The sequence below is a fragment of the Oncorhynchus kisutch genome, linkage group LG6 (genome assembly GCF_002021735.2).
Source record: "Oncorhynchus kisutch isolate 150728-3 linkage group LG6, Okis_V2, whole genome shotgun sequence".
Classification (NCBI taxonomy): Eukaryota; Metazoa; Chordata; class Actinopteri; order Salmoniformes; family Salmonidae; genus Oncorhynchus; species Oncorhynchus kisutch.
In genome coordinates, this window is record NC_034179.2 from 19,719,935 (window position 1) to 19,864,113 (window position 144,179).

The 144,179-nt window shown below is 42.3% G+C and overlaps 2 protein-coding genes, 1 long non-coding RNA gene and 1 pseudogene across 4 annotated transcripts; 2 read left to right on the forward strand and 2 right to left on the reverse strand.

Moving 5' to 3' along the window:
- Positions 1-53,674: 53,674 nt before the first annotated feature.
- LOC109892470 (helicase POLQ-like) lies at positions 53,675-102,110 on the reverse strand (annotated as a pseudogene).
- A 168-nt stretch (positions 102,111-102,278) lies between these two features.
- Positions 102,279-105,357, forward strand: LOC116374358 (uncharacterized). Its single transcript, XR_004210213.1, has 3 exons — positions 102,279-103,659; positions 103,904-103,955; positions 104,211-105,357. It is a non-coding gene; the product is annotated as an uncharacterized LOC116374358 (long non-coding RNA).
- abraxas1 (abraxas 1, BRCA1 A complex subunit) lies at positions 103,957-108,287 on the reverse strand. Its single transcript, XM_020485034.2, has 9 exons — positions 107,876-108,287; positions 107,633-107,723; positions 107,513-107,549; positions 107,305-107,371; positions 106,927-107,123; positions 105,623-105,742; positions 105,431-105,515; positions 105,213-105,321; positions 103,957-105,127 (listed from the first exon to the last, which is right to left on the reverse strand). The coding sequence occupies exons 1-9, from the start codon at positions 107,960-107,962 to the stop codon at positions 104,706-104,708; spliced, it is 1,215 nt and encodes a 404-aa protein (XP_020340623.1). The 5' UTR covers positions 107,963-108,287; the 3' UTR covers positions 103,957-104,705.
- A 1,245-nt stretch (positions 108,288-109,532) lies between these two features.
- LOC109892472 (glycerol-3-phosphate acyltransferase 3) lies at positions 109,533-118,377 on the forward strand. Of its 2 annotated transcripts, none has more exons than XM_020485032.2 (13): positions 109,533-109,666; positions 109,977-110,173; positions 110,566-110,638; positions 112,382-112,676; positions 112,868-112,942; positions 113,131-113,220; positions 113,327-113,420; positions 113,539-113,654; positions 113,895-113,950; positions 114,243-114,328; positions 114,708-114,836; positions 115,024-115,103; positions 116,522-118,377. In XM_020485032.2, exons 2-13 carry the CDS (start codon positions 110,030-110,032, stop codon positions 116,652-116,654), a joined length of 1,371 nt encoding a protein of 456 aa, XP_020340621.1. In that variant the 5' UTR covers positions 109,533-109,666; positions 109,977-110,029; the 3' UTR covers positions 116,655-118,377. The 2 variants fall into 2 exon arrangements, with proteins under 2 accessions (XP_020340621.1, XP_020340622.1); XM_020485033.2 differs by having other exon boundaries at positions 109,544-109,743.
- The last annotated feature ends 25,802 nt before the right edge of the window (positions 118,378-144,179 follow it).

Below are 144,179 nucleotides of genomic sequence, written 5' to 3' on the forward strand. Positions count from 1 at the left end.
CTGCAAACCCTGGGAAAAATGCCACCAGCTAACTGGGAAAGTAACTACAGCTAACCAAGCAGTCTCCATATAAACCCTTTCTCAGACTCAAAACAACCAAGATGCAGAAAGCTTAGCCTTTTTTTATGCCAAAGGAGGAGAGAAACTTAATTATTTGGAACCCGGCACAGTAGTAGACCAGACGAGTGCAATTGATTTCACTCTGGGTTTAATTGCAGGGTTTGGTAATGGCCACTTTGACACAAATGATAGGGAAACTACATTCGTTATTGGACAAATATGATTCAGAAAAAAATGCAAAGGCTTTCTACACAAAAATAAAGAGCTAAGTTTGCTCACTTGATAAGCAGGGAGGACTCTGATTCCAAGGTCAAAAAAAGTAGATGGACGGTCACGTGATGTTACATCCCCTGAATCAGGAGTGAGTATTCAATCTATTGCTCTTCCTGATAGACTCTTTAGTACCCATCACTCTGGCTGACTGTCCCTCATGCCCTGTGTCTACAGCGTTAGTGGATTCCGGTGCTGCCGGTAACTTTATGGATTAGACCCTTGTCTCTGCTCTCAATATTACTACCTACCCGCTCTTCTCTCCTTTTCAGGTTCAAGGTTTCGACTGTCGGCCTCTAGGATCCGGAACCATCACACTCATCACCCAACCACTCACCCTCACCGTGGAGCCCAATCACCAGGAAAACATCCCCTTCATCACCAGCGCACCAGTTCACAAGATCATCCACAGCCTACCTTGACTTCTGCATCATAACCCTATTCACCCTACCCCATCTCATGGTCGAGGATGAGAATCAACAACTGGTCACCTGAATGCCCAGAAGATCTGCTTTCCTGTCCCCTGTGGTTCCACGTCGGTTGAGAGTCCTGTGGTTGCCCTCCAGCCCAACATCATGGAGGAATATCAGGATCTAAGGGAGGTATTCTCCAAGACCCGCGCTACCGGTTTCCCTACTCATCACCCCTGGGACTGTGCCATTGACCTGTTTTCCGGTGCTACACCTCTGCACAGACGCATCTACCCTCCACCCAGGCCATGGAAGGCTACATTCAACATTCAATAGGCGCTCCAACATGGTTTCATCCGTGGTCTCAATGACATCACCAAGAGTATCGGCCAATTTTGTCACAAAGACAGGGGGACCGACAAAAATTGTATTATTGTGCTTTCTTCTCCAAGAAACTGTCCCCCGCAGAGAGGAATTCACGACATCTGGAGCTCTTGGTGGTGAAGTATGCATTAGAAGAGTGGAGACACTGGCTCAAGGGTGCCAAGGAACCATTCGTCATCCTCACCGACCATCGGTTGACCCCCTTCCAGTGTGTGTTGGGTTTCTAGTCGGCCCTGGCCCCGTGGACCCTGGGCCAGACCACGGCTCCTGTGGTAGATGAGTGGTTCCGGCTTGCGGAGGAGGTGTGGAACAATGCGCACATGAGACTCCAGCGCGCCGTCCATCATCAGAAGAAGCAGGCAGACCGTCACCACAGAGAGACCCCTGTGTTCCATCCTGGGGATCGCATCTAGCTCTCAACCAGGAACCTCCCACTCCACCTGCCCTGCAAGAAACTGAGTCCTTGGTTTGTGGGGCTGTTCAAGGTTCTCCGGAGGGTCAATGAGGTGACATACAAGTTACAATTACCCAGTCACTACCATATCTCACCCTCTTTTCATATCTCCCTGTCCCCTAGCTGATGCTGTCCCCCACGACACACCTCCACCCCCCCTGGACATCGAGGGGAGCCCAGCGTATGCTGTCAGATCCCTGGATCCCAGTATCAGGTGGACTGGGAGGGGTATGGAGCGGGGTTAGGATCCGGTGGAGGACATTCTGGACCCCAACATCATCCGTGATTTCCACCTTCGCCGCCCGGAATGACCCACTCTTCGTCCCCGGGGTTGTGTCCCTGGTCTGTATCGTCCTGCTGGAGCTGCACGTCAGATGGGAGGTACTGTCACATCTGCTCCTGCTTCTCCCCTCTGGTGAACGGCGTCGCCAGAGTACTAACCACCGGTCCTGGGATTCATCATTACGCACACTGGCACTCATCATTAGGCACCCGACCTGGACTCCATTACCTTCATAATTTCCTCCCCTTTATACAGTGCCTTGCGAAAGTATTCGGCCCCCTTGAACTTTGCGACCTTTTGCCACATTTCAGGCTTCAAACATAAAGATATAAAACTTTATTTTTTTGTGAAGAATCAACAACAAGTGGGACACAATCATGAAGTGGAACGACATTTATTGGATATTTCAAACTTTTTTAACAAATCAAAAACTGAAAAATTGGGCGTGCAAAATTATTCAGCCCCTTTACTTTCAGTGCAGCAAACTCTCTCCAGAAGTTCAGTGAGGATCTCTGAATGATCCAATGTTGACCTAAATGACTAATGATGATAAATACAATCCACCTGTGTGTAATCAAGTCTCCGTATAAATGCACCTGCACTGTGATAGTCTCAGAGGTCCGTTAAAAGCGCAGAGAGCATCATGAAGAACAAGGAACACACCAGGCAGGTCCGAGATACTGTTGTGAAGAAGTTTAAAGCCAGATTTGGATACAAAAAGATTTCCCAAGCTTTAAACATCCCAAGGAGCACTGTGCAAGCGATAATATTGAAATGGAAGGAGTATCAGACCACTGCAAATCTACCAAGACCTGGCCGTCCCTCTAAACGTTCAGCTCATACAAGGAGAAGACTGATCAGAGATGCAGCCAAGAGGCCCATGATCACTCTGGATGAACTGCAGAGATCTACAGCTGAGGTGGGAGACTCTGTCCATAGGACAACAATCAGTCGTATATTGCACAAATCTGGCCTTTATGGAAGAGTGGCAAGAAAAAAGCAATTTCTTAAAGATATCCATAAAAAGTGTCGTTTAAAGTTTGCCACAAGCCACCTGGGAGACACACCAAACATGTGGAAGAAGGTGCTCTGGTCAGATGAACCCAAAATTGAACTTTTTGGCAACAATGCAAAACGTTATGTTTGGCGTAAAAGCAACACCGCTCATCACCCTGAACACACCATCCCCACTGTCAAACATGGTGGTGGCAGCATCATGGTTTGGGCCTGCTTTTCTTCAGCAGGGACAGGGAAGATGGTTAAAATTTATGGGAAGATGGATGGAGCCAAATACAGGACCATTCTGGAAGAAAACCTGATGGAGTCTGCAAAAGACCTGAGACTGGGACGGAGATTTGTCTTCCAACAAGACAATGATCCAAAACATAAAGCAAAATCTACAATGGAATGGTTCAAAAATAAACATATCCAGGTGTTAGAATGGCCAAGTCAAAGTCCAGACCTGAATCCAATCGAGAATCTGTGGAAAGAACTGAAAACTGCTGTTCACAAATGCTCTCCATCCAACCTCACTGAGCTCGAGCTGTTTTGCAAGGAGGAATGGGAAAAAATTGCAGTCTCTCGATGTGCAAAACTGATAGAGACATACCCCAAGCGACTTACAGCTGTAATCGCAGCAAAAGGTGGTGCTACAAAGTATTAACTTAATGGGGCTGAATAATTTTGCACGCCCAATTTTTCAGTTTTTGATTTGTTAAAAAAGTTTGAAATATCCAATAAATGTCGTTCCACTTCATGATTGTGTCCCACTTGTTGTTGATTCTTCACAAAAAAATACAGTTTTATATCTTTATGTTTGAAGCCTGAAATGTGGCAAAAGGTCGCAAAGTTCAAGGGGGCCGAATACTTTCGCAAGGCACTGTATGTCACCCTCCCAGGTTCACTCACCAGTTGGTATTGTTCTTGTTAGTGTCGATTTCCTGGTTTTGTTGTTTTATTAAAACGTTTCACCTGATTCCGACTCACTGCTCCATCATTACAATAAACAGCGCAGGGGGGTAGAATTTGATTAGCTGTTCAGCATTCTTAATGTATGGCTTGGGGTGTAGAAGCTGTTAAGGAGCCTATGGACCTAGACTTGGCGCTCCAGTACCACTTGCTGTGAGGTAGAAGAGAGAACAGTCTATGACTAGGGTGGCTGGAGTCTTTGACCATTTTTAGGGCCTTCCTCTGACACCGCCTGGTATAGAGGTGCTGGATGGCCTGAAGCTTGGCTCCAGTGATGTACTGGGCCTTACTCACTACCCTCTGTAGCGCTTTGCAGTCGGATGCAGAGCATTTGCCATACCCTGCATACCATGCTCTCGGTGGTGCAGCTTTAGAACTTTTTGAGGATCTGAGGACCAAATCTTTTCAGTCTCCTGGGGGGAATAGGCATTATCGTGCCCTCTTCACGACCGTCTTGGTGTGTTGGATCATGGTAGTTTGTTGGTGATGTGGACGCAAAAGAACTTGAAGCTCTCGACCTGCTTCACTACAGCCCCATCAATGAGAATGAGGTCATGCTCGGCATTCCTTTTCCTGTAGTCCATGATCATCTCTACACATTACTGGGAATGCAGATATGTATCTGTTGGTTACACGTGCCTTAAAAATAAGTAGGCTAGTGGATCAGATAACCAGTCTGTATCTGGTAGCCATCATTTGCCTCATGCAATGCAACACATCTCCTTCACATAGTTCACAGTTGATCAGGCTGTTGATTGTGGCCTGTGGAATGTTGTCCCACTCCTCTTCAATGGCTGCCCGAAGTTGTTGATATTGGCAGGAACTGGAACTCGCTGTCGTACACGTCGATCCAGGGCGTACCAAACATGCTTAATGGGTGAAATGTTTGAGTATGCAGGCCATGGAAAAACTGGGACATTTTCAGCTTCCAGGAATTGTGTACAGATCCTTGCAACATGGGGTCATGCATTATCATGCTGAAACATGAGGTGATGGTGGCGGATGAATGGCATATCAATGGGCCTCAGGATCTAGTCACGGTATCTCTTTGCATTCAATTGCCATCAATAAAATGCAATTGTGTTCATTGTCCGTAGCTTATGCTTGCCCATATCATAACCCAACCACCACTATGGGGCACTCTGTTCACAACACTGACATCAGCAAACTGCTCACCCACACTACGACATACACGTGGTCTGTGGTTGTGAGGCCGGTTGGACATACTGCCAAATTCTCTAAAACGAGAGAGGCAGAGAAATGAACATAACGTTTTCTGGCAACAGCTCTGGTGGAAATTCCTGCAGTCAGGAACTGAGACATCTGTGGCATTGTGCTGTGTGACAAAAAAATAATTGTGCAGTTATTGTCCCTAGCACAAGGTGTACCTGTGTAATGATCATACTGTTTAATCAGCGTATTGATATGCCACACCTGTCAGGTGGATGGATTGACTTGGTGAAGAGAAATGCTCACTAACAAGGATGTAAACCATTTTTGCACAAAATGAGAGAAATAAGCTTGGAAAATATCTCAGATATTATATTTTAGCTCATGAAACATGGGATCACCACTTTACATGTTGCATATATATTTTTGTTCAGTGTACAAATGCCTCATGAGCTTAGTTCAAATGTCATACCAATCAGAACCCAAAAGATACGCTTGTTGTACTCCAATGTTTGTAAACAAAGTAAATGTAAACATGGTTAAAACTATAATTTTGGTATCATGGATGGTCAGTCCTTCCATCCGGTGGCTCTGTCTATGAATTTGAGACAGGTAACATTTCTCCAGCCCTATCCCTTAGCTTTTTACTGAAACAAGGAGAGCGACACTTACTGCTGATTGCCGCTTTAAAGCAAATTTCCTGCAATTCTACACATTTTGCCATGGCTTATGTTATGTTCTTATGCTATGTTCTTGTGCTATCTGAGTGACTCAAACATAACAAAATAAAGGGTGGCCCATGCCACCATTTTTACTGCAACCGCCAACCATAGGGAGATTCAGGAGCCGGCTCTCAATGAGTGTAGACAGCCTGCCGCTGCCTGCTGATGCTCTGCTAATCATCAAATGGGGTGGGAAGGAGAGGAGGTAGGAGCACACATGGGTAACTGGGGGGCCTGCATTTACTGAATAAATGTGACTGGTCAATTGTGTCGGTGGCTGGCCCCAAGCCCATAGGGAGCCCTTTGAGGCAAAAATAAAAAAATATACAACCACAGGAACCCACTTTCAATGTTCAAAATATACCAGAGAGCATAATTTAGCCACAGAGGATCAATAGTTAAAACATTTAAATGGAACTGTGGTTTAAATATTATCTCAAGCATATAGAAAGGAAAAACTTGAGTAAATGATGGATACAAATGATGTTGTAGAATCTATGTCGAGGAGCATTAAAGCTGTTCTGACAGCTTGTGGTGGCCAAACACCCTTATAAGTCACTATGTTGGTGTTTCATTGTGCTTGAGATAATATTTAATAAATTAAACACCAACATAGTGACTTATAAGGGTGTTTGGCCACCACAAGCTGTCAGAACAGCTTCAATGCTCCTCGACATAGATTCTACACATGGACCTAAACAATGCCAGGAAAATACACCCCTCAACATCATTTGTATCCATCATTTACTCCAGTTTTTCCTTTATTTTGTCAGTTATTGGTATGCCTATAGTCGGGAAGGCCGCAGTTTGGGCAGCACGTGCACAAATATAGGGCACTGATGTTTGGCGATTTGGCCAGGTTCACAGTCGGGATTCCAATTCATCCCAAAGGTGTTCTATGGGGTTGAGGTCAGGGCTCTGTGCAGGCCAGTCAAGTTCTTCCACACCAATCTCAAAAAAACATTTCTGTATGGACCTCGCTTTGTGCATGGGGGCATTGTCATGCCGAAACAGGAAAGGGCCTTCCCTAAACTGTTGCCACAAAGTGGGAAGCACAAAATTGTCTAGAATGTCATTGTATACTGTAACATTATGATTCCCCTTCACTGGAACTAAGAGGTCTAGCCCAAACCATGAAAAACAGCCCCAGACCATTATTCCTCCTCCACCAAACTTTACAGTTGGCACTATGCAGTCGGGCAGGTAGCATAGGAGACACACTGAAGTTGATACAAGGTTTTCTAAAATCCAAACATAATCAATGACTGCTGCTTCGTAGGCTAAATGATCTTTTGGTATTCTATGTAGAGAAATAGCGATGTGCCAATGTCTAAAGTATTAAATTGTGTTCTCTTAACTCTATTTCATAGAAACACCTACCTATGCTAAACAACAACAAACCATGAACAAAATATTTCTGACAATGTTACTTCCTGATGACGTCCAACTCCTGATGGCGGTGCATGGGAATTGAAGTCTAAAGAATATTGGTCGTCACTAGTTACCACAACGTCAAACCCCGCCAATTTCCCGCCAATTTATCTTCTTAAATTCTGATTTTAAATCTAACCCTAAACCTAACCCCAACCTTAATCACACTGCAACTTTATGCCTAACACTAAAAACAAACATTTGCTTTTTGATCTTAATTTATGATTTTTTTACAACAGCCTATAGACTATTTTTACTTTGTGGCTGTGGTAATATAGGCTGTTGTAACTAGTGGAAACCGAGAATATCAGTGCCTTGGAACTGTTTGTGTTCAGGGGTACAACCTGAAAGATTTCCTGCTGTTCAATAATAATTTCAATTGCTCATTATAGGCTACATGTTAATTCTTGAAGAATATCTGATAAATGTTTAGTAAAAATGCCTTACCCTATCCCATACTAGACTGTATTTCCCCAGCTCCATCAATCAAGTTACCAAACAAAGTGGTAGTGTCAGAGGCTGAAATTACACATAGTGCCTTTAAGAATTTAGCCATATACAAATTGCCACCCATTTTAAAACAGTGAGTCACCATAAACAATGCTTCCCAGTAGATAGCGACAATGTTTCAGTCAACCACTTATGGCTTGGATCCTATTTAAGATGTCAAAGATGACATGCTAAATCATTTAACATCTCAAGCTTGACATTTCTTTGGCATTGCATTGATGTATACATTATACCATCATAATTTGTGAACGCAACATTTTCTGTCATCAAAAAATTGTCACCAAAATTTGGCTACAGCATTTGTATCACACACTCATAAATCAATCCCATTGGGCATACAACGTGATTTAGACGTCTTTTACGGGTTGAAATCTGGTCGGGACATCATATAACCAGATTAAGACGTCTTCTTTATGATATCTTTTTGAATAATAAAAAATACATCTTATGTTGGTTGATAACTGTTTTTTGGAGTAGTAACAATAGATGGAAATAGTGATTTTTTTCTGTAATAGGGGATTAATGATCAATGGGTCAGAGACATGGGAGCAATTTCAGTCCGGGACTCATAGCTACATGGCAAGTTCTCTTTGGTCCAAATTGTTTTTACATTGACCCTGAAATATTCTACTTGGTATTTGGCCATTGACCCAGTTTTATTGCAAGGAATTCTAATTGGTCAACCACAGGCTAGGGCTGGGTTATAAAGTACACCCTGTCCATTTGTTCTGTGGAGAGAATGACTGATGACAATGACTGAAGACAGGGGAGAATGAACATCTACCACTCTGCATAACATATTTGAAAAATATATATTTTCCTCCCCCTGATTTGCTTTGGGGTCTGTGTCATTGAAGAGTAACGTCAACTGCAAACACGTCAGTGACTGGATGCATGGCATCTACAGCAGTGTTTGACCACGCACTCAGTTACCAGTGACCTATTCTGGCACATCCCAGAGAAAGGAGAGATCAGAACCACCCCTCTTTAAATCCATATTAATTTACAGTAAGTTGTGTGCAAAAATGTTCAATACTTTGATCTTCAATGTGTATTGCTTCCTACTAACCAGCATTGTAAGAGCAAGGTTTGTACTTTATTTAACTATGCAAGTCAGTTAAGAACAAATTCTTATTTTTAATGAAAGCCTAGGAACAGCAGGTTAACTAACAGAATGCCAGATTTGTACCTTGTCAGCTTGGGGATTTGAACTTGCAACCTTCCGGTTACTAGTTCAACGCTCTAACCACTAGGCTACCCTACCACCCCAGGGTGGACCATAAATGGTCTCTGCATCAGGTCTCACTAAGACTGGATTCCCCAAGAGACATGCTATTCAGCTGCTCAAGATTCTGATCTTAAACTCTTAGAAAAAAAATGTGGTATCTATAACCTGAAAGGGTTCATTGGCTGTCCCAATAGGAGAACCCTTTGAAGAACCATTTTTGTTTCCAGGTAGAACCCTGTGTGGAAAGGGAATCTTTTTTTCTAAGAGTGTAGTGTAAGTAGTTCTAAATTAAAATAGCATCGCTTCTAATAATATATAATTGCAAAGCAAATCAAATCCAATCCTATCCTATCTCACCTTTTTTCCCAGGTGCAAAACTCATGTCCTGATTCTTCTCCAACATGGCTCATGGCATATTTGGGGACTTTTCAGAGGGCCCGCAACACTTCATGACACTTACTGTAAGCATAAAACATTTAAATTAACGATTGGCATAATGTGGGCATGCAGGATACGACATAACAGTAACGTGCAGTAAAATATAGTATTTAACAGTCAGAATCTACTAAAAGTGGTATCAAAGGCATGTTTTCTCCTCTGTCCCTTCATATTGAAGCGGGCCATTCATTAATTGGTAATCAATCTGAAACATTAAGAAAGTGGATTTAAAAATTTGACAGTTGGATAATGAAAATGTTTAACACCTCTCTAAATGGTAATGTTTTACTTAATAATAACACATGATGTAATATTCTAACAACTTTTTATAAACACATCACTCCATAATCCTGAGGACATTGTCCGGGACATAGGTTCTCCAATTGAAGACAGCTTGGCAGTCTTAAAAGAAGAACGTTATATACAAACATGTAAGTATATGTAAAGAGGCAAAGAAATATTATATTGTTCAAAAGTTGTCTGTCATATTATTCCTGCCACCAACAGTGTTAAAAATGGGTTTAATTCACAAATCTCTTCTTATTCTCTGCAACTGTGCGTGTGTGTGAGTTTTAGTGAATAACAGGGAGAATGAGCAAAAGAGAAATGGGAGAAACTTTACATGACTCAAATGAGGTGTCTGAATCAGGACAAGGGTTTTGCACCTTGAAAAAAATAGGATTTGATTTGCTTTACAAATCATTATGATCAAGTTGCTCTTTGTTGAAGACATCTCTATGCTATAACGATGAACAGAGCAAAGTACAGAGAAATCCTTGATGACAACCTGCTCCAGAGTACTCAGGTTCACCTTCCAACAGGTCAATGACCCTAAGAACATGGCCAAGACAACACAGGAGTGGGGTCGGGACAAGTCTCTGAATATCCTTGAGTGGCCCAGCCAGAGCCCGGACCTGAACACGATTGAACATCTCTGGAGAGATGAAAAAATCTGTGCATCAACACTCCCCATCCAACTTGACAGCGCATGAGAGAATCTGCAGAGAAGAATGGGAAAAACAGGTTTGCCAAGCTTGTAGCGTCATTCCAAGATGACCCACGGCTGTTACCGCTGCCAAAGGTGCTTCAACAAAGTACTGAGGAAAGGGTCTGAATACTTATGTAAATGTGATTTCAGTAATTTTTTTAATTTAGCAAACATTTCTAAAACCCTGTTTTTGCTTCATAATTATGGGGAATTGTGTGTAAATTAATGAGAAGAAAAAACAATTTAATACATTTTAGAATAAGGCTGTAACCTAACAATATGTGGAAAAAGTCAAGGGGTCTGAATACTTTCCGAAGGCACTGTAACTGCCACAAAATTCTTTAACCTCTCTTGGATTTGTGGGATGCTTGCGTCCCACCTCCACAACAGTCAGTGAAATTGCAGGGCGCCAAATTCAAACAACAGAAATCTCATAATAAAAATTATACACTATTTTAAAGATAAACTTCTTGTTAATCCAACCACAGTGTCCGATTTCAAAAAGGCTTTACGGCCAAAGCACACCATGCGATTATGTCAGGACAGCGCCTAGCCACAAAAACCATACAGACATTTTCCAGCCAAGGAGAAGGCTCACAAAAGTCAGAAATAGCGATTCAATTAATCACTAACCTTTGATGATCTTCATCTGGTGGCACTCCCAGGACTCCATGTTACACAATAAATGTTAGTTTTGTTCAATAAAGTCCATCTTTATGTTCAAAAACCTCAGTTTAAATTGGTGCGTTATGTTCAGTAATGCATTGTCTCAAATAACATCCGGTGAAATTGCAAAGAGCCAAATCAAATGACAGAAATACTCAAATACTCATCATAAACATTGATGAAAGTGTTATACATAGGTTTAAAGATAAACTTCTTGTTAATCCAGCCGCTGTGTCAGATTTCAAAAAGGCTTTACGGCGAAAGCAAACCATACTATTATCTGAGGATAGCACCCCATCAAACAAACACTGACAATCATATTTCATCCCGCCAGGCGTGATACAAAACTCAGATATAACGATATAATTCATGCCTTACCTTTGAAGATCCTCTTTTGTTGGCACTCCAATATGTCCCATAAACATCACAAATGGTCCTTTTGTTCGATTAATTCCGTCGTTATATCTCCAAAATGTCAATTTATTTGGCGCGTTTGATCCAGAAAAATACCGGTTCCAACTCGCGCAACATGACTACAAAATATCTAATAAGTTACCTGTAATCTTTGTCCAAACATTTCAAACAACTTTTCTAATACAACTTGAGGTATTTTTTAATGTAAATAATCGGTACAATTTAAGACGGGACAAACTGTGTTCAATACCGGAGGAAAAAAGTGGAGCGGGCTTTCAGGAGACGCGCCCCAACCACAACAATACACTTCACATGACCCTCGTTCTTCATTTCTAAAAGGAAAAACATCAACCAATTTCTAAAGACTGTTGACATCTAGTGGAAGCGATAGGAACTGCAAGCAACTGCCTTAGAATTCTAGATTCCCATTGAAAACCCATTGAAAAGAGAGTGACCTCAAAAAAAAAACAATCCTGGTTGGTTTCGCCTGTCAAATAAGTTCTGTTATACTCACAGACATCATTCAAACAGTTTTAGAAACTTCAGAGTGTTTTCTATCCAGATCTACTAATAATATGCATATCCTAGCTTCCGGGCCTCAGTATCAGGCAGGTTTACTTTGGGCACGCTTTTCATCCGGACATGAAAATACCACCTCCTAGCCTAGAGAGGTTTTAACTAGTACCATAGAAACACATTTACCCAGCTTATTCCAAAGTTTCTACAAGAATGTCCTTTTCAAGTTGATAAAATTGTAATGCGCTGATTCGCTTCACTCCAGATCTGACCCATCACATGACTCTTCAAGGGGGCCACTACGCTCCAGATCGCTTTCTGTGCTCAGAGGTCCTTGATGAGGATCTACCTCTCCACTATTATTAAATCAAATAAATCAATGGGCCTTTATGTACTCCCAGAATTTTTATGCATGTAATTTCTGTGGGTGAATTGTGAAACCATTACTGTATGCAGATGTAAGAAAAAAAGGCGATTTTTGCCATTGCTCGTAAATGTAAGAATATGTTGCAGATTAACTTTAATTGTTGACAATGGAAATAAATAGAAATGTAATTAACAATGTTTTCATAATCCAACGTTATCTTTTGCAATACTTTTTAAAGCACTCTTATGAAAAATAACCTAAAAGGGTTATTTGCTGTCCCCGTAGGAAAACCATTTGAAGAGCCCTGTTTGGTTCCAGGTAGAACCCTTTCCAGAGCTTAAAGGGTTCTTCTATTGGACAGCCGAAGAACACTTTTGGAACCATTTGTTCGAAGAGTAGGTCAGCCGCAAGAGTATTAGTGAGGTTGGGAACTGATGTTGGGCGATTAGGCCTGGCTTGCAGTCGGCGTTCCAATTTATCCCAAAGGTGTTCGATGGGGTTTAGGTCAGGGCTCTGTACAGGCCAGCCCTTCCACACCGATCTTGACAAACCATTTCTGTATTGACCTCGCTTTGTGCACGGGGGCATTGTTATGCAGAAACAGGAAAGCGCCATCCCCAAATTGTTGGCACAAAGTTGGAGGCACAGAATGGTCTAAAATGTCATTTGTATGCTGTAGTGTTAAAATCTCTTCACTGGAACTAAGGGGACTAGCCCGAACCATGAAAATCAGCCCCAGACCATTCAAATACAATCAAATGTATTTATAAAGCCCTTCTTACATCAGCTGATATCTCAAAGTGTTGTACAGAAACCCAGCCTGAAACCCCAAACATCAAGCAATACAGGTGTAGAAGCACGGTGACTAGGAAAAACTCCCTAGGAAGGCCAGAACCTAGGAAGAAACCTAGAGAGGAACCAAGCTATGAGGGATCGCCAGTCCTCTTCTGGCTGTGCCGGGTAGACCATTATTCCTCCTTGACCAAAATTTACAGTTGACACTAAGCAGTTGGGTAGGTAACATTCTTCTGGCATCTGCCAAACCCAGATTCTTCCGCCGGACTGACAGATGGGGAAGCGTGATTCATCACTCCAGAGAATACATTTCCACTGCTTCAGAGTCCAATGGCGGCGAGCTTTACATCACCCCAGCTCGTAATTGGCATTGCACATGGTGATCTTAGGCTTGTGAAGAGTGAAGAGGCGACTCAGGGAAGCTGGCCTTCTAGGTAGAGCTGCAAACAGAAAGCCATATCTCAGACTGGCCAATAACAAGAAAAGATTATGATGGGCAAAAAAACACAGACAGTGGACAGAGGAACTCTGCCTAGAAGGCCAGCATCCCGGAGTCGCCTTTTCACTGTTGACGTTGAGCTTCGTGTTTGCGGGTACTATTTAATGAAGCTGCCAGTTGAGGTCTTGGGAGACGTCGGTTTCTCAAACTAGACACTCTAATGTACTTGTCCTCTTGCTCAGTTGTGCACCGGGGCCTCCGACTCCTCTTTCTATTAGGGTTAGAGCCAGTTTGAGCTGTGAAGGGAGTAGTACACAGCGTTGAACGAGATCTTCAGTTTCTTGGCAATTTCATGCATGGAATAGCCTTCATTTCTCAGAATAGACTGACGAGTTTCAGAAGAAAGGTCTTGGTTTCTGGCCATTTTGAGCCTGTAATCGAATCCACAAATGCTGATGCTCCAGATTCTCAACTAGTCTAAAGAAGGCCAGCATTATTGCTTATTTAATCAAAACAACCATTTTCAGCTGTGCTAAAGTAATTGCAAAGGGTTTTCTAATGATCAATTAGCCTTTTAAAATTATAAACTTGAATTAGCTAACACAACGTGCCATTGGAACACATGAGTGATGGTTGCTGATAATGGGCCTCTGCACGCCTACGTAGATATTCCATAAAAATAGCAGTTTACCAGCTACAATAGTCATTTACAACATTGACCATTTCTACACTGTATTTATGATCAATTTGATGTTATTTTAATGGATATAAAGTGATTTCTTTCAAAAACAAGGGCATTTCTAAGTGACCCCGATCTTTTGAACGGTAGTGTACATTCTCCAAATTCGCTGTTGCCTTTGCATAAATCTACAACTGATGCAATGAAATTCAAAATCAAATTGGAGACATATTCCTTTCTGATATCTTGCTCTGATTTTTCTTTGTGTCATGTGGGATACTGACACTTTGTGAATCATCAAATGCATGCACAGATTACATAGCTGCATAGTTGTGTGGTATCAAGACAACCATCTCTTTGTAATCAATTTAGGTGGTTTACCATACAGATTGGATGTTTGTTTTCTGCCTTTCTTGTAGCATATCAGATATTTCAGACAATCCATGCTTTGTGTTTTCCTTCTACAATTCCATTGAAATGACAGGGGGGGGGACATTGATTCAACCAGTGTGTGCCCAGTGGGAAGATCCTATACTGCAGAATGTTGCACTCAATATTACTGTCACGCCCTGGTCTTAGTATTTTGTGTTTTATTTATTATTTTGGTCAGGCCAGGGTGTGACATGGGTTATTTATGTGGTGTGTTTTGTCTTGGTTTTTTTTGTAGGTTATGGGATTGTGGTATAGTATAGTAGTCTAGGAAAGTCTATGGTTGCCTGGAGTGGTTCTCAATCAGAGGCAGGTGTTTATCGTTGTCTCTGATTGGGAACCATATTTAGGCAGCCATATTCTTTGAGTGTTTCGTGGGTGATTGTTCCTGTCTCTGTGTTTGTTTGCACAAGATAGGTCTTTTTTGGGTTTTCACGGTACGTTTTTTTGTGTTGTTCGTTATTATCTTTATTAAAGATGTATCAAGATAACCATGCTGCATTTTGGTCCACCTCTCTTTCACCGGAAGAAAACCTTAACAATTACATAGTGTTATATTTTGTAAAATGGTCGGTTAATTTGTGTTTCTTATTAATTACTGACCCTGAAGGCCTAATCCCCCTGAGTCCAATTTTGTTGCAATCATTTTAATATACCCAGCTAACACAATGCTCTGGGAACCATATGTTTCTTAAAGCTTGGTGAGAGAATGGTTGTCCTTTGTTTTGTTTTTTTGCATGCTTAATTTTAAAAGAAAATTCTCATTGTTCAGAGAACATTTAAAAAATAAATGTTCTGCAGGAATATCTGAATTTCAGCATAACGTGCAGCGTTCCTCAGTTCTGTTTACAGTCATGTTCTCAGAACATTAAGGAAACTTTCAAACATTCTAGGAATGCTACACTGAATAAAAATATGAACTCAACATTAAACAATTTCAAAGATTTTACTGAGTTAGTTCAAAAGGTAATCAGTCAATGTAAACACATTATTTTGGCCCAATCTATGGATTTCGCATGACTGACTACAGATATGCATCTGTTGATCACAGATACCATAAAACATATTTTTTTAAAGGTAGGGGAGTGGATTAGAAAACCAGTCAGTATCTGGCTCATGCCGCACAACACATCTTCGCATAGAGTTGATCAGGCTGTTGACTGTGGCATGTTGTCCCACTCTTCAATGGCTGTGTGAAGTTGTTGGACATTGGTGGGAACTGGAACATGTTGTACACGTTGATCCAGAGCATCCCAAACAGGCTCAATGGGTGACATGTCTGGTGAGTATGCAGGCCATGGAAGAACTGGGAAATGTCCAGCTTCCAGGAATTGTGTACAGATTCTCGTGACATGGGGCTGTGCATTATCATACTGAAACGTGAGGTGATGGCAGTAGATGAATGGCACAATGGGCCTTAAGCTCTCGTGACAGTATCTGTACATTCAAAATGCGATCGAGAAAATACAATTGTATTTGTTGTCCGTAGCTCTTGCCTGTCCATACCATAACCCCAGCATGCGCACTTTGTTCACAACATTGACAGTCTGCCATCTGTCTGGTACACTTCAAACTGGGATTCATCCGTGAAGAGTAGACTTCTCCAGCATGCCAGTGGTCATCTAAAGTGAGCATTTGCCCACTCAGGTTAGTTACGACGCTGAACTGCAGTCAGGTCAAGACCCTGGTGAGGACGACAAGCACACAGATGAGCTTCCCTGACATGGTTTGACAGTTTGTGCAAAATTCTTCAGTTGTTCAAACCTACAGTTTCATCAGCTGTCAAGGTGGCTGGTCTAGTCGATTCCGCAAGTGAAGAAGCCTGATGTGGAGGTACCGGGCTGGCGTGGTTACACGTGATATGCAGTTGAGGCCGGTTGGACGCACTGCCAAAATCTCTAAAACGACGTTGGAGGCAGCTTATGGTAGACACATTCACATTAAATTCTCTGGCAACAGCTCTGGTGATATTCCTGCAATCAGCATGCTGATTGCATGTTCCCTCAAACTGGAGACATCTGTAGCATCGTGTTGCGTGAAAAAAATGGCATATTTTAGAATGGCCTTTTATTGTCTCCAGCACAAGGTGCACCTGTGTAATGATCATGCTGTATAATCAGCTTCTTGACATGCCACACTTGTCAGCTGGATAGATTATCTTGGCAAAGGATAAATGCTCACTAATAGGGATGCAAACATTTGTGCACAACATTTGAGAGAAATAAGCTTGTTGTGCATATGGAACATTTCTGGGATCTTATGTTTCAGCTCATGAAACATGGGAGCAACACTTTACATGTTGCGTTTATATTTATGTTCAGTATATTTAAAAACATACATTCCATTCTCAGCATCAACAAATCTCTCTATCCTTTATCGTGTTAAGTGTGTTCAGGTATGTTGGCCGCACCCACTAACTGACCTCATTTGATCTTAATGAGTGCTTGTTTCATTTGAAATATGGGTCCATTTGAGTAGACTAAAATAAACAGCTTTGTTTGAGTTTAAACCATCTTTGCTAGCTCCAACCTGGTGGCGCAGTGGACTAATTCCATGGATAGTGAGCAGAGCTCATACTGTAGATTCAAATCTGACTGAAGCCGTGCCACAAAAGAGGTGTTTTTAATGATTAATGCCTAAACAAATTCATTTCCATGTATCCTGTCTGTGGTTGGATTACAAAACAGTTAATTTAAGCTATCAGTGTTACTAAAAGTCTTACTGAAACATGTTCTCAGAACATTATTTAATTACCTTCAAATAACAATCATTTTGGTTCTCAGAACATTAATAATGCCTCCCAGGGAAACTTTCAGGGAACCATAGAAAAACATTCTCAGGACCTCCTGCAAACTAAAAATGTACATTTCCAGAACAGGTTAAATGTTCACTTCCATTTTAACTGCCAGGAAACATATGGCTTTGTTCACAGAACCAATGGTCAACCAAAACACACATTCCCAAAACTTCTAAGGAGTAAAATGTGCTAGCTGGGTATTCAAACTATTTAATTAAGCTACATCAGAATATATTTCAAGATTGACCCAGTGTTATAAAAATAGCAGACTTCAGTTTATTCCTATGTTGATGTTTTGTAGACTGCCATTCTTAATTGGGGTCAATGACTGAGGGATGCGTTTGAACAGATGAACAGAAACTCATGGAACCATCGCTAATTCACTTTTTGTCCTCCAACTCTCCCTTATGACAAACATATTCCCCACACAGGTGGCCGTTGGCACCTTAAGACTGGAATGGAATCAAATATGGTACATCAAACACATGGTTTCCAGGTGTTTGATGCCATTCTCTGTTTATCATATATGTACAGTCACTTTACCCATATGCACATACTACCTCAATCAGCCTCACTAACCGGTGTCTGTATGTAGCCTCGCTACTTTTATAGTCTCACTAGTGTATATAGCCTCACTACTGTTTTTCAGTGTCTTTTTACTGTTGTTTTTATTTGTTTACTTACCTATTGTTCACCTAATAACCTTTTTTGCACTGTTGGTTAGAGCCTGTAAGTAAGCATTTCACTGTAGGGTCAACACCTGTTGTATTCGGCGCACGTGACAAATAAACCTCGATTTGATTTGATTTCACTTGAGCCATTCCGGCCATTATTATGAGCCATTCTCCCCTCAGCAGCCTCCACTGATACCCATGTCACAAGGAGGAAACTGGTTCGCCATGACAACATATTATATGGCAATTTTAAATCTTGTTATTAAGCAGACAATTTAAGGAAACTTGTGTTTTAATGTAGACATAATCTCTCACTCGTGTTAAAACCTGAATTTAAAAACAAATTACATTTACATTTTGTGTTACCGGCCTAACCCCAATATCCCATAATAAGAAAGCGGCATTTTTACAAATGAATATAAAACTTAAATGTTTCAGGCAATCAGTATTAAACTCCTTTGTTATGGAAAGCCTAAATTAGATTAGGAGTAAAAGTGCTTAACAAGTGCATGGACTCACTCTGTGCAATAGTCTTTAACATGATTTTTGAATGCCTACTTCATCTCTGTACCCCATACAATTATCTGTAAGGTCCCTCAGTCGAACAGTGTATTTCAAACAAAGACCAGGGAGGCTTTCCAATGCCACGCAAAGGGTACCTACAGTGGCTTGCGAAAGTATTCACCCCCTTGGCATTTTTCCTATTTTGTTGTCTTACAACCTGGAGTTAAAATATATATTTTTTTTTGGGGGGGGGGGGGGGGTGTTGTATCATTTGATTTACACAACATGCCTACCACTTTGAAGATGCAAAAATATTTTATGGTGAAACAAAACAAAAAAAGAACTTCAGCATGCATAACTATTCATCCCCTCCCCCAAGTCAATACTTTGTAGAGCCACCGTTGTCAGCAATTACAGCTCTTGGGGGTATGTCTCTATAAGCTAGGCACATCTAGCCACTGGGATTTTTGCACATTCTTCAAGGCAAAACTGCTCCAGCTCCTTCAAGTTGGATGGGTTCTGCTGGTGTACAGCAATATTTACAGTGCCTTGCGAAAGTATTCGTCCACCTTGAACTTTGCTACCTTTTGCCACATTTCAGGCTTCAAACATAAAGATATAAAACTGTATTTTTTGTGAAGAATCAACAAGTGGGACACAATCATGAAGTGGAACGACATTTATTGGATATTTCAAACTTTTTTAACAAATCAAAAACTGAAAAATTGGGCGTGCAAAATTATTCAGCCCCTTTACTTTCAGTGCAGCAAACTCTCTCCAGAAGTTCAGTGAGGATCTCTGAATGATCCAATGTTGACCTAAATGACTAATGATGATAAATACAATCCACCTGTGTGTAATCAAGTCTCCGTATAAATGCACCTGCACTGTGATAGTCTCAGAGGTCCGTTAAAAGTGCAGAGAGCATCATGAAGAACAAGGAACACACCAGGCAGGTCCGAGATACTGTTGTGAAGAAGTTTAAAGCCGGATTTGGATACAAAAAGATTTCCCAAGCTTTAAACATCCCAAGGAGCACTGTGCATGCGATAATATTGAAATGGAAGGAGTATCAGACCACTGCAAATCTACCAAGACCTGGCCGTCCCTCTAAACTTTCAGCTCATACAAGGAGAAGACTGATCAGAGATGCAGCCAAGAGGCCCATGATCACTCTGGATGAACTGCAGAGATCTACAGCTGAGGTGGGAGACTCTGTCCATAGGACAACAATCAGTCGTATATTGCACAAATCTGGCCTTTATGGAAGAGTGGCAAGAAGAAAGCCATTTCTTAAAGATATCCATAAAAAGTGTCGTTTAAAGTTTGCCACAAGCCACCTGGGAGACACACCAAACATGTGGAAGAAGGTGCTCTGGTCAGATGAAACCAAAATTGAACTTTTTGGCAACAATGCAAAACGTTATGTTTGGCGTAAAAGCAACACAGCTCATCACCCTGAACACAACATCCCCACTGTCAAACATGGTGGTGGCAGCATCATGGTTTGGGCCTGCTTTTCTTCAGCAGGGACAGCGAAGATGGTTCAAATTGATGGGAAGATGGATGGAGCCAAATACAGGACTATTCTGGAAGAAAACCTGATGGAGTCTGCAAAAGACCTGAGACTGGGACGGAGATTTGTCTTCCAACAAGACAATGATCCAAAACATAAAGCAAAATCTACAATGGAATGGTTCAAAAATAAACATATCATATTAGAATGGCCAAGTCAAAGTCCAGACCTGAATCCAATCGAGAATCTGTGGAAAGAACTGAAAACTGCTGTTCACAAATGCTCTCCATCCAACCTCACTGAGCTCGAGCTGTTTTGCAAGGAGGAATGGGAAAAAATGTCAGTCTCTCGATGTGCAAAACTGATAGAGACATACCCCAAGCGACTTACAGCTGTAATCGCAGCAAAAGGTGGCGCTACAAAGTATTAACTTAAGGGGGCTGAATAATTTTGCACACCCAATTTTTCCGTTTTTGATTTGTTAAAAAGGTTTGAAATATCCAATAAATGTTGTTCCACTTCATGATTGTGTCCCACTTGTTGTTGATTCTTCACAAAAAAAAACAGTTTTATATCTTTATATTTGAAGCCTGAAATGTGGCAAAGTTCAAGGGGGCCGAATACTTTCGCAAGGCACTGTAAGTCATACCACAGATTCTCAATTGGATTGAGGTCTGGGCTCTGACTAGGCCATCCCAATACATTTAAATGTTTCCCCTTAAACCACTCGAGTGTTGCTTTAGCAGTATGCTTAGGGTTATTGTCCTGCTGGAAGGTGAGGCTCCATCCCAGTCTCAAATCTTTGGAAGACTGAAACAGGTTTACCTCAAGAATTTCCCTGTATTTAGCGCCATCATTCCTTCAATTCTGACCAGTTTCCTAGTCCATACCAATGAAAAACATCCCCACAGCATGATGCTGCCACCACCATGCTTCACTGTGGGGATGGTGTTCGAGGTGATGAGAGACGTTGGGTTTGCGCCATACATAGCGCTTTCCTTGATGGCAAGAAGCTCGATTTTATTCTCTTCTGACCAGAGTACCTTCTTCCATACGTTTGGGGGGACTCCCACATTCATTTTGGCAAACACCAAACGTGTTTGCTTTTTTCCCCCAACTTTAATAAGCAATGGCTTTTTTTCTGGACACTCTTCCATAAAGCCCAGCTCTGTGGAGTGTACAGTTAAAGTGGTCCTATGGACAGATACTCCAATCTCCACTGTGGAGCTTTGCAGCTCCTTCAGGGTTATCTTTGGTCTCTTTGTTGTCTCTGATTAATGCCCTCCTTGCCTGGTCCGTGAGTTTTGGTGGGTGGCCCTCTCTTCGCAGGTTTGTTGTGGTGCTATATTCTTACCATTTTTTAATAATGGATTTAATGGTGCTTTGTGGGATGTTCCAAGTTTCTGATATTTTTTTATAACCCAACCCTGATCTTAACTTCTCCTTAACTTTGTCCCTGACCTGTATGGAGAGCTCCTTGGTCTTCATGGTGCCGCTTGCTTAGTGGTGTTGCAGACTCTGGGGCCTTTCAGAACAGGTGTATATATAATGAGATCATGTGACAGATCATGTGACACTTAGATTGCACACAGGTGGACTTTATTTAACTAATTATGTGACTTCTGAAGTTAGTTGGTTGCACCAGATCTTATTTAGGGGCTTCAAAGCAAATGGGGTGAAAACATATAGACGCACCACTTTTCTGTTTTAAAAAAATTATATATATATATATACAATAAAATGTGCAATAAGTAAAGTAGAATGAATGCTTTCTGAAGGAACTGTATATTAAATGAAGTGCCCTTTAATATAGAACACAGGGAAAATTCAATAAATCAGATTTTAGCCCACTTAGCCCAAAAATGTAATTTCACCATCGTTGTAAAGACCTAGTTACTTTGTTGCTTTCACAGTTATTTCTGAAAATTGTTATTTATTTCACAGTGATTGAATAATTAAAGTGGTATGATTACTTTCTGAAGGCACTGTCAACAAACAGTTATTTATGTAATAAACTGCTTTTGTGCATGTGCCCTGTAGTTTAGATACTCTGTAATTGTGAAGTTAAGCAGCATCAAACCTATTATATTATGTTACATGTCAAGTGATTTGATGTTGTCCTCTGCGCTCTCACAGCAACAATGGGAAATCCAGTCAATCATTTAAAATAGTGTTCACCTCTGATCTCACTGTGCTTTACTGCCTGGATGAGATAAAATGCAATGAATAAACATGATGATGGATGTCATTTTGTTACTATTAGTGGTAATGAAGGGCTTTTAAAGCCTCGCAGAGGCCTGGGTGAAAGTAGATTTAATTTCAGCATTTTTTTATACTACAAAAATTACAGTGTAGACTACTCTGCTGACACTGACAAACAGATCAATAAAAACAATGTTGCCTGATCCATATAATCGGCCTACGAAAAGGGGCAACATAAATACAATATGACGCCAGTGGCGAATTCAGAATGTAAATCTTGGTGGGGCAAAAACAAAACAAGTGGGATGGATGCCAACTAAGCCACTACACAACACTAAACAATACATTATTTGCACTATAGCGGTGACAAACAATGCCCACCAACTGTTAGGGCCTACATAAAGCTGTCCCAAAATCTTACCACTGCTACACCTGGCTATCAGCTGAGCCTGGTCTGGCAGCGAAACAGTTCATTCAGCCTCATTTACTGCATTTAAAAAAAACATAGCTGATATGGCTGACTTGCTTAAACGAATGTGGTTTCTAAAGACAATTGAGGTGTACAAACTATGGCATAATGTAACGTGTACGTCCGGACCCAAGTACAGGGAGTGAATAATTTAATTAATAAATTAACACCAAAACAAGAAAAGCATACAGACATGAAACACGAACAAGGTCAATAACACCTGGGGAAAGAACCTAAGGGAGTGACAGATATAGAGAAGGTAATCAGTGATGGTAAGGTGATGGTGATGGAGTCCAGGTGAGTCTGATGAGGCGCTGGTAAGCGTAACGATGGTGACAGGTGTGCGTAGTAATCAGCAGACTGGCAACATCGAGTGCTGGAGAGGGAGTATACGTGACACATAAGGTGACGACAAGCGGATTAGAGTCAAACCGTAATTTCGATTAAGACATTAATAAGTGAGTTAGGACGGACATAGTCAATATAACTATTTGATTAGCACTTTTGAAATGTACAGTGACAGAATTCAGAACATGGGCCGTTCTTACAGTGTTCTCCTTGTACACAAAGTTAGAACCGTAGGATAATAAAGGGGGCATATAAGCAGACAATGAAAGCTCTTACAGTATTCAATGATTACAATTCTCTAAAGTCAGAACAGTAGGTGAAATAAAGAGGGGTAAATAGACCAAATTATTAGGGTGAGGCACATGGGCTACTAACATCTTACTACACAACATACACTTAGTATTACTTTCTTAAAAACAGTATATATATCTCCCTGGCATATTACATAATTTGTGCAGCAGCATACAATACATTTTTGGACTCACCTTGTTGTGCTGTGCTCACTTGAACAGGAAGATGGCGTCGGTCCTTCATGAGAAGTTTTTGTCAAAACAACTGAGAACTCAGAAAAAAACATGGTCGAAACATGATGACGTCATTGATCTTCAGGTCATAGCTCTAGAAAGAGGCCAGATTTACAATTCCGAGTTGGATGACCATTCAAAACATATTTTCCCATTTATTCCCGTCTTCCCAGGTGTTTTGAACTTACTGAAGTTACTTACTGGCACCACGGTCAACCAGGTATGCGCCCAGGTACGACGCCAGGTGCCGGGGGGGGGGGGGGGGGGGGGGGGGTACTGTCACACCCTGATCTGTTTCACCTCTTTGTGACCCCCCTCCAAGTGTCGCCCATCAACCCAATTATCCCCTGTGTATTTATACCTGTGTTCTATGTTTGTCTGTTGCCAGTTCATCTTGTTTGTCAAGCATTTTTTGTGTCAGCTCCTGCTTTTCCCCAGTCTGTTTCTCGTCCTCCTGGTTTTTGACCCTTGCCTGTCCTGACCCTGTACCCACCCGCCTGACCACTGTCTGCTCCTGACCTTGAGCCTGCCTGCCGTCCTGTACCTTTGCTCCACCTCTGGATACCCAACCTCTGCCTGACCTGACCCTGAGCCTGCCTGCCATACTGTTCCTATGCCCCTGTTTCTGTAATAAATATTGTTACTTCGATGCGGGCTGCATTTGGGTCTTACCTTGATTCCTGATAGGATCCGCGTAGGAGGGAGTGAAACGGAACCTCAAGGTTTCTAAAGACATGCACTACTGCAGGGATGTAACTTGATTCAAAGACCAACCCAGTGTCATAACTTGAGAGTGAAATGTATACATGCTGTGGATACACGTGACAGCTATCCAATTTGTTCCCATTTGTTATATATATTATGTGCTTGTGTGCATGTCTACATCAGTCATTTGTAACCAGTTTTCATCAAGAATCTCTCTGTACTTTGCTCCGTTCATCTTTCCCTCGATCCTGACTAGTCCTCCAGTCCCTCCGTTGAAAAACATCCCCACAGCATGATGCTACCACCACCATGCTTCACCGTAGGAATGGTGCCAGGTTTCCTCCAGACGTGACGCTTGGCATTGAAGCCAAAGAGTAAAATCTTGGCTTCATCAGACCAGAGCTTGGAGATTTTGGCAAACTCCAAGCAGGCTGTCGTGTGCCTTTTACTGAGGACTGGCTTCCGTCTGGCCACTACCATAAAGGCCTGCTTGGTGGAGTGCTGCAGAGATGGTTTCATTGAGTCCTCAGGTCCCCTAACCATTACCCAAAGTAACAAAATAAAGTGGCTTAAAACAACAGGTGAATAAATCGGACTTGTTGCTGATACTAGACCATAATATAAAATAATATAACTTGAATTCAATCAAAAGCAAGGTATTGGATTCAATCAAATGTGTGGAGCATGAAAAATCCTGATTGTTGGATTGATAAAGGCAAACCTTTCACTTGCATTTATAGAATCATACAGTGACAGTCATTGCAGAGATAGACCTGCTGTGACAGACCTGCTGTTATTCAATAAAACTTACACTGAGTATACAAAACATTATGAACACCTGCTCTTTCCATGACATTGACTGACCAGGTGAATCCACGTGAAAAGTTCAACATGAGACAGCATCCCTGTGGAAGAACTTTGAAACTTTGTAGAGTCCATGCCCTGACGAATTGAGGCTGTTCTGAGGGCAAAAGGGGGTGTAACTGAATACTAGGTAGGTATTCTTAATATTTTGTACACTCAATGTATATACAGTGCCTTGCAAAACTATTCACCCCCTTGGCGTTTTTCCTATTTTATTTGGATTTCATGTAATAGACATACACTAAACAGTCCAAATTGGTGAAGTGAAATGAAAAAAATTAGTTATTTAATAAAATAAATAAATAATAATAACAGAAAAGTGGTGCGTGCATATGTATTCACCCCATTTGTTATGAAGCCCCTAAAAAAGATCTGGTGCAACCAATTACTTTCAGACGTTACGATATGACTTTTTAAAAGTCCAATCTAAGTGTCACATGATCTGTCACATGATCTCCGTATATATATCCCTGTTCTGAAAGGCCCCAGAGTCTGCAACACCACTAAGCAAGGGGCACCACCAAGCATGCGGCACAATGAAAACCAAGGAGCTCTCCAAACAGGTCAGGGACAAAGTTGTGGAGAAGTACCAATCAGGGATGGGTTATAAAAAATGTCAGAAACCTTGAACATCCCACGGAGCTCCATTAAATCCATTATTAAAAAATGAAAAGAATATGGCACCACAACAAACCTGCCAAGAGAGGGCTGCCCACCAAATCTCATGGACCAGGCAAGGAGGGCATTAATCAGAGGCAAGAAAGAGACCAAAGATAACCCTGAAGGAGCTGCAAAGCTCCACAGCAGAGATTGAAGTATCTGTCCATAGGACCACTTTAAGCCGTACACTCCACAGAGCTGGGCTCGGAAGAGTGGCCCGAAAAAAGACATTGCTTAATTTCATTGGGATAGGGGGCAGCATTGGGAAGTTTGGATGAAAAGCGTGTCCAGAGTATACTGTCTGTTTCTCAGGCCCAGAAGCTAGAATATGCATATAATTAGTCGATTTGGATAGAAAACACTCTAAAGTTTCCAAAACTGTTAAAATAATGTCTGTGAGTATAACATAACTCATATGGCAGGCAAAAACCTGAGAAAAATCCAACCAGGAAGTGGGAAATCTGAGGTATGTAGTTTCTTTAAGCGATTGCCTATCCAATATCCTGTGTCTATGGGGTCAGATTGCACTTCCTAAGGCTTCCACTAGATGTCAACGGTATTTATAAAGTTGTTTCAGGCTTCTATTGTGAAAGGGGAGAGAATTAGACCACTCTAAGCAGGTGGCTCAGCTGAAAGCCTTTAGTTGTTTATCGTGTGCGGCCGTGAGCGCGAGCTACGATCCCTTTCCTTTCTAATGACAAGTTGTCCGGTTGGAATATTATTAAAGATTTATGATAAAACATCCTAAAGATTGATTATATACATCATTTGACATGTTGCTACTAACTGTAAAGGAACTTTATAAAACTTTTCATCTGGACTTTGCTTGCGCTTTGTGCATTTGGATTACTGGACTAAACGCGCAAACAAAAAGGAGGTATTTGGACATAAAGATGAACTTTATCGAACAAAACAAACATTTATTGTCTAACATGGAGACCTGGGAGTGCCATCAGATGAAGATCATCAAAGGTAAGTGATTCATTATAACGATATTTCTGACTTATGTGACACCTCTCCTTTTTTGGAAAATGTCTGTATGGTTTTCTGTGGCTATGTGCTGACCTAACATAATCGCATGGTATGCTTTCGCTGTAATGCCTTTTTGATATTGAACACTGTGGCTTGATTAACAGGAAGTTTATCTTTAAAATGGTGTATGATACTTGTATGTTTGAGGAATTTTAATTATGACATTTCTGTTGTTTGAATTTGGCGCCCTGCAATTTCACTGGCTGTTGGCCAGGTAGGGTGCTAGCGTCCCACTGTTCCCAGAGAAGTTAAAGAAGAAAATATGTAAACACGTTTGGAAGAGCGTACTCTGGAAGGTTGAGACTAAAATTGAGCTTTTTGGCCATCAAGGAAAACACTATGTCTGTCACAAACCCAACACCTCTCATCACCCTGAGAATACCATCCCCAATGTGAAGCATGGTGGTGGCAGCATCATGTTGTGGGGAGGTTTTTAATCTGCAGGGACTGGGAAACTGGTCAGAATTGAAAGAATGATGGATGGCGCTAAATACAGGGAATTCTTAAGGGAAACCTGTTTCAGTCTTCCAGAGATTTGAGACTGGGACGGAGGTTCACCTTCCGGTAGGACAATAACCCTAAGCATACTGCTAAAGCAACACTCGGGTGGTTTAAGGGGGAGCATTTAAATGTCTTGGAAGCCCAGACCTCAATCCAATTGAGAATCTGTGGTATGACTTAAAGATTGCTGTACATCAGCAGGAACCCATCCAACTTGAAGGAGCTGGAGCAGTTTTGCCTTGAAGAATGGGTAAAAATCCCAGTGGCTAGATGTGCCAAGCTTATGGAAACATATCCCAAGAGACTTGCAGCTGTAATTGCTGCAAGAGGTGTCTCTACAAAGTATTGACTTTGGGGAGGTGAATAGTTATGCACGCTCAAGTTCTGTTTTTTGTCTTATTTCTTGTTTGTTTCACAATAAAAAAATATATTGCGTCTTCAAAGTGGTAGGCATATTGTGTAAATCAAATGATTCAAACTGTCACGACTTCTACCGAAGGTGGCTCCTCTCCCTGTTAGTGTGGCACTCGGCGGTCGGTGTTGCCGGTCTACTAGCCATCACCGATCCCTTTTTCCTTTTCTGTTTCTTTTGTCTTTGGTTCTTTTTCACACCTGGTTTCATTTGCTACGACGATGGAGAGTCCAGACAAAGTCTCCACCATGCCCATTCCCTCAGAATATGCCGATTTGGCTATCGCCTTCTGTAAAAAGAGGGCGACCCAATTACCACCTCTTCGACGAGGGGATTGTGCGATAAATCTCCTGGTAGGCGCTGCACTTCCCAGGAGTCACGTGTATCCCCTGTCACATGAGTAGACGGTGGCTATGGAGACATACATATCTGAATCTCTGGGGCAGGTGTACATTCGCCCCTCCATATCACCTGCCTCCTTGAGTTTATTTTTTGTGAAAAAGAAGGAGGGAGGGCTGCGTCCGTGCATGGTCTAAATTCCATCATGGTGGGGTACCCGCTACCTCTCATTGCCACGGCGATTGAGTCATTTCACGGAGCACGCTTTTTCACAAAACTGGATCTCAGGAGTGCATATAACTTGGTGCGTATCTGGGAGGGAGATGAGTGGAAGACAGCGTTTATTACCACATCCGGCCATTATGAGTACCTCGTCATGCCGTGCGGGTTGAAGAATGCTCCAGCAGTCTTCCAATCTTTTGTAGACGAGATTCTTAGGGACCTGCACGGGCAGGGTGTGGTGGTTTATATCGATGATATTCTGGTCTATCCCGCTACACGCGCCGCGCATGTGTCTCTGGTGCGCAAGTTACTTGGGCGACTGTTGGAGGATGACCTGTACGTCAAGGCTGAGAAACGCTTGTTCTTCAAACAGGCCGTCTCCTTCCTTGGGTATTGCATTTCCACATCAGGGTTGGTGATGGAGTGTGACCGCATTGCAGCCGTGCGTAATTGGCCGACTCCAACCACGGTAAAGGAGGTGCAGTGTTTAGGGTTTGCCAATTACTACCGGAGGTTCATCCGGGGTTTTGGGCAGGTGGCTGCTCCCATTTACGTCACTGCTGAAGGGGGGGCCGGTGTGTCTGGGGTGGTCGGCTTAGGAGGACAGGGCTTTTGGTCGCCTGAAGGCTCTTTTCACCTCGGCTCCCGTGCTAGCGCATTCGAATCCCTCTTTGACATTCATGGTGGAGGTGGACGCGTTTGAGGCTGGGATTGGAGCTGGGATTGGAGCCGTGCTCTCACAGCACTCGGGTACCCCACCAAAGTTCCGCCCCTGTGCTTTCTTTTCGCAGAAGCTCAGCCCGGCGAAGCGAAACTATGACGTGGGGGATTGGGATTTGCTGGCTGTCGTCAGGGCCCTGAAGGTGTGGAGACATTGGCTTGACACCCTTTTCTCATCTGGACTGACCACAGTAATCTAGAGTACATTCGGGCAGCGAGGAGACTGAACCCTCGGTAGGCAAGGTGGGCCATGTTTTTCACCCGATTTAGGTTCACCATCTCCTATAGACAAGGCTCCCAGAACACTAAGGCAGACGCACTGTCCCGACGATGTTATACGGAGGAGCGGGCCATCGATCCTACTCCCATCCTCCCGGCCTCTTGTCTGGTGGTACTGGTGAGGTGGGAGGTGTATGCAGACATCGAGTGAGCATGTAGAGCCTACTCCACCACAGTGTCCAGCTGGACGGGTGTACGTTCTGCTGGAGGTTCGAGACAGGCTGATTTGGTGGGCTTACACGTCCCCCTCCTCTGGTCATCCGGGGATCGGTAGGACGGTGCGATGTCTTAGTGGGAAGTACTGGTGGTCCACTTTAGCCAAGGACGTGAGTGTTTATGTGTCCTCCTGCTCGGTGTGCACTCAGTGAAAGGCTCCTAGGCATCTGCCCAGAGGCAGGCACAACCCCTTCCCGTTCCACAGTGGCCTTGGTCACACCTGTCGGTTGACTTCCTGACCGATCTGCCTCCGTCACAGGGCAACACCACGATCCTGGTCGTTGTGGATCGTTTTTCTAAGTCCTGTCGTCTCCTCCCTTTGCCCGGTCTCCCTACGGCCCTACAGACTGCAGAGGCCCTGTTTACTCACGTCTTCTGGCACTACAGGGTGCCTGAGGACATTGTTTCTGATCGGGTTCCCCAGTTCACGTACAGGGTGTGGAAGGCGTTCATGGAACGTTTGGGGGTCTCGGTCAGAGTGTATTGGGCAGGTGGAGAGAGTGAACCAGGATGTGGGTAGGTTTCTGCAGTCGTATTGCCAGGACCGGCCAGGGGAGTGGGCGAAGTATATCCCCTGGGCAGAGATGGCCCAGAACTCACTCCGCCACTCCTCTACAAATTTATCGTCCTTCCAGTGCGTGTTGGGCTATCAGCCAGTTCTGGTACCATGGCATCAGAGCCAGAACGAGGCTCCTGTGGTGGAAGATTGGGTGAGGCGCTCAAGGATGACCTGGGAGGCCGCCCACGGGTACCTTAAACGGGGCCGAGGGGCGGCAGAAAGCAAGTGCTGACCGCCACCACAGCGAGGCCCCGGTGTTCGCACCGGAGGACCGGGTCTGGCTCTCGACCCGAAACCTGCCCCTCCGCCTGCCCTGCCGGAAGCTGGGTCCGCGGTTTGTGGGGGCGTTTAGAGTCCTGAGGAGAATAAACGAGGTGTGTTATAGGTTACATCTCCCCCTTATTCCCGTATTAACCCCTCGTTTCATGTGTCTCTCCTCAGGCCGGTGCTGGCTGGTCCGCTTCAGGAAGCTGAGGTGCGGGAGGTCCCTCCGCCCCCCCTGGACATCGAGGGGGCGCCGGCATATGCAGTTCGGTCCATACTGGACTCGAGGCGTCGGGTGGGGCCTTCAGTACCTCGTGGATTGGGAGGGGTACGGTCCGGTGGAGAGATGCTGGGTGCCGGTGGAGGACGTATTGGAACCACCTATGCTGAGGGAGTTTCACCGCCTCCATCAGGATCACCCTGTGCCTCGTCTTCCAGGTCGTCCTCGAGGCCCGGCGTCGGCGTGCTGCGGGAGCCGCGCGTCAGGGAGGGAGGGGGGGGTACTGTCACGACTTCTACCAAAGGTGGCTCCTCTCCCTGTTCGGGCGGCGCTCAGAGGTCGGCGTCGCCGGTCTACTAGCCATCACCGATCCCTTTTTCCTTTTCTGTTTGTTTTATCTTTGGTTCTTTTTCACACCTGGTTTCATTTGCGTTAATTTCTGTGTGTATAATTGTAACCTGTTGCCTGCCTAAGTTTGTGCGGGATTAGTTTTTTTATTGCGATGTGCTCGGTTGGATTTACCATTATCTGTTTTCACGGTTACGTAAAGTGTATGAGTGTCGGAACTTTGTTTGTTCCTCCGGGTTCTCTGTTAACGAGGGCGTTTTCCTTTTCGATTGTGCCATTCCTGTGTTGGTGGACTGTCTTATTAAAACACACTTCACAGACATCCCTGCTCTCCTTCACCTGACTCCTACACCTACCACCTAGACGCACCTTATCACACAAACTCCCCAATAAATGTTCTTAATTCCAGGTTGTAAGGCAACAAAATAGAAAAAATGCCAAGAGGGGTGAATACTTTCGCAAGCCACTGTATGTATTTTTTAGGGGTTCACGTTACCATTTAAATAGTTGGTCCAGTCAAAACAATGATTTTCATCATATCAGATAAAATGAGTTTCACCATGTCCAAAAAAAGTACAAACCGTTTTCCATATTTTTGTAACTAAAGGGATCTCTCCAGTCCCCATTCACAATATCACAATATTTAAATTGACCGTTTCCAGCCCAGGAGAGGATTCTTTACCCTGAAGTTCAAGGTTGTGTGTGGTGCTGCAGCTGGCTTATCTTTGCTGTAGAGGTCTTAGATAATGCTAAGCGACCACAAGGAGAGCGCAGGACTTTGAAGAAATCACATGCTACTGTATATCAGAAGGGTTTTTAGCACCCTCAACAACTCATTTCCCACAAAGAATTGGGCCTGAAATAGTGTGCAGTGATGCATTCTGATTATGGTAAGCTTTTCAGAGATTGCCATGGGCTGTCGAAAACGAGTGCTGATTTCGATTAATTTCTGTGGAAATCTGAGACATACGGATACATAAACAGCATCCATAATTTGATTTTGTTTTTTAGATGTACAGTGTAAACAAACTCCTCCAAAAAGCACTCAGCCCCATAGTGCAGGTTCTTCAATGTATGGAAAGGGGCATTACATGTGGGTGACATGAACAAAGAAAACCAACTATTTCTAAGCCATGGTCTGACGTACCTTTCTGTATTTTTGTATAATGGAGGTTGTTGACATTTTTTATATTTAATTTTGGTTAAAGGTGGTTGGATCCACTTGATGTTAATCCACAATACCAGGTCCTCTCCTTTCTGTGAAACCAAAGGTTTCTCCCTTGCTACACACACATCTTCCTATAAGCACGCAGGGCATTTCTATTGTTCAGTCAAATAAACCTGCAGAGGATTTGTATTAGAGCGGACTCCAGAGATTGCTTTCTTGTATCTTTGCAGACCAGCGATTATCAGTGAGAGTGGATATTTCCCCCCAGAAGTATGAAGATTGAATTGATAGCAGCCCATTTACATACCAACAGTGCATAGGAATACAGCATTACTAGATCTTTCTAACAAACTAACATGCATGGTACACAACATGTAGTATTGTTTACAGTATGTATGGCTATTCATCATGTCCAAACTATGAACAAAACGATGTTCTAGCAGATAGTACAGTCCTCAATCATCATCACGGCATCAATGACCTTTTCCTATCATATCTGCTCCCAAATAATCAGAAAGGGCTTAAAGGACGATACCATTTTCTTGTTAGAAGCTTATGAAAACAAACAACAACAAAACTTGGCAGAGGATCCAGGCACCAACCTAGGAGTGTAATCTACTGTGTGCTTTGAATACAGTACCTGACAAAATATGAAGGTTTCTCTATGCACCGTTCCACTTCTCAAACCCATGATTTACAGTAATTTGTTCAAAGCTTTCAATGCATAAAGCAGAAAAGACAGGTCATAGAAACAAAGAAACAAAGAAAGTTAGCAGACAAGGCGAGGCGACGCAGACAGTCCTGTACGTGACGGTTCAATAACACTGAGAATTGTGCCCACTGCAGGGATGTGTTCCTATCAATTAATTGAGGATCACTACTACTGTTCATTGTCCAGAACACTGCCCTACAAAGGCAAAACTAAGTAACTACATTTTGTTTTACAGCAAAATATGAAGTATTTTTCTGTCGAGACACAGCAATTTCCGATATTCCATGATATATTCTGTTTATTCTTGTGTCAGGAAACTTAATCAGCTTAATCAACTTTATCACATTAATCAGATAAAATACACTATATACACTATATATACAAAAGTAAGGGAACACCCCTTCAAATTAGTGGGTTTCAACTATGATGTTTTTTATATTTATTTTTTAAAATGTTACCCCTTTTTCCCCCCAATTTCATGGTATCCAATTGTTAGTAGCTACTATCTTGTCTCATCGCTACAACTCCAGGACCAACTCCTACACAACCCAACCAAGCCGCACTGCTTCTTAACACAGCACGCATCCAACCTGGAAGCCAGCCGCACCAATGTGTCAGAGAAACACCGTGCACCTGGCAACCTTGGTTAGCGCGCACTGTGCCCGGGCCGCCACAGGAGTCGCTAGTGCGCGATGAGACAAGGATATCCCTACCGGCCAAAGCCTCCCTAACCCAGACGACGCTAGGCCAATTGTGCGTCGCCCCACAGACCTCCCGGTCACGGCAGAGCCTGGGCACGAACCCAGAGTCTCTGGTGGCACAGCTGGCGCTGCAGTACAGCGCCCTTGACCACTGCGCCACCTGAAACTGGGTTTGACAATTTCAAACACACATGTTGCTGACAGGTGTATTAAAATTGAGCACACAGACATGAAATCCCCATACACAATCATTGGCAGTAGAATGGCCTTACTGAAGACCTCAGTGACTTTCAACGTGGCACCGTCATAGGATTCCACCTTTCCAACAAGTTATTTTGTACATTTTCTCTGCCCTGCTAGAGCTGCCCCGGTCAACCGTAAGTGCTGAAGTGGAAACTTCTAGGAGCAACAACGGCTCAGCCGTGAAGAGGTAGGCCACACAAGCTCACAAAATGGGACAGCCGAGTGCTGAAGCGTGTGGCACATAAAAATCTTCTGTCCTCAGCTGCAACACTCACTACCGAGTTCCAAACTGCTTCTGGAAGCTACGTCAGCACAATAACTGTTCGTGGGGAGCTTCATGAAATGTGTTTTCATGGCTGGAGTGGTGTAAAGTTTGCCTCGATTGGACTCTGGAGCAGTGGAAACGCGTTCTCTGGAGTGATGAATCACACTTTACCATCTGGCAGTCCGAAGGAAGAATCTGGGTTTGGCGGATGCCAGGAGAACGCTACCTGCCCCAAGGCATAGTGCCAACTGTCAAGTTTGGTGGAGGAGGAATATTGGTCTTGGGCTTTTTATCATGGTTCGAGCTAGGCCTCTTAGTTCCAGTGAAGGGAAATCTTAATGCTGTAGCATACAATTACATTTTAGACGACTCTGTGCTTCCCACTTCGTGGCAACAGTTTGGGAAAGGCCCTTTCCTGTTTCAGGATGACAATGCCGCTATGCACAAAGTGAGGTCGATAGAGATCAAGATCGGTGTGGAAGGACTGGCCTGTACAGGGCCCTGACCTCAAACCAATCGAACACCTCTGGGATAAATTGGAACGCCGACTGCAAGCCAGGCCTAATCACCCAACATCAGTGCTCAACCTCACTAATGCTCTTGTGGCTGAATGGAAGAAAGTCCCTGTAGCAATGTTCCAACATCTAGTGGAAAGCCTTCCCAGAAGAGTGGAGGCTGTTATAGCAGCAATGTTCCAACATCTAGTGGAAAGCCTTCCCAGAAGAATGGAGGCTGTTATAGCAGCAATGTTCCAACATCTAGTGGAAAGCCTTCCCAAAAGAATGGAGGCTGTTATAGCAGCAATGTTCCAACATCTAGTGGAAAGCCTTCCCAGAAGAATGGAGGCTGTTATAGCATCAAAGGGGGGACCAAAATACTTTGCAGCTCTAGGTAGAAAAGTTGACACAGGTTTACATGGAATCACATTCACCTCATGAAAGCCTGTTACATCATAGCGCTTGATGGTTTTTGTGCTGCTCAAAGTTCTTGAAATGTTCTGCATTGGATGACCTTCATGTCTTAAAGTAATGATATACTTTAATTTATTCTTGCTTATTTGAGCTGTTCTTGCCATAATATGTACTTGGTCTTTTACCAAATAGGTCTATCTTCTGTATACCACCCCTATCTTGTCACAACACAACTGGTTGGCTCAAATGCATTAAGAAGGAATGAAATTCCACAAATTCACTTTGAACAAGGCATACCTGTTAATTGAAATGCATTCCACCTCATGAAGCTGGTTGAGAGAATGCCAAGAGTGTGCAAAGCTGTCATCAAGACAAAGGGTGGCTAAAATATATTTTAATTTTGATTTGTTTAACACTTTTTTGGTTACTACTTGATTCCATATGTGTTATTTCATAGTTTTGATGTCTTCACTATTATTCTGCAATGTAGAAAATAGTAAAAATAAAGACAAATCCTTGAATGAGTAGGTGTCAACTTATGACTGGTACTGTATATAAATAAGGTATTTCAGTTTTTTTAAATATATTGGCAACATTTTGTAAAAACCTGTTTTCACTTAGTTATTATGGATTGTTGTGTGTATATTGATGAGGAAAAACATGATTTAATCCAGTCTAGAATAAGGCTGTAACATAACAAAATGTGAAAAAGTCAAGGGGTCTGGGATGGGATGGTGTTCTTCGGCTTGCAAGCCTACCCCTTTTTCCTCCAAACATAACGATGGTCATTATGGCCAAACAGTTCTATTTTTGTTTCATCAGACCAGAGGACATTTCTCCAAAAGGTACGATCTTTGTCTCCATGTGCAGTTGCAAACCGTTTTTTATGGTGTTTTTTTATGTGGTTTTGGAGCAGTGTCTACTTCCTTGCTTAGTGGCTTGTCAGGTTATATCGATATAGGACCCGTTTTACTGTGGATATTCTGCCCTTGAGTTGCGTTCCCATGCAAAACTAGACAGATAGCTAACAACTAAGTCTTCAATGAAACTCCCAAGGCGTGACTTTTCTTGAATGAATATATTGAAAACGTTTATGTTGTGAAACTGCAAAATACAGAAAAGAATATACTTTAGTATTCAATTCACACCGACATACTGTAGCTGTACATTAAACATTTGAAGTTGCATAAATACAAAGCACGCTAAGGTACCATGAATCTGGCATGATGCCAAACCATATAGCTAATTGTTAACCATATGGTAATTGGCTCCTTTCATTACTAATAATGTATAACCATCTATGTAGAATAACAAAGCATATTACACTAGAAACAGTAACAAAACTACAGTATTGTATATTTTACAATTCGTTTGCATGACGCATGAGCAAAGTAATACAGCTAACGACATACATGAAAGGCATTGCAATTTGTGCGTAAATGCAATCAACATTGATATGTAAGCAACTCTATCAATAACAAGATTATCATCATTAGCTAAATGCTTGAATCGAACTTACAAACAAATATTTTTCCAAGGCTGAAGCGTGACAAGAAATAACTACATTGAAAGACCTGCACCGTAGCGTTGTTTGTAGCTGCTTCTATGCGTGCAAAACAAATTCTGTACTTCCTCTTTGCGTCGTCTTTCTAAGTACCAGAAAGCGCCACTAGGGGGCAAATAACACCATTGAACACAATGAAAATCCAATTTAACCATTGTAATAAAATAATCTGTTACCTTCTAACAGGATGGCAGCACAGTGGATACAGATACTTTTGTACCTGTTTCCTCCAGCATCTTCACAAGTTCTTTTGCTGTTGTTCTGGGTTTGATTTGCACTTTTCGCACCAAAGTACGTTCATCTCTAGGAGACAGAACGCATCTCCTTCCAGAGCGGTATGACGGCTGCGTGGTCCCATGGTGTTTATACTTGCGTACTATTGTTTGTACAGATGAAAGAGGTACCTTCAGGCGTTAGATTTTCCCATGATGTCAAGCAGAGGCACTGAGTTTGAAGGTAGGCTTTGAAATAAATCCAAAGGTACACCTCCAATTGACTCAAATTATGTCAATTAGCCTATCTGAAGCTTCTAAAGCCAAATTTCCAAGCTGTTTAGTTAACTTTTTATGGCTGCAGGGGCAGTATTGAGTAGCTTGGATGAAAGGTGCCCATATCAAACGGCCTGCTCCTCAGTCATTGTTGCTAATATTTGCATATTATTAGTAGTATTGGATATAAAACACTCTGAAGTTAAGTTTCTAAAACTGTTTGAATGATGTCTGTGAGTATAACAGAACTCATATTGGTAGGCAAAATCCTGAGTTGAAATCAAAACAGGAAGTCAGATATCTGAGCTTGTATGTATTCACCAGAGTCCCCAATGAAATCCCCTTGAGATATGAATGATGTTGCACTGCCTAGGGGTTCCACTAGATGTCAACCATCAATAGACATTATAACGAGGCTTCTATGTTGTTGTGGGAGTGAATAAGAGCAGAATATATCAGGGGCCTGTTGCACAAAAGTAGAATTAAGACATCCGGGATAAATGACTCAGCTGAGCTCAATGAAGCCAAAACATGTGCGTCCAGGCTTAATTGGTTGCACAAAGACCAAGCCAGGATGAGCAGACACGGATTCATTAAGCCAGGTGAAACCAATCCTGGATAGGTGCGCGCTCACGGCTCACTCAAATAGACCCCGCCACAGATCACAGATTAACTGATTTACCATGGCAACTAGAGCCGCGTACTTTACCCCGTCGGAAGCACAAATCCTCATGGAGGCATACGAGGAGGTAAAATATATAATTAAGAAGAAAGGCAACACCGCCACAGTGATAAAGCAAAGAGAAAAAGCGTGGCAAAGTATTGCAGACCGCCTGAATGCGTAAGTAGTGCACAATTACACACTCACCGCTCCGCTGAAACATCACAATTCCAATATTTAATTCACATCTCCAAAAATGCAGTTGTACTGTAATTATGAAACGGTTAAATTTTTTATTGAAATGCACTGCAGATATGAGTGAAATTGTGTAAAGTAACTCCATCACACTGTATAAAGCTATGATAATTTATTTTTTATTTTTACTGAAAACAAGACAAAAATACCAAGTAATTTTTTGCAGTGTGACTCCATTAAATGTGTGTGTGTGTGTGTGTGTGTGTGTGTGTGTGTGTGTGTGTGTGTGTGTAGATTAAACATGAACGGGCCAAAACGGACATGGCAGCAGGTCAAAATCAAATACAAGAACATTCTGCAGAATGGTATGGTCCCTGACTAATATTTAACAAAGCACAAGCATATATTGTACCCAGAAGGTGCCTGCTCACACATTGTCTGTACTGTTTTAGCAGTGAAAAAGAATACCCACAGACAAGGCACGGGTGGTGGGTCACCAAAGGCTGACCTTACCCCAGCAGAGGACATGGCCTTGGAGCTAAATAAAGGCAGGCCCGTCTTAGAGGGGATCCCTGGGGGGAAAGAGACGAGCATAGGTTCCTCCCAAGATGCCACCCGCTTCATTCAAGGTATGTCCTTCCATCTCTACATGGGATACAACCACATTCATATTGAATCAATTTGGACTGTCTGACTTTGGTTTACCTATTGCCTTGCAGTGTCTGGCAGCACTGTGTTCCTGTTAGAGCCACCAGCACAAGCACCAGACGATGCTGATCCAGTGAGTACTCCATCAAAGGCATACTGTAGGCCTGGCATGTCTTGTCTACTAGCTTCAATATGAATCCGATTAAATGTGATAGGGTGAAGGCCCCAGTGCAGCAGCAACAGCACATGATGGAGACGATGATGAAGAGGAGACCATCTCTCTGGATTCCAGAAGGCATGAGGTATCATGTTAAGACTGTGAAAGTACTATTTACTCTACAATGGTGAGGAGTCCTCATCAAAATCAAAAAATCTAATTTCTTTTACAGGACCCAGATGCTATACAGTGGGAAAACCAGCCTGGCAACATAGTGCGTATTAATAAAAGGACACCACATCCTGCCAAATTCCAGCTGCGCTAATTGTATTGTGTTCACAGAGCTCACAAGCTATCAGAAAGTTGTATGGCAACCACCTCCGGCGCCAAATAGAACTGGCAGACATAGACATTCAGTACAAGAAGAAAAAGATGGAAAATCTTGCACTGGAGTTCGAAATAAAAAAGAGGACAATTAGGAAACTGGACCTTGAAATAAAAAAACTTGAGAGGGAGGTGAGATATGCCTTCAATGTACACTGTATGCTAACTGTAACACAAATGTATTAATCATTATTTTTCTTTCCTCCCCCAGCTCCAAGAAGATGACACAGCTCAAAATAAAAATTAGGTATATTCTCGTAAAGTCAAGTGAGCCATGACATATGAGCTCTTATTGTGAGCACACAGGACGGTGGCATCTTTCTAAGTTTTTTTTTTTTTTTTCCCAGCAATCAGTACAACCAAGTCATCGTTATAAGGCATCGCCCTCTTTTGCCCACCCCCCCAGCACCAGGTGTGGCCACTAGCCTATATGAAGGCCCAAAATTGTGTGTTCCTTTCTGCTCTGACAATGGCATGCCCATTCGTGCGAGATGTGGTGGATGAAGAAGCACTTGTGCTGAGGAGAGCCTTCAGGCGAGAAAGGGTCTTCAGGGACCGGTTGGACCCACTGGCCTTCCCTGATGACCATCTATATGAAAGATACAGGTTTTCTGCAGATGGCATCAGGTATCTATGCAGACTACTGGGTCCCAGGATTAAGCACCGCACTGCACGGAGCCATGCACTGAGTGTGGAGCAAATGGTTTGTGTGGCCTTGCGCTTTTTTGCTAGTGGAGCCTTCCTGTACTCAGTGGGTGATGCAGAACAGCTGAACAAGGCCACAATTTGCCGCACAATAAGGAGTGTGTGTCTGGCTATCAAAGCATTAGCAGATGTCTTCATCTCCTTCCCTGGCCACAGAAGACTCTGTGACATCAAAGAGGAGTTCTATAGGATTGCAGGTAAGAGGATCTACAAATTACAGGACAACTGTTAACACATAGTAGGATACTCATTACTTTGTGTGACAGGTTTCCCCAATGTCATTGGTGCAGTGGACTGCACACACATAAGGATAAAAGCCCCTCCGGTGCCCATGAGGCCGATTTTGTGAATAGGAAATCCTTTCACAGCATTAATGTTCAGGTGAACATAACTTTTTGATATTGTCCATTGACGAACACTCTGCATTGCCAGTGATGTGCATTGATTGGTGTAATATTCCTCATCTTATGATTTCAGATGGTCTGCAATGCTGATTGTGTGATCAGCAATGTTGTGGCAAAATGGCCTGGCTCAGTCCATGACTCCAGAATCTTTCGGGCCTCTGAAATCTATCAGTGCCTATCACAAGGTAAGCCACACAACCCCTATTTATAACCATCATGGCTGTGTCAAGAATATCACTGTGTTTATGAGGTAGTAATGATGAGATTTTGTGTTGACAGGTGAATTCTCTGGTGTGTTGCTGGGAGACAGGGGGTATGGCTGCCAGCCTTTTCTCCTGACACCTTTCACAGACCCCCAGGAAGCACAGCAGGCCTACAACCATGCCCATGCCAGGACCAGGGCCAGAGTTGAAATGACCTTTGGCCTCCTGATGGCACGCTTTCACTGCCTTCACAAATTAAGGGTCAGCCCTGTTAGGGCATGTGATATTACTGTGGCTTGTGCTGTCCTCCACAATGTGGCCTGCCTGAGGAAGGAGAGGGCCCCCAGAGTGCCACCAGCCATGGACTGGGACAATCCGGCAATCTTCCCTGATGACGACAGTGGTCGGCTGCTGAGGGACCAATATGTGTTGAATTATTTTAGTTAGTATGTGTGCTTTCAATTTTGGTTAAATATGTCCTGCGGTGGCAGAGGAATTTGGGTTTTTTGGGGTTCGTTTTTTGACGAATTTGGCCTCTTATGATGTTTGTGCGGTATACTGTGTGTAATACAAGGCTGCAGGGAGGCTACTGCATCCATTCATTTGTCTGTTCAGTTGATGTGTATGGATTTGTCCTGCATTTATTTTAGTGTGCAGACATGCAGGGTGTGTTATACAGACCTTTGAATGTGTATGTATCATTTTGTATAATATGCTTGGATTCTGTGCTTTCCATCTTGTAGAGTCACTGTGACTTCAGTTTCGAAAGGAGCTGATGGTTTACCTGCTTTGTTTTGTCCTTATTCAATAAAGGAACATAATGTTACACATTGTGTTTTTATATTCATATGGAATGTGTATTTGTTTATATGACAGAGTACTAGGGCCACACTGAAGAAAAAGGATAAAGTCATAAATTTATGAGGCTGGTTCTTTCTGCAGAAAAGCTACATATTGTTTTTACAGTTTTGATACTTATGACAATGTGATACTTAATATTCTGGCACATCAGCATGTCTTTGTTTATGAAACCATACTGAAGTACAATTTCACGAAATGCCCCACATCTGTCATTTTAACAACTGTCCTCCTTTAAAACAACTGGTTACAATATTATGACTTGTGTTTTTTTCCCCTCTGTGGCCCTAATATTTTATATATAGCCTTATAGTCTATGGGAAACTGTAAATTATCTAATGATAGCAACATCATCTAAAAATCATTTTTTATCCAAAATCATTGAAATTAATGATCACAAACGTTTAAATAATAACAGTGGGTCTAGTTATATGTGATAACAATGTATAGTGAGCAGTGAAATAACTATTGGTTTCCATTTGTGGTGACTGCTGACTGACATTAGGGATGAGATTAAATAGATCCTGGAATTTAGCCTGGTCTGGAGCAGGCTAGCTCCACAGAATAAATCTCCATGGTAATTTATACCATAACATATCCTCCTGCCCCCTATCCATCTTTAGTGCAACCGGATTACGGATCAATTGAGCCAGGATCACCAAGATATCCTGGCTTAATCCCTTATCCTAGTTTTGTGCAACAGGCCCCAGATGTCCGTCAAGCAGCCATTTTGTGATCGCGCTTTTTCCTCATGGTAGTCACTTGCGTTCCATTGCTCACGATGACAAGAAGGAATACTCCGGTTGGAACTTTATTGAAGCTATATGTTAAAAACATCCTAATGATTGATTCTGTACTTAGTTTGAAATGTTTCTTCGACCAGTAATATCACTTTTTGAAGTTTTTGTCCGATATAACGCTGACCAGAATTAGCGTTTGGATATGTATACCAAACGCGCTAACAAAAGAAGGTATTTGGACATAAATAACAGACATTTTTGAACAAAACAAACATTTATTGTGGACCTGGGATTCCTGGAGTGCTTTCTGATGTAGATCATCAAAGGTAAGGGAATATTTATCATGTAATTTCTTGTTTATGTTGACGCCATCTTTGCGGCTGTGGTGTTTTTACATTTGAGCGCCGATTATTGCATGCGTTTCTTTTTTCGTAAAGTTTTTTTGAAATCTGACAGCGGTTGGAGAGTTATATCTATAATTCCATGTGTATAACTTGTATTATCATCTACATTTATGATGAGTATTTATGTTGAATGATGTGGCTGTGCAAAATCCCTTGATGTTTTTGGAACTAGTGAATCTAACGCGCCATTGTAAACTGAGATTTTTTTAATATAAATATGAACTTTATCAAACAAAAAATGCATGTATTGTGTAACATGAAGTCCTATGAGTGTCACCAGATTAAGATAATTCAAGGTTAGTGATTCATTTTATCTTTATTTCTGGTTTTTGTGAATGCTATATTTTGGAAAATGGCTGTGCTTATTGTGGTTTGGTGGAGACCTAACATAATCGTTTGTAGTGTTTTGGCTGAAAAGCCTATTTGAAATCGGACACTTTGGTGTGATTAACAACGAGAATAGCTTTATATAAGACATGTGTTTTAGGAATTGTAATTATGAGATTTCTGTGGTTTGAATATGGCGCCCTCTATTTTCACTGGTAGTTGTCATATCGATCCCGGTATCGGGATTGCAGCCATAACAGGTTAAAGGCACAGTCAACTTAGTGTATGTGAACTTCTGACCCACTGGAATTGTGATACAGTGACTTATAAGTGAAATAATTTGTCTGTTAACAATTGTTGGAAAAATTACTTGTGTCATGCACAAAGTAGATGTCCTCACCGACTTGCCAAAACTATAGTTTGTAAGCAAGAAATGTGTGGAGTGGTTGAAAAACGAGTTTTAATGACTCCAACCTAAGTGTATGTAAACTTCCGACTTCAACTGTAGCTTTGTAAATGTTACAAAGTGAATATTGATGGGGTAACAAAAGATGGTATCTTATTGTATATATGTAACCACTTCCCAATGAGTTAGTGGTGTAACAGGCTTAAAAATAGATAATTAGGCCCTCCCAAGTGGCGCAGCGGTCTAAGGCACTGTAGTGTTTGAAGTGTCACCACAGACCCTGTAAAAATCATACAATGTGATTTTCTGGATTTAAAAAAAAGACTCTGTCTCTCACAGTTGACGTGTACCTATGATAAAAAATTACAAACCTCTACATGCTTTGTAAGTAGGAAAACCTGCAAAATCGGCAGTGTATCAAATACTTGTTCTCCCCACTGCATGTATAAGGGCACATGGCGAGACTCAAATGCAGACACAGGAGGCAGATGGTTGAGCTCCAATATTTATTATACCAAAAGGGCTAGGCAAAAGGCAGGTCAGGGACAGGCAAGAGTTCATAAACCAGGTCCGAGTCCAAACAGTATAAGGGGATAGGCAGGCTCGAGGTCAGAACAGGCAGAGTGGTCAGGCAGGCGGATACAGGGTCAGGATAGGCAAGGGTCAAAACCAGGAGGGCTAGGAAAAAACAGAGACGGGGAAAAATTGGAGCTAGGAAAAACACTGGTTGACTTGTCAAAACAAGACGAACTGGCACAGAGAAACAGAGAACACAGGGATAAATGCAACGGTACTATTAGTAACAGGCGACACCTGGAGGTGGTGGAGACAATTACAAAGACAGGTGAAACAGATCAGGGTGTGCTCCAATACCGTCATTATGTTTTCTGATGACACGACGGTTGTAGGTCTGATCACCAATGATGAGCCTCCTGTAGGGAGGAGGTCAGAGACCTGGCAGTGTGGTGCCAAGGCAACATCCTCTCCTTCAATGTCACCAAGACAAAGGAGTTGATCATGAACTACAGGAAACGGAGGGCCGAGCATACCCCCATTCACATTGATGGGGCTGTAGTCGAGCGAGTCAAGAGCTTCGATCTCCTCGGTGTCCACATCACTAAGGATCTATCATGGTCCCCACACACCAACACAATCATGAAGTGGGCATGACAATGCCTCTTCCCCCTCAAGAGGATGAAAAGATTTGGCATGGGCCCTCAGATACTCAAAACATTCCACAGCTGCACCTTGAGAGCATCTTGACTGGCTGCATCACCACGTGGTATGGCAACAGATTGGCATCTGACCGCAAGTGCTACAGAGGGCAGTGTCTATGCGCCCAGCACATCACTGAGGCCGGTGTCCTTACCATCCATACAAGGCGGTGTCAAAGAAAGGCCCTAAAAATTGTCAAAGACTCCAGCCACCCAAGTCATAGACTGTTCTCTCTGATACTGCAAGGCAACCAGTACTGATGCATCAAGTCTGTAACCAACAGGACCCTGAACAGTTTCTACCCCCAAGCTATAACTGCTAAATAGTTAGTTACCCCGACTATCTGCATTGACTCTTTTTGAACAAACTTTTTTTACTTATTACATTCGCTGCTGCTACTGTTTATTATCTTTCCTGATGCCTAGTCACTCTTCCCTACCTATATGTACATACAGTGCATTTGGAAAGCATTCAGACCCCTTGACTTTTTCCACATTTTGTTTCATTACAGCCTTATTCTAAAATGGATTTTAAAAAGTTTTTTTCTCATTGATCGATCTACACACAATACCCCATAATGACCAAGAAAAAATAAGTTTTTAGACATTTTTGCAAATGTATTAAAGAATTCTAACTGAACTATCACATTCACAAGTATTCAGACCCTTTACTCAGTACTTTGTTGAAACACCTTTGGCAGCGATTACAGCCTTGAGTCTTCTTGGGTATGACACTATAAGCTTGGCACACCTGTATTTGGGGAGTTTCTCCCATTCCTCTCCACAGATCCTATCAAGCAATGTCAGGTTGGATGGCGATGCCTTTTACTGAGGACTGGCTTCGGTCTGGCCACTAACATAAAGGCCTGATTGGTGGAGTGCTGCAGAGATGGTTGTCATTCTGGAAGGTTCTCCCATCTCCACAGAGGAACTCTGGACCTCTGTCAGAGTGACCATCGGGTTCTTGGTCACATCCCTGACCAAGTCCCTTCTCCCCTGATTGCTCAGTTTTGCCAGGCGGTGAGCTCTAGGAAGAGTCTTGGTAGTTCCAAACTTCCATTGAAGATAAATGGAGGCCACTGTGTTCTTGGGAACCTTCAATGCTGCAGATATTTGTTGGTACACCTTCCCTAGATCTGTGCCTCGACACAATCTTGTCTCGGAGCTCTATGGACAATTCCTTCGACCTCTTGTTGTGGTTTTTGCTCTGACATGCACTCAACTGTGGGACCTTACATAGACAAGTGTGTGCCTTTTCAAATCATGTCCAATCAATTGAATTTACCACAAGTGGACTCTAATCAAGTTGTAGAAACTTCTCAAGGATGATCAATGGAAACAGGATGCACTCGATTTCATTTTTGAGTCTCATCGCAGTGTCTGAATACTTATGTAAATACTTTTTTTATTTTTTTTATCTAAAAAAGTTTTCACTTTGTCATTTTGGGGTGTAGATTGATGAGGAAAAGGTTTTATTTGATCAATTTTAGAATAAGGCTTTAATGTAACAAAATGTGGAAAAAGTCAAGGGGTTTATTGTTGTATTATTTATTTCTCTGCATTGTTTGTAATGGCCCTTAAGTAAGCATTTCACTGTTAGTCCACACCTGTTTACGAAGCATGTGACAAATAAAATGTTATTTGATTTAATTAAAAAAATAAAATAAAATAAAAATCTCCCTCAGGGGGATCATGTCTCAAAAAATAGTTTATGACATTAGTCTGTGGTCACAATGGCTATACAGAGTAGATGGAAATATGTGGTTTTGTAGCTACCTGGCCACTAAACAAGATCAGTAAATGCAGCGCAAGCCCAACAAATATGGTGGATGATGTGTTATCAGTTATCAGTGAAGTTTCTTATCTACTTCTTCAACAGACACCCATCATTGCACAGAAAGTGTTCCACATTACGCAGCTGCATTTTCACAGAGCCCTTTGAACAATGCCGTAATTTTAGGAGATAAAGTTCATTATGGGTTCGTAACAACCAAACATTGGGAGAGGTGTTTTGTCCATTAAAGAAGAGTACTGTAGACCACTTAAGGATTTTACATTTAATCAAATCAAATCCAATTTTATTGGTCACATACATGTGCTTCTAGCTCTGACAGTGCAGTAATATCTAACAAAATACACAACATATACCCAATACACACAAATCTAGGTTGGAATGAATTAAGACTATACACATATGGATGAGTGATGTCAGAGCAGAACGGACTAAGATACAGTAGAATAGTATAGAATACAGTATATACATATGAGATGAGTAATGCAAGATAAGTAAACATTAAAGTGGCAGTGTTCCATTCCTTAAAATGGCCAAAGATTTCTAGTCTATGCCTATAGGCAGCAGCCTCTGTACTAGTGATGGCTGTTAAATAGTCTGATAGCCTTGAGATAGAAGCTGTTTTTCAGTCCCTCGGTTCCAGCTTTGATGCACCTGTACTTACCTCACCTTCTGGATGATAGTGGGTGGAACAGGCAGTGGCTCTGGTGGTTGATGTCCTTGATGATCTTTTTGGCCTTCCTGTGACAGGTGTTCTGGGGGGCGGATAGTTTGCCAGTGGTAATGCGTTGGGCAGACCGCACCACCCTCTGGAGAGCCTTGCAGTTGCGGACGGTGCAGTTGCCGTACCAGGCAGTGATACAGCCCGACAGGATGCTTTCAATTGTGCATCTGTAAAAAAGTTTGAGGGTTTTAGATGACAAGCCAAATTTCTTTAGCCTTCTGAGGTTGAAGAGGCTCTGTTCTTCACCACACTGTCTGTGTGGATTGTCCATTTCAGTTTGTCAGTGATATGTACGCCAAGGAACTTAAAGCTTTCCACCTTCTCCACTGCGGTCCCATCGATGTGGATAGGGGGGTGCACCCTCTGCTGTTTCCTGAAGTCCACGAGCATCTCCTTTGTTTTGTTGACATTGAGTGAGAGGTTGTTTTCCAGGCACCACACTCCGGGAGCACTCCCCTCCTCCCTGTTGGCTATCTCGTCATCGTTGGCAATCAAGCCTACTACTGTTGTTCCTTATGTAGTCTGTGATTGTCTGTAGTCCCTGCCACATACGTCTCGTGTCTGAGCCGTTGAATTGCGACTCCACTTAATCTCTTTACTGACGTTTGGCTTGTTTGATTGCCTTGCGGAGTGAATAACTACACTGTTTATATTCTGCCATATTCCCAGTCACCTTGCCATGGTTAAATGCTGTGGTTCGCACTTTCAGTTTTGTGCAAAACCATCTATCCACAGTTTCTGGTTAGGGTAGGTATTAATAGTCACAGGGGGTACTACATCTCTTATACACTTCCTTATAAACTCTGTCACCGTATGCATCTAGATTATTTTTGCAAGCGACCCGGAACATATCCCAGTCCACGTGATCAAAACAATCCTGCTGCGTGGATTCCGATTGGTCAGTTCAAAGTTGAATAGTTCTTAGCACGGGTACTTTCTGTTTGAGTTTCTGCCTATAGGAAGGTAGGAGCAAGATGGAGCCGTTGTCAGATTTGCTGAGAGGATGGGGGGGTCTTGTTAGCATTCCGAAAGTTTGAATTGCAATGGTTGAGAGTCTTAGCAGCGCGAGTAGTACAGTCGATATGTTGATAATACTTCGGCAGCCTAGTCCTCAAATTTGCTTAGTTAAAATCCCCAGCTACAATCAATGCAGCTTCAGGATATGTGGTTTCCAGTTTGCATAAAGTCCAGTGAAGTTCTTTCAGGGCCGTCGTGGTATTGGCTTGAGGGGGGATGTAAACAGCCGTGGCAATAACAGAGGAGAATTCTCTTGGAAGATAATATGGTCGGCATTTGATCGTGAGGTGTTCTAGGTCGGGTGAACAAAAGACTTGAGTTCCTGTGTGTTCCTAGAATTACACCATGAGTTGTTAATCATGAAACCCACCCCTCCGCCATTTTGCTTCACGTAGAGATATTTATTCCTGTCTGTGCGATGTACTGAGCATCCTGTTGGCTTCACCAACACCGACAGATTATCCTGAGAGAGCCATGTTTCCGTGAAACAAAGTATGTTGCAGGCCCCGATGTTTCGCTGGAAAGAAATCCTTGCCCTAAGCTTATCAACTTCGTTATCCAAAGACTGAACATTAGCGAGTAATATACTCGGAAGCGGTAGATGGTGTGCGCGCCTCCTAAGTCGAACCATCAGGTCACCTCGAATGACTCTCCTCCGCAGTTGATGTTTTGGGTCAGCCTCTGGAATAAGTTGCTCTGGGGAGAGTGAACAAAGGATCTGCTCCAGGGAAGTCACATTCCTGGTCATAATGCTGGTAGTTCTGGTGAGTTACCGCCGCTCTAATATCCAATAGTTCTTCCCGGCTGCATGTAATGACAAAACATTTCCTGAGAAAATTATGTAAAAAATAGTACATAAAAAAAACAAAATACTGCAAAGTTTCCTAAGAGCTAGTCACGATGCTGCCATCGCCATCGGCGCCATATTACATTATCCACCAGTCTGAGGCCAGAACACGGCTGGCAGCACTAGATCATAACTTCGTCAGGCAGAATGCAGATGGCACCAAGATGTAAATCCCCACTCTATTTGAAGTCCATATGTTAGAGAAGGACGTTTTGAACAATATAACTTCTCAAGTCTGCTCCACACACCTGTTCACACTCACACAAGGCCAGCATCCCAGAGTTGCCTCTTCACTGTTGACTTTGAGACTGGTGTTTTGCGGGTACAATTTAATGAAGCTGCCAGGTAAGGACTTGTGAGGCATCTGTTTCCCACTCCTCTTTCTCTTCTGGTTAGAGCTCTGTTCTGTAAGGGGAGTAGTACACAGCGTTGTACGAGATCTTCAGTTTCTTGGCAATTTCTCGCATGGAATAGCCTTCATTTCTCAGAACAAGAATAGACTGAGTTTCAGAAGAAAGGTCTTTGTTTCTGGCCATTTTGAGCCTGTAATCGAACCCAAAAATGCTGATGCTCCAGATACTCAACTAGTCTGAAGAAGGCCAGTTTTATTGCTTCTTTAATCAGAACAACCGTTTTCAGCTGTGCTAACGTAATTGCAAAAGGGTTTTCTAATGATCAATTAGCCTTTTAAAATGATAAACTTGGATTAGAATAACACAACATGCCATTGGAACACAGGAGTAATGGTTGCTGATAATAGCCCTCTGTATGCCTATGTAAATATTCCAGTAAAAATCAGCCGTTTCCAACTACAATAGTCATTTACAACATTAACAATGTCTAAAATGTATTTCTGATCAATTTGATGTTATTTTAATGGACCTTTTTCTTCTTCTTTTCTTTCAAAAACAAGGACATTTCAAAGTGACCCCAAACTTTTGAACAGTAGTGTAGGCAGGGGTAAAGTGAGTATACATAGTTAATAAACAGCGAGTAGCAGCAGAGTTTAAAATAAGGGGGGGGGGGGGGGGTCGGGGTCAGTGCATTTGATTAGCTGTTCAGCAGTTTTATGGCTCGGGGGTAGAAGCTGTTAAGAAGCCTTTTGGACCTAGACTTGGTGCTCCGGTACCGCTTGCCACAGTCTTTGACTTGGGTGACTGGAGTCTGACAATTTTTTGGGCCTTCCTCTGACACCGCCTGGTATAGAGCATTGGTGTGAAGTACTTAAGTAAAATTACTTTAAAGTACTACTTAAGTAGTTTTGGGGGTTTTACTTTATTTTAATATTTATATTTTTTAACAACTTTTACTTTTACTTCACTACATTACAAAGAAAATATTGTACCTTTTTACATTTTCCCTGACACTGAAAAGTACTTAGAATGCTTAGCAGCACAAGAAAATGGTCCAATTCACACACTTATCAACAGAATATGGTGTGTCATCCCTACTGCCTCTGATCTGGCGGACTCATTAAACACACATGCTTTGTTTGTAAATTATGTCTAAATGTTGGAGTTTGCCGTGGCTATCAGTAAACTTTAAAAAACAAGAAAATGGTGCCATCTGGTTTGCTTAATAAGGAATTTGAAATGATTTATACTTTTGCTTTTGATACTTAAGTACATTTTTGCGATTTACATTTATTTTTGATACTAAAGTATATTTAAAACCAAATACTTTTAGAATTTTACTCAAGTAGTATTTTACTGGGTGTCTTTCACTTTTACTTCAATAGAAAATGACTCAAGTATCTTTACTTTCGCTCAAGTATGATAATTGGGTACTTTTTCCACCGCTGGTTGTGATGCACAAAAGACGCTGCTGAATGTGGTAGCAAGGTGGCCTGGCGGAAAGCACGACTTGTTCATTCTGCAGAACAGAAATTTTGTCCTGTAAGCCTCCAGGCGGGAGCTGTTGAGGATGAATGACTTATTGGTGAGTGTTGCTTACTCATTTTAAGTATATTTGCCATTGCTAAAGGACAATTGACTGAGTGGTTCAAAATAGGGGAGGGTGGTGAAACTTTAAAAAAAATTGCTTTGGGGAGGGTTGTGTGGATTTTTGGGGGGCACAGGGGATGGTAGTGCATTTTCTCCCTTGTTTGCATTTGCTCTTCTGCTTGTATTTTCACTATAAACAATGGCTTACTTATGATCTTGATCAAGGCACAAGGCGAGACACAGATGCAGACACGAGGCAGATGGTTGGAGTCTTACTGTCACGACTTCCGCCAAATTTGGTCCCTCTCCTTGTTCGGGCGGCGTTCGGCGGTCGAAGTCGCCGACCTTCTTGTCACGTTCTGACCTTTATTTCCTTTGTTTTGTATTTATTTAGTATGGTCAGGGCGTGAGTTGGGTGGGCAGTCTATGTTTGTTTTTCTATAATTTGGGTATTTCTATGTTTTGGCCTAGTATGGTTCTCAATCAGAGGCAGGTGCCATTAGTTGTCTCTGATTGAGAATCATACTTAGGTAGCCTGGGTTTCACTGTGTGTTTGTGGGTGATTGTTCTTGTCTCTGTGTGTTGCACCAGATAGGGCTGTTTAGGGTTTCACATGTTTCTTGTTTTTTTGTAATCAGTTGTTCATGTTTACGTATTAAAAGAACCATGGACACTTACCACGCCGCATATTGGTCATCTGATCCTTTTCGCCTCTCCTCTTCGGAAGAAGAGGAGGAAATCCTTGACACTTCTAGCCATCGCTGATCCTCTTTTCATTTTCCTTTGGTTTTGTCTTGTCTTGTATTTCAATCGCATTCAGAACATGTTGTGTATTTAACCCTCTGTTCCCCCTCATTGTCCTTATCAGTGATTGTTTTGTTTGTAAGCATTGTGCAAGATATGTTCTGGTGTACGACGGGTTTTGTATCCACTTGTTTTATTTTGTATATTTTGGTTGTCAGAGTTTTTGAGCACTTATTAAACTGCTCCGTTTATACCAAGTTTGATCTCCTGCGCCTGAGTTCACACACCCTTACAGAATCACCGACCCAACAATGGAGTCAGCAGGAGCAGGTACCCCGGTAATAGGGGTGGAGGAGCGCATCCGGGAGCATGCAGCAATGCTTCACCATCTTGGCACCACCATGGACCACGTTGTCCGGACAATGGACCGCTGGGAGAGACCGGGAGTTCTTCCCGCTCAAAAAAGCCCCTGCTGTTATTCCAGAACCTAGTCAATTCATTATGGTCTATTTAGATGACATCCTGATTTTTTTTCCCCCAAAGACTCTTGAAAAGTCTTACCAGCAACATGTCTCACCAGCAACGTGTTCTTCAACGGCTGTTGGAGAATAAGGTTTTTGTTAAAGCTGAAAAATGTGAGTTCCATGCTGCCTCAATGTCTTTCCTGGGTTATGGTATTTCACAGGGACAGTTACGTATGGACCCCGCCAAGGTCATGACAGTCAGTGGCCTGAAGCAACTATAACGTTTCCTGGGGCTTGCACATTTTTACAGACGTTTCATCCGCAACTACAGCCATCTGGCTGCACCTCTCACCACCGCCTCCACTCTGTTCCACTGGATTCCTAAGGCAGAGGCAGCATTCCTGGAACTCAAGCGTCGCTTCACCTCCGCTCCGGTCCTTACTCAGCCCGACCCAGGACTCCAGTTCATCGTGGAGGTGGACACCTCTGACACCGGGGTAGATGCTGTTCTGTCTCAACGTTTTCCCCATCTGATCAGAAAGTCCACCCGTGTGCATTCTTTTCCCGTCAGCTCTCACTTGCAGAGGAATTTTGACATCGGAAACCGGGAACTCCTGGCAGTTAAGCTGGATCTTGAGGAATGGCGTCACTGGCTGGAGGGCTTTGTCCCCCCTTCATCGTGTGGACTGATCATAAAAACCTGTCCTACATCCAGATCGCCAAACTTCTGAACTCCCAGCAAGCCAGGTGGTCCTTGTTCTTTGGTAGATTCAAGTTCACACTCCCTTATCGCTCCACTAAACCAACTTCCGGGCTGCTGCTCCCTATTCACATATCCAGTTGCCCCTGGTCACACATAGCTCTGGACTTCGTCACTGGCCTTCCCCTATCTAACGGTAATGCAGTCATCCTCACCGTTATTGACAGGTTTTCCAAAGTGGCTCACTTCATTCCCCTCTCCAAGCTCCCATCCTCCAGGGAGACTGCAGACCTGCTCGGATCCCATGTGTTTCGTCTGCATGGCATTCCCACTGACATCGTTTCCGACAGGTGGCCCCAGTTTACCTCCCAGGTATGGAGATCCTTCTGTTCAGCTCTTGGTATCAATGTCAGTCTTCAGGATATAACCAGACTAATGGCCAGACTGAACGGGCCAACCAAGAGATGGAGACTTCCCTACGCTGTGTAACTTATGTTAACCCTTCCTCTCGGAGTGCTCAGCTACCTTGGGTTGAATATGCCCACAAAATCCTCACCCTCAGGTATGTCACCTTTCAAGGTTGCTCTGGGTTACTGCACTCCATCTTCCCCCTGTTTCAATAAATACATTGGGTTCTTCATCCCAGTCTCTTCTTCGTCTGCTCTTGGGTTTCCCTGTTCCACTCCGCGTAACAGCCACAACTTTGGTTGTACTCAATCTCTGAATTCAGTCTTGGAAAACAATTTTTTGTTGGGTTGCACTGTTGTATATCATTACTGCGTTGTATATTCCCCACAGGTTTTAAAGAGCTGATTTTGACCATATATGGTTAATTAGGGGTGTTTCGAAATGCAAATAGCCAAGGTTATGCACAAACACTGAGGATTAGAACAATTGGTATTTATCAATGGTTAACTCCTACCGGTGTGCGTATGACGCTGGTAGGATTGTTAGATAAATCACACCTTTTCAAGTGTACGAACAGTATGTTATATAATTTACCAGTATTAGACCTAGTATAATCTGTCCCACATAGCGGCCTACATGGCACATATCACATCCAGGAGTAAACATACTTGGACTTTTAGCTTGAATACATGTTAATCATTTAATCCATGCCCAAATAAGAGTAGGTTACATTACACAACAGTTCATAAAAAGGCCTACTCCTTCAGAGCCCAGAGTCCATCAAAATATCCTCTAAATTATGGTTTTACTTGAACTTATTGTGATTTGATGACCTTGTATATTTTGCTTACACAAATGAGTGAACTAAAACTATCACATTATCACATTTTCCAAATGCACAGTTGTTGCTGTTCTATTGATCCATCTACATGGTGACCATAAAGGTTGTATGAGTTCCAAAGGAGCTGGTCCAGTCTTTCTTGTGTTCTCCTACATTTCTGCACAGAACAGTCCATACTGTAGACTGTGGTTGGCAGTGAGAAGCAGCTGAAGAGTATACATCCACAGTGCTGTTAGAGCACTCTCTCTCTCTTCCCAACAGGCACTTACAACCAAGGCCCTCATCCCGTCCGGCAGGAGAATAGCATTTATAGTCCCCGTCGCTGGAAGATAGAAGCAACGGCTGTTACTGTACAAATGAAATTAGTTTTTAACACACAATTACAGAGCAGCTTTTGTATAGCCACCAAATAAGCAGTAAAAAGGAGATAGCCCATGTTTAAAATGATCGCACATCCCCGGTCATATCCAGCCTCTGAACACTACCTTAACAGTGCCACATCCATCATAATGCCTTGAGTCTTGTTAGGTCTGTCTGTTTTCGTGATCCCCTTTTTTAGAGAAAGCCAGGCAGGCACATTGAGGGACCTGTTGCACCTCTGCTTTGATCTGACGGTTACAGTCAAATTCAGACCGTAAGACACCATGCAACCAGCCTGGCCAACACAGAAAATGGGCTATGTAGGTTGTCTGATATACAGTGCCTTGCGAAGGTATTCGGCCCCCTTGAACTTTGTGACCTTTTGTCACATTTCAGGCTTCAAACATAAAGATATAAAACTGTATTTTTTTGTGAAGAATCAACAAGTGGGACACAATCATGAAGTGGAACGACATTTATTGGATATTACAAACTTTTTTAACAAATCAAAAACTGAAATATTGGGCGTGCAAAATTATTCAGCCCCTTTACTTTCAGTGCAGTAAACTCTCTCCAGAAGTTCAGTGAGGATCTCTGAATGATCCAAAGTTGACCTAAATGACTGATGATGATAAAAACAATCCATCTGTGTGTAATCAAGTCTCCGTATAAATGCACCTGCACTGTGATAGTCTCAGAGGTCCGTTAAAAGCGCAGAGAGCATCATGAAGAACAAGGAACACACCAGGCAGGTCCGAGATACTGTTGTGAAGAAGTTTAAAGCCGGATTTGGATACAAAAGATTTCCCAAGCTTTAAACATCCCAAGGAGCACTGTGCAAGCGATAATATTGAAATGGAAGGAGTGTCAGACCACTGCAAATCTACCAAGACCTGGCCGTCCCTCTAAACTTTCAGCTCATACAAGGAGAAGACTGATCAGAGATGCAGCCAAGAGGCCCATGATCACTCTGGATGAACTGCAGAGATCTACAGCTGAGGTGGGAGACTCTGTCCATAGGACAACAATCAGTCGTATATTGCACAAATCTGGCCTTTATGGAAGAGTGGCAAGAAGAAAGCCATTTCTTAAAGATATCCATAAAAAGTGTCGTTTAAAGTTTGCCACAAGCCACCTGGGAGACACACCAAACATGTGGAAGAAGGTGCTCTGGTCAGATGAAACCAAAATTGAACTTTTTGGCAACAATGCAAAATGTTATGTTTGGCGTAAAAGCAACACAGCTCATCACCCTGAACACACCATCCCCACTGGCAAACATGGTGGTGGCAGCATCATGGTTTGGGCCTGCTTTTCTTCAGCAGGGACAGGGAAGATGGTTAAAAGTGATGGGAAGATGGATGGAGCCAAATACAGCACTATTCTGGAAGAAAACCTGATGGAGTCTGCAAAAGACCTGAGACTGGGACGGAGATTTGTCTTCCAACAAGACAATGATCCAAAACATAAAGCAAAATCTACAATGGAATGGTTAAAAAATAAACATATCCAGGTGTTAGAATGGCCAAGTCAAAGTCCAGACCTGAATCCAATCGAGAATCTGTGGAAAGAACTGAAAACTGCTGTTCACAAATGCTCTCCATCCAACCTCACTGAGCTCGAGCTGCTTTGCAAGGAGGAATGGGAAAAAAATTCAGTCTCTCGATGTGCATAACTGATAGAGGCATACCCCAAGCGACTTACAGCTGTAATCGCAGCAAAAGGTGGCGCTACAAAGTATTAACTTAAGGGGGCTGAATAATTTTGCACGCCCAATTTTTCAGTTTTTAATTTGTTAAAAAAGTTTGAAATATCCAATAAATGTCGTTCCACTTCATGATTGTGTCCCACTTGTTGTTGATTCACCACAAAAAAAACTGTTTTATATCTTTATGTTTGAAGCCTGAAATGCGGCAAAAGGTCGCAAAGTTCAAGGGGGCCGAATACTTTCGCAAGGCACTGTATATCAATGTGTTCAAAGATTGGCTTAGGCAGTGCCAAGCACTAGGTTTTACTCCCATTCAGGGCCTCTCTTCAGATGTGCTGAATTATAATGGGATGCTTGGCTTGATCCAACTGGGGAATATCACCTTCCAACAGCAACAAAAGAGGACTAGTCTGTTTTTCCATCGTATTTTACAATACCACTGTAGTTAAAACAGGCAGAGATGCTGTGTGTATTGACACAATGGCAAAGGTCATAAGTCAGAAAATTTTCAAATACCTCTGTACATACATATAGTACATACCTAGTCATACTGCATTGGTGTCTGAGGTTTCTACTGAATCTGAAGCTACATGCATTCCATTTGTGTTCATCATCATAATCATATTGAGCTTCTCTGTTCCATTCCTCATCTCCTCTTTCCTTCCCCTCTTCCGTCTGCAAAGTTTATGTCGACTGAGACAGAAAAATAACATTAGAAAGTAGATTTGCGATTTTAAATGCATCGTTTGATATTTATTCTATCATGTGAGTATGGTATCATCGGTGTTGAATCTCACTTGAGTTATTCACCAATACATTCTCCCAGTATCACAGAGGTTAAGCATCTGATGTATTTTTGAGCACAGAAGACTCTTTTGTTAAACTGACACTTAGCACTCTTGTCTCACTTTTGGGGAAAAATGAGAAGGGAGAGCAGGGCAGATACAGTACATACAACCCAATGAAAACCAAAGATAACATGGCCACAAGCGTTACATTATTTATTTTCCATTCACGGGACACACAGATTCCTTACATCCCATCCCAGGGTTAGTATGACAGGCTGTGAGGTGATGAGTCTGTATGTCCAACTCTCACAAACACACAAATTCAAACACACATGGAAGGTTACAACATAAAGTAAATCTGGCTGTTTGATGCTTTAAGAATGTGTATTTTACTCACTGTGCACAGATGCAGATGAATGTGATGAGCAGTATGAGGAAGACCAATACTGCTATCACACAGGCTACGATGATCTGCCTCTTGTCACCTAGACGTGAGGCCAGATCAACATACTCACACCTGGACCCAATGTACCCTCTCTCACATCTAAAACAGAGCAAATATACCATACACCCACTGTGATAAAAATATGCACAAGTTTGTTTATTGGTTCTATCTCTTGTTGCCAAAAGAAAAACAAAGAAGTAACTTGAAGTACATGGGCTATGAGTTAACAAGCAGATGCTGAGCTATCAGATCTGCTATTCTAGCTGTTCCAAAACTAGCTGTCCCAAATGAGCTTGTCTTGCTGATTGTGATTCTATGATGCTTGTGAGGCTTGATGAAATGCAGTAAGACCATGTTAAACCAATCATTTATCTGCCTTGTTGTTTTGATTTAAGTATAACCCGGGGGTCACACTGAACAAGGTTAGTACAATCATTAGGATCAACAAGTGATTTGTCTTACAAAGTGTTTTAAAAGTGTTTTACTTCTATTATGAACTTGAACTTCATACTTGTAATAATGATGTGTAATAATTCTGCTACAATGATCAAAATAGACAAAGATGTTTTTTAATACATTTTTACGGCAGAAATTGTTGTATGTAGTATGTCCTTGGCTTGAGACCTTCTGCCATGGATATATACAGATAAAGTATTGGGGCCCACAGTAAAGATCGGGTCGGGTGAGATGATTTACCTGCATGAAGGAGTATTCTGTTCCTTTACAAAGCGACACGACCCATGGATACAGTATTGCCTTAACTCCTTTGGACATTTGGTGAAATGGCCGCTCTTTTTGGCTTGAGTTGCAGTTTCTATTGAGTCTATGGAGAGTGCAAATAGAAACATATGGGGGAAAGGGGGATTATAGAGTAACTATTTTGCCATATAATATCCTTCTGATAAGATTGCATTGCAAAGGTGATGTAGAATAAGATATGGGTTTGAAGTGAGAAGCTCCGGTTTTCCGTTAGTAATCTGACTCAGGGGGGCCAGTATCACCTGTCATATAAATAAGCTCCTGGCAATATGATCTGAGGAAGGACTAGGAACTGAACTGTCACCACGAGGACAGGACTGGTGTGGGATAATAATGTGTCAATTATATGTAATGAAATGTTGTCAACGTAAAAGAAAAGTGAGTAAAAAACAACCTTCTCAGCCAAATTTGGTTGTTGTCAAACATAATTGATTTGGCAACTGTTAGTAAAGAAGGGATACCTAGAGTTGTATTACATACTCCTCTTTTCCCATCCAGTGAGTCATGGCGAGCTTGGGCCGGTAAAATAATAATGAGGCTTTGTTCCCATCACAGAGAGGGAGAAAGCCCCAATTGTAGTGTGAAACATTAGAGCATGCCTTTAAAATTAAAATGACACATATTGAATAGTAGCCAAACTGGTTACAAACTAGCAACAGGTGCAAATTGATCGAGGTATTTAGTTAAGTAGCTGTATGTGCAGCCAGTGATCCCACTATACTTCACCGGGATAAGTGAGCAGCTGGGAAATGCTGCTGCTGTTTGATCAACAGAACATAAGAGGTATATGGCAGAGGGAACCAGGAACTACTTCACCGTAATAAAATGCACATCACTGCATCACTCTTCTTCTCCATGTGGGTAAATACAATAGTATGATCAGTAGTTGATTAGCCCTTTTAGGTGTGAGGGTTGTCACCAAACAGCAACTGACAACTCCTGAACGAATTGCAAAAATCGCTGAAGTTGGAGACTTATCTCCCTCACCAGCTTCAAACATCAGCTATCTGAGCAGCTAACCGATCGCTGCAGCTGTACATAGTCTATCGGTAAATAGCCCACCCATTTTTACCTACCTCATCCCTATACTGTTTTTACTTATTTACTTTTCTGCCCTTTTTCACACCAATATCTCTAACTGTACATGACCATCTGATCATTTATCACTCCAGTGTTCATCTGCAAAATTGTAATTATTCGCCTACCTCCTCATGCCTTTTGCACACAATGTACATAGACTCTCTTTTTTCTACTGTGTTATTGACCTGTTAATTGTTTACTCCATGTGTAACTCTGTGTTGTCTGCTCACACTGCTATGGTTTATCTTGGCCAGGTCGCAGTTGCAAATGAGAACTTGTTCTCAACTAGCTTACCTGGTTAAATAAAGGTGAAATAAAAATAAAAATAAAAAGTGGAGGCCCCAACTAAGGTGGCTTCAACTGACACATTATGTCAGACTGACGTCCATAAAAGGCACGTCTAAATTGCATCAGAGGAACCTAACCCAGGGCACATAACAAGCTGCTGGTACACTTCACAATAACACTTGCAGGGGAGGTAATGACTGCATGGTCACTGGTGGCAAGAAGGCTTTAATGTGCACTATGGTCTCTTTTGGGGCTGGTAGGTGACACCACCTCCTGTTACTTCAGGGCCGGGTGGAGATTTAGAAGCATTTGATATTCCAACTGTTTGAATGAATGACTGTGAATGACGTACTCCTGACGCATGGCCTTCAATTTAACAACAGAGCACGAATACATATAAGAATGTTTTTGAAGGACTTTTTACAAACGTCACAAACACATTACTTTTCTAATCCAACAAGTTTCTTCTAAACCTGGCTAATTCTAAAGTCAAAATGACTCAATGTTAACACGTGCATGTCAGATTATAAAAAAAAAAAATTAACAAACTTTTATGACATGATTATCCATCCATAAGTTTGTTTCTCTGGGGAAACAATCTACCTTTGAAGTTGTTTGTGTTGCCTTGGTGATGGAGGGACACAGTGTTGTTCACCAGCTGCTCAGTTGTATTCCATTCAGCCAGAGAGTATTTACACAGGGCCAAAGCTATGACCAGAAAACAAACAGAGCTGGTCACACAATCCACAAACATCAAGTCAAATCCTTACAATTCCACCAACATTGGTTTTAGAATCTGAAAGGAAAAGCACAGAGCAGTGCAATAGATTATGGAGCTTAATGTGATTGACGATTTGACAGTAATACCTCCTAGCTCAGGCTTTGGGTGTCTGGGATTTCGAACACCATGATAACCTTTCTAAAGATAGTCTTTGCATTCAATCCAACAACACTGTCAGTTTTTCATAATATTCAAAACAACACCCAGCCATGATACAAATGTGGTGAATGGGATAAGTGATCTATAAAAACAACATGTGGTTACTAATAGTCTATTCTATTGGTTTGGGTGATCTTGGCATGTGCTTGGGGAACTCTATTTGTAAATAGAGAGAGGGTTATGGGGTGGTGGATCATTTGCTGATCATCTGACACACCAGCATGCTAATTGTTGCTGTCAATCACAGTATAGGCAGGTACATAGGAGTATTAAGTTAACAGAACACTACACTCCAGTATCTTAAGTCAGTGTTGCAGACTCCTTTAAAGCACAGATAGATTAATCAAAGTAGCTAGACAGGGGAAATCATTTAAAAATTGGGCAGTCCTGTAAGGTTCTGCTTTTCTTTTCTTTGTCAACCTTGTGATCTTTTTCTTTCTGTTCTGGAACGTAGCCCTGTCTTTCATTTTTGTTCATTGATTTCACCTGTGTTCATTTCTCACCTGGTCTCATCAGCTCCCTATTTAGTTCAGTTCTTTCTGTTTGTATGATTGTGAGGTATTGTTTGCTTTTTGACTGCCTACCTGTCTTTGACCATTGCCTGCCTGTAACTGCGATTCCTGCTGCGCTCTGCGCGTGAATCTACACCTTTTCCCCCTGAGTATTCATTACAAGTCCATTCAGACGACACCATTCTGTATACTTCCGGCCCTTCTTTGGACACTTAACAACCCTCCAGGCAAGCTTCAATGCCATACAACTCTCCTTCCGTGGCCTCCAATTGCTCTTAAATACAAGTAAAACTAAATGCATGCTCTTCAACCGATCGCTACCTGCACCTACCCGCCTGTCCAACATCACTACTCTGGACGGCTCTGACTTAGAATACGTGGACAACTACAAATACTTAGGTGTCTGGTTAGACTGTAAACTCTCCTTCCAGACCCATATCAAACATCTCCAATCCAAAGTTAAATCTAGAATTGGCTTCCTATTTCGCAACAAAGCATCCTTCACTCATGCTGCCAAACATACCCTTGTAAAACTGACCATCCTACCAATCCTCGACTTTGGCGATGTCATTTACAAAATAGCCTCCAATACCCTACTCAACAAATTGGATGCAGTCTATCACAGTGCAATCTGTTTTGTCACCAAAGCCCCATATACTACCCACCATTGCGACCTGTACGCTCTCGTTGGCTGGCCCTCGCTTCATACTCTTCGCCAAACCCACTGGCTCCATGTCATCTACAAGACCCTGCTAGGTAAAGTCCCCCCTTATCGCAGCTCGCTGGTCACCATCGCATCTCCCACATGTAGCACACGCTCCAGCAGGTATATCTCTCTAGTCACCCCCAAAACCAATTATTTCTTTGGCCGCCTCTCCTTCCAGTTCTCTGCTGCCAATGACTGGAACGAACTACAAAAATCTCTGAAACTGGAAACACTTATCTCCCTCATTAGCTTTAAGCACCAACTGTCAGAGCAGCTCACAGATTACTGCACCTGTACATAGCCCACCTATAATTTAGCCCAAACAACTACCTCTTTCCCAACTGTATTTAATTTTTATTTATTTATTTATTTTGCTCCTTTGCACCCCATTATTTTTATTTCTACTTTGCACATTCTTCCATTGCAAAACTACCATTCCAGTGTTTTACTTGCTATATTGTATTTACTTTGCCACCATGGCCTTTTTTGCCTTTACCTCCCTTCTCACCTCATTTGCTCACATTGTATATAGACTTGTTTATACTGTATTATTGACTGTATGTTTGTTTTACTCCATGTGTAACTCTGTCGCTGTATCTGTCGAACTGCTTTGCTTTATCTTGGCCAGGTCGCAATTGTAAATGAGAACTTGTTCTCAACTTGCCTACCTGGTTAAATAAAGGTAAAATAAAATAAATAAATAAAATATATTTTGTTATAAAAACCATGACTTTCTACTTCACTGAGTTGCACAAATAAATATCATATAAATGGTTTGTATTGTCTCTTCTGGTGAAAAGAGGCCAACAGAGACCTGAGCCATATACCCAATTGCAATGGAACTGTAAGCCCACACAGGCCTCCTATCCAATTTTAACATTACAGTAGGCCTATAATACGTACATAATATTTTGAATAAAGGAAAACTAGTAAAGTTAAGAAAGAACATGTTAATAATACCTGAAATATATTCATATAAAATTAAATAATGTTCTTTGTTAATCAAACAGTACTAATTCAGTTAATAACTAGTCTATAGGCAATTCTATTTAGATACAGTGAGTAAATCAGCATTTCCCAAACTTGGTTCCCGGGACCCCAAGGGGTGCACGTTTTAGTTTTTTGCCTGAGCACTACACAGCTGATTCAAAATCAACTATCATCAAGCTTTGATTATTTGAATCAGCTGTGTAGTACTAGGGAAAATACCAAAACGTGCACCCATTGGGGTCCCCGGGACCAAGTTTGGGAAATGCTGGAGTAAATAAAGTGAGGCTGAAGAGTTGTTCAACTTAATCATAGAACGGTGTCTCTTACCTGTTACCATTCCTACATACAGACTGTATGCCTTTGCCATGTCCGTGGGCAAGTTATGTACTTTTCCAGGTGGATAAATATAGTTTTAAAAGCAGATTGAGTTCATTTTATCCAATCCTCTTAAAAGTTCACAAAAATATCTTCTTAGTAGGACACTCTGCGTCCCAACTAATGTAGTCCAGCAAAATTGCGCACTGGTGAACTACAGTAGGCTAGAGATTGCGCAGTCTGGAGGTTTGAATGGGTGAAATGGAATCTGAACCCATTGCTGCCACACCCATCTATCTATCTATGTATGTGTGAGTGCACTTGACCATTGCTGCCACACCCATCTATCTATCTATGTATGTGTGAGTGCACTTGACCATTGCTGCCACACCCATCTATCTATCTATGTATGTGTGAGTGCACTTGACCATTGCTGCCACACCCATCTATCTATCTATGTATGTGTGAGTGCACTTGACCATTGCTGCCACACCCATCTATCTATCTATGTATGTGTGAGTGCACTTGACCATTGCTGCCACACCCATCTATCTATCTATGTATGTGTGAGTGCACTTGACCATTGCTGCCACACCCATCTATCTATCTATGTATGTGTGAGTGCACTTGACCATTGCTGCCACACCCATCTATCTATCTATGTATGTGTGAGTGCACTTGACCATTGCTGCCACACCCATCTATCTATCTATGTATGTGTGAGTGCACTTGACCATTGCTGCCACACCCATCTATCTATCTATGTATGTGTGAGTGCACTTGACCATTGCTGCCACACCCATCTATCTATCTATGTATGTGTGAGTGCACTTGACCATTGCTGCCACACCCATCTATCTATCTATGTATGTGTGAGTGCACTTGACCATTGCTGCCACACCCATCTATCTATCTATGTATGTGTGAGTGCACTTGACCATTGCTGCCACACCCATCTATCTATCTATGTATGTGTGAGTGCACTTGACCATTGCTGCCACACCCATCTATCTATCTATGTATGTGTGAGTGCACTTGACCATTGCTGCCACACCCATCTATCTATCTATGTATGTGTGAGTGCACTTGACCATTGCAGTTTATTATGGCATGCAGCTTAAACTGGAAAATGGCTACTAGGCTATTAAATGTGTAATCCATAGATGTGCGCACAGCCTAATGCAAGAAGTTCTTAATATTATTCTAACATATGACAGAAGATTAATCTCCTTCAGAACATCATTTGAACAACATTCACATTGTTACAGAGTTGGCCTGTAAACAAAAATGTAAACAATTAAAGAATATTTCAAGGATCATCCCATGATATTTGCATATACAAATATAGCAAATATGGATTTCACTAAAATATACATAGTTTTACCTGCATCAGCACATTTTAGTGACCTCTACTCTGAACTGTTGCTAAACGGCAGATGAGACCATGGGCCAGTCTAGACCAGAGAGCTGGTTTGTGTTCATTGGCAAGCATGCCTCACTATTCCCCAGGAGGAAGAGGTGATGTGAGTCTGGCCAGGTCTACCTGTGTGCTCTTTCATTTCTCACCTTCAGACTACTCTCTATTGAGGCCTACTCAGTGCACAATGAGCCCTCTGCTAAAATATGAACTCAAGTATAGGTAGTCTATGGACATCAATGCTGCAAGGCCAGGCAATAAGTAGTGGAAATTGGAAATCATATGCAGGGGTAGAGTCATCCCTCGAAGGTACAATTCCAGGTGGTTCCTTGATATATGTAACCCTGCCAATATGCCCGTAAACATGTGCAGACCAGCTGGCTGAAGTGTTTACGGACAAATTCAATCTCTCCATATCCCAGTCTGTTGTCCCCACTTGCTTCAAGATATACACAATTGTTTCTCTACCCAGGAAAGCGAAGGTAACTGAAGTAAATGACTATCGCTCTCAAAGCACTGCATCATGAAGTGCTTTGAGAGGCTAGTTAAGGACCATATCACCTCCACCTTACCTGACACCCAAGAGATCCACGGACGCAATAGCCATTGCACTGCCCTATCCCACCTGGACAAGAGAAATACCTATGTAAAAATGCTGTTCATCGACTACAACTCAGCCTTCATCACTATAGTGTCCTCCAAACTCATCACTAAGCTCAGGGCCCTGGGTCTGAACCCCGCCCTATGCAACTGTGTCCTGGACATCCTGTCAGGCCGACCCCAAGTTGTGAAGGTAGGCAACAACACCTCCACCACACTGATCCTCATCACGGGGGCATGCTCAGCCCCTCCTGTACTCTCTGATATGATTGCTTGGCCATGCACCTTTTATTTGTATTTTTTTTCAATTGTGACGGCGCCGGAGGGGAAGGCTGCCGTCTTATCGTCTCTTAACCAACCAGGATATATATATTTTTTGTTGCTGTGTTCGTAACTTGTTTTGTACATAATGTGGCTGCTACAGTCTCTTATGACCGAAAAGAGCTTCTGGACATCAGAACTGCGATTGCTCACCTCAAACTGGATGAAGAGTTCTTCTTCAATGAGTCGGATGGGAGGGATATAATACAGACACCCGACCAGACCCAGACCCAGATCCCCGTTAACAACGACATTAAAAACATACAGCTGGCGGGTTATACACTCTATTGGCAGGACAGAACAGCAGCCTCTTTATTGCAATAATTATTCAATATTAAATAAAGATAATTGTTTGAAGAAATGACCTCTCTCTGTACAGAATTTCCACGACAACATACCACCACAGACTGATGCTGGCGTTAAAAAAAAACGCACTCAATGAGCTGCATACCGCCATAAGCAAACAGGAAATTGCTCATCCAGAGGCGGCGCTCCTAGTGCCTGGGGACTTTAATGCAGGGAAACTTAAATCAGTTTTACTTCATTTCTATCAGCATGTCAAATATGCAACCAGAGGGACAAAAATTCTAGACCACCTGTACTCCACACACAGAGACACATACAAAGCTCTCCCTCACTCCCCATTTGACAAATCTGACCATAATTCTATCCTCCTGATTCCAGCTTACAAGCAAAAATTAAGGCAGGAAGCACCAGTGACTCGGTCTGTAAAAAAGTGGTCAGATGAAGCAGATGCTAAGTTACAGGACTGTTTTGCTGGCACAGATTGGAATATGTTCTGGGATTCTTCTGATGGCATTGAGGAGTGCACAGAGGACGTTGTCCCCACAGTGACTGTACGTACATACCCCAACCAGAAGCCATGGTTTACGGTCAACACTCGCACTGAGCTAAATTGTAGAGCTGCTGCTTTCAAGGAGCAGGACTCTAACCTGGAAGCTTATAAGAAATCCTGCTATTCCCTCCGACGAACCATCAAACAGGCAAAGCGTCAATACAGAACTAAGATTAAATCCTATTAAACCGGCTCTGACACTCGTCGGATGTGGCAAAGCCTGCAAACTTTTACAGACTACAAAGGGAAGCACAGCCGAGAGCTGCCCAGTGACACAAACCTTCCAGACGAGCGAAATAACTTCTATGCTAGTGTAGCCAATGCGAAATGGCTAGCTAGTTAGCGGTGGTGCGCGCTGGTAGCGTTTCAATCGGTGACGTCACTCGCTCTGAGACCTTGAAGTAGTGGTTCCCCTTGCTCCTCAAGGACCGCGGCTTTTGTGGAGCGATGGGTAACGATGCTTCGAGGGTGACTGTTGTCTGTGTGCAGAGCGTCCCTGGTTCGCGCCCAGGTCGGGGCGAGGGGACGGACGTAAAGTCTATACTGTTACACTCGCTTGGAGGCAAGTAACACTGAAACAGCTTTCTGCAGCTGATGTGAATAAGACCTTTAAACTGTCTTGGTGTGCTTGGACCATGTTAGTTTGTTGGCCAAGGAACTTGAAGCTCTCAACCTGCTCCACTACAGCCCTACCGATGAGAATGGGGGTGTGCTCGGTCCTCCTTTTCCTGTAGTCCATAATCATCTCCTTTGTCACAAGGCCGCAGGGCCAGACGGATTACCAGGAGGTCTAGTCCAAACATGTGCTGACTGACAAGTGTCTTCACTGACATTTTCAACCTCTCCCTGTCTGAGTCTGTAATACCAACATGTTTCAAGCATACCACCATAGTTCCTGTGCCCAAGAACACTAAGGTAACCTGCCTAAATGACTACCGACCTGTAGCACTCACGTCTGTAGCCATGAAATGCATTGAAAGGCTAGTCATGGCTCAAATCAACACCATTATCCCATAAACCCTAGACCCACTCCAATTTGCATTCCGCACCAACAGATCCACAGATGATGCAATCTCTATTGCACTCCACACTGCCCTTTCACACTTGGACAAAAGGAACACCTATGTGAGAATACAATTAATTGACTACAGCTCAGCGTTCAACACCATAGTTCCCTCAAAGCTCATCACTAAGCTAAGGGGCCTGGGACTAAACACCTCCCTCTGCAACTACATCCTGGACTTCCTGACGGGCCGCCCCCAGGTGGTAAGGGTAGGTAACAACACATCCGCCATGCTGATCATCAACACGTGGGCCCCCAGGGGTGTGTGCTCAGTCCCCTCCTGTACTCCCTGTTCACTCATGACTGCATGGCCAGGCACAACTCCAACACCATCATTAAGTTTGCTGATGACACAACAGTGGTAGACCTGATCACCTACAATGATGAGACAGCCTATAGAGAGGTCAGAGACCTGACCGTGTGGTGAAAGACAACATCCTCTCCCACAAACATCATCAAGACAAAGGAGATGATTATGGACTACAAGAAAAGGAGGACCGAGCACGCTCCCATCGGTAGGGCTGTAGTGGAGCAGGTTGAGAGCTTCAAGTTCCTTGGCGTCCACATCACCAACAAACTAACATGGTCCATGCACACCAAGACAGTCATGAACAGGGCACGACAAAACCTATTCCCCCTCAGGAGACTGAAAAGATTTGGAATGGGTCCTCAGATCCTCAAAAGGTCTTCCAGGACTACCTGACATGACGACTCCTTGCTGTCCCCAGTCCACCTGGCCATGCTGCTGCTCCAGTTTCAACTTCCACCTGACTGTGCTGCTGCTCCAGTTTCAACTTCCACCTGACTGTGCTGCTGCTCCAGTTTCAACTGTTCTGCCTTATTATTATTCGACCATGCTGGTCATTTATGAACATTTGAACATCTTGGCCATGTTCTGTTATAATCTCCACCCGGCACAGCCAGAAGAGGACTGGCCACCCCACATAGCCTGGTTCCTCTCTAGGTTTCTTCCTAGGTATTGGCCTTTCTAGGGAGTTTTTCCTAGCCACCGTGCTTCTACACCTGCATTGCTTGCTGTTTGGGGTTTTAGGCTGGGTTTCTGTACAGCACTTTGAGATATCAGCTGATGTACGAAGGGCTATATAAATAAATTTGATTTGATTTACAGCTGCACCATTGAGAGCATCCTGATGGGTCACTGACTGGCATGGCAACTGCTCGGCCTCCAACTGCAAGGCAGCAGGTAGCCTAGTGGTTAGAGTGTTGGACTAGTAACCAAAAGGTTGCAAGATCAAATCCTTGAGCTGACTAGGTAAAAATCTGTCGTTCTGCCCCTAAACAAGGCAGTTAACCCACTGTTCCTAGGCAGTCATTGAACATAAGAATTGTTCTTAACTGACTTGCTTAGTTAAATAAATGTTTTAAAAAGGCACTGCAGAGGGTAGTGCGTACAGCCCGGTACATCACCGGGGCCAAGCTTCCTGACATCCAGGACCTATATACCATCAGGCCCTAAAAAATTTCAAAGACACCAGCTACCCTAGTCATAGACTGTTCTCTCTGCTACCGCACAGCAAGTGGTACCGGAGCGCCAAGTCTAGGTCCAAGAGGCTCCTATATAGCCTCTAAGACTCCTGAACAGCTAATCAAATGATTACCCAGACTAATAAAATGGCTACCCCCCGGGAACGCTGCTGCTGCTCTCTGTTATTATCTATGCATAGCCACTTTAATAACTCTACCTACATGTACATATTACCTCAACACCGGTACACTGGTACCCCCTGTATATAGTGCCACTTTTGTAATGTACTGCTGCTCTTTAATCATTTGTTATTCTTCTCTTACTTTTTTGTGGTATTTTCTTAACTGCATCGTAGGTTAAGGGTTGTAAGTAAGCATTTCACTGTTGTATTTGGCGCATGTGACAAATATAATTTGATTTGAAATCATTGCTTTTGCTGACGACACAACAGTAGTAGGCCTGATTACCAACAACAATGAGACTACAGGGAGCAAGTGAGAGCCCCGGTGGAGTGGTGCCAGGAAAATAACCTCTCCCTCAATGTCAACAAAACAAAGGAGCTGATCGTGGACTACAGGAGACAGCAGAGAGAGCACGTCCCCATCCACATCGACAAGTTCCTTGGCGTGCACATCACTGACAACCTGAAATGGTCCCTTCACACAGACAGCATGGTGAAGAAGGCGCAATAGCGCTTCTTAAGCCTCAGGAGAATAAATTTGGCATAGGCCCTCTGAGACCATCACAAACTTCTACAGAGAGAGCCTCCTGTCGGGCTGTATCACCACCTGGAACAGAAATTAAACCTTCCGTAACCTCAGGGCTCTCCAGAGGGTGGTGCGGTCAGCTCAACTGCCTGCCCTACAGGACATCTACAGCACCCGGTATCACAACAAGGTCAAGAAGATCAAGGACCTCAGCCACCTGAGCCCTGGCCTGTTCACCCCGCTACCATCTAGAAGGCAGAGCCAGTACAAGTGCTTCAAAGCTGGGGCTGAGAGACTGAGAAACAGCTTCTATCTCCAGGCCAACAGACTGTTAAATAGTCACCACTAGCCAGCCTTCGCCCAGTACCCTGCCCTGAAACTTAGTCACCATTCTAGCCGGCTGCCACCCAGTACTTTGCCCTGCAACTTGAGACTGCTGCCCTATGTGCATAGTCATTAAACACTGGTCACTTTAAATACTGTTTACATACTGTATTCTAGTCATGGCTCATCCTCATATATAACTTTGTATTTTATTCTTCTGGATTATGTGTGTAATGTTTTTTTATTGCTAGGTATTACTGCACTGAGCTAGAAATACAAGTATTTCACTGCACCTGCAATAACATCTGCAAACCTGTGTATGATCAATAAACTTTGATTTGATAACTACACAGAGGTGGCACCACAGGTCCCAGAGTTGTCTCCTGATGGCAACTAGGTATAACTCTGGAACACAAAAACCATACAACACATAAATGCCCCCTAGCCTACCAACCATGCTTCTCTCAATCCCTAAAACTGAAACTAAATCATATATACATATTTTAAATGTAACCTTTATTTAACTAGGCAAGTCAGTTAAGAACAAATTCTTATTTACAATGACGGTCTACCGCGGCCAAACCAGGATGACGCTTGGCCAATTCTGCGTCACCCTATGGGACTCCAAATCACGGCCAGATGTGATACAGCCTGGATTCGAACCAGGGACTGTAGTGACGCCTCTTGCACTGAGTTGCTGCACCACTAAAAACAAAATACAGATTTTTATCAAACTTAAACTAAATAAAAATGTCACGTTCGTCGTATACATAATGAGCGGATCAAGGTGCAGCGTGAGTTCCACATATTTATTCAAGTGAACCTTCAAAAAACAACAAAGAATAACTGAACGTGCAGTTCGTAGCGCACATAGCACTAAACCAAAATGAAACAATATCCCACAAACGCAGGTGGGAAAAGGACTAAACTAAGTATGATCACCAATTAGAGGCAACGATCATCAGTTGCCTCCAATTGGTAGCCATCCTCACACCAACATAGAAATACTAGACTAGAACACCCCCTAGTCACGCTCTGACCTATTGCACCATAGAGAACCCCAAGGGCTCTCGGTCTGGGCGTGACAAAAAAATGAGCAAATCAGATCTGAAAACTTACTGAAACTGTGCCGAATTTCAAACAAAAAATCTAAAATCTAAAAATCTAACTAATAGAAATAAAAACTAATATAAAAACAACTAATTATTTTAGCCTTGGATAAGACTGATACAGCATGTCAGTTCACTAATGTTTATTAGTAGGCTGCTACAACATTTCTGTAGAGTTTTTTTCTTGTGACTGTCGAGAGTTATTTTCCCATTTGATAAAATAATACCAGAAGAAAGTGGAGAGCACGCTGCTTTCAGTTGACGTGCGCCATGCCAGAGATACTGTATACAATCACGACATGGTCTTGTCTCCTGCCTAACAATGGGAGTCGTTGTCCATTTGGAAGACCCATTTGCGACCAAGCTTTAACTTCCTGACTGATGTCTTGAGATGTTGCCTCAATATATACACATAATTTTGCTTTCTCACTATGCCATCTATTTTGTGAAGTGCACCAGTCCCTCCTGCAGCAAAGCACCCCCACAATATGATGCTGTCACCCCCGTGCTTCATGGTTTCTGAGGTCTTGGCTGATTTCTTTTGATTTTCCCATGTCAAGCAAAGAGGCACTGAGTTTGAAGGTAGGCCTTGAAATACATCCACAGGCACACCTCCGATTGACTCAAATTATGTCAATTAGCCTATCAGACTAAGCCATGACATAATTTTCTGGAATTTTCCAAGCTGTTTAAAGGCACAGTCAATTTAGTGTATGTAAACCTCTGATCTACTGGAATTGTGATACAGTGAATTATAAGTGAAATAACCTGTCTGTAAACACTTGTTGGAAAAATCACTTGTGTCATGCACAAAGTAGATGTCCTAACCGACTTGCCAAAACTATAGTTTGTTGACAAGAAATGTGTGGAGTGGTTGAAAAACGAGTGTATGTAAACTTCCGACTTCAACTGTGTGCAAGAGGTTAATAAAATGAGTGTCAATTCACATCTACCTGTTTTTACTCATAATAATGGTATGTTGTTAACTAGATCATCTGAAATGGCTGTAGGCAAAAGGTTCAGCACTGCAGCAGTCACACAATAACTCCTGACAGTTGGCCTGCTTTAGAGTAGCAGCCTATTCCCAGAAAGGGTTATAGCACCACAAGGTGGCCACATTGTGCTGTTGCTGCTTCTTTTCACGAGGGAAGTATTTTTGGCAATTTTTTTGTAAAGGGGAGAGAGAAATATTTCTCTCTGTGCTAATACAGAAGTTGTAAAGGCCCAGTGCACTACTCTTGTGAAAAGAAAAAAAATCCAGTGCTGCAGACGGCTATATTGTTCCACTAATACAGAAGTTGTAAAGGCCCAGTGCACTATTTTTGTCAAATAAAAATATATACTGTACCAGTCAAGTTTGGACACACCTACTCATTCCAAGCTTTTTCTTTATTTTCACTATTTTCTACATTGTATAATAATAGGGAAGGCAGCAAAACTATATGGAATCATGTAGTAACCAAGAAAGTGTTAAATAAATCTAAATATATTATATAAATGAGATTCTTTAAAGTAGCCACTCTTTGTCTTGATTACAGCTTGATTGATTAAAGCTTTGCACACTCTTGGCATTCTCTCAACAAGCTATATATATATATACACACACACAATATTGAACAATCATATCCTATTTACTTTTCATATGTTCTTTGAGTGGGGCAGAAGCGATTGATGCATGCACCTGGCACCAGTCAGTTTAACTTTCTTTTCTCACCTAGCATACAGTGATGGATCAGATGTCACGTGTTGCTGCTTTTGACTTTGACACACAGACACTGAACAAACACAGGGTTAGTTTACCATTCTGCTTGGGATGTTTGGCACGTGGGCTTGGCACGTGGGCTTGTCATAAGGGGAAAGAGGAACTGTTTGTAAATGCTTGCACTAACCAGACTTCACATGAGTCTGTCAGATGAAGGATGTACTTTTCAGTCTGAACACCGTAGAATATGTCAATTTGTTTTATTTTCATTCTTCAATCACAAACATTTTAATAATACATTCACTACCGGTCAAAAGTTTTAGTACACCTACTCATTCAAGGGTTTTTCTTTATTTTTACTGTTTTCCGCACATTGGCTAACCGGGCTATCTGCATTGTATCCCGTCACCCACCACCCGTCAACCCTTCCTTTACGCTACTGCTGCTCTCTGTTCATCATATATGCAGTCATTTTAACCATATCTACATGTACATACTACCTCAATCAGCCCGACTAACCGGTGTCTGTACGTAGCCTCGCTACTTTTATAGCCTCGCTACTGTATATACCCTCGCTACTGTTATTTTCACTGTCTTTTTACTGTTATTTGTATTTCTTTACTTACCTATTGTTCAACTAATACCTTTTTTGCACTATTGATTAGAGCCTGTAAGTAAGCATTTCACTGTTGTATTCGGCGCACGTGAAAAATAAACTTTGATTTGATTTCTACATTGTAGAATAATAGTGAAGATATCAAAACTATGAAATAACACATATGGAATCATGTAGTAACCAAATAAGTGTAAGCCTTGATGACAGTTTTGCGCACTCTAGGCATTCTCTCAACCAGTTTCATGAGGTAATCACCTGGAATGCATTTCAATTAATAGAAATACCTTATTTACATAAGTATTCAGACCTTTGGTAAATTCAATTGATTGGACATGATTTGGAATGGCACACACCTGTCTATATACAGTTGACAGTGCATGTCAGAACAAAAATCAAGCCATGAGGTCAAAATAATTGTCCGTAGAGGTCTGAGACAGGATTGTGTCAAGGCACAGATCTGGGGAAGGGTACCAAAAGATCTCTGCAGCATTGAAGGTCACCAAGAACACAGTGTCATCCATCATTCTTAAATGGAAGAAGTTTGGAACCACCAAGACTCTTTCAAGAGCTCGCAATTGGGTGAGAAGAGCCTTGGACAGGGAGGTGACCAAGAACCCAATGGTCACTCTGAAAGAGCATTAGAGTTCCTCTGTGGAGTTGGGAGAAACTTCCAGAAGGACAACCATATCTGCAGCACTCCACCAATCAGGTCTTTATGGTAGATTGGCCAGACAGAAGCCACTCCTCAGTAAAAGGCAAATGACAGCCCGCTTGGAGTTTGCCAAAGGCACCAAAAGAATCAGGTCATGAGAAACAAGATTCTCTGGCCTGAATGCCAAGCGTCATGTCTGGAGGTAACCTGGCACCATCTCTGCGGTGTAGCATGGTGGTGGCAGCATCATGCGTTGGGGATGTTTTCAGCTGCAGGGACTGGGAGACTAGTCAGGATCGAAGCGAAGATGAACAGAGCAAAGTACATAGAGCATGAAGACATTCTCCAGAGCGCTTTGGACCTCAGATTGGAGCGAAGGTTCACCTTCCAGCAGGAGAACAACCCTAAGCTCACAGCCAAGACAACACAGTAGTGGCTTTGGGACAAGTATCTGAATGTCTTTGAGTGGCCCAGCAAGGGCCCAGACTTGAACCCGATCGAACATCTCTGGAGAGACCTGAAAATAGCTGTGCAGCAACGCTCCCCATCCAACCCGACTGAGCTTGAGAGGATCTGCAGAGAAGAATGGGAGAAACTCCCCAAATAAAGGTTTGCCAAGCATGTAGAGTCATACCCAAGAGGACTCAATGTTATAATCGCTGCCAAATGTGCTTCAAAAAAGTACTGATTTAACTTGTTGAGTGTAGGGGGCTAGATTTTCATTTTTGGCCCCATTTGAAGCGGCCTATTTCTCAGGGCCAGAAACTAGAATATACATATAATTGTCAGATTAGGATAGAAAACACTCTATAGTTTCCTAAATTGTCCAAATATTTCCAACAAGGAAGTGCTGTTTTTCCTGAAAGCTCTCTATTCCATTGGATGCCTTGCCTCCATTTAAAGGGATATCAACCAAATTCCTTTTCCTATGAGTTTGTCAAGGTGTAAACAGTCTTTAGACATAGTTTCAGGCTTTTATTTTGAAAAATGAGCGAGAAAGAACCCATCACGTCAGTGGATGGCTGGGAGCCAGCCGCGTTTTTCATGCGCAACAGCCATTTTCTCTCTCTATCCTATGGAAGAAGCTACATTCCGGTTGACATATTATCGATTATATATTGTAAAAACAACCTGAGGATTGATTATAAAAAACGTTTGACATGTTTGTACGACCATTACGGATACTATTTGGAATTTAGTATCCGTGAGCGCTCGAGCCTGTGGATTTCTGAACATAACGCGGCAAACAAATGGAGGTATTTTGGATATAAAAATAATCTTTATGGAACAAAAGGAACATTTATTGTGTAACTGGGAGTCTCGTGAGTGCAAACATCCGAAGATCATCAAATGTATTACTTTTCTGACTTTCGTGACCAATCTACTTGGCTGCTAGCTGTTTGTAATATTTTGTCTACTGAGTGAGATGTTCTTACATAAACGCTTGGTATACTTTCGCCGAAAAGCTTTATTGAAATCTGACAAGCCAGGTGTATTAACAACAGGCTAAGCTGTGTTCTGCTATATTGCACTTGTGATTTCATGAAAAACAAATATTCCTAGTAATTTAATTTGAATTTGGCGCACTGCAATTCAGCAGATGTTGATGAAAATGATCCCGCTAACGGGATGGGTGCGTCAGGAAGTTTTAAAGGGTCTGAATACTCATGTAAATGTAATTTAAAAAAATGATATGTATATATATATATATAAAAACCTGTTTTTGTTTTGTCATTATGGGGTATTTTCTGTAGATTTGAGGGACAATTTTAAAAAAAAATCAAGTTCAGAATAAGTCTGTAAAATAACGAAATGTGGAAAAAGTCAAGGGGTCTGAGTACTTTCCAAGGCAATGTAGCTACTATAACTAATGCGTTAGTAAACCCGCTATAATCAGTGTACAGTCAGCAGCAAGCAGTTTCGCAGTATTGCCCCTGTGGCAATAAATTAATAAAACCAAAAGCATACCTTGACTTGGAAGAGTTCCAGTGTTGGACAGCCATAGCCAGCTAGGTAACATAGTATCCCTTTCTGTTTGAGTAGGCTAAACTACCAAGCAGCATTCCCTTGTTAAGTATGTTTAAGTGAAAAACAATACAAAATCTCTGTCTCTTGATTCTCCTTCATTTTTGAATAAATTCATTTGTTAAACTATTGTCTTTTCTCTCTTCGAGACAACTATCCATCCTGCCATGCCTTTCTAAAATCTTCGAAAGCCAAGTTAATAAACAGATCACCAACCAGTTCGAATCCCACCGTACCCTCTCCACTATGCAATCTGGTTTTCGCGCTGGTCATGAGTGCACCTCAGCCATGCTCAAGGTCCTAAACGATATCATAACCGCCATCGATAAAAGACAGTACTGTGCAGCTGTCTTCATCGATCTGGCCATGGCTTTCGACTGTCAATCACCGCATTCTTATCGGCAGACTCAATAGCCTTGGCTTCTCAAATGACTGCCTCGTCTGGTTCACCAACTACTTTTCAGATAGTTCAGTGTGTTAAATCGGAGGGCCTGTTGTCCGGACCTCTGGCAGTCTCTATGGGGGTGCCACAGGGTTCAATTGTTGGACTGACTCTTTTCTCTGTATATATCAATGATGTCGCTCTTGCTGCTGGTGATTCTCTGATCCACCTCTACGCAGACAACACCATTCTGTATACTTCTGGCCCTTCTTTGGACACTGTGTTAACAAACCTCCAGACGAGTTTCATTGCCATATAACTGTCCTTCCGTGGCCTCCAACTGCTTTTAAATGCAAGTAAAACTAAATGCATGCTCTTCAACCGATCACTGCCCGCACCTGCCCGCCTGTCTAGCATCACTTCTCTGGATGGTTCTGACTTATGTGGACAACTACAAATACCTAGTTGTCTTGTTAGACTGTAAACTCTCCTTCCAGACTCATATTAAGCATCTCCAATCCAAAATTCCTATTTCGCAACAAAGCATCCTTCACTTATGCTGTCAAACACACCTTCGTGAAACTGACTATCTACCGATCCTTGACTTCGGCGATATCATTTACAAAATAGCCTACAACACTCTACTCAGCAGACTGGATGCAGTCTATCACAGTGCCATCCGTTTTGTCACCAAAGCCCAAAATACTACCCACCACTGCGACCTGTACGCTCTCGTTGGCTAGCCCTCGCTTCATACTCGTCGCCAAACCCACTGGCTCCAGGTCATCTACAAGTCTTTGCTAGGTAAAGCCGCGCCTTATCTCAGCTCACTGGTCACCATAGCAGCACCCACTGCTTTAGTTTAAGAATGTGAAATGTCAGAATAATAGTAGAGTGACTGATTTATTTCAGCTTTTATTTCTTTCATCACATTCCCAGTGGGTCAGAAGTTTACATACACTCAATCAGTACTTGGTAGCATTGCCTTTAAATTGTTGAACTTGGGTCAAACGTTTCAGGTAGCCTTCCACAAGCTTCCCAAAATAAGTTGGGTGAATGTGGGTCCATTTCCTCCTGACAGAGCTGGTGTAACTGAGTCAGGTTTGTAGGCCTCCTTGCTCTCGCACATGCTTTTTCAGTTCTGTCCACAATTTTTCTATGGGATTGAGGTCAGAGCTTTGTGATGGCCACTTCAATACCTTGACTTTGTTGTTCGTAAGCCATTTTGCCACAACTTTGGAAGTATGCTTGGGGTCATTGTCCATTTGGAAGACCCATTTTCGACCAAACTTTAACTTTCTGACTGATGTCTTGAGATGTTGCTTCAATATATCCACATCATTTTCCTTCCTTCAATGCCATCTAGTTTTGAAGTGCACCAGTCCCTCCTGCAGCAAAGCACCCACAACATGCTGCTGACACCCCCGTGCTTCACGGTTGGGATGGTGTTATTCGTCTTGCAAGCCTCACCCTTTTTCCTCCAAACATTACGAAGGTCATTATGACCAAACAGTTCTATTTTTGTTTCATCAGACCAGAGGACATGAGGAGAATAAACAAGAATTTCTCTTACAGGAAGTGGATCGAGGTTATCATCTACCAGGTGGTAAGTCCCAGATCCAATCAAAACCTGCCTGATTACAACATCTAAACCAAGCTTTGAACCAAGGCCCAGTTTATCCAGCCACCTGTAATCATACAGTACTGCAGGGGTAGGCCACCCTGGTCCTGGAGTGCCGCAGGCACTTCATGTTTTTGATTTAACCAACCAGGAGGACCAGGTGTGTTGAATTTAGAAAATCACTGAACTGATCAATTAGCTCAGTTGGTCAGGTGTGGTGCCTAGTTGAAACAAAATCCTGCAGTACCTGCAGCATTCCAGGAACAGGGTTGCCTACCCCTGCAGTACTGTTTCTAGACACTATAACATTTTTTGGGACAATAATGAGATTCAGCCACATCATCTGATCTAGAAACAATCAACCGTATTCATGCTCAATGAGAATTACATTAGATGTAATCCCTTGTAAGAAAATACCTCCCTCACACTGGATTAAGTCTATGTTGGATACATCATGGGACACGCATTTTTGTGGCATTCCTTTAAAATAATTTGGCATGCGAGACTACTATTGTAAGTCTTCCTGGAACAGGGCATGATTGAAAGATTGATCATGAGATGCAGGCTGACAGGTGACCTGTAAATTCAATGAAATCCACATTCCCAAATAGCAGAGATTCCCTTCCATGAGAGTAGACCAAAAACATAATTGACTCAACTGCTGCTAGTGCACTGAGCGTGCAAAGCTAGGCTGTCTATAGACTCTGTTCCCACAGTGGAGCGCCATGAGTCTGGCCAGCATGAGTAGGCTGCCTGTTACAACATCCAGACTAAGTCAGACTAAAATGATCACTCCGGCTCACGTGGTATCAGGGTATGATTCTGAATGGGTCTATCTTTCTGTCCTCACAGACACACACACTCACATGAATCCAGCGACAAATGTGTCAGACAGCCCCTTAGCCCCGCCTCCATAGGCAGAACTAGTCTCTCCAAGCCACACTTTCTTCCCAGGGGATGCCAGATCAACGGTCTGAGGATACAAGACACAGGACAACCAGTTAATTGCCTTTACTGAAATATAAAACATACACGATTTTATTTCCTGTGAAATTGCTGTGCACTGGCACTCATCTATAAAATCTTATATACTATGATTAGACACGTACTTCCACATCTTTTCATTACCTCCATGACTTCATGTGTTTTCAGGGCTAAAGTGTTTAGCACCTCAGGGTCTAGGAAATCTTTTAAAGATGTGTGTCTTCCGTTGACATAGTAACTAATAAAAATACAGAGTAGTCGATTAAAGATCAGTTCTTCAAATCAAAGTGACATGACAGAAACATACAGTACCAGTCCAAAATTTGGACACACCTACACATTCAAGGGTTTTTCTTTATTTTTTTTAATACATTGTAGAATAATAGTGAAGACATCAAAACTATTAAATAACACACATGGAATCAAGTAGCAACCAAAAAAAAAGTGTAAAACCAATCAAAATATATTTTATATTTGAGATTCTTCATAGCAGTCAACCTTTGCCTTGACAGCTTTGCACACTCTTGGTATTCTCTCAACCAGCTTTATGAGGTAGTCACCTGGAATGCATTTCAATGAACGTGTGACTTGTTAACATTTACTTTGTGGAATTCCTTTCCTTCTTAATGCGTTTGAGCCAATCTTTTGTGTTGTGACAAGGTAGGGATGGTATACCGAAGATAGCCCTATTTGGTAAAAGACCAAGTCCATATTATGGCAAGAACAGCTCAAAGGAGCAAAGAGAAATGACAGTCAAATCAAATTTTATTTGTCACATACACATGGTTAGCAGATGTTAATGCGAGTGTAGCGAAATGCTTGAGCTTCTTGTTCCGACCATGCAGTAATATGTAACAAGTAATCTAATCTAACAATTTCACAACAACTACCTTATACACACAAGTGTAAAGGAATGAATAAGAATATATACACAAAAATATATGAATGAGCGATGGCCGAACGGCATAGGCAAGATGCAGTAGATGGTATAGAGTACAGTATATACATATGAGATGAGTAATGTAGGGTATGTAAACCTTATGTAAAGTGGCATTGTTTAAAGTGGCTAGTGATACATTTATTACATCCATTTTTTCATTATTAAAGTGGCTCGAGACGAGTCAGTATGTTAGCAGCAGCCACTCAATGTTAGTGATGGCTGTTTAACAGTCTGATGGCCTTGAGATAGAAGCTGTTTTTCAGTCTCTCAGTCCCCGCTTTGATGCACCTGTATTGACCTCACCTTCTGGATGATAGCGGGGTGAACAGGCAGTGGCTCGGATGGTTGTTGTCCTTGATGATCTTTTTGGCCTTCCTGTGACATCGGGTGGTGTAGGTGTCCTGGAGGGCAGGTAGACCAAGAAGGAGAGTGAAGGAGTGCTGCATCGGATGACCTGGCCTCCACAATCAACCGACCTCAACCCAATTGAGAAGGTTTGGGATGAGTTAGACCGCAGAGTGAAGCAAAAGCAGCCAACAAGTGCTCAGCATATGTGGGAACTCCATCAAGACTGTTGGAACAGCATTCCAGGTGAAGCTGGTTTAAAGAATGCCAAGAGTGTGCAAAGCTGCCATCAAGGCAAAGGGTGGCTACTTTGAAGAATCTAAAATATATTTGGATTTGTTTAACACTTTTTTGGTTACTACATGATTCCATATGTTATTTCATAGTTTTGATGTCTTCACTACTATTCTACAATGTAGAAAATAGTAAAAAATTAAGAAAAACCCTTGAATATGAAGGTGTGTTCAGACTTTTGACTGGTGCTGTATATGTATCATTAAAATGTCTGGAATTAAACAATGGAAGAAAAAAAAAGTTACTATGGTGTTCTGACTGAAAAGTACATCCCTCATCTGACAGACTCATGTGAAGTCTGGTTAGTGCAAGCCTTTACAAACAGTTCCTCTCTCCCCTTGTGACAACCCCACGTGCCCAACCTTACAAGCACACTAATAAACTAACCCTGTGTTTGTCCAGTGTCTGTGTCAAAGTGAAAAGCAGCAACATGTGACATCTGATCCAGATCCAGCACTGTGTGCCAGGTGAGGACAGACAGTTCAACTTACTGGTGCCAGGGGCATGCGTCAATTGCTTCTGCCCCACTTTCCAAGAACCTATGAAAAGTAAATAGGATATGATTGTTCAATATTTTTTTATATACAGCTCTGGAAAAAATTAAGAGACCACTGCAAAAGTATCAGTTTCTCTGGTTTTATTATTTATAGGTATGTGTTTGGGTAAAATGAATTTTATTTTTTATTCTATAAACTAGTGACATCATTTCTCCCAAATAAAAATGGTAATTTAGAGCATTGCTGTTATTTTGACCAGTTGCCATTTTCTGCAAATAAATGCTCTAAATGACAATATTTTTATTTGGAATTTGGGTGAAATGTTGTCAGTAGTTTATAGAATAAAACAAAAAATAATAATTTTACCCAAACAAATACCTATAAATAGTAAAACCAGAGAAACTGATCATTTTGATATATCAGTCAAAATTTTGAACACACCTACTTATTCAAGGGTTTTCTCATTTGTTTACTAGTTTCTACATTGTAGAATAATAGTGAAGCCATAAACTATGAAATAACACATATGGAAACATGTATAAACCAAAAAAGTGTTAAACAAATCAAAATATATTTCTAGCCACCCTTTGCTTTGATGACACCTTTGCACACTCTTGGCATTATCTCAACTAGATTCCCCTGGAATGCTATTTCAACAGTCTTGAAGGAGTCCCCAAATATGCTGAGCACTTGTTAGCTGCTTTTCCTTCACTCTGCGGTACAACTCATCCCAAACCATCTCAATTAGGTTGAGGTCGGTTGATTGTGGAGGCCAGGTCATCTGATGCAGCATTCCATCACTCTCCTTCTTGGTCAAATAGCCTTTACAAAGCCTGGAGGTGTGTTGGGTCATTGTCCTGTTGAAAAACAAATGATAGTCCCACTAAGTGCTGGTTAAGTATGCCTTGAATTAGAAATAACAATTTTACATTGAGGCCTGATACACACAGTCTCCTCTGATCAGTTGATGAGATCTGTCTGTTACTTGAACTCTGTGAAGCATTTATTTGGGCTGCAATCTGAGGTGCAGTTAACTCTGCTGAACTCTGGGTCTTCCTTTCCTGTGGTGGTCCTTATGAGAGACAGTTTCATCATAGCGCTTCATGGTATTTGCGACTGCACTTGAAGAAACTTTCAAAGTTCTTGAAATTGTCTGTATTGACTGACCTTAATTTCTTAAAGTAATGATGGACTGTTGTTTCTCTTTGCTTATTTGAGCTGTTCTTGCCATAATATGGACTTGATCTTTTACCAAAAAAGTCTATCTTCTGTATTCTCAAAACAACTGATTGGCACAAACACAATAAGAAAGAAAGAAGGTGACTACCTCATGAAACTGGTTGAGAGAATGCCAAGAGTGTGCAAAGCTGTCATCAAGGCAAAGGGTGGGTACTTTGAAGAATCTCAAATATAAAATGTATTTTGATTTGTTTAACACTTTTTAGGTTACTACATGATTCTATGTTATTTCATAGTTTTGATGTCTTAACTATTATAGAAAAAAGTAAAAATAAAGAAAAAGCTTGGAATGAGTAGGTGTGTTCAAACTTTTGACTGGTACTGTATATACTCTACTGTATATATAATTAAATAAATAAAATCCCACATGATTTGTGGTTGTGTGAGAATAATCTAATAACCCAACATTAACCAGCTCTGAGACCACTGGAGAAACAGTGGAGGGGTGATATTTTTTTTAATACAATGTATGGGACAAACTACACCAAAGGAAAAATGCCCAGGGTCCCTGTTTATCTGCATGAACGTGCCTTAAGCATGCTGCAAGGAGGCATGAGGACTGCAGATGTGGCCAGGGCAATAAATTGTAATGTCCGTACTGTGAGATGCCTAAGACAGCACTACAGGTAGACAGGACGGACAGCTGATCGTCCTCGCAGTGGCAGACCACGTGTAACAACACCTGCACAGGATCGGTACATCCAAACATCACACCTGCGGGACAGGTACATGATGGCAACAACTGCCCGAGTTACACCAGGAACGCACAATCCCTCCATCAGTGCTACGACTGTCCTCAATAGGCTGAGAGAGGCTGGACTCTGGGCTTGTAGGCCTGTTGTAAGGCAGGTCCTCACCAGACATCACTGGCAACAATGTCGCCTATGGGTACAAACCCACAGTCGCTGGACCAGACAGGACTGGCAAAAAGTGCTCTTCACTGACGAGTCACGGTTTTGTCTCACCAGGGGTGATGGTCGGATTCGCGTTTATCGAAGGAATGAGCGTTACACCGAGGCCTGTACTCTGGAGTGGGATTTATTTGGAGGTGAAGGGTTTGTCATGGTCTGGGGCGGTGTGTCACAGCATCATCGGACTGAGCTTGTTGTCATTTTAGGCAGTCTCAACAATGTGCGTTACATCCCCCTCCCTCATGTGGTACCCTCCTGCAGGCTCATCCTGACAATGCCACCAGCCATACTGCTCGTTCTGCACATGATTTCCTGCATGACAGGAATGTCACTGTCCAGCCATGGCCAGCGAAGAGCCCGGATCTCAATCCCATTGAGTACATCTGGGACCTGTTGGATCGGAAGATGAGGGCTTGGGCCATTCCCCCCAGTGTCTGGGAACTTGCAGGTGCCTTGGTGGAAGAGTGGGGTAACATCTCACAGCAAGAACTGACAAATCTGGTGCAGTCCATGAGGAGGAGATGCACTGCAGTACCTAATGCAGCTGGTGGCCACACCAAATACTGAGTGTTACTTTTGACTTTGACCCCCCTTTGTTCAGGGACACAATAATCAATTTCTGTTTGTCAAGTCTGTGGAAATTGTTCAGTTTGTCTCAGTTGTTGAAACTTATGTTCATACAAATATTTACTTGAAAATAAAAGAGAGCAGCACACTCTAGGAGCTCAGATGCAAAAATGTATTTACCAACGTTTTGACAGCCAAGCTGTCTTCATCAGGGTATAATCACAAACACTGTGGGATGACTCGTTTATGTAGTGTCAAAAGACACAGGTGTCTGTAATCATGGCCAAGAGTGGCCTAATATCATTGGTTAATTATCAAATATTAAAATGTCATACAAAGAACAGCATACAAACAACAAATGGATAACATACGATCATAGATTAATTTTACTACACAAGCTTACAAACAATTACAATGGCAAAGTCGCAATAATCACAAGAATGGCTTCAGATCAAAGTCTATGTTGAGACCGAAGGGCGCAAGGGTCTTTTAAGTTAAAGATCCAGGCAGCCTCTCGTTTTAACAAATTATCAAGGTTACCCCCTCTCCTAGGGAGGGTGACATGTTCGATGCCAATATAACGCAGAGACTAAATCGAGTGGCCTGCCTCCAAGAAGTGGGCCGCAACTGGATAAGTACAAATATACAAATATTTACACATTAAGTTTGCTGAAAATAAAACGCAGTTGACAGTGAGAGGACGTTAATGTTTTTGCTTAGTTTATTTAATTGTTTAGTCAATTCAATCAATGAACCAAACTGCAATTGTTACCATTGCGCAGCTCCCAGGCCATGCTGTACTGTTTGGATTCACAGTACTGTATGAGGGTCCTGGCATTGCTGCTGTCCCAGGAGTTGCCAGTGGTCCTGAGCAGCTCGTTGAGCCCAAAGATGAGGTCTAATCCAGAGCAGTTTGTGAAAGAGTACAGTAGATCCACTGCATACTCTGCCAGGGAAAAAACAAATATTTTAAATGTTGTTTTCTTCTTTTTTCAGACTATTTGCTCAAGGGAAAATGGGTGGTTAGCTAAACAAGAGTCTATTGTGAGCTAGACTGATGCTCCCTGCATGACAACCATCGCTCATACAGTACCTGTGAACTTTACACCCCGGTACTTCCTCTGCAAGTCCTCTTTCTGGAGAAGTACTTCCTGTAGAGCCCATTCCTGCTTCAGCCTCTCCTCCAGTATTTGGGGCAGCTCCAGCCTTTCACAGAGATCATCTGACAGCAGAATAGAAAGCAGGAATCAGAAAACAAGTGGCTGTGAGTCACTCAGAAGCTGATGACTTAAGATTTACCTCAATCGCATGATATTGTTTGAGATCTGCCTGGTCTACTGTGTGCATTCAAGCTGACTCTGTGTGAATCAACATACTGTTCCTTCTCAGTGTCATTAATGCAAAACAGGAATTGTGCTGCGGAAGTGAGTGACCACAATCAAACCACACACACACACACACATCACAAGAGCTGCTGGTGAAATATATGAAACGACTCTCTGTGGTAATATGACTAGTAAGCAGTTGAAATGCATATTTACCTGCATCAAAAACAGAGTTTTTGTGATACTCATCTGAATGTAAAAATGCAGAGTTGAAGGTCATGAAATCTTGTCTTGTCCCTCCAAATCTTAGAAATGCTGGGGATAAAGCTTGAGCCAATGTCCTCAGTTTTGGAGACCTGGTGGATTTAGTTCAGAATTTATGCCGTTTTGGAAGATTAAGTTGAGCTGGGGTGTATTCATTAGTCAGATTTCAATGCAAAATGTTCTCCATTGAAAAACGTTTACTTCAAATGGAAACTTCTAAAGTTTCTCTTGGACACATTCAGCTCGTTCTGTTTGGTGGTTCCTAGAGTAAACTGTTTTGTGTGTTGCGAAACGTTTTAGAACGGAATCTAATGAATACACCCTCGGGGTGTAATCATTAGTCCAAACAGTTGTTTCGCAACTAAAACAAGTTTCTGTTGGAAATTCAGGTAGGTCTCTCCCCATTTCGTTCTGTTTAAAAAATGTTTTACATCATTATAGGCATAATGAATACGCCAGACGTCTCTCTGAACTGTTTGTTTGTTTCTCCAGAGAGAAAATATTTATAGAACCTGACTGAGTCTAATCTAGTGGTAGTCTGCTGGTTTAAAAAAAAATAGACTGAAGGCAATCGTTTTATAAAACAAATACATGTAAATTGTGCTAAAAGTAGTAATACTCACGTTAAAAGGTACATGAACTTCTCTTCAGCGACGAGACTCGCATCTATGGCCACAGACAAAAAACGTTTGTTCACTCTTGAGTACTCGAGAGAGGTCTACATTCAGATTTACACTACACAGACATCACTGCGCCATTTCCTGTATGCAAAAATTCAAATTTTCAGTGTGACAAAACAAGTAAGTATAATGTAGAGAATCCTTGTACTATCTAAACCTCTGTGAACTATATCTAACAATTCCACAACATATACCCAATATACACAAATCTAAAGTAAAGGAATGGAATTAAGAATATATAAATATTTGGACAAACAATGTCAGAGCGGCATAGACTAAGATACAGTAGAAACATATAGAATGCAGTATATCCATATGAGATGAGTAATGCACTATATGTAAACATTATTTCCATTTATTAAAGTGGCCAATGATTTCAAGTCTCTGTATATTGGCAGCAGCCTCTAGTGATGGCTATTTAAACAGTCTGATGGCCTTGAGATAAAAGCTGTTTTTCAGTCTCTTGGTCCCCGCTTTGATGCACCTGAACTGACCTCACCTTCTGGATGATAGCGGGGTGAACAGGCAGTGGCTCGGTTGTTGTTGTCCTGATGATCTTTTTGGCCTTCCTGTGACATCGGGTGCTGTAGGTGTTCTGGAGGGCAGGTAGTTTGCCCCCGGTGATGCGTTGTGCAGACCGCACCACCCTCTGGAGAGCCTTGCGGTTGTGGGTGGTGCAATTGCCATACCAGGTGGTGATACAGCCCGGAAGGATGCTCTCAATTGTGCATCTGTAAAAGTTTCTGAGGGTTTTAGCTGACAAGCCACATTTCTTCAGCCTCCGGAGGTTGAAGAGGCACTGTTGCTCCTTCTTCAACAAACTGTCTGTGTGGGTGGACCATTTCAGTTTGTCAGTGATGTGTACGCCGATTAACTTAACTTTCCACCTTCTCCACTGCTGTCCCATCGATGTGGATAGGGGGGTGCTCCCTCTGCCGTTTCCTGAAGTCCACGATCATCTCCTTTGTTTTGTTGACGTTGAGTGAGAGGTTGTTTTTCTGGCACCACACTCCCAGAGCCCTCACCTCCTCCGTGTAGGCTGTCTCGTCGTTGTTGGTAATCAAGCCTACTACTGCTGTGTCGTCTGCAAACTTAATAGAACATATCTACCGCTTCTTAGACTTGCTTTCAATGAGAATGACAGATCTATAACTCACATTTCTATGTGAAATTGGTCTCCCAAAAAGTTACATACTGCAGCTTTAACCTCTTTCAGCTAGGGGGCACTATTTTTATGTTTGGAAAAATAACGTTCCCAATGTAAACGGCCTATTTCTCAGGCCCATATGCTAGATTATGCATATAATTGACAGATTAGGATAGAAAACACTCTAAAGTTTCCAAAACTGTCAAAATATTGTCTGTGAGTATAACAGAACTGATATTGCAGGCGAAACCTGAGGAAAATCAAACCAGGAAGTTACTTCTATTTTGAAAGCTCCATATTCCATAGCCTGCCTTCGCTCCATTTAAAGGGATTTAAACCAGATTCCTTTTCCTATCGCTTCCTTAAGGTGTCAACAGTCTTTAGACATAGTTTCAGGCTTTTATTTTGAAAAATGAGCGAGAAAGATAACATCGCGTCAGGTGTCCGCATGAGTTTTGCTTGCGCAACAGAGCTTGGGCAGCCATCGTCTCTCCCTCTCCTACTGAAAAGGACAGTGCCGGTTGATATATTATCGATTATATATTTTAAAAACAACCTGAGGATTGATTATAAAAAAAGTTTGACATGTTTCTGTGGACATTACGGATACTATTTGGAATTTGTCTGCGTTGTCGTGACCGCTCGAGCCTTTCGATTTCTGAACATAACGCACCAAACAAACTGAGGTATTTTGGATATAAAAATAATCTTTATGGAACAAAAGGAACATTTGTGTAACTGGGAGTCTCGTGAGTGAAAACATCCAAAGATCATCAAAGGTAAGCGATTAATTTGATTGCTTTTCTGATTTTTGTGACCAAGCTACTTTGATGCTAGGTGTTCATAATGTTTTGTCTAGTGATCGATAAACTATATACACACATGCTTGGATTGCTTTTGCTGTAAAGCATATTTTCAAAATCTGACACAACAGATGGATTTACAAAATGCTAAGCTGTGTTTTGCTATATTGCACTTGTGATTTCATGAATATAAATATTTTTTGTAATATTATTTGAATGTGGCGCTCTGCAATTAAGCGGTTGTTGATGACAACAGGTAAACTGTGATATAACTAAAGAGTTCATCAGGATGATTTTTCCACAAATAGACAGGTAAAACACATTATGTTTTGTGTGGGATTGTTTTTTGTTACTCTGTCGTATGGTGGTTTTCGTATGAGTATTCTCCGGACTATTTGGTCCTGTGTTTGGGCTGGTCAATTGTATGCGCCCTGTATGTTGGCGTGACCGTTTTGTGCGCCGGAGAATAAATTGAGATCTACTGAACCCTGCTCTCTGCGCCTGATTCCACCCACCACTCCTAGTATCCCGTGACAGAATCCCGCACCCACAATGGACTCAGCAGGAGCAGCCGCGTCTCCTCTCCCATCGATGGAGGAGAGGGTCCTCCATCACACCAGCGTGCTTCACAGGATTGGTTCGGCCATGGACCAAATGATGGAGAGGATGGATCGATGGGAGAGGAGTGGCCTTCCAACCTCATCTCCAGCACCCCCTCCTTCAGCACCTCCTGTTCCTGCAACCACATCTGGCTCTGGGGCTCTTCGGCTGACGCTCCCACGGGAGTATGATGGAACGGCGGCTGGGTGCCAGGGTTTCCTTCTCCAACTGGAACTGTACCTGGCTACCGTGCGTCCTGCTCCCTCCGGAGAGGAGAGCGTGAGCACCCTCGTCTCTTGTTTGACTGGGCGAGCCCTCGAGTGGGCCAACGCAGTGTGGAATGGTCCGGACTCGGCGAGGGATATTTACCCAGAGTTCACCCACCGATTCCGAGCTGTGTTTGACCATCCACCAGAGGGTCGGGCGGCGGGTGAACGGCTGTTCCACCTGCGTCAGGAGACGAGGAGCGTGCAGGACTTTGCCCTGGAGTTCAGGACCTTGGCCGCAGGAGCACGGTGGAACGACAGGGCCTTGATAGATCATTTCCGATGCAGTCTCAGGGAGGATGTTCGCAGGGAGCTAGCATGTCGGGACACGACCCTCACACTGGATGAACTCATTGACTTGGCTATCCGTCTCGACAACCTGCTGGCTGCCTGCGGGCGTTCGGATCAGGTCCTGTCGTTTCCACTTCCCAGCCCTCCTGCCCCTATCCCCATGGAGTTAGGAGGGGCGGCTTCGAGGGGGACCGGAGGAGGAGTGTCCTCCTGCACCAATTGTGGTCGGCGAGGGCACACGGCCGACCGGTGCTGGAGGAACTCGTCTGGGAGTCGGGAGGACAGGCGGAGCACTACTCGATCACCCCAGGTGAGTAAGCACCAGACTCACCCAGAGCTTCCTGTCGGTCATATGTATGTGTTGACTTCTTTCCCTGGGTTTTTTCCCTCTCTACAGCATAAGGCGCTAGTCGATTCAGGCGCAGCTGGGAATTTCATGGATCGTGGGCTCGCGTTAAGGCTAGGGATTCCCCTGGTGTCGTTAGACCTACCTTTCCCTGTGCACTCCTTAGATAGCCGACCATTAGGGTCAGGAATGGTTAGGGAGGCTACGGTACCGCTGGACATGGTAACGCAGGGGGATCATAAGGAGCAGATTAATCTGTTCCTTATAGACTCACCTGCGTTTCCAGTGGTGTTGGGAATTCCCTGGCTAGCTCAACACAACCCGGTGATTTCCTGGCGACAGGGAGCTCTTAAGGGGTGGTCAGGAATGTTCAGGCAGGTGTATAGGAGTTGCCGTTGGTGCGACTACGGTGGAGAGTCCAGACCAGGTTTCCACCGTGCGCATTCCCTCTGAATATGCCGATTTGGCTATCGCTTTCAGTAAAAAGAGGGAGACCCAATTACCACCCCATCGTCGAGAGGACTGCGCAATAAACCTTCTGGAGAACGCTGCACTTCCTAGGAGTCACGTGTATCCATTGTCCCAGGAGGAGACAGTAGCGATGGAAACATATGTTGCTAAATCGCTGGGACAGGGGTACATTCGGCCCTCCGCATCACCCGTCTCCTCAAGCTTCTTTTTTGTGAAGAAGAAGGATGGAGGTCTGCGTCCGTGCATTGATTATAGAGGTCTAAATTCCATCACAGTGGGGTTTAGTTACCCACTACCTCTCATCGCTACGGCCGGGGAATCATTTCACGGGGCGCGCTTCTTCACAAAACTGGACCTGAGGAGCGCGTATAATCTGGTACGTATCCGGGGAGGAGATGAGTGGAAAACCGCATTTAGTACTACATCTGGTCAATATGAGTACCGCGTCATGCTATATGGGTTGAAGAATGCTCCAGCCGTCTTCCAATCCTTCGTAGATGAGATTCTCTGAGACCTGCTCGGGCAGGGAGTGGTAGGGTACATCGATGACATCTTGATCTATTCTGCCACACGCGCGGCGCATGTGTGTCTGGTGCGTAAGGTACTTGGGCGACTGCTGGAGCATGACCTGTATTGCAAGGCGGAGAAATGTGAGTTTTTCAAACAGTCCGTTTCCTTCCTGGGGTATCGTATTTCCACCTCCGGGGTGGTGATGGAGGATGACCGCGTTACAGCCGTGCATAATTGGCCGACTCTGACCACGGTGAAAGAAGTGCAGTGGTTTTTAGGGTTTGCCAATTACTACCGGAGGTTTATCCAGGGTTTTGGTCAGGTGGCTGCTCCCATCACCTCACTGCTGAAGGGAGGACCGGTGCGCTTGCGTTGGTCAGCATAGGCGGGCAGAGCTTTCAGTCGTTTGAAAGAGCTGTTCACCAATGCGCCCGTGTTGGCGCATCCGGACCCCTCTTTAGCGTTCATAGTGGAGGTGGATGAGTCCGAGGCGGGGGTCGGGCCGTGCTGTCCCAGCGCTCGGGCGTGCCACCCAAGCTCCGCCCGTGTGCTTTCTTTTCGAGCAAGCTCGGTCCAGCGGAGCGAAACTATGACGTGGGGGACCGGGAGTTGTTAGCTGTAGTCAAGGCTCTGAAGGTGTGGAGACATTGGCTTGAGGGGGCGAAACACCCTTTTCTCATCTAGACTGACCATCGTAATCTCGAGTATATCCGGGCAGCGAGGAGACGAAATCCACGTCAGGCTAGATGGGCCATGTTTTTCACCAGGTTTCGGTTTACCATCTCATACCGGCCAGGCTCCCAAAACACCAATGCCGACTCGCTGTCCCGCCTCTGATACCGAGGAGCGGTCCGTTGAGCCAACTCCCATCATTCCACCGTCATGTCTCGTGGCACCGGTGGTATGGGAGGTGGACGCGGAGATAGAGAGGGCCTCACGGTTAGAGCAGGCCCCCCCTAACTGTCCAGTGGGGACTCAGTACGTGCCGAGGGGGGTCCGGGATAAGCTGATCCGGTGGGCTCATACTCTCCCCTCCTCGGGTCATCCTGGCATCGAGAGGACAGTGCGGAGTCTTAGTGGGAGATACTGGTGGCCCACGCTGGCTAAAGACGTGAGATTTTATGTCTCCTCCTGCTCAGTGTGTGCTCAGAGCAAGGCTCATCGGCACCTGCCTAGAGGGAAGTTACAACCCTTCCCCGTTCCACAACGGCCGTGGACACACTTATCGGTGGACTTTCTTACCGACCTTCCCCCGTCCCAGGGAAGTACTACGATCCTGGTCGTTGTGGACCGGTTTTCTAAGTCCTGTCGTCTCATCCCGTTGCCCGGTCTCCCTACGGCCCTGCAGACTGCGGAGGCCTTGTTTACCCATGTCTTCCGGCACTATGGGGTGCCTGAGGACATCGTTTCTGATCGGGGTCCCCAATTCACGTCCAGAGTGTGGAGGGCGTTTATGGAGAGACTGGGGGTCTCGGTCAGCTTAACCTCAGGTTTTCACCCCGAGAGTAATGGGCAGGTGGAGCGCGTAAACCAGGATGTGGGCAGGTTTCTGCGGTCCTATTGCCGGGACCGGCCTGGTGAGTGGGCACGGTATGTTCCTTGGGCTGAACTCGCTCAGAACTCCCTACGCCACTCCTAGGGAGTGTGTTAGGTTACCAGCCGGTCCTGGCCCCATGGCATCAGAGCCAGACCGAGGCTCCTACGGTGGAGGAATGGGTACAGCGCTCCAAGGACACCTGGAAAGCCATTCAGGATTCGCTAAGGTTAGCGGGAGAACGGCAGAAGAGGGGCGCTGACCAGCACCGCAGTGAGGCTCTCGACCCGAAACCTGTCCCTCCGCCTGCCCTGTCGGAAGCTGGGGCCGCAGTGTGTGGGGCCGTTCAAAGTCCTGAGGAGAATAAACAAGGTGTGTTACAGGTTACAACTTCCTAGGTATTACCGTATTAACCCCTCGTTTCATGTGTCTCTCCTCAGGCCGGTGGTGGCTGGTCCCCTGCAAGAAGGTGAGGTGCCTGAGGTCCCTCCGCCCCCTCTGGACATCGAGGGGTTCGGGGCATTCTGGATTCGAGACGCCGGGTGGGGGGCCTACAGTACCTCGTGGACTGGGAGGGGTACGGTCCAGAGGAGAGATACTGGGTTCCGGTGGGGGACATTTTGGACCCTTCTCTCCTGAGAGATTTCCACCGCCTCCACCCGGATAGCCCGGCCCCTCGTCTTCCGGGTCGTCCTCGAGACCGGTGGCGGCGCGCATACTCACTGAGTATACCAAACATCAGAATGGCGCCGGAGGGCATGGCTGCCGTTTTACAGGCTCCTAACCAATTGTTCCATTTTGCCTGTTTTTTCGTGTTTGTTTGTAACTTATTTTGTACATAAATGTTTCTGCCACCGTCTCTTATGACCAATTCTTATGACCAAAAAGAGCTTCTGGATATCAGAACAGCGACTACTCGCATTGAGCTGGAGAAAGATTTTTTCTTTAATGAGTCAGAAGCGAAGGATTTACTGCTGATACCAGACCAGGCCCAAATTCGTTGTTCGCAAGAAGAAGTGACGCCGATACAGGGGACGCAGATCCGGGTGCCTTGTGAGAATTTGGCGGCAAGTGGGTAACCCGCCTCTACCACCCGTCCTATTGGCCACCGTGCAAATACTGGAGAATAAACTGGATGAGCACCATTCAAGACTATCCTACCAACAGGACATTAAAAATGACGATATGGATAATATAAAGTTGGATGGGTTTTCTGTGCATCGGCAAGACAAAACAGCTACTTCCGGTAAGACAAGGGGTGGTGGTCTGTCTATTTGTCAATAACAGCTGGTGCGCAAAATCTTATATTAAAATAAGTCTCAAAGTTTTGCTTGCCTGAGGTAAGAGTATCTCATGATAAGCTGTAGACCACACTAAATACCAAGAGAGTTTTCATCTATATTTTTCGTAGGTGTCCATTTACCATCACAAACCAATGCTGGCAATAAGACAGCACTCAACAAGATGCAAGCACTCCGACGAACCATCAAATAGGCAAAGCGTCAAAACAGGACTAAGATTGAATCCTACAACAGAGTCAGACACTCATCGGATGTGGCAGGGCTTGCAAATTAAAAACTCAGCACTGTCAACTGCGTTTATTTTCAGCTAACTTAATGTGTAAATATTTGTATGAACATAACGAAATTCAACAACAAACATAAACTAAACAAGTTCCACAGACATGTGACTAACAGAAATTTAATAATGTGTCCCTGAACAAAGGGGTGGTCAAAATCAAAAGTAACAGTCAGTATCTGGCGTGGCCACCAACTGCATTAAGTACTGTAGTGCATCTCCTCCTCATGGACTGCACCAGATTTGCCAGTTCTTGCTGTGAGATGTTACCCCACTCTTCCACCAAGGCACCTGCACGTTCCATGATATTTCTGGGGGGAATGTCCCTAGCCCTCACCCTCCAATCCAAAAGGTCCCAGACGTGCTCAATGGGATTGAGATCCGGGCTCGTCGCTGGCCATGGCAGGCCACTGACATTCCTGTCTTGCAGGAAATCACGCACAGGACGAGCGGTATGGCTGGTGGCATTGTCATGCTGGAGGGTCAGGTCAGGATGAGCCTGCAGGAAGGGTACCACATGAGGGAGGGGGATGTCATCCCTGTAACGCACAGTGTTGAGATTGCCTGCAATGACAAAAAGCTCAGTCCGATGATGCTGTGACACACCGCCCCAGACCATGACCATTAACTCCACCTCCAAATCGATTCCGCTCCAGAGTACAGGCCTCGGTGTAACGCTCATTCCGTCGACGATAAATGTGAATCCGACCATCAACCCTGTTGAGACAAAACCATGACTCGTCAGTGAAGAGCACTTTTTGCCAGTCCTGTCTGATCCAGCGACTGTGGGTTTCTGCCCATAGGTGATGTTGCCGGTGATGTCTGGTGAGGACCTGCCTTACAACAGGCCAACAAGCCCCGAGTCCAGCCTCTCTCAGCCTATTGCGGACAGTCTGAGCACTGATGGAGGGATTGTGCGTTCCTGGTGTAACTCTGGCAGTTGTTGCCATCCTGTACCTGTCCCGCAGGTGTGACGTTCGGATGTACTGATCCTGTGCAGGCATTGTTACACATGGTCTGCCACTGCGAAGACGATCAGCTGTCCGTCCTGTCTACCTGTAGCGCTGTCTTAGGCGTCTCACAGGACATTGCATTGTATTTCCCTGGCCACATTTGAAGTCCTCATGCCTCCTTGCAGCATGCCTAAGGCACGTTCACGTACATGAGCAAGGACCCTGGGCATCTTTCTTTTGGCGTTTTTCAGAGTCAGTAGAAAGGCCTCTTCAGTGTCCTAAGTTTTCGTAACTGTGACCTTAATTGCATACCGTCTGTAAGCTGTTAGTGTCTTAACAACCGTTCCACAGGTGCATGTTCATTAATTGTTTAAGGTTCATTGAACAAGATTTGGAAACAGTGTTTAAACCCTTTACAGTGAACATATGTGAAGTTATTTGGATTTTTATGAATTATCTTTGAAAGGCAGGGTCCTGAAAAATGTTTCTTTTTTTGCTGAGTTTATTGCAGACTACAAAAGGAAGCCCAGCTGCGAGCTGCTCAGTGACACAAATCTACAAGAAGAGCTAAATTGCTTCTATGCACGCTTCGATGCAAGCAACACTGAAACATACATTAGAGCACCAGCTGTTCCGGATGACTGTGTGATCATGCTCTCCGTAGCTCATGTGAGTAAGACCTTTAAACAGGTCAACATTCACAAGGATGAAGGATTACCAGGACGTGTACCCAGTGTTGTCACTGATATTTTCAACCTGTCTGTTATACCTACAGTTGAAGTCGGAAGTTTACATACACCTTAGCCAAACACATTTAAACTCAGTTTCACAATTCCTGACATATAATCCTAGTAAAAAGTAATTGTCTTTGGTCAGTTAGGATCACCACTTTATTTTAAGAATGTGAAATGTCAGAGTAATAGTAGAAAGCTTAAATTTATTTCATCACATTCCCAGTGGGTCAGAAGTTTACACTCATTTAGTATTTGGTAGCATTGCCTTTAAATTGTTTAACTTGGGTCAAATGTTTTGGGTAGCCTTCCACAAGTTTCCCACAATACATTGGGTGAATTTTGGGCCATTCCTCCTCACAGAGCTGGTGTAACCGAGTCAGGTTTGTAGGCCTCCTTGCTCCCACACACTTTTTCAGCTCTGCTCACAAATGTTCTATAGGATTGAGGTCAGGGCTTTGTGATGGCCACTCCAATACTTTGCCTTTGTTGTCCTTCAGACATTTTTCCACAACTTTGGAAGTATGCTTGGGGTCATTGTCCATTTGGAAGACCCTTTTGCAACCAAGCTTTAACTTCCTGACTGATGTCTGAGATGTTGCTTCAATATATCCACATCATTTTCATCCCTCATGATGCCATCTATTTTGTGAAGGGCACCAGTCCCTCCTGCATCAAAGCACCCCCACAGCATGATGCTGCCACCCCCGTGCTTCACAGTTGGGATGGTGTTCTTCGGCTTGCAAGCCTCCCACTTTTTCCTCCAAACAGAACGATGGTCATTAAGGCCAAACGGTTCCAATTTTGTTGCATCAGACCAGAAGACATTTCTCCAAAAGTACGATCTTTGTCCCCATGTGCAGTTGCAAACCGTAGTCTGGTTTTATTAAGATGGTGTAGGAGCTGTGGCTTCTTCCTTGCTGAGTTGGCCTTTCAGGTTATGTCGATATAGGACTCGTTTTACTGTGAATATAGATACTTTTGTACCTGTTGTTTCCTCCAGCATCTTCACAAGGTCCTTTGCGGTTATTTTGAGATTGAGTTGCACTTTTCGCACCAAAGTACGTTCATCTCTCGGAGACAGAACGCGTCTCCTTCCTGAGCGGTATGACGGCCCAGTGGTCCCATGGTGTTTATACTTGCGTACTATTGTTTGTACAGATGAAAGAGGTACCTTCAGGCGTTTTGAAATTGCTCCCAAGGATGAACCAGACTTGTGGAGGTCTAGAATTATTTTTCCTGAGGTCTTGGCTGATTTCTTTAGATTTTCCCATGATGTCAAGCAGAGGCACTGAGTTTGAAGGTCGGCCTTGAAATACATCCACAGGTACACCTTCAATTGACTCAAATTATGTCAATTACCCTATCAGAAGCTTCTAACGCCATGACATACTTTTCTGGAATTTTCCAAGTTGTTTAAAGGCATAGTCAACATAGTGTATGTAAACTTCTGACCCACTGGAATTGTGATACAGTGTGATAAGTGAAATAATCTGTCTGTTAACAATTGTTGGAAAAACCACCCCCAGGTGGTAAGGGTAGGCAACAACACATATGCCACGCTGATCCTCAACACAGGGGCCCCTCAGGGGTGCGTGCTTAGTTCTCTCCTGTAATCCCTGATCACCCACGACTGGGAGTGTGGTGCCAGGACAACAACCTCTCCCTCAATGTGATCAAGACAAAGGAGATGATCGTGGACTACAGGAAAAAGAGGCCAAAGCACGCCCCCATTTCATTGACGGGGATGTAGTGGAGCAGATCAAGAGCTTCAAGTTCCAAGTTGTCCACATCAACAAACTATCATGGTCCAAAACATGACAGTCGTGAAGAGGGCACAACCACCTATTCCCTCTCAGGAAACTGAAAAGATTTGGCACGGGTCCTCAGATTCTCAAAAATTTCTACAGCTGCACCATCGAGAGCATGCTGACTGGTTGCATCACTGCCTGGTATGGCAACTGCTTGGCATCTGACTGAACGGCACTACAGAGGGTAGTGCATATTGCCCAGTACATCACTGGGGCCAAGCTTCCTGCCATCCAGGACTTCTATACCAGGCGGTGTCAGAGAAAGGCCCTAAAAATGCCAAAGACTCCAGCCATTCTAGTCATAGACTGTTCTCTCTGCTACAGCACGGCAAGCGGTGCCGGAGCACCAAGTCTAGGTCTAAAAGGCTCCTTAACAGCTTCTACCCCCAAGACATAAGACTGCTGAACAGCTAATCAAATGGCTACCCGGACAATTTGCATTGACCCCCTTTTTTTAACACTGCTGCTACTCACTGTTTATTATCTATGCATAGTCACTTTACCCCTACATACATGTACATATTACATCGACTAACCTGTACCCCCACACATTGACTCAGTACCAGTACACCCTGTATATACAGTGGCTTGCGAAAGTATTCACCCTCCTTGGCATTTTTCCTATTTTGTTGCCTTTACAACCTGGTATTAAAATAGATTTTTGGGGGGGGGTTGTATCATTTGATTTACACAACATGCCTACCACTTTGAAGATGCAAAATATTTTGTGAAACAAACAAGAAATAAGACAACAAAAAATAACTATTCACCCCCCAAAGTCAATACTTTGTAGAGCCCCCTTTTGCAGCAATTACAGCTGCATGTCTCTATAAGCTTGGCACATCTAGCCACTGGGATTTTTGCACATTCTTCAAGGCAAAAGTGCTCCAGCTCCTTCAAGTTGGATGGGTTCCGCTGGTGTTCAGCAATCTTTAAGTCCTACCACAGATTCTCAACTGGATTGATGTCTGGGCTTTGACTAGGCCATTCCAAGCCATTTAAATGTTTCCCCTTAATGGAATCCAAGAAACTGAAGATCTCGTACAACGCTGTGTACTACTCCCTTCACAGAACGCACACTGGCTATAACCAGAATAGAAAGAGCAGTGGGATGCCCCGGTGCGCAACTGAGCAAGAGGACAAGTACATTAGAGTGTCTAGTTTGAGAAACAGATGCCTCAAGTCCTCAACTGGCAGCTTCATTAAATAGTACCTACAAAACACCCGTCTCAACATCAACAGTGAAGAGGCGACTCCGGGATGCTTTTTTTATGTTGTGCAACGTGGCCTCCCACTCCTCTTTCTATTCTGGTTAGAGCCAGTTTGCTCTGCTCTGTGAAGGGAGTAGTACACAGCGTTGTAAAAGATCAAAAGTTTCTTGCCAATTTCTCACATGGAATAGCCTTCATTTCTAAGAACAAGAATAGACTGACGAGTTTCAGAAGAAAGTCCTTTGTTTCTGGCCATTTTGAGCCTGTAATCAAACCCACAAAGGCTGACTCTCCAGAGGCCAGTTTTGTTTTATTCTTTAAATCAGAACACTTTTCAGCTGTGCTCATAATTGCAAAAGGGTTTTCTAATGATCAATTAGCCTTTTAAAATGATAAACTTGGATTAGCTAACACAACGTGCCATTGGAACACAGGAGTGATGGTTGCTGATAAATGGGTCTCTGTACGCCTATGTAGATATTCCATTTTAAAAAAATATACAGTGGGGCAAAAAAGTATTTAGTCACCCACCAATTGTGCAAGTTCTCCCACTTAAAATGATGAGGCCTGTAATTTTCATCATAGGTACACTTCAACTATGACAGACAAAATGAGAGAAAAAATCCATAAAATCACATTGTAGGATTTTTTATGAATTTATTTGCAAATTATGGTGGAAAATAGGGTCTTTCAGCGTGACAATGATCCCAAACACACCGCCCGGGCAACGAAGGAGTGGCTTCGTAAGAAGCATTTCAAGGTCCTGGAGGGGCCTAGCCAGTCTCCAGATCTCAACCCCATAGAAAATCTTTGGAGGGAGTTGAAAGTCTGTGTTGCCCAGCAACAGCCCCAAAACATCACTGCTCTAGAGGAGATCTGCATGGAGGAATGGGCCAAAATACCAGCAACAGTGTGTGAAAACCTTGTGAAGACTTACAGAAAATGTTTGACCTCTGTCTTGCCAACAAAGGGTATATAACAAAGTATTGAGAAACTTTTGTTATTGACCAAATACTTATTTTCCACCATAATTTGCTAATAAATTCATTAAAAATCCTACAATGTGATTTTGTCCGTCATAGTTGAAGTGTACCTATGATGAAAATTACAGGCCTCTCTCATCTTTTTAAGTGGGAGAACTTGCACAATTGGTGGCTGACTAAATACTTTTTTGCCCCACTGTATATATATTTTTTTATCTGCCGTTTCCAGCTTCAATAGTAATTTACAACATTAACACTGTCTACACTGTATTTCTGATCAATTTTATGTTATTATTTAAATGGACAAAAAAATGCTTTTCTTTCAAAAATAAGGACATTTCTAAGTGACCCTACACTTTTGAACGGTAGTGTATAAATTATTAAAAATAAAGAATTAAGAAGCACATAAAGGCTCTAACCTATCTGAAGTAGATCATCCAATCAGGCTTGCACTGGGAGACCATGTCATAGGGTGTTGCTGGATAGTTTCCTCCACCTGGTCTACCTGGCATCAGGCTCTCCAGGCCTTTAGACAGGTCTCTTTACAGGACCCCAGAGTAGGTCAGATCCACTGAGCCTGAGGAGGAGAGGGCAGACACACTTAAGAGTGTAGGATTGATTCATAGAAAAAACATGTCTCTGTAAAAGGATTGAAGCATTTCTAAGCATGAAACACACTGAGAATCTCACTGTCAAAAGACTGGCGATAGGAACTTATCACACTGGGAGGCTGTTCCTTCTCTTGCTAAAACAAAAGCGGTACCTGCTGCTTGCCGAGTTAAGAAAATATAATTTCTACTTGTAGAATCGCAATGCTCGTCAGTGGCCAACAACTTAACTTTGAGCAAAAACAAGAGCATGAATCCCCACATGGGGGAGCAAATAGCAGTGACAACAAAAAGGAAAAAGAGGGAATTTTCTCCATACATCCATGGATGAGCCAGTCACACTTCATATGTGATGTAGGCTATGGGATGGTAGCTAGATAAATGCACAGACGCAATGCACGCAACACTAAATACTTCCTCCAAGCTAGCTAACCAATGTAGCTAGTATTGATATTATAATGATTTAAAAACAGCTGTGGCCATCTGGCTAGTATCAACAAGGGCTTTCTACAAAATAGCAAGATTAGCACAGAAAGCTAGCTAGCTAATTAACAATGTCCTGGTATGGGAATAGAAATGGGATTAACACCAGCTCTGGAGTGTTTGAGAGTAGTTCACCTTTGTAAGTAGCTCTTCCTATCTTGGTGACTGCAGAGTCCTATCCTGTGGCTCTGTGGACACAGTGACAAGGCCTTTCTCTTTCAACAGCTCAACACACTCCTGTGTCACCTCCCACAGGCTCCTCTCCAAGCACACCTGTTTCTTCTGGACAGACAACAAAGTCCATGAAGTCCATGACCTGCTCTAAGCTGTTCGTGATCTGAAGGGAGACAAAGAAAACAAACACAAAAAACATATAATTAATTCATTAATAAAGACCAAGTTCTTTGCTAAAAAGACACATTAAAAAAGGAAACTGGATTTTTCTGGAATTCACTTATGGAAATTCTTCAAGAAGTGCTCACATTTAATCCAATAACTGATAGGATGAGACTCAGGACACCCTTTCCGTTATCATGCATTAGGTTGCTTTTACAGATCTCCATTGGCGCAGACACAAGCTTTTTGACTTGAAAATACAAAAAGGTGGACAGGAACAATGCATTAGATGAGTCTGTCAGAACGTGCAAACATAAGGACCCAATGTCATTACATAGTACTACATGCACATGTTTACGGTTGTTGCTCTTTACCATGACTTTGTCTTTGTCCTGTAGGATGAGGATGCTCTCTCCATGAGTGTCTATCCCGGCCCTTCCAGCCCTCCCCACCATCTGCTTGTACTGGCTCCTCTTCAGGAAGTCTACTGCCATGTACGGAGAACGCAGAATCACCCTGGTTCAAACACACAATGATGGATCCAATTAAGTCTATAAGAACTGCCATTATCTAACATAGAGATGCAACTTATGTTATGACATGTCGCATGTGAGAACAGCTGTTCCTAGTAGCCTTAGTAGCAGTGAAGTAGTCTGAGACAGGTTCGATTCTTTACTTTGGCTTACCTCCGAGCAGGTAGGTTGATCCCTGCAGCCAGTGTGGAGGTGCAGGTGAGGAGACAGAAAACCCCAGCAGAGTAAGCCTCTTCCACCAGCTTCCTCTCCTCTCTGGTCATCCCACTGTGGTGATAGGCCAGGCCATACGGCACTGTCTTCTTGAGCACCAGACACAGGGAGCTGTTCCCACTGCTCCTTAGCACCCCCAGCAACACAGCCTTCTCTGCCTGCTTGCACTGGATAAAGTCCCTGGAGAATTCAAGAAGAAGTGGCATGTTGGATCAATCACAATCCACACAATCACAGCCACTGGGCAGGCTTACCATGATTTGGAATACAGAGAGGAGGGATACAAAGATATGTCTCTTACTTTTTCAGGTATTTGCAGATCATCTCAGCCAAGTTCTCACAATTTTTCTTGGTGGGACAGAAAACAAGGCACGACTGGCTGGCTTGGAATGACCTCAGTTACCAAGGCAACAATATGATCCTGATCGATCTTCTGCATTGCACTGGAGTACTGGAAAACAGAAGGATTAGTCAGGTGTTAAGACTTCAAATACAATGTGTCAGCCTTCAACAGCCGACTGCCTGGTACTGAAGACAAGTATATATTTCATTATAAACCCGGGTAGTTAGAGCCCTAAATGATGATTGGCTGAAACCGTGGTATATCAGACCGTAATCAACGGGTAAGACAAAGCATTTATTTTTACTGCTCTAATTATGTTGGTAACCAGTTTATAATAGAGATAAGGAATCTCTGTGTTTGTGGTATATTACCAATATACCACGGCTAAGGGCTGTATCCAGGCACTCCGCGTCATAAGAACAGCCCTTAACCGTAGTATATTGGCGACATACCACACACCCCTCGGGCCATATAAAATATGATGACTCTTCAAAATAAAATGGATGAACATGCCTTAAAGTTTAGGAGCCAAGAAAACCTGAAACACTCCTCCTCTTCTCCTCTGCTGAACTGAGTCCAGGGTTAGACAGTTCTTCTGCCATTTTGAAATAGAAGAGAGCATTGATTATGATCCTCTGTAATATGAAGCAGGGCAATGAATCCAATTACTCAAGACAACCACACACTTTTAAAAAGTGGTAAAACATGGTAAAATTGACACAGAACTATAGTGAGGACATGCAATTAGACAGGGAAAAGGGGCAGAAAGCTATTCACCATATACAGTGGGGCAAAAAAAGTATTTAGTCAGCCACCAATTGTGCAAGTTCTCCCACTTAAAAATATGAGGCTTGTAATTTTCATCATAGGTACACTATGACAGACAAAATGAGAAAAAAAATTCCAGAAAATCACATTGTAGGATTTTTAATTAATTTTATGTTAGCAACACATACCTACTGTAATGAATTAGAGTTGGATCCGTTTAGATTTGTCTAATGCTTTACTAGTAAACATGCGTTTATTTAACGGATAAGCCCATCAGAGACGAGTAAATATATAAATCTAACTTCAAATTGATTCCAGTGGAGTAAATAGACTGTATTTATTCCGACCTATTGACAGTGATACAATTAGTTTAGTTGCAGTACCATATTTTAATATTTTAGATTCATTATATTTGTTTTAAGGAAGTATTAAGATGTGTTATATGGAAATTTAACAAACTATCACTTTGAAATCCATTAATTTTGGGAGGAACTACTGATCAGGATGTGACGTCAATGTTGTTTTTAACACAGCAGGTTAAAATGCTCGCTGTCCGATCTTTATAATGAAACATTTCACGGCTTGAAGGCAAATATAAGAATGCAGTTTTATTGTGTATACAATTCATTGCTAGGGACAAAAGCACAATCATACTGACGTTTGTAATGATTAAGATAACCTAGTATTAGCTAGCCAAATGGCTAACCTCTAACTGTAGCTATGCCATCCATTGCTAGCTAACGTTAACTAGCCACATGTGTCCTATAAACTAGCTAACTATCTAGCATCCGACCCGTTTACTTACAGCTGCATTGGGGTCGGACATCATTCATGTGTAGATTAAGAAACCATAGAGCCAGTGCTGTAATATTTGGGATAATGAGACATTTCGGAGTACAAAGCATTTGTCATCCCTGGATTGATGTACATTTCCCAAACCGTATATGTTGCCAGTTCCGCGGTGTCTTAATCTACACAGGAATGCTGTCCGACCCTATGTAAGCAAACGGGTCGGATCTGCTGGCTAATATACTAGCTAGCTGGCCAGAGTAAACTCTATTTGATGTAAGCTAATGTCTTCTTTACTCTTATCGTGGAACAATGTCTCAGAAGTATCCCAGGCTCGTCTAATGTAGTCCAGAAGAACGATGAAATTTAATCTGCATACGTTACTATTAGCTAGCTATCCATCTAGGAAGAGTGCACAAAGAAAAACTATATGGATGGAATAATTGGGTTTCGGATGACTTTTGAAAATGCAAATATAATTTGATTCTTATGTACTCAAGGTGTGACATTCCACATGACGAACATTACAGGATTTGAAGCTGTCTCATTTGTTTACAACGTCTATGGCAACTACATTGTTGGATGGATTCACATAACTTTATGTACATTTATCTACCCAACCATTATGGATGGAGAATCCATATGAACCACAGAAGGGCTGCATTCTGTGACATCACAGTGGATTTCAAGAATGTTCAGGTCTGTCAGACTACAGTATATAATACCATACTGATAAGCAGAGATGCAATTGAGCAATGTTTAATTACAAAATGCATATAATCCAAACTTCTTTCCAATAGCTGCTGTCCCTGTATATAAACCCCCACACAGGAAGAATTTACAGTAGGCATGTAACATGTGAGAACTTGGTCAGATAAAGCTAAACATGTTCACATCACCAGAGGCTGTCATGTAATTTTAACAAGGTGTTATTCCTTTCCAGGACTGTGATAAGAAACAGAGGGAGATTTCCAAAGCCATAAAGAAAGCTATGGGTAAGTCATCAAATCACTCACTTTATTATTGACTCATTGACTGGTCTTGGGACAGAATATCATATGATCCAATACTCTTGGGTCAGCAGCATTAAGCCTTGAGGTTGCTTTGTGATAGTTTCTCTTTGCAAATGCACCATCACTACTTACCAGAGGGTACTGATGACATTGTGCGCTACAGACCTATAGCTCAAAATGACCATGTTTTGATCGTTTAGGCCTTTCTATAATAAATACTCATATTTTCCTCCGCAGGATTCATGTCTGGACCCACATTATGAAAGATACAAACACCTTCGACAACCAGCACTTGGGAGTAACTGTCAGCCTGTATTGGGGAACTAGTGTAGCATATATACTGTAATAATTGTATTAAAATAATTCTTAATGTGGAATATTGCTTGTTAATCTAGTCTGAGCTGCTATGCTTGGGTTGAGCCATGAGACCAATAATCGTAACTCACTACACGTGAAAATAATTTTATGTAATTATGTACAAGTTCAATAACAGCTTGAATATAAAAAAATGGTTGATAAACTAAAGTTATTATAATCAATAACTTGGACAGTCACTTCTAAATAAAACATGTTGCCCCTAAAAATAAGCTAATTGAAGGCATCCCTGCAAACATATCAAGTTTTCAGTTATTGATGGAGGACGGTTACAGGGGAATGTCACAGAATTTCATATAATCCATACACAGTGACATTTAATGCAAAGTGACCATTCTTGAGCGGTCCATTTGGTCTTCAGAAGACGGGGGAATTGGACACATCTAAATCATTTCCATTCTGATTGGCTGGGATCAAATCCTCCTCGGTCTCGGACCCACTGACTGACAAAGACTCCTCAGTCTCCTCCAGCATGCCTTTCCTCCTCTTCGGCACCTCAGATGATTCACGAAGGGGACGTTTTCTCCAGGATGTACCTCCGCCTCGCCCAAGCCTCCCCTTCCTGGCTTTAGGGAGTGTATGACTCAGGATCAAAGGCAGTGTTGTAGCAATGTCTATGCCATGGTCAGTGCTGCAGCAGAACTCAGGCAATGGAAACCCCTGGAAGTTTAGAGCCTGCGTTTGGAGTAGAGATGCCCCAGGGAATAGTGTTTTGATGACCTCACAGAGCAGCACATTCTCCTGGGGCTGTGCCGGGGTGGAGGCTCCATCTGCTGAGACTGGAAACACAAACGTAAATAAAATGTTTAATACACACAAGAGAATAAATCAAGACTGATTCATCAATAGAAACAAAGGTTATACTTTCTCCCAGCTCTTGTTTCCTATCATTGACCATCCTTCTTAGATCAGAAACGTCTGCAAGCAGCTTCTCGACCAATCGTTCACTCTCCTCCACTTTCTTACATGCAATCTGTGAAAAGAAATAAACAAATCCCAGGTGACACCATGTTTACCAAAGGTTGTACTGTACAGTCTTTTGTACATGTTTTTACATTTCTCTTGCCATCAATTCAACTTACCTTCAGTTCACCCTGCAAGGAGTTGTTCATGTCATTAATCTCATCCACCTCATGCAAAGATCCATCGGAGGAGAAGAATTTAGATCTACACAGGGCAAAAAGTGTAAGACTAGTCATACAGGTACCAGACAAACACACACATTACATTTTTCAAAGTCAATAGTGCCCAGTGCTGAGGCCCAGTAGTAGTACCTGTGTTTCCTAACAGCATGGTTGTAGTTGACTGATGAACAAGATGCAGAGAGTCTCCAGTAGTCCTGCTCTTCCAACAAACCCAGGTTGCTGACCAGGACAGGTACACTGCAATACTGACTAATAATAATAAAAAATAATAAAAATGGGATTTCTTGAAAGGTGCTTTAAATCTAAGGACTGTACAGCAAGAGTAAAAAACAAAACAAGGATAAAACTACAGTATACAAGACATTAGGGGCGGCAGGGTAGCCTAGTGGTTAGAGCGTTGGACTAGTAACCGAAAGGTTGTAAGTTTGAATCCCCGAGCTGACAAGGTACAAATCTGTCGTTCTGCCCCTGAACAGGCAGTTAACCCACTGTTCCTAGGCAGTCATTGAAAATAAGAATTTGTTGTAAAATAAAAAGGTAAAAAAAAAACAATTTGGAATACCTGATGATTCCATTTTATTTAACTAGGCAAGTAATTTAAGAGCAAATTCTTATTTACAAGGAAGGACAAAACCTCCCCAAACTCGGACGATGCTGGGCCAATTGTGCGCAGCCCTATGTAACTCCCTATCACGGACGGTTGTGACACAGCCTGGGAATGAACCAGGGTCTGTAGTGATGCCTCTAGCACTGTCTTAGACCGCTTAGACCGCCACCCGGGAGGCCAGGTGAAGGCCATGATCCCTTATTGATGTCACTTGTTAAATCCACTTCTATCAGTGTAGATGAAGGGGAGGAGACGTGTTAAAGATGGATTTTTTTTAGCCTTGATACAATTGAGAAATGGATTGTGTATGTGTGCCATTCATGAATGGGAAAGACAAAAGATTGAAGTGCCTTTGAACAGGGTATGGTAGTTGGTGCCAGTCACACCAGTTTGAGTGTCAAGAACTGCAACACTGCTGGGTTTTCCACATAACAGTTTCCTGTGTGCATTAAGAATATTCCACCACCTATAGGACATCCAGCCAACTATGTGAAGCATTGGAATCAACATGGGCCAGCATCCCTGTGGAACGCTTGACACCTTGTAGAGTCCATGCCCCGACTAATTGAGGTTGTTCCGAGCGCAAAGGGGGTGCAACTCAATATTAGGAAGGTGTTCCAAATGTTTTGTACTCGGTGTAGAATATATATATACACACACACTTTTTTTGTTTTACCGCTTAAGCTAGAGGTGACTAAGGGTTGAGCTAAGCAGAAAGCCATACTGAACAGATCTGTTTTTAGTGAAGGCAGTGATAGACTACTCACAGTGCAATACAGTTTGATTCAAAACAGTGTGAAGGCCCTCAAAATGTGAATGTACTGACCTGCCATGTGATCTGAAGACTGCATACTCCAGTTTGTGAGTGGAGCCTGATGTTGTGATCTCACTGGGTGTCAGTAGCAGAAAGATCAGCTCGTGATTGGAGAGTGCTCTCTTCAGGTTCTCATGGACTACTTGCTCTCTGAAGGTAATTTGTTGATCTGTGTTTCTCCGCTGTTTATACCAACCAATCACATTCTCCTGGATAGGAAAGTCAAATAGAAGAAAGAGGGTGAATAAAAGTGTGCTTTGTTGGCTATCAAACAAGAGGAAAGAAATGCAAACAACTTGCCTAATGGCACAGGTTCCTTTACTCCCTGGACTTAGTTGCAATACCACCATCTGTGACATCAATATTACCACGCTATCTTCTTCCACTTACCTCCTTATAGTTGGATAAAATGTGCCTTATTTCATCCTGGTTCACCTCCCCTATTCTATTATAGAAGCTAAGGGAGGTGGAGAGAAAAATAGATTTGTTTAAGTGACATGCTTCCAGAAATAATATATGATAGTAAGTGATATACTGTTGAAATAGTTACACACAGCTGAATCACAATTTTAAGAAACCTTTAGTCTCTGCAGTTTACCTATTGAGCTTGCGACATGATATGTGTTTCTGAATGTCTGGAACAGAAAGCAGGGTGAGACAACAGTCAGTACACACCAAGATTATATTATAAAATGTAAGTACACAGCTGATGACTCACTTATTGTATGCTCAAACTGTATGTTGTCGATTTGAGAGTCAGTGATGTTGCTTCGCTCTTCAGCTTTGGTCTCCCCGAGAATGAGACCTTCCTGCAAAATGTTATGAGGTAACGTTACATACATGTATACGCTCAGTTTAATAAAATAACTAGTATTTGAATGAGTAAGCTATTTGGTCAGACCTATCTGTTGTGGTGTTAGCCAACTGGCTAACGTAGCTAGCGATCTAGCCAACTACTTACCACATCAGAATCACTGTTCAGGTGCTGAAACATCAATGAACCAAGAACAAATCCGGAGACGCGAATATAAGAGTTTGAGTCCTCCATGCTTCTTTTTATCAGAAAGACAACATCAAAAGTGTTTACCACACAAACAAAACAGTAACCCAGACACGTCACAGGGGCTATAAAGCTGAAGCATCCGTTTAGAACGTTTTCTCGCCAACCAAATATGGTAGTGAGAGGAAGTTCAGTCGCGGGTAGTGGGAGAGGATGTGACTAGGTGAAACTGGACTGACATTCTGCTAATTTTATCATCGATGAAATATCTGATCACAATTGTTCTGTTCCCAAAACTACAATATGTTACGAACACAGTGCACTAAGTTGAATACACTTGACGCTTTGCCAAAGTTTTAACAAATGGCGTTGTTTAGAAGGAGTGCATTTGTCGAATTGCGTTTAATGCACACGCCCATTTCATTGCGAAGACTTAAATATATGCCAATAGGATCTCGCTAGCTCGTGCTTGGCTTTGCCCACATCCTTTTGCTTGTTCTGCCCACTAAATGCTTCATTTCCTCCCACTGTAAACGTCACAGATAAACTATCTCGGGTTAGTTATAAATATATTTGGTGTTACGATTGCGTAAAAACAGCGCTACCTGCAATTGCAGACGCATCGCTTTTTCTGCGCAACTGAATATGCACGAAAGCTGAACTTTTTTCGAGCAACTCGCCAGTGGGGGGAGTGGTTTTATTATTTCCACTAGTTACCACAGCCATAAAGTCAAAATGGCTAAATTGTAAAAACTCATATAAACAAAAAATAGCTTTTGGTCTTAATTTATGGTTAGGGTTAGGTCTAAAGTTAGCTGTTTGGTTCATGTTAGAGTTCGGTTTAAAATCATTTTTTAGGGAGATACAGTGGTGTACATTACTTAAGTAAAAACACTTGAAAGTACTACCTAAGTAGTTTGTTTTGTGTATCTGTACTTAAGTTTACTATTTATATTTTTGACAACTTTTACTTTTACTTTACTACATTCCTAAATACAAGTATGCACTTTTTACTCCATACATTTTCCATGACACCCAAAAATACATTTTGAATGCTTAGCAGGACAGGACAATTATTGTCTAATTCACACACGAATCAACAACCCTGGTCAACCCTACTGCCTCTGATCTGGCGGACTCACTAACACAAATGCTTAGTTTGTAAATTATGTTTTGGAGAGTGCCCCTGGCTATCCGTAAATAAAAAAAAATAAAAAAAATAAAAGTATGCCATCTGGTTTGCTTTATATTAGGAATTTGAAATGTATTTATACTTTTACTTACGTATATTTTAGCAATGACATTTACTTTTAATACTTAAGTATTTGAACGACCCTGGGTTTATAAGCGCCGAAATCGACCCTGCCGCATCTGCTCCCTGCTGTTTCATTACAGTATATTTAAAACCAAATACTTTTAGACTTTTACTCAAGTATTATTTTACTGGGTGACTTTCACTGTTACTTGAATTATTTTCTATTAAGCTATCTTTACTTTTACTCAATTATGAAAATTGGGTACTTTTTTCACCACTGAGAAGATGCATTGTGTTGTAGATTACATTGTAGAAATAGGCGCGGTTTCTGACTTTGTGAATTTGGTAACTAGTGACGTCCTGGTTTTATTTTTACAGCAGATCTTGCGCACTGTCCTGTGGCTGACTACACTGTTGGGTTGCAACCTGCAACAACTACCGCTACAGCGAGGTACAGAAGAATGGAAAACTCGTTAAGACAACGAAGAGGTCTTCAGGTTACTATTTCTCTTTAATACATTTGGAAACATTTCATGTTCTGCAGTCAACCTCGGATATGGTATGCCCAATAAATGTAAGCTATTTCTAGTGCTTCTCTTCTCGGCTTGGCTGGCTGTATATTAGTTAGCTAGGCTATTTCGGTGTTCATATCCCGTTTCAGATCCTGTTTACCTAGCTAACTTTACATAGCTAACTACCTAGCTAGGCCCAAGTCAAACATATGAATTCAGCCTCCTCTATTATAAAAAAATATATAATGCTTATTTGGAATGAATAGCTAATAAACGTTATGTCTCTCTTCTGTAGATAACTTGAACCCTATGTGCCATACCAGTGGATGACAGATCTCTGAGGGAGGGATGGATGACCTGTGGAGTATAACGACTTTGTTGCTGCAGGTGTGGTTCTCCGTGATGATTGGGCTCATCATGATACCTGCAATGTTTGGCCTCTCCCTGGGGGTCACTTCGGTCTATATTCAGATTCTGGTCAAGATATTGGAGGTAACTGCTGGAAGTTCTGGAAGAGCTCAAATTCAGAAATTTCGGGAATAGCTCACTATTTCTTATTTTATTCTGAAACATTTTATTGAAGCATAACCTCATATAGCATCTAATATACCATCTGTTATTCTTTTTGTGAACAGATGATTTATTTCTGAAAATATAAATATTTTTTGTATAAATGCATTAATCGGATATTAATTGATTTATATTCACTACTATATGTAGGATATTGTGCTCTGTATACTGTATTCATGTTTCCCCCTGACCCCTTAGAACAGACTGACATAGTTAATGTTCAATGCGGGGAACGCGGGGCAGTTGGGCAAGATGCAGTATGTAGAAAGCATTGTGTGTGAGGTCAGCTGAAAATAACTCTGTTCTATGGGCAGTGGGCCACCCTGCGGATCCAGAGAGGACACAGGGATCGACCCACTCTGCCAGTGCCTGCTCCGCTACCCAATGGTGAGTGACATTACACTCACTACCCATCGATGAATGAGTTCATGCTGAGGTCTGGAGGGACCCTGTCTGTGTAACTTATTGTGGATGACTATCAAACTAACCTAATCTTTATTTTCTTCATTAACTTTTGTACTAAGCAATTATTTTCTATGGTTCCTATGCTGAATGATACGATTTGAATCAATACTCTTTAGTTTGTATTTGCCCCTAACTGAAATATGAATAGCCCTGTGATAATTATTAGGCTAATTACACAGTAATAAGGTAATTATACATTCAGTAAGTTGAGTTGAGTTCTGATGGTCTATAGGAGAAATATTTGAATTCAGCAGAACTGCATTTCAAACATCCCATTGGCATGTAGAGTCCTTGGTTCTGTTCTTAGAGCATATTGTTCTGTAGTATGAGGAGTGAATTCAGCTCTATCTGGAAGGAGTAGAGTAGACCCTGTACATGTGACTGTGTGTCAGTGTGGTGGCTTATGATTGGTCAGCTTATGATTGGTCAGCTCAGCTGATGTGGGGTTGCGGAGTGGTCATCACGAGCTTCTATACCCACAATATCATAAATAAAGTCTGCCCATTTCTATAATTTATCTTCTTAAAGTATATTTTAAAAGTAACCTTAACCACACCGCTAACCTTACGCCTAACCCTAACCTTAAATTAAGACCAAAAAGCACATTTTTGTAGCCAAGTTTTACTTTGTGGCTATGGAATCTGACATTGGGGATATGGAAGCTAGTGGAAACCGTGCAGAGTGGAGCAGCTGTGTCCCACTCTGATGATGCAATAGAGGATTGCATAACTTCAGGCAGAAAACTGACTATGTGTAGCTTAACCCTCAACCCATGCTGTGAAATACTGTATCCCCTTCATCAGCTCTTCCTGGAAATATACTGTACAACGTTTGAAAGACGTCACGTCACCGTCTTCAGTGGAGCTATGTTGAGTTAAATTTGATACTTACTGGACATGTATTTCATATTCTATTTTGAACTGCCTTGAAGATTCCAGAAGATTGGATTTATACTGGGGACTTTTTGTGGTGTCTCTAAGTTGTCTATCTGCAATCCTACCCTATGTTGTTGAATTAACACTCAATCATGTTTTGATCACAGAAACATTGGCATTCTAAATCAGGGTTGACACGAAACTTAAAAAATGACATTTTTTTTTGTATGCAAGGACAAAAAGGTCAAGTCAACGCAATGTTATTATGCAATAAGATTTAGCAAACCATTCAGCAGCAGAGATGACAAAACCCACCATGCTTTCGTCTAAAACTCTTCTTCTGTGAACATAATACTAAAGCATATATAACTGTATAATCATGACACAAGCAAATTGTTAACCAGTAAGTTATTAGAAAAGTATTCATGTTTTACTGGAACTGGGTAAAATACAGTACATCAATGCTGAGTACAGAGAAAAGGAATGCAAGCTCAGTGCTCTCACTGGTACCTGGTACTGATAGGCTATGCCCCAACAGTCTTCCCATCGCATTCCTCATCGGCATTTCCTTCTCTGGGATCTCTTTATACCAATAGAGGAAGAGCACAGATACAGGTAGATACAGTGCCTCAATTAGTAGGTGTATATTTTACTCTATACATACAATCCTTCTTATACATCCCCCACTCTACAGGCTTTTCCATCATATTTAATGTCCTATATCTGAACATCTCTGACTATGCTACCAACTCAGTGATTTATCTGTGCTGTTCCTCTCTTCTCTTCCCAGGACTCATCCAGAGGGAGGGTGGCTCTATGGAACAGGAGATGGGGGAGCTGCGTCGGTATCGTACCCAGTCCATATCGAGGGGAGAGTTTGCGCTGAGCGACTCATTCTACTTCTACAGAAAGGGCCTGGAGAGCATCGTGGATGACCAGGTCACTCAGCGCTTCTCCTCTGAGGAGCTGGTCTCCTGGAACCTCCTGACCCGCACCAACCACAACTTTCACTACATCAGCCTGCGCCTCACCGTCATCTGGGGCCTGGGCGTGATCATACGTTACTGTGTCCTTTTCCCTCTCAGGTGGGTCAGACCACACCTCCCCTTAACTCTATCCATCTCAGACCAATCAACAGCCCATTTGTTCACTTCAGTTTCTGTCAACTGATGTGGATTTATTGAATAGAGTGCAATTATTACTACTAATATTATTATTATTAAACACGATTTGAATGTTATTTTATTTTTTACATTTGTTTTGTCCGTACTTTCAGGATAACCCTGGCAATCATAGGGATTAGCTGGCTGGTGATCGGGACAACTTTGGTGGGGTTTCTACCTAACAGGAGGTAACGATGTACACAACAAAGGTTTTAAAGAATGTTTTACAACTTTCATAAACTGTGGTGATAGGAACATTGATAGGAACATTCAATGTTCCTATCTCTTATAACAGCTAGCTAGCTCGAGAGTTGATATACGGCTTGAGAGAATAGAATTTCCCTGGCTGTTACTGTACTTTGCTCTTGTGTTCTAGAGTGAAGAACTGGCTCAGTGAGTTAGTCCATCTGATGTGCTATAGGATTTGTGCCAGAGGCCTCTCTGCCACCATCCAATACCACAACAAGTTAGTATACAGCCCAACCTACCTAAAATAAACATTTAGGAAGTAATATTAGTATCAATGTTTTCAATGTCATGATGTCATTGAAATAAATACTTATTTGTTACAGAAATAATAAACCACAAAAAGGAGGAATATGCGTAGCAAACCACACCTCACCTATTGACATTGTCATTTTGGCCAATGATGGATGCTACGCTATGGTGGGTAACATGAAAATGGCTGTGTCAACATATCACTGATTTTTGATATTGTATACATCACTTTTGGTTCTCAGCAGACTAGACTTGTCATGCTCACTGTGTCCGGGTTTATTCCCAGGTGGGTCAAAGTCACAGTGGGCTGATGGGGGTCATCCAGAGATCAATGGTGAGGTCCTGCCCCCATGTGTGGTTTGAGAGGTCGGAGATGAGAGACCGGCATGCTGTTACCAGTAGGTGAGACAGCAAGTAAATGGGAAAAGATGTCAGGAGATGCATTTAGTATGTCTTTTTCATCTATACATTTACTCAGTTGTCTTCTGTGAAGTGAATAAATTGCTTGCCAATGTCAATTTATTGCTTGTATAACGATATACATTACCATTACTGCCACTCAATCTCCTCATACATTGTATTGTTTTCATCGTGATTAGTTTTGTCCTGGTTATTGATCTCCCTCCCTCCATCCTCTTCTAGATTGAGGGCTCATGTTGCAGCGAAGTGCAATCTACCCATTTTGATTTTCCCAGAGGGTAAGTCTTTATACTTTATTGTAGTCTTTATACTTTATTGTAGTCCTTATACTATGGTTTTATTGTAGTCTTTATATTAGGTGTCTCGTCCACCTTTATCTGCTGTCTGGAAGGTGTAGTTGGGATCAATTCCATTTAATTTCAGTCGATCCATAAAGTCAACTCGTATACAATTTTTCTGATAAAATGTCAGTCTACTTCCTGAATTGACTTGAATTGAAATGTAATTGACTCCAATGGTCCTGGAAGTTTGTGGTTGTGGTGGTCTCGTGACCTTTTTTATCTCCTGCAGGAACCTGCATCAACAACACATCAGTCATGATGTTCAAGAAGGGAAGCTTTGAGATTGGAGGGACAATATACCCAGTTGCAATCAAGGTACTCTCTGCAGTCTTCAGTAAATTGTCCATTGTCTGAAATGCCCCTCTTGTGTTCGAACCCTGGCTCTGTCATCAATCAGCAGTTACTGAATGACGTTAAACATTGTTACATATTGACCTTCACTTGTTATGTGTTGACCTTGTCGGCTATTTTTTAAATTTCATTTCCATGTAAAAGCCTTTTGATCAGTGGAGGCTGAGGGGAGAACAGCTCATAATATTGTCCTGAACGGAGCAAATGGAATGGCATCAAACACCTGGAAACCATTCCACTAATTCCGCTCCAGTCATTACCACGAGCCCGTTTTCCCCAATTAAGGTGCCACCAATCTCCTGTGCTTTTGATTAATATACGTTTGGATCTCCTTCCCTGTTAGTATGACCCACGCTTTGGAGATGCCTTCTGGAACAGTGCCAAGTACAACATGGTGAGCTACCTACTGAGAATGATGACCAGCTGGGCCATCGTGGTCAATGTGTGGTACCTGCCCCCAATGACCAGACAGGTAGGTTGTCACAGTCTATATACGGTATTACTGCTACTCCCTCCCATGACCAACTGGTCAGACCTTATGTTGTGTTTTATTCCCAAACCTTTATAGAGTGCACACTCCTCTTACCCCCAGGACCATAGACTCCTCTGTATATATATATTTTTTTAATGATATCCTTCCTCATTACCGCTTTGAATAGGAAGGGGAAGATGCTACCAAGTTTGCCAACCGAGTGAAGTCTGCTATTGCACATCAGGGAGGGCTGTTGGACATGGCGTGGTAAGGAAACCCTCAGCAAACTTTATTTTTCACTGCTTTATTCTCACTAAAGATCCTTTAAAACATGTCATTCTGTCATAATAGAGTTCTGTGATCAAAAGAAAATGGGCTGGGAACCATACTGTTCTATAATAATGTGTTACTAGTTAGAAGCTGGAGACTCTTACCTCCCTCACTAGCTTTAAGCACCAGCTGTCAGAGCAGCTCACAGATCACTACACCTGTACATAAGCTCATCTGTAAATAGCCCATCCAATCTACCTCATCCCCATACTATATTTATTTATTTATCTTGCTCCTTTGCACGCCAGTATCTCAACTTGCACATTCATCCTCTACACATCCTACCAATCCAGTGTTTAATTGCTATATTGTAATTACTTCACCACCATGGCCTATTTATTGCCTTACCTCTCTTATCCTACCTCATTTGCACATGCTGTATATAGATTTTCCTAATGTATTATTGATTGTATGTTTGTTTATTCCATGTGTAACTCTGTGTTGTTGTATGTGTCGAGCTGCTTTGCTTTATCTTGGCCAGTAAATGAGAACTTGTTCTCAACTGGCCTACCTGGTTAAATAAATGTGAAATAAAAAATAAATGAACAAGTAGGCCGCAGCTAAAGTCTGAATTGCAGTACACAGCACATAGAAGTAAACATATCTCGAGGTGCTTAAAAAGCAAAACAAACATCAATAAGAAAAATTGAATGACATGAGTATAGGTCTGGACTACAAAGTTCTGAGTAGGCTACTTCAATGTTTTGAGTAAGCTACTTCAATGTTCTGAGTAACTTACTTCAAGTTCTGGGTAAGCTACTTCAATGTTCTGAGTAGCGTACTTCAAGTTCTGGGTAGGCTACTTCAAACCTCCAACAGATGGAGTGACAGTCAATAGCACAAGGCTTGAATAGAGGGAGGTGCAGGTGGTCAACAGGGAGAGCTGAGCAGCCAAATCAGGTCGTCCGGGGGCAGGTACCTGAAGCTGGGTGTCTTGCCTTCCGCGTCTTCTCCGTGCTGTAGGACACTGCCGTTGGTTTTTTATCTTCCCATGCACTCACTCAGGATACAGTATACTCAACTTTGAAGGAATGCTCTTGAGCAATGAATTCCTCACTGCCAACTCAGCACTGCATTGTAGTCTTGGATCAAGGAGACCGTAGAAACATTCCAATGTAGGCCGACCGAATTCAAGTCAAAATAGCTGATTTTGAAAAGCTGTTTTGCTGTTCATTCTCGGGCAGGAAACAAGTTAGATGTAATCCAGACTAAATCTATACTCGTTTGGCTATTCAAAAACAAAAATTGAAAAAACATACATTTATGAAATATTTACAAAATATACAGGAGCTCTCTGCCAAGGCTGCCAAAAGGGCGCCATGGCAACTGTAGAACGTCTGACTCTCTCTCTACAGGGATGGGAGCTTGAAGAGAGACAAGGTGAAAGAAGAATTTAAAGAGCATCAACAGAAGATGTACAGCAGTATGGTTGTGGGAAAGAAAGCTAGAAACTCACAAGAGCCTCACACAGAGAGCTCCAAGAGCTAATGACATTGGAATTAACACTGGACAATCTCTGACAATGGGCGATAACTTCAAAGTATTTTACATACTACAATGCATACGGACTGAAGTCATTCAAAATCAATGGCCTTTGTTATTGAATACACGGATTCATTATAATTGTGTGGTATCAGACTCTGATACGCAACATATAGTTTATCCGTTTTTAATGCATGAAATGCCTTTTTTTTTTTAAGAATTGTTTTATAGAAACTTAAACATATCAAACTTAACTGCAAGTAGTACTGATCTGTATGATATTAAATTATCTCTGATAATGTTACAGTAATACTACGTTTTCAGATTGCACTAAATTTAACATTATTCAAGAATGTGTTTACGTTGACACAGAATTTGTACTGGTATTAGTATTCATTTGTGCAATTTTCTTTCTTATGTTACATTATGCTCCTTTTTTTTAAAAGAATTGTTTTATAGAAACTTAAACATACCAAACTTAACTGCAAGTAGTACTAATCTGTATGATATTAAATTATCTCTGATAATGTTACAGTAATACTACGTTTTCAGATTGCACTAAACTTAACATTATTCAAGAATGTGTTTACGTTGACACAGAATTTGTACTGGTATTAGTATTCATTTGTGCAATTTTCCTTCTTATGTTACGTTATGTTCCTTACAATGCAACTCCTTACCCTAAATAGCCCCCTACAATATACACTGAGTGTACAAAACATTAAGGACATCTGCTCTTTCCATGACATAGACTGACCAGGTGAATCCAGGTGAAAACTATGATCCCTTATTGATGTCACTTGTTAAATCCACTTCAATCTGTGTAGATGAAGTGGAGAAGACAGGTTAAAGAAGCATTTTTAATTCTTGAGACATGGATTGTGTATGTGTGCCATTCAAAGGGTGAATGGGCAAGACAAAATATTGAAGTGCCTGTGAACAAGGTATGGTAGTAGGTGCCAGGCGCACCGGTTTGTGTCAAGAACTGTGACGCTGCTGGGTTTTTCAACAGTTTCCCGTGTGTATTAAGAATGGTCCACTACCAAAAGGATATCCAGCCAACTTGACACATCTGTGGGAAGCATTGGAGTCAACATGGGCCAGCATCCCTGTGGAACGCTTTTGACATCCTGTAGAGTCCATGCCCCGACAAATTGAGGCTGCTCTAAGGGCAAAAGGGTTGGGGTGGGGGACACAACTCAATATTAGGACGGTACTCATAATGTTTGTTCACTCAGTGTATACTGTTCACCCATGGTCATGTTTGAAGGTGCTTTGATCAAAGTCCAAAACAAAGACTGGGGGTTTATTGTTAATTATTTACATCATTTAAATGTTATGAAATCTACATTTTGGCCTGGTCCAGAAACAACCACTTGCCCTGCTCTAACCCTTAGCCACTTATGCAGATCTGAGAGGGTAGATGTATAGGTATAAAGAATATGGAAATGCCTATTTGACATTTACATGTTAGTCATTTAGCAGATGCTCTTATCCAGAGCGACTTACAGGAGCAGTTAAGGTTAAGTGCCTTGCTCAAGGGCACATCGACAGATTTTTCACATATTCGGCCCGGCACGCTTTTAATCGCTGGGCTACCTGCTGCCTATAGAGGCTAATTAGAAGGTGTCTCTGGACCTATACTGAACAAAAATATAAACGCAACATGTAAAGTGTTTATGCAACGTTTCATGAGCTGAAATAAAATATTCCAGAAATGTTCCATACACACATTAAGCTTATTTCTCTCAAATTTTGTGCACATATTTGTTTACATTCCCGTTAGTGAGCATTTCTGCTGACAGTTGTGGCATATCAAGAAGCTGACTAATCAGCATTATCATTATACAGGTGCACCTTATGCTGGGGACAATAAAAGGCCACTCTAAAATGTGCTGTTTTGTCAACCAACACAATGCCACAGATGTATCAAGTTTTGAAGGAGCATGCAATTGGCACACCGACTGCAGGAATGTCTACCAGAGCTGTTGCCAGATAATGTAATGGTAATTTCTCTAACATAAGCCGTCTCTAACGTAATTTTTTAGAATTTGGCAGTACGTCCAACCGGCCTCAACCACAGACCACATATATGGAGTCTTGTGGGTAAGCGGTTTGCTGATGTCACGTTGTGAACAGAGTGCCCCATGGTGGCTGTGGGGTTATGGTATGGGTAGGCATAAGCTACAGACAATGAACACAATTGCATTTTATCAATGACAATTTGAATGCACAGTGATACCATGACAAGATCCTAAGGCCCATTGCTGTGCCATTCATCTGCCACCATCACCTCATGTTTCAGCGTTGTAATGCACATTCCCATGTCACAAGGATCTGTACACAATTCCTAGAAGCTGAAACCTTCCCAGGTCTTTCATTGCCTGCATACTCACCAGACATGTCACCCATTGATGCTCTGGATCGACGCGTACGACAGCGTGTTACAGTTCCTGCCAATATCCAGCAACTTCGCACCGCCATTGAAGAGGAATGGGACAACATTCCACAGGCCACAATCAACAGCCTGATCAACTCAATGCAAGGAGATGTGTCGCACTGCACTGACTGGTTTTCTCTTCCACACCCCTACTTTTTTTTAAAGATATCTGTGACCAACAGATGCATATCTATATTTTCCAGTCATATGAAATCCATAGATTAGTGCCTAATGAATTTATTTAAATTGACTGATTTCATTATATGAATTGTAACTCAGTGAAATTGTTGAAATTGTTGCATGTTACATTTGTAATTTTGTTCAGTAGTTTTCAAATTCTGCTTGTACTGTTGTAAATGAAACACTAGGAGTCAGTGTTTGCAAACAAATAACAATCATGTCGCCAACTTACTCGGTCAACGATCAGAAGGATCCACTCACACAAAAAGATCTCACTACCTTGACTAAATATCAACACCTCATTTACAATCCAAAAGTTTCAATATAAGAAAGAAAGATATGCTATTAAGTTGAATAGTATGGGGTGTGGGATAATGTTAGACGGTGGCTGATTAAAACTGTAGTTTACCATAAAGCTTTGGTTTTACTCATACAAAACACAAACAAACTATATTTAATTTAATTTATTTAAATGTATACAAATGTTATATAATGATGACCTAAATATTTACTAAATAAGCTGAGGTCTTGGTGTGTAAAAGTAATACATTCATGTTCTGTTACTTTGTGAAAGGATGATGGTTGACCGCGTGATAATATTACTTATTTTACTAATAGCCTGATACATATAACAATATGACACCTATCATCTAACCAGGTTCACTCTTTTGGGACAAGGTTTCTTGTCTGTGAGAACCTGTATGTGCCCTGAGAGTGACACGGTGGGTTAGGGAGGTGGGAAGAGAGAGAGTGAGGGGGTTAGATGATCCCAAATAAAAAAAGGCTGTACAGATAAATGTGGGTAAGACATGTTTACTGTGCCGGTGCTTTAATAAAGAAAGCAGATACTGTGAAATAGCATGGAGTTATTCTTCCACACACAGCGAGCTGGAGCCAGCTTAAATTTCACAGCCTCTCCTCCGTCGCAGACCCACACCGAGACCATCTCCCAGCACGGCTCAAGCACCCGGCTATAATAACAATCCCACAACTTAAATTGCTTGAACAGAAATGTTTGTTCTCTTCTAACAGGATTGTGAATTATTAATCGGATCTAAAGCCGATTTTATAACCTGATTGTTGAGGTGGGACTCTTGGCAAGTGATGCTGCACCACACCATTTACTGTGATGAATGTGTGTGCACATCTTTATAGCCAATTTAATGTGATTCGGATAGATTTCGAAGGGACATCATATAGAAAGCATGGGAGTGACCCATGCAGGACCTATATGACTGCAGACTCCATACAACTGCCCAGTATGTCTTAATATGTTGATTAGATTTTCTCCATTTCATTTTTACTTTGAAGTGATCTATACAAATGTAATGCAGGTACACTCAGTAAATATGAATACATTGTCAAATTGAATCATTTCCTCCAGAGAATATAGTTCATGGAGGACATCATTTTAAATCGAAGTTTGTCTGGAACTGAGCATCTTAACCAGTCAGGAGGTTAAATGACTCTAGCTCTGTCTAAGACCTGACATTAGTTAGAGCATAATGTCTTTAAAAACATTGTTCTGCCATCCCTTCTGTGCTTCGAGTGGAACTCCTACGCTAATGTAGGGCTACGTTATGTTGAAGAACAATGTGACTCACAGAGAGAAATCAATATAGAGGCATTTGTATTTGTATTTATTATGGATCTCCATTAGTTCCTGCCAAGGCAGCAACCTACTCTTACTGGGTTCTGGCAAAATTAAGGCAGTTATAGTGTACAATTTCAAAAACATTACAATACATTTATTACAGAATTCATAACACATCGAGAGTCCTATCTGGCAAGTCTATTCATTCTAGACCCATGATGCACCTCAATGAAAATAGTCTTCTTCTTTTTTTATCTCTGCCCACAGCCCACTCTAATGTTATTGCATTAAATTCATCACAAACTCCCCCTTAGTGCATTTTGGGTTTAGTCAAAAGACAACCGTCGGGTACATGGATGGGCAGAGTATTCTGATGAGCTGGAGTGTGGGTCCTTCCTCCAGCAGTCATCCGTCGCTTAAATCCCACTTCTTCAGACTGTGTTTCTGACTGAGAGAGATCAGTAATTATTCATCAAGACAATTTATTGTTTGCTTATTGTGTGATTTGACTTCATTCTTCATAAGAAAGAATAAGTAAATTACAATATATTCCATACCTGCTTTATTCCATCACATACTTAATCAGACTGATACTTATCAAATATGATATGTTTTGGGGAAAAGTCATTGTTTTTATTATTTTTGTTGCACGGCACCAGTGAAAACCTGACTATAAACCTGACTATATTAAAAAAATAGATTCCTGCTACAATTGGAATGAAGGATGTCTGTCTGTCAATGTGACAATCCTTCAGTGTTGTGGACAGTGTGTCTGCTGTTCCTAGGCATGGCCCGGACTGGACCCTAGCTCCAGTCACAGGGTGAGTGTGATGCTGTGACATGTCACATTATAGCCAGGACCAAATCAGGCTGAACACAGGTCAAAGCAAGCGTGTCACATACAGACAGACAGTATTTCCAGGGTTTTTGGTTCTTAACAAACAGCACAAAACATAAAGTCTGAAAAAAAACATCATCAACAAAGTTGTGCAAAGTTTCAAGGATTTCCATCTCCAGTTGTTTTTAGTGTGTGAATGTGTGTGTTCATTCCCTCTATACAGTGACTTGGTGGCCAGGAGGGGGAATATATGATTTGCATACACTAATGAAACAGGCTATAATTGGTCCACATTGATCTATTTGATTGAGCTGCAATGGAGTCTGAAGTTGTTCAAGTGGAAAGCTGATTGATTTGTGGTTAAATTCAAGATCATTTAGTTTGGAAATAATTATGTTCTTATCTAGTTATCTTCAGATGCTGAAAGGAATCTTTTTGACTAGATTGTATGGTTGACTTGAAGGAATGTTCTCTCCTTTTCCCTCCACTATTTGCAAATCTATTGGTGAAAATGTCATAAAGGAATATTATTTTGGATAAGATAACTTGTACAGTATAGTAATTTAGCAGATGCTCTTATTGCGAGTGCATACTTTTTCATACTTTTTTCATACTGGTCCCCCGTGGGAATCGAGCCCACATCCCTGGCATTGCAAGAGTCATGCTCTACCAACTGAGCCACACAGGACCACAATGTAGCCATATTATATGAGGAAAAGGTGTTGCCTTATGACAATATCATAACCATGAATATAACATTTTAATACATCTAACAGTGAAGCAAAGTTTTGTTATGCCCAGTAATTTTCATCACAATCCTTAAACACAGTTTAGAGATTCCACAGATTTTTTTTCCTCATTTTGACAAAAAATAAATAAATGCATTGTGTTGGGGGGGAAACAGAAAATGGTGAGGTACATGACAAATGTCCTTTGGTGAGGTACATGAAGGTGTGTAATTGCAGACTACACTTTGCCCTCAGCCCTGTGCCTCAAAAGGTATTTCTTCTATTATTGACAGAGTTGGAGCTGGGCTGGCAGTGGCTCCCTGCGTCCACCCCCCTCCCTCTGATTGCTTTTGTTTCCAGGTCACCTCCTATCTATTGCAGCAACTTTTCCAATTTCTTAGGACTTGTTATAGGAGGATAAAAGACATGGCCAGTGGTTGCTGAAGGCAGACTGAGACCGCTCTCTGGAAATGTACATAAACCTATAACGAAACAATACCAAAAATAACAGATTCAACACTCCTCACTTTCATGCTCACTGAGCAATGGAGATGATCTAATCTAAGAATGGGATTCAATGAAACTCACTGTGGTGCAAGTTTATCAAATAAATAATGTAATACAAAATGTTGTCCATTAATATACAATTATCTTTAGCCTTGATGATTAATTGCATTAAACTTTTGAAAGTGTGTTTTGTACAAATCAAGGGAGGGGGGGAAATGATGGATGAGGAGTAAGGGTATGATGAATGAAGAAAGCAACAGAACTAAATTGAAAGTGTACTCATCCATTCTCTCTTTCACAACTAATGATAAATTGAGCATGTCACATTGAACAATACATGTTCAGGTTTAAACATCGTCTCCTCCATAGAGCAGTAATGTGGACTGACGGCAAGGCAAGCAGGTAGCTCACTCTGACGGAACTCTTCACACTTCTCAGATGACTTTTCCATTGCAGGCAGGGTGTAGAGTAAGAGAAACACTACTTTGCTTTGATTTGCAGGGAATAATTGAGTGCCTTTGATGAACGACATATCCTTTGTGTACCTACAAGAGTCATGGCCTGTGGGAGACCAGTATTCAGAAGTAGATTTAGACCTGATTCAGGATCTGATCCTAAACTACATTTAATTAATCAACATGAACAATACGTATTCATATACAGGTAACTGCCAAAATGACAGAAACACTTGAGTAAATGAGGGAAACAAAGTATATTGAAAGCAGGTGTGGTTCCTGAGTTAATTACATCACATCATGCCTATCATTTAGAAAACTGCTGGGCAGAATTAGTTTGTCTACCATGGCTAGGATGACAATGCCCCCATCCACAGGGCATGAATGGTCACTGAATGGTTTGATGAGCATGAAAACGATGTCAACCATATGCCATGACGGTCTCAGTCATCAGATCTCAACTCAATTGAGCACATGGGAGATTCTGGAGCAGCAAGTGAGACAGCGTTTTCCAACACCGTCAACAAAACACCAAATTATGGAATGGTGTCACATTCCCCCAAATGAGTTACAGACACCTGTATAATCTATGCCAAGGTCCATTGAAGTGTTCTGGCTTGTGGTGGCCCAACACCCTATTAAAGACATGCTCTGGAACTTTGGCGATTCCTCAGTAATTTTTTAAACATCACGCTTTGGCCTGGATGTGTTAATGTGTAGTTCATACATGCACAATCTATGAGCAGAATTACTGTCTTACCTCAATTAGCGACGAAGTCCCTAGTTTGAAAGCAATTGTTTTTCTGGAAGCTGTGCTGCGCCATTTTCCGCAAATTTTCCCCAATGCGAGCCAGCCCCCTAGGAATTTGAGTTCAACCAATGAGCTTCAGCCCCTTGCAATTTGAGTGACAGCTAGCAAGATGCAAATCATGCACACACATCAGAGTGAGAGAGAGAAGGCAATGACGTGGTGCACATCTCCTCACATATGTGAAGTTGTACAAATTTACAGGGACCACTTTTGGCTCGTGAGCTCTTTCAGAACTACTGGCTAAAAAGTATGCAAGGGTACTGTAGAATCTCTTTAAGACACTTTATGTTGGTGTTTACTTTATTATGGTAGTTACCTGTATCTCTAATGTAAACAAGTAGCATATACTGTGTACTTATTCACTTGATTTATGCAATTCCCGTTTCCTATGGAGATTTTGTATTTGTGCGTGTAACCTTTTCTTGCACAGCCTTTTCACAGAAGTCTCAACCTTTCACGTTGTCTTCCCAGAAAAGTCAAAAGAACTGGGTGCTGCCATATTGTTTGCTTTGCTTTGTTAAAAAACTAACTAATTGACACACAGCCAAAGTTACAGATGATCAAATTCCTATTAAGATTGCATCTGGCTTGGCTCCAGGCGACAGCCTATATTGTAAATAATATTGCCATCTGTGAGATGGCGACAGCTGGGAAATTAAGAAGACACGACGAGGATGGAATTAATAGGGAGAAAATAAGGATGGTTTCTTGGGATCTCTATAAACATGCAGTAATGCAACTTAAATTACACTACTCTTAGTTATTAATTTTCAAATAAACACAATTTAATAACCATTGCTAACCATACACATTGCTGCATAGTATGGATATCTCTGCTACAGATAACAAATGAACAAAAGCTATGTCAAGGCTTAGTCCCCAAAAATGAAAATGTTAATCCTTCCATCCCAGCAATTGTGTGAATAACATTTCCCCCTGCTTTAAACAATTATTATAGTCACAGTAAATACATATTTTATTGAGCATATGCAGTAGTGAAAACAGGAATTGACTGACATACCGGACCATTTTTATCTTTGAGGACCATGTTTTCCATGACGCCTCCATTGTTTGCACGATAATTATCATTTTTGGGGAGGAAAAAACTATTAGACAGGCCCATTGGGCAAAACATGGACCAACCCATCCAGTGGCGTAAAGCAGTTTCGTGGGGCCCCGCACAAGGATGGAGCAAGCAGCCAGCTCGTGCTAGGGTGTGTACTATGCCAGTGAGCCCATCTGCCATTTATGGCCAGTCCGCCCCTGAGTAAAAGTCCAGACTAACATTTCCCATCATTCCTACAGAATGTGACCTAACATACTATATGTAGCCTTTCCTGATCATAAGGAATCTCTCATAATAGGTCTCTTAGGCATTTGGGGGATTCAGCTCAATTTTTTCTCCAGCAGCGCCATAATCCACAACTCCACTGCTGTAATTTCATTCTCTAAAGCAGCTCTGCAAATATCAGTTAATCGGAGCACTTTGCAACTTCTAAGCGAAATGTATACTTTTTAATTTATCTGCCTGGGATGGCCCGAGGCCCCAGGACAATGTTGATGGTTTATATTTTAATGCTGATGAATGTTATTTGTACTGAACATGGGAAACTATAAATGTTACTTCATTGGCAATGATCGTGCCCTATGCATAAAAGTGTGGCGGGTGTGCGTTGCTCATGAATAATTGCCTTTAGCAGCAGATGTTACTTTGCAGAAACCAATTCCTCGGATAAGATTTGCAAAGATTAATTGTCTACAGCTGTTTCATGGCCCGGTGCAATCTTAATACATTTATGATAAGTTTAAAAGCTCGCTAGAGGCAATGGAGGCTCCCATGTGAGACTGCAGAGAGAAACGTCTGCTTTATTCCTGCATCTGGATTCATATCCTCTGTCATATTCATCATTAGCCTTTATGCAAGCCGATCCAAGGCGCTGTGGATCATTATTGTGCAAGGTGCAACAGTGTCCTCCCCCTTCCCCCTCTTTTTTATTTCTTTATCCTTCCTCTCTTTCTCACTCATCATCCCATCATATTTCTATTTTTTTTGTGAGCGAATTATTCAAATTTGTGCAAATGAGTTGTTTCCATTTTTCTCCTCTCCGAGTGGAAATTGAAAGTGACCTGGAGTGACCCACATCTATTACTGGTTCTAAATTGCAGGGGATGTGCCGTCCGTATCACTCTAATGGCACAGGGCCACGCCAGAGATTCGTTAACGACTGAGATATGACCCTGCCCATGAATAGCACCTGCAGTAGTTAGGAACAATCAGAGTGTTATGGCCCATACTCCAGGCTTTATAAAGCACTGTTTGAATATTCCACAGAGAACCCCGGCAATCATGTTCACTATGCCAATCGTGTGTCAGGGGTCGCACTCAACAGGACAGTCATTTAAAAAGGAGAGTTTTAAAGAATCATTTCATGTTTAAAAGTTCTTGACATAAGCAGCAGGAACACAGATTGTCTGTGGATTTCATTTGCTCTGTGTTTAACCCTGTGCAGCTAGTCCCTCTAAGTCATTGTGTGCTTTTCATTCCACATTAGCTCATATAATAGCATGGCAGGGTTTTCTCTCCCAGATGACACAGCTGCCGATAGATTGTCTGCATCCATTATTTATATGTGAATCCTCAAAACACTGTGACCTGTGTGTCACATTACTCTCCTGCACTATGCCACTATCTACATGTTTATTTATGCTACAGATATAATTTGAGTCTCTTGATTTCCTCAAAAATATATAACCTCACCTGTACTATACCATATCTCACCTATAGTGTTATTGTATAATGTGCACATTTTGTCACTGTCTGTAGATAATGTATCACAGTCGTGGTTCAGTTAAATCTAGGGCCTATTGTTGATGACCATTTTCAAATAAATGTTTTTACAGGTGTACAACAGTTTGAAATGTAATTGAGGCCTATATCTAAAGCCCTTTTACCTAACCAAAGAGCCAGTGTGATTCCAACCTATCAACCCAATGCTGATATTTCAAGTGAGGACATTGTAATGACCCGGTTGTTGTCCATGCGAGAGTAATCAGTGTGTGTTAGAGGCTATGCGTGGTTAGAGGCTATTGTGTAACCTGTGTCGTCTGTCTGTCTGATGATCTTTGTCAATGCCCTCACCTTCCCCTATAGCACATTTAAGTGCAATAAAAGCCAGCTTAGTATTAATTGACAGGTATGCCATGAATAACGCTGGCTAACTTGAGTATTGCTTCATTTCCACACCAACGCCTACATCGAACATGACTTAATATACTGCAATAAAACTAAACCTTCAATTCATACATTTGCATGATTTATATGTAGGATATTAAATTAATTTAGCGTAATAAATATTCAACAACATGAAAACGATGTAGCTGCATAATGTTAATTTATTCTAATATGATGATGGCCATGGGACATAATTAGTCATTAGCAGTGGTGGAAAGTAATGTCATACTTGTCATACTTGAGTCAAAGTAAAGATACCTTAATAGAAAATGACTCAAGTAAAAGTGAGTCACCCAGTAAAATACTACTTGAGTAAAAGTCTAAAAGTATCTGTTCTTAAATATACTTAAGTATCAAAAGTAAAAGTATAATCATTTAAAATTAATATTAAGCAAAGCAGACGGCACAATTTTCTTGTTTTTAAAATGTCTCGATAGCCAGGCGCACACTCCAACACTCAGACATCATATACAAATGAAGCATTTGTGTTTAGTGAGTCCACCAGATCAGAGGCTATAGGGATGACCAGGGCTGTTCTCTTGATTAGTATGTGAATGGACCATTTTCCTGTCCTGCTATGCATTCAAAATGTAACAAGTACTTTTGGGTGTCGGGGAAAATGTATGGAGTAATAAATACATTATTTTCTTTAGAAATGTAGAGAAGTTAAAAGTTGTCAAAAATGGAAATAGTAAAGTACAGATACCTCAAAAAACGACATACAGTAAGTAATACTTTAAAGTATATTTTTACTTAAGTACTTTACACCACTGGGAATTGGTTCCTCTTTCTCCGCTTTCTGTTCATTATCTAAAATAATTAGCTCAATGCATTTAATATTTGCCTCTACCTTTTATTATGTTTGCAAGTAAGTAGAACCTGGTGTATGTGCTGAGGATGGATGAAGGTGCTTTACAGTAACTGATGTGTAACATCACGGTAGAGGGCATCATCACCATAATGTGTACACAACAAAGGGTGTGCCGACATGGTCATACTCGTATTCATAAATTGAAAAAACTGAAGTGGTTGCAGGCACCCTAGTGGTTAGAGTGTTGGACTTGTAACTGAAAGGTTGCTAGATCAAATCCCAGAACTGACCAGGTAAAAATCTGTTGTTCTGCCCCTGAACAAGGCAGTTAACCCACTGTTCCTAGGCCGTCGTTGACAATAAGAATGTGTTCTTTACTGACTTGCCTAGGAAAATAATGTTAAAATAAATAAATATGTCTAAATTGATGTTAGCTAAATTCCTCCCTACACATTCTCACTGTAAAAAAATAACAACTGCAGATTAGGAGCAGCGTGCAGAGGGATGTGTGTGTTTCCTGAATTTGTAGTGGGCAACCAAGTTTGCTGCCACTCAGTCAGCATTTCATAATTTTTTCTTACCCTTGCCCCGCTTGTTAGATATTATACACATTGATAGCAAATGTCCTCGCCATGTGATTTATCATAATAGCAGGCAGCAGCAATCTAAATGATCAGACCGAAAACATGCGAGGAAAACTGATCGGGTTAAATTATTAAACGAGTGGACGGATAGATACAGTTTCACTCTATCCATTCAGAACAGCAGGATCAAAGTACAGCCCACCAGACATTCAAACTACCCATTTGATTTATTTAGACCACGTAGAACCTCACACATGACTGACTGACTGACTGACATGTGAAAGATGCGTGCTGGCACTTGAATATTTTTTTTCCGATCATGAAAAATAATACAAAAATACTTGGATTATAATCAGGGACATGGAGAATACTAACCCTTTGGTAATCTACCAATAATGCCTTGGATGGTTTGACCAGGGACCTGGAGAATACTAACCCTTTGGTCCTCTACCAGTAATGCCTTGGATGGTTTGGCCAGGGACCTGGAGAATACTAACCCTTTGGTCCTCTACCAGTAATGCCTTGGATGGTTTGGCCAGGGATCTGGAGAATACTAACCCTTTGGTCCTCTACCAGTAATGCCTTGGATGGTTTGACCAGGGACATGGAGAATATCAACCCTTTGGTCCTCTACCTACAGTATATGAATAGCAGTGTGCAAAGCCAGAGTAGATCTGGACATGAATGCGTATCCTCTTCCTCTCCCTGGAACAGTTAACATCATCATTCCCCTGTGCCTCCCTTCCTCCCCCGCCTGCTCATCTTCCCGGCGTATAAGAGGAATTGGATTCCTCCTTAACAAATGCCTCATTCTTTGCAGATTATTTACTTTTAATGGGTGCGAGGATGAGAAAAGCACTTAATATGTGCTCACACGAGGCGTGATGTATGGGGTCACCGTAACGCTGGTGGCATCGCCCCCACTTTGCTCTTTTCATATAAATCTATCAGAGGAGAGGAGAGGGGTTGAGTGGAAGGTAAACTGTATACTACAGGGACCTGGGAAAGCTGTGTTCTCTCAGGACAGAGAGGATAGTCAACACCTCAGAGGAATAATACATTGTTTATTTTTCCCCCTTTTGGGTGCGACCAAGCATGTGTTTCGTCAGTAGTGGTAACTTTTTTAGTATGTCACATTCTTGAAAAGGGATTTTTGTGAGAACCAAAAATTCTCTAAAAGGCATCATATAGGCATTAATAGTATCTTATTAATGACTAGGTTCACCTAACCCTTTATAACTACTTGCCCCACTGCTTCCATTCATTCATCTCTGAACTCTTAACGATCAAAAGTATTAATTCCCACAGTATTCTATTATTAATATCCTGAACAGAGATAAAAGTCCTATTAACATAAAGACATAGTCATTACTTTATCCCTGTCACCATTTGTCTTATTTAAATATCAAAAGATAACACTTTATAACAATAAAAAAAAGACATTCAATTTATTACATTTTTTGTGGCAAATAATCAAAATAATGTTTTGCAGAGCGCTAATCAAAACTTGTAAAGTTCTATTATAAATCTTCTGAAAGATATGGATCATTTATACCATGTATGTTTTGAATGAATCTAATTTCTCTTTAGCCCTGTCTGAGTGGGCAGAGAAAGCATCCTTAAAACAGTCATCACATTTTATCCAATATGAATATGTACAGCAATAAAACATGTTTTTGCATGAAATCAACCATTTCATTTGTCAACATGAACATTTTTAATCTGACACTTAATTTAGTCATATTTTACAACAAATTACATTTGTTGGAGCTTCTGATACATAAAGGTCCAATATTATAATGTCTTTGAGGTCCTACGGGTAGCTACGACAAATCAGAAAATAATACAATTTATTTGATCTTTCTGTTTTAGTTCAGATTCAATTGTGAAAATACTTTTGTTTCCTTAGCTGTGTTTGTGTGGAAAGACAACTAGTAAAAATCCAATTTCTTCAAGACAATGCCATCTGAGAGGGAAAAAGCTACCAGTAACACACTCACTCTCAGACTTTGATCAGAGCCTTGGCAAATATGTAAATGTTGTTCTGCTGTATTCTTCAGCTTTAATGTCTAACACACACAGAGACTCTCTGGATTGTATGCGCTTTGCGGTTTCCTTATCAATTCTTCTCTAAACATTTTTGACAATGTATTTTGCTACACTCTCTGCCCTAATCTTGACTGGTTTTATTATAAATTGCAGGGTTGAGGTCAATTGACATAGTCATTTAATTAGGAAAATCTGCGTAAAGAGTTAACTGTTGATTGCTGATTTTGGAATATTAATGTTTTTCCTTTTTATTCTCAAAATCCCCATTTTGAGTGTGAAATCGAAAAGGCATACAGACAGACTCCAGACAGTGTACTGTACGCTTTATGACAAGTGTACTGTACTCTCACAGAGGGGACCTCAACTGGATTGAGAGGCATTTTGGCTGGCTGGTTGGCTGACTGGTTCTCTAGCTGGCTGACTCGTTGTCTGTATGGCTGGCTGGTTTACTGGCTGACTGGTTGGTTGTCTGGCTGGCCGGCGGGTTGTCTGGCTGACTGGCGGGTTTTCTGGCTGGTTGTCTGGCTGGCCGGCGGGTTGTCTGGCTGACTGGTGGGTTGTCTGGCTGGTTGTCTGGTTTTTGTTGTGTGTAGAGTGAGCTGAACAGTGTTTCATCAGCAGGGGGACTAGGGGGTACTGGGGGGCTGCTACACTTGCAGATGGGGAGAGTGAGGATGAAACACTAGATAAGGGATGGGCATCTTTCAAAAAATCTGAACTCAATGTGAGGGGCCTCAGTGGCTCGCAAGTCTGCGTACCCACACATGCAATCAGTTTGCTTCAGTTCTACGTATTTTGCCATGTTTAGAGAAAGTTTTGCAATTTCATAACAAATTTCATGCAATTCTACTCATTTTTCCATGGAGCATAGAGAAAATGTTGCAGTTTTAAAGCAAGTTTGCTTCAATTCTATATATTTTGGAATGGGGAACAGAGAAGATTTTTCAATTTTATAACTCAGTTCATGTAATTCTACTAATATCGCCATTGGGTGGAGAGATAAATGTGCAATTTTACAGCTAATTTCCTGCAATTCTACAAATGTTGCCATAAGGTGCAGAAAAATATGTGCAGGTTTTAATATTATATCTGAGTGAGAGTGACTAACAAAATCAATGTGGGCCCCCCGGTCGGAAATTCAACCATGATTACTACAAGTTTAGAAAGCTGGCCAGACAAATTTACCCATCAAACATTTTTTTACTGACATGGGCGAGTCACTGATGTAACAAGAGAAACTGCTGATGCACAAACAAATTTCAAAATTGCACCTTGTGTATTCTACTATTCTAACTGTCAACAATAAGTTGAAACCCTGAGTTCCAAAAATGATACACTTTATTTTCTTCAGATTTTTTTATTTGTCCGCTGGCCTACAAAAGGGCCGCTAGTTGCCCATCCCTGCACAAGATCATGCGCCGAGCCATGCACTCAGAAAATGAGAATAGAGGCCTCAGCCAACACCACCTTCCTATCATCCTTTTATAACCTGTAGTATTGTAGCAGGAGATTTCTGTCTCGCCCAGTCAGATTGATGGGCTTGCCAATGAAACATTACAAGTGCAGAGTAGACTGACCAAACATCTAAACATATATTTTTTAAACGGGGTTACTCTCTGGACTCCAGGAGGAGAGCAGATAGTCTTTAGTTAAGATGATCCCATTTCCAACAGCAATTTATAGTCTATTGACTGGAGACAGTGTCTTTTCAGATGTACGGAAATTGTCTTACATTGCAGATGAGATGCTTTGCTTGACACCGGATTCTCGGGCCACGGCAGGAGCAAATACTGTATCACATTAGATGTCCGGGAGAGGGAGAGATGATATCACAGTGAGATTCTGGTCTGGACAGACACAGGCTCATATCCGCCCATCTCCAAAACACAATTTGCACCCACCCTCCCTTGCACACACACACACGCGTGCGCGCGTGCGCACACACATAAACACGACATACCACTTGAAGCCAGACAATCCCACTGATTGGTAGGAGAAACAATGCCTTTTGTGACACCTATCATATTGTTAAGGGCCGCTGAGACTTTATGCTCAAGTTTACCTCTCAGGCAGAGCTGTTTTGACAGCTCAAGTCTATCAATGTCAGGAAAGGGCTTAGCGTCATACCCATATATTTGGATTAAATAGTCAGAGTCATTACGCCGAATGTTATTGACCTTTTAAGATACAACTTTAATAGCTTTTATTTCCCCTCTCTGTCTGTTTGCTTCTGAAACATGAGAGGCTACAGTGCTTATGAAGTCCCTCTCAGGGTTTTGTTGGAATTGGACTCAAATGCTGTAGATCCCCTCTTCCTTGTGGGTCATTCCAAGGGCTTTGTTGCTGAAAAAGGAGAAATTAAACTGCACCACAATGGGAAAGAGGAACAGGCGATCAGGATTACACGACAGGCTACTCATTTTCCAGTAGTTAGCCAAGCTAGACAAAGCCTGGCTAGGATCACATCAATGGGATTTCAATATTGTGCAGTTGAGCCATCTATAAAATAAATATTCAAATGGGAAAGTTGTCAACCTCTTTGATCAGGAAAAATATGATTTTAATTCGGTACTATGCAACACCATGAATTCATTAGATTCAAATGAACTTGTTGCACTGTGGTTTGTTTTACATTCCTAAAAGGGTGTGTGTGCGTGTGTGCATTTGTTTGCGTATGAGAGAGAATGGGTTCTGTGAGGTTAATATCCTGCCCTGTCAGAACTTACATTTTTCATTTCAGGTGTGTTTATCTTAAGTGGATGGTTCTGGAGGATGACTAATATGGGATGGTGATAGTCGCTGTGAACCAAAACACAGAGTACACTATGTGATTTATCTTGGCTAACATGAGCTATGTGCTATTTCATATAGCCTCTCACTACATCACAGTAAAAGATAGATAAACAAAAAACTTTCTCTGAAGTTATTCTGTTCTCAAACTACTCTTACTCCTACAGACTGTTGTTTGATATAATATAATTGATATAATTCACGACTGTTAGACTGTTTGAAACTATTCAGTCCCAACGACATGTATCCCTTTTTCACTATAATTTTACAATCACTTCACCTGTGCTCCATACATTCTCCATTTCACCATCTGTCCATCTGTCCATGCCAGAGCAATAATATTCACTTGTCTCTGTCCCTTTTACACCATTTTACCTGTCCTGACTTCTGTCAAAGCCTGTCCTGTTATTGACTGTCACCAGCCATCAGCTTTTTACGATATCAGGCCCAGGGAAGTCGCAGCTCTTTGTACAAGCACCTACAGTAATTGAATTTGCTGCAGAAATAGTGAGCTGGAAAATGTCATTTTCTTCCCCATCGTGGGTGTATGTGAGGGGAGGCAGGAGCAGGCGGGTCATATCCCCTCCTTCTTAACTTATCTATCCTCTCTTCCATGTTCCACTCTCTCTCCTTTCTCACATATACCCATCCCACTCCATCCTACTCTCTCAAAATCTCCTCTGTCCTCTCACTCCATCCTACTATCTCCCAAAATCTCCTCTGTCCTCTCACTCCATCCTACTATCTCCCAAAACCTCCTCTGTCCTCCCACTCCATCTTACTCTCTCCCAAAACTTCCTCTGTCCTCCCACTCCATCCTACTCTCTCCCAAAACATCCTCTGTCCTCCCACTCCATTCTACTCTCTCCCAAAACCTCCTATGTCATCCGCAGGTAACCTAGTGGTTAGAGCGTTGGACCAGTAACTGGAAGGCTGCTGGATCAAATCCCTGAGCTGGCAAGGTAAAAAACCTGTCATTCTGCCCCTGAGCAAGGCAGTTAACCCACTGTTCCCTTGGTGCCGAAGACATGGATGTCGATTATGGCAGCCCCCCGCACCTCTCTGATTCAGAGGGGTTGGGTTTAATGCAGGAGACACATTTCAGTTGAATACATTCAGTTGGACAACTGACTAGGTCTCTCCCAAACTCCCTCTGTCCTCATCCTATTCTCTTCTAAAACCTTCTCTGCCATTCTACTCTCTCCCTAAACCCACTCCATCCTACTCTCCTTTCTTCTTCCAACCTCTCCGTCCTCTTGCCTGCCCCCTCTCTGCCTCTCCCATCCCTCTGAACCCCTCTTCCCTGATATAGAAACCTCTCTGGCAATTTTCACCCAAATACATTCCACAAACAATAGTTTTCAGAATGAGCATTAACAGGGTTGATCACACGAAATGGCCCTTTTAATTTACAGCGGGATTCTATGGATCACAGGGGGGGGCGTAGATTAAAGCGTTCAATGAAGCCAGTGATGAGGTATTAACCAGCTAGAGCCCCTCGGGTGCCTGGGGGAGCAAGACGCTGGCCAGAGCTCTGCCTGCTGTGTACAGTTATTCCCCTGTAATGAAGTGCCTCTATGCGCCGGCATGGAGCAGAGGCAGGAAAAATAGATTGAAGATGATGAGCTCTTCAAAGTCATTTCTCGCTCTCTCATTCCACCTCATGCCCGGCCTGCTCCTCTTGTCCCGAGCTCTCGTCTCCCCAAAATGCCTGGGATTTACTTAGCTAGCTGAACAGACCGATGCAATTTTTATGACCTTATTGCTTTTTTTACCCTGGTAATAGTTTTGAATCAATTTATCAATCTGCAGGAACCATCAGGCATGTTGCCCTCAAAGATCAAGTCCAGGTCATTCCATCAATGCACTCAGGTGCACTGAGATGGAAAGGGAAAGGGGGGAAAATGTGCCTCCCCCACAGACCCCCATCTCTGGTGTCACCCATATGAGAATGTGCTTCAAACGGCTTAGCAAACATGCTCTTACCAGTTTAACCCCTCATCCCAAACCCCCACAATCATGCTGTCTTTAAAATCAGTTGTAGGTGAGGTCGGGAGCACTGGGATTTCTTAATATCTATAGCAGCCTGGGACTGGAAAAGAGGATAGACAAAATAAGGGACCTTCCCACTCCTTCTACTCTATGACAAAGAGCATCTCTTTCAATTCTGTTTTTGTATAAATAAGGTTTACTGTGATACTACTATAATCGCACAAGATAATATTGATTTAAATGAATTCCCATAAATGTAGAGAAATATGAGCACTTTCATTCAATTAGGATGAATTATCTGAGGGACTGGCTACTGTACACCAAATAGTGGTAGCTCAATAATGTGATAATTGCAAACTAGCTTTGTTTTGCATGACTCTAGATTCATACTCCCTCCCACTGCTTCCAAGATACACTGATATGTTACCTGTGACTATGATATATGATATTTTGCTTAACAATATTTTAATGATATTTAAAGTTTTTTTTTTAAAGTTAAAAACACAATCATTTTTTTGCTAATTCATTTGGTTGTCCACACATCTTATGTCAACTGCGTCTACGAACATTAACTAGCACATGATGGATATTTATATTTGAAATATTTTATAACTGCTGCAATATGTCCTGCATAAACAAAAACAGTGTGAGCATGTGTGTAACTGTAGCTATATCATGCATGTCTCTGTGCCCTCTACAAGTTCTAGAAGTGTGTTCATACATTGTTGCGCCTGTGGTATGTCTCCATGTGCGTACGTGTGTCCCTGTTTCTCTCTCAGAACCTGTGGAGAGGCTTCTCAGGTCTCTATATTTAGCCTATCCTGTGAAAGCCATCTGCCTTCCCTGTATCCCTGTCCTTTTGCCTCCCTCACAAAGGACCCATACATCTCAGACCTTCTAGGCAAATCACACACTAATAAGTGTCTTTAAGGCTCTTTGAATTTCTAATGAATAACACTGCAGGAAAATAAACACATTGCTATTGATCATGCCTCAAAGATTTAGACTAATTTAATAAGTGGACCAGAGCTTGGCTAGGGCTTTGGCTGGCCTGTTGTCTGGGCACCCTGTTCCTCGCTCCTCAGCCAAACCACGGGGTGCTGCTGTCTCTGATGTTAATGTACTCATCTGATCATCAGGCTAGATGGTTAGAGACCCCAAACCCCACTGTTCAGGAAGACTCTCTCTGTGGGAATTGTGATGTATAGCTACAGTATACTATAATGTAAACAAAATAAACCTGCAAGATTAAATGTTTTCTGTGGCATAATTTCTGCTCTGTATTATCATGGGGTAGCGAGGGGTTGGTGTCCCACCCTCTTGAACTGATCTAATACCGATATACAGTGGGGCAAAAAAGTATTTAGTCAGCCACCAATTGTGCAAGTTCTCCCACTTAAAAAGATGAGAGAGGCCTGTAATTTTCATCATAGCTACACTTCAACTATGACAGACAAAATGAGAAGAAAAAAATCCAGAAAATCACATTGTAGGATTCTTTATGAATTTATTTGCAAATTATGGTGGAAAATAAGTATTTGGTCACCTTCGGCACAAGCAAGATTTCTGGCTCTCAAAGGAGCCCAACCACCTTGTGGTCCCTATTAATTCTCTCCTAATATATTGAAATATTATGCAACATGTTTAAGTCATAGATGAGAAAGATCGAGGTGGAGGCAGGTGATTGATTATTTGATGACACTTGCTGGTAGTTTTTAACATCCTTTTAAGGCAGTGCTTCTGGGCCACTGGGGTATTGGACAGAGGACAGTGGTCATTCTGTAGGGCAAAGCCTGATGAATATTGAAAATGTATCTTACATGCAACTGTGCCAAGGGTGCTCATAGTAGACCCTGTAGTGGTGAATACTGGAGCTACCAGACATGTAGTTGTAAAGCTGTTTATATTGAAAAATTAAGTAGGCTAGATTTCCAATGGCAACAATCTATTGATAGCGATCGGTTATCAATATATATTTTTCTTGTTACTCCATAGTTACATTTAGACAATTGTATACCATCTCAATTGACTGATAAACATTCTGTATACCTCAGCATATTATCCACAGTCCATATGATGCAACACGTGAAGGAGTGGAATCACTTGTTCACTGAGGTGGTCATATAATTGAATGTCATCTAGTAAATGTGGACCGGCCCTTTGAGGTCCAGTGACTTTGTTGATGGGCTACAGTACATTACAGTATGTCTGATGAGGAGGCTAGTGATGAGTGGGTCTGCATCCTAAGCCCTCTTCCTGACCTACACCATTCCCAGAAAGAGGCCCTGTTCTCTGGCCAATATTAGACTAATCGCCCTTAAAAAGAGCATTAAGCAAAGAGCTAATGGAATTCAGGGTATAATAATATAGGGATATAGTGAGACAATTCTATTAACAAGATATAAATCATGTTGAGTGTGAGGTAAGTGTTTTTTAATTGATTGATGGAAACGAATATCCATAGGTTTTCTGAAGACTAACAGTCATTTACCGTAACCTGCACAGTAAACGAGGCAAAAGGGGAGCAATAAGGAAATTACAGTTGGCTGGGGATAAATTATTCAGAAAATATAATCATTTTGTGCTGACATTACTAATGTGAAGAAGCATTTCATCTCCCTCCTGTGGAATGGGATGGGGACCGAGGTGAAGGTTTTCAGAAAGATTAAAACTGCATCCTGAACACTGCTACATGATTATCCACAGAATTACAGAATTCTGCTGTAATCAACAGAGGTTGTAGGGATGGAGAAAAAGTGGATTCCACAAAACAAACACATACTGTAAGCCTACATACATGTCCCTTCCATGTTCAGATAAATTGTTTTAATTAGTATCATTAGTACAGGCGTTGAGAAGTGTACGTTTAGAGTTGACTGACAGAGAGACAAATGTTAAGGCAGCAATAATGATAACATGCAAGTCAACAGAAAGAACAGATCTGTCTGAACATCGACACCAGCCGTCTTGAATCTTGAATCAACAGATGTCCAATATATTCCATCACCGACACCTAGATACTTTCATTAGAATAACACGAGTCACATACAAACACAATTGTGAACACCAAAATACCTCATAAACCGATATGTGGTGTCAGCCCAGACCCGTTGTTTCAGAGATAATGCACATTATTTACAAGTCTTCATGTTCCCCTCCTCTCTCTCCCCATATATTTCACCATGCTCCTTTTCAGAGGGTGAATTAACAGAGGAAAAACACTGGTTGCTCAGAATGACAAGAGAAAGCAGCCCCCTGATAACCATCAAGTGGAACAAATTACAAGTGTTACAAAATAAGATGACAAAGGGGGGTGGGGGGGAGTTGTAGTGTAAGTTAACAAGGTTGTGATCAATAGCAGACAGCAGGACCCTGTCTCTCTGTGCCTGCCTGCCTAGTGTTATCTCCCCTTCATGTTCATTACAGTCAGCCTCTTGTTCCCTCAGCCCAGGCGCTGACATTGATTGACAGCTCCTATTAAGAGCTTTTCCCTTGCAGCTGGCAAGAGCAGATACATGAAGTAAAACAGTTATTGCTTGTCATTGGTCTGGCAAGTAAAATATGGCCACTAAATAGTTGTTGCCATCAGATGCGGTTTGATACAAGGTTTTAATTTGGGAGACTGCTCCATTACACTGATGCAATTGACACCAGCCTTTTGTTTGGGGGCGATATGATTGTGTACATGATCCCTGGGTTTTGATAGGCTGTTTCCTCAGGGGCTTTGTTTTGCTTTTTATATGTTTTTCTGCTTGTCAGAATACGCTCCCTGTCTGAACAGGGGATGTTATCACCCTCCTTCTCCTCCTCTTTTCTTCTCCTCCTCCTCCCCTCCTCTTTCAGCCCTCTGTCCTTGTCCCCTTATCAGGAGGTGTCTCGGTGTAGCAGCCCTAAGCTCTCGCCTGGCTACAAGATAAGACATTCCTTATGAACAGTAGGTATGGTGACACAACAATAGCCGAGGTTGTCAGGCTCAAATTACAGCTCTCGTCTCTTCCTGTGCCATGACGATATCTAACCTCCCCTTCTTTGAATTACAGCCGTGAAATGGGCCCTAAACGCTCATCTAATAAGGATGTATTAGTAACACCCCCCTGCTGTCACACAGACACACACTCCCCCCTAAAACTCTATGCTGAACACGATCACCGTGGCGACGTCAGGCCAGGAACAGGACAGCTGTGAGATGACGGACAGCGGGTGGTGTGGGTGGTGTCCTGTTCCCTGCTTTGTGTGCTGCATATTAAAAGTTTTATGGAGGCAATTAAATGTGTGCTTACTGGCGAGGAGTTGGCAGAATGGATGTACAATTGAATTAGTAGTTATGATGGGCCACATTTCAAGATTAAGTAAATGCAATTACCTCTGACGTTGTCTCCCTCCTCCCAAAAGGTTAGGCTGCACCATGTGACTTAATTACCCTCGTCACATACACTTTTCCACTGATGTCATTTCACAGCAGCTGGAAGGAAGTGAGAGGCTGGGCAGTCTCCTCGGTTCTGTGTGGAGAGTGAAGAGAGCCATTGATATTCTTCTCTGGGCCTGTTTTACAGCGTGAAGCATTGAAGCTGACTCATCCCAATAATAAGAGCTTTGCAAATACACCTCGGCAGAGAGATTCCTGGGCTTGTCTCTGGCTTTTGCAGGTGAACTAAATTGCATTATGGGGATAATGCTAAGTTATAGTATTGGATGTAAACTGGGACTGGACAGGGCAACATGACAGCTGGATGATCTACACAGAGTCAGACTTCAAATCAATTCAAATGTTATTGGTCACATACACATGGTTAGCAGATGTTAATGTGATTGTAGCGAAATGTTTCTGCTTCTAGTCCAACAGTGCAGTAACATCTAAAAAGTAATCTAACAAATTCACAACGACTACCTTATACACACAAATGTAAGGGGATGGAATAATATGTACATTTAAATATATGGATGCACGATGGCCGTGCGGCATTGGCAAGATGCAAAAGATTGTAAAAAATACAGTACATACAGTTGAAGTCAGGAAGTTTACATACACTTAGGTTGGACTCATTAAAACACGTGTTTCAACCACTCCACAAATTTCTTGCCAACAAACTATAGTTTTGGCAAGTCGGTTAGGACATCTACTTTGTGCATGACACAAGTAATTTTTCCAACAATTGTTTACATACAGATTATTTCACTTATAATTCACTGTATCACAATTCCAGTGGGTCAGAAGTTTACATACACTAAGTTGACTGTGCCTTCAAACAGCTTGGAAAATACCAGCAAATGATGTCATGGCTTTGGAAGCCTCTGATAGGCTAATTGACATCATTTGAGTCAATTGGAGGTGTAACTGTGGATGTAGTTCAAGGCCTACCTTCAAACTCAGTGCCTCTGCTTGACATCATGGGAAAATCAAAAGATATCAGCCAAGACCTCAGAAAAAAATGTAGACCTCCACAAGTCTGGTTCATCCTTGGGAGCAATTTCCAAATGCCTGTAGGTACCACGTTCACCTGTACAAACAATAGTATGCAAGTATAAACACCATGGGACCACCCAGCCGTCATACCACTCAGGAAGGAGACGTGTTCTGTCTCCTAGAGATGAACGTACTTTGGTACGAAAAGTGCAAATCAATCCCAGCAAAGAACCTTGTGAAGATGCTGGAGTAAACAGGTACAAAAGTATCTACATCCACAGTAAAACGAGTTCTATATCGACATAACCTGAAAGGCCACTCAGCAAGGAAGAAGTCACTGCTCCAAAACCGTCATAAAAAAGCCAGACTACGGTTTGCAACTGCACATGGGAACAAAGATTGTACTTTTTGGAGAAATGTCCTCTGGTCTGATGAAACAAAAATAGAAGTGTTTGGCCATAATGACTATCATTATGTTTGGAGGGAAAAGGGGGAGGCTTGCAAGCCGAACAACCGTGAAGCACGGGGGTGGCAGCATCATGTTGTGGGGGTGCTTTTCTGCAGGAGGGACTGGTGCCCTTCACAAAATAGTTGGCATCATAAGGGATGAAAATTATGTAGATATATTGAAGCAACATCTCAAGACATCAGTCAGGAAGTTAAAGCTTGGTTGCAAATGGGTCTTCCAAATGGACAATGACCCCAAGCATACTTCCAAAGTTGTGGCAAAATGGCTTAAGGACAACAAAGTCAAGCTATTGGATTGGCCATCACAAAGCCCTGACCTCAATCCCATAGAAAATTTGTGGGCAGAACTGAAAAAGCGTGTGCGAGCAAGGAGGCCTACAAACCTGACTCAGTTACACCAGCTCTGTCAGGAGGAATGGGCCAACATTCACCCAACTTATTGTGGGAAGCTTGTGGAAGGCTACCTGAAATGTTTGACCCAAGTTAAACAATTTAAAGGCAATGCTACCAAGTACTGATTGAGTGTATGTAAACTTCTGACCCACTGGGAATGTGATGAAAGAAATCAAATCTGAAATAAATCATTCTCTCTACTATTATTCTGACATTTCACATTCTTAAAATAAAGTGGTGATCCTAACTGACCTAAGACAAGGAATTTTTACTCGGATTAAATGTCAGGAATTGTGAAAAACTGAGTTTAAATGTATTTGGCTAAGGTGTATGTAAACTTCCGACTTCAACTGTACATATGAGATGAGTAATGCAGGATATGTAAACATTATTAAAGTGGCATTATTTAAAGTGACTAGTGATACCATTATTAAATCCATTTATTAAAGTGGCCAGTGAGTTGAGTCTGTATGTTGGCAGCAGCCTCTCTATGTTAGTGATGGCTGTTTAACAGTCTGATGGCCTTGAGATAGAAGCTGTTTTTCAGTCTCTCGGCCCCAGCTTTGATGCACCTGTACTGACCTCACCTTCTGGATGATAACGGGGTGAACAGGCAGTGGCTTGGTAGGTTGTTGTCCTTGATGATATTTTTGGCCTTCCTGTGACATCGGGTGCTGTAGATGTCCTGTAGGGCAGGTAGTTTGCCCCCGGTGATGCGTTGTGCCGACCACACTACCCTCTGGAGAGCTTTGCGATTGAGGGTGGTGCAGTTACTGTGCCAGGCGGTAGTACAGCCTGACAGGATGCTCTCGATTGTGCATCTGTAGAAGTTTGTGAGGGTTTTCGGTTACAAGCCAAATTTCTTCAGCCTCCTGAGGTTTAAGAGGCTCTGTTGCGCCTTTTTCACCACGCTGTCTTTGTGGGTGGACCATTTCAGTTTGTTCGTGATGTGTACACCGAGTAACTTAAAACTTTCTACCTTCTCCACTACTGTCCTGTCGATGTGGATAGGGGGGTGCTCCCTCTGCTGTCCACGATCATCTCCTGTGTTTTGGTGACGTTGAGCGAGAGGTTATTTTCCTTACACCGCACTCCGAGGGCCCTCACCTCCTCCCTGTATGCTGTTTCGTCTTTGTTGGTAATCAAGCCTACCACTGTAGAGTCGTCTGCAAACTTGATGATTGAGTTGGAGGCGTGCATGGCCATGCAGTCATGGGTGAACAGGAAGTACAGGAGAGGGCTAAGAACGCACCCTTGTGGGGCAACACTGTTGAGGATCAGCGGGATGGAGATGTTGTTTCCTACCTTCACTACCTGGGGGTGGCCTGTCAGGAAGTCCAGGACCAAGTTGCTTAGGGCAGGGTCGAGACCCAGGGTCCCAAGCTTAATGATAAGTTTGGAGGGTACTATGGTGTTGAATGCTGAGCTGTAGTCAATGAACAGCATTCTTACATATATTACAAGAGGTATTCCTCTTGTCCAGATGGGATAGGGCAGTGTTCAGTGTGATGGCGATTGCATCGTCTGTGGACCTATTGGGGTGGTAAGCATATTGGAGTGGGTCTAGGCTATCAGGTAGGGTGGAGGTGAAATGATCCTTGACTAGTCTCTCAAAGCTCTTCATGATAACAGAAGTGAGTGTGACGGGGCGATAGTCATTTTGTTCAGTTACCTTAGCTTTCTTGGGAACAGGAAAAGTGGTGGCCATCTTGAAGCATGTGGGGACAGCAGACTGGGATAGGGATTGATTGAATATGTCCGTAAACACACCAGCCAACTGGTCTGCGCATGCCCCGAGGACGCGGCTAGGGATGCCGTCTGGGCAGGCAGCCTTGCGAGGGTTAACACGTTTAAATGTTTAACTCATGTTGGCCATGTTGAAGGAGAGCCCACAGTCTTTGGTAGCGCGCTATGTCGTTGGAACTGTATTGTCCTCAAAGCGCACAAAGAAGTTGTTTAATTTGTCTGGGAGCGAGACATCGATGTCCGCGACGGGGCTGGTTTTCTTCTTGTAATCCATGATTGTCTGTAGATCCTGCCACATACGTCTCGTGTTTGAGCCGTTGAATTGCGACTCTACTTTGTCTCTATACTGACGCTTTGCTTGTTTGATTGCCTTGCGGAGGGAATAGCTAATAGCTGTTTGTATTTGGTCATGTTTCCAGTCACCTTGCCATGATTAAATGGAGTGGTTCACGCTTTCAGTTTTGCGTGAATGCTGCCCTCAATCCACGGTTTCTGGTTAGGGAAGGTTT

Coding starts and splice junctions, on each gene's coding strand:
- abraxas1 (XM_020485034.2), bottom strand. CDS start 107,962: ATGGAGGACTCAAACTCTTATATTCGCGTCTCCGGATTTGTTCTTGGT. Junction 105,743..106,926: donor GTCTTCAGATCACATGGCAG/GTCAGTACATTC, acceptor TATTATTATTAG/TCAGTATTGCAGTGTACCTG. Junction 105,516..105,622: donor CATGCTGTTAGGAAACACAG/GTACTACTACTG, acceptor TGCCCTGTGTAG/ATCTAAATTCTTCTCCTCCG.
- LOC109892472 (XM_020485032.2), top strand. CDS start 110,030: ATGGATGACCTGTGGAGTATAACGACTTTGTTGCTGCAGGTGTGGTTC. Junction 110,639..112,381: donor GCCTGCTCCGCTACCCAATG/GTGAGTGACATT, acceptor TTCTCTTCCCAG/GACTCATCCAGAGGGAGGGT. Junction 114,329..114,707: donor TATACCCAGTTGCAATCAAG/GTACTCTCTGCA, acceptor CTTCCCTGTTAG/TATGACCCACGCTTTGGAGA.